The sequence below is a fragment of the Phacochoerus africanus genome, chromosome 1 (assembly GCF_016906955.1).
Source record: "Phacochoerus africanus isolate WHEZ1 chromosome 1, ROS_Pafr_v1, whole genome shotgun sequence".
Lineage (NCBI taxonomy): Eukaryota > Metazoa > Chordata > Mammalia > Artiodactyla > Suidae > Phacochoerus > Phacochoerus africanus.
The window spans coordinates 284,693,788-284,817,045 of record NC_062544.1 but is presented as its reverse complement, the minus strand read 5'-3'; the positions used below and the strand labels follow the sequence as shown (position 1 = coordinate 284,817,045).

General features: G+C 51.6%; 2 protein-coding genes across 4 annotated transcripts; both read right to left on the bottom strand.

Annotated features, from left to right (window-relative positions):
• Window positions 1-3,623: 3,623 nt before the first annotated feature.
• MX2 (MX dynamin like GTPase 2) lies at window positions 3,624-38,834 on the bottom strand. 2 transcript variants are annotated; one of them, XM_047796948.1, is made up of 14 exons: window positions 37,932-38,831; window positions 30,977-31,285; window positions 30,247-30,439; window positions 29,526-29,657; window positions 26,919-27,073; window positions 25,078-25,216; window positions 17,941-18,139; window positions 13,350-13,428; window positions 10,735-10,857; window positions 10,277-10,418; window positions 8,713-8,871; window positions 7,934-8,010; window positions 6,298-6,552; window positions 3,624-5,175 (listed from the first exon to the last, which is right to left on the bottom strand). In XM_047796948.1, exons 2-14 carry the CDS (start codon window positions 31,214-31,216, stop codon window positions 4,933-4,935), a joined length of 2,136 nt encoding a protein of 711 aa, XP_047652904.1. In that variant the 5' UTR covers window positions 31,217-31,285; window positions 37,932-38,831; the 3' UTR covers window positions 3,624-4,932. The 2 variants fall into 2 exon arrangements, with proteins under 2 accessions (XP_047652904.1, XP_047652907.1); XM_047796951.1 differs by lacking the exon at window positions 8,713-8,871 and having other exon boundaries at window positions 37,932-38,834.
• Window positions 38,835-41,893: 3,059 nt separating this feature from the next.
• Window positions 41,894-88,359, bottom strand: FAM3B (FAM3 metabolism regulating signaling molecule B). 2 transcript variants are annotated; one of them, XM_047796929.1, is made up of 8 exons: window positions 88,284-88,359; window positions 82,231-82,374; window positions 71,607-71,730; window positions 52,025-52,083; window positions 50,894-50,944; window positions 49,246-49,333; window positions 47,879-48,011; window positions 41,894-42,132 (listed from the first exon to the last, which is right to left on the bottom strand). In XM_047796929.1, exons 1-8 carry the CDS (start codon window positions 88,300-88,302, stop codon window positions 42,043-42,045), a joined length of 708 nt encoding a protein of 235 aa, XP_047652885.1. In that variant the 5' UTR covers window positions 88,303-88,359; the 3' UTR covers window positions 41,894-42,042. The 2 variants fall into 2 exon arrangements, with proteins under 2 accessions (XP_047652885.1, XP_047652892.1); XM_047796936.1 differs by lacking the exons at window positions 71,607-71,730; window positions 88,284-88,359 and adding an exon at window positions 87,507-87,601.
• Window positions 88,360-123,258: the final 34,899 nt, after the last annotated feature.

The window sequence follows — 123,258 nt, the reverse complement described above, 5'->3', positions numbered from 1 at the left end:
ACTGGATAGAGGAGGCTGGAGCGCTAAGTGACAGTGTGGCTCAGAGTCCTGCCACCCTGCCTTGGACCACCTCGTTGTGAGTGGAGAACACTCTTGCCTGGGTTAAGCTCTGAAGATCCATATGCTCTGACCTGCTGGGAAGCTGGTGCAGTGGCTTTGTTACTGAGCTCAGGTTCAGCTGCTCATTGTTCAAAAGCCAGTATGTGAGAGGCAAATGTTGGTAGAAAGCTTTCATCAGAAAGCCAGCACGCTGGGGACAAGGTGGACTCAGGTCCCCAAAGACTAACTGGGAAGATTCTGCTCAGCTATGACAGTTTTTAAAGAGAAAAAGGAGAAGAAATCGCAGTTAGTCGTTGAGGCAGAAGGCTGGGTTCTGCGTCCTCTTCCGTGGCGCGCAGGCTGGCTGACTCCTCGTCATCTCTCTTCCTGTGTCCTCCTGCCTGTGGGGTCTGCCCGCGGGATCACTAAGGGGGCTGCAGGGGATAGAGGGCTAGCCATGCTTCATCACTTCTTCTTTTAATCCAGAGAAGGATCAACAGGTTAGGCAGGACATTGTGTCTATTCAGTAGAGCCTAAGTCGAGAGTTAGGCTAAATGCCACCTAGTGATCTCGTTTTTGTAACTCGGGGGAACAGAAATTGGCACGTAGGACAGGGGCGAAAGAGCGACTTACAGCCGCACTTGTCAGACATCACCCCATTTCTACGGGATTAGGGCGAAGGTCTGTCTTCCTCCGTAACTTCTTCATGCCGACCCCTGGCGCCGTGTTCTCGGAGTGGGAGATGTTAGCGTGGGTTCGGGCATCTCTTTGCAGATGGTCTTGGTTGCTGGCGTATATGGGTGGAACAAGCTGTCATCATTTGGATGCCCACAAAGATAGAGATTATCACGAGCAAAAGGGCGAACCCATTCTCTTGAGGCCAGTTCTTGGCGTGGTGCTGGCCATAGACTCAGCACGGCTCAAAACGGACCAGCTTACGTCATGGCGCTAGTCTGGTCCTCGGGCAGGTAGCTCTCCCCCTCTGGTGGCAGTTACAGTGTCTGTAAAGCAGCTCAGGAGCGTGCATCGCACACCGAGTCCATGGCTCTACTGCCCTAATCACTGACTGCTCGAGACCGCTCTTTGGTGAGACTTCAGTTCTTCTACAAACAAGAGGCAGGGGACATAGAGGGGTCTTTGTCCTTGGGGGCGGGGTGGGCACAGGGTTCTGCTCAGTTCCAGCTGGAGTTATGTCTCCCCAGAAGATAGGTCCACACCCTAACCCCTGAAGCCTGTGAATCTTACCTTATTTGGAAATAAATTCTTTGTCCGTAATTAAGCAAAGAATCCAGAGATGAGATCATCCTGGATTTAGGGTGAGATCTCAATTCAGTGACGTGTCTTCAAAAGAGAAAGGATAGGAGTTCCTGTCGTGGCACAGTGGAAACGAATCTGACTAGGAACCATGAGTTGTGGGTTCAATCCCTGGCCTTGCTTAGTGGGTTAAGGATCTGGCATTGCCATAAGCTGTGGCGTAGGTTGAAGACGAGGCTCAGATCCTGCGTTACGGTGGCTGTGGTGTAGGCCAGCAGTTGTAGCTCTGATTGGACCCGTAGCCTGGGAACCTCCATATGCTGCAGGTGTGGCCCTAAAAAGACAAAAGACCAAAAAAAAAAAAAGATAAAGGATAGGAAGATGATATAAAGATGATATAAAGAAACACAGAGGAAGACAGCAGAAACAAATCCAACTAGGAACCGTGAGGTTTCGGGTTCGAGCCCTGGCCTCGCTCCGTGGGTTAAGGATCTGGCATTGCCATGAGCTGTGGTGTAGGTCGCAGACGCGGCTCAAATCTGGCGTTGCTGTGGTTGTGATGTAGGCCAGCAACTGTAGCTCTGATTCGACCTCTAGCCTGGAAACCTCCATATGCTGCAGATGTGACCCTAAAAAGCAAAAAAAAAAGGGGGGGGGCGGACAGAGGCTGGAGGGATGCACCACAAGCTAAGGAAAGCTGAGGGTAGCTGGAGCCACTGGAAGCTGGGAGAGAGGCTGGGGCAGATTTTCCCGCAGAGCCTCCAGGAGGAACCCACTCCGCTGACACCTGGACTTCAGATTTCTGGCCTCCAGAACCGTGAGAGGACAAACTTCCATTGTTCTGTGCCATCCAGGTGGTGGTGCTTTGTGATGGAAGCACACACCTGGCCCCAAGCATCTTCCCTGAACACCCGGCACCTGGGTTTGGGGTCAGTCCAGAGGTGTAAGTGAGAAGCTTTGGTTGAGGCTGTGTGTATGTGTACACGTGAGTGGAGCACAGTAAGGGGACGCTTTGAGTGTACAACTCACGGACCCAAGAGTAAACATCAGGCTTTGTTTTTCTCAGACTTTATTGTCCACAACAGCATTTATAATATGAAGAGATTTGATTCTTCTCTTCAGCCCTGCTACTAACTATGTGTACCAGTGGCCCGATTCATAAAACGAGGGGAAATGCCAAGAAGGAAAAAAAAGTATGACACCTACACTGAGACCAATGTTTTGTCATTTAATTGTCTTCTCATAATCGTTAGTTTCGATATTTACCAAAGTTCCCTAAAACCAGAGTCACTTTGCAGGACAAGGATTCCCCACTTTTACCACTTGTATTCAACACAGTTTTGGAAGTCCTAGCCAGAGCAATTGGGCAAGATAAAGAAAGAAAAGGCATCCATCCGAGTCAGAAAGGAAGAAGTAAATTCATCCCTGTTCACAGATGATATGACCTTATATGTAGAAATGGTAAATATGCCACAAAAATTCTTACAACTACTAAATGAATTCAACAAAGTAGCAGGATATAAAACCAATACACAAAAATGAGTTGCATATACGGAAACTAACAGTGACCAATCTGAAAAGGAAATTAAGAAACTAATTCCATTTATAATAACATCAAAAAGAATAAAATACTTGCTAATTAATTAGGGAACTGAAAGTCTCAAACAGTGAAAACTACAAAACATGGATTGCCTGAAGAAATTAAAGAGACACAGATAAATGGAAAGACATCCTATGTTCATGGATTGAAAGACCCAATATTGTTAAGATGCAAACAGCACCCAAAGTGACCTAAAAGGAGTCAGTGCAGTTTCTATCAAAATCCCAATGACATTTTACCCATCCTAAAATCCATATAAAAAATTCATATGGGATTTCAAGGAACCCCAAATAACCAATGAAACAACCATAAAAAAAAAGATACTCAGCCATAAAAAACCATGAAATAATGCCATTTGCAGCAACATAGATGAAACTAGAGTCTCATACTAAGTGAAGTGAGTCAGAAAGAGAACGACCAATACCATATGATATCACTTATATGTGGAATCTAAAATATGGCACAAATGAACAGAAGCAGACTCATAGAGAACAGACTTGTGGTTGCCAAAAGGGAAGGGGAAGGAGTGGGCTGGACAGGGAGTTGGGGGCTAGTAGATGCAAACTATTGCATTTAGAATAAATAAGCAATGAGGTCCTGCTGTCCAGCACAGGGAACTATATGCGACTTCTTGGGATAGAACATGATGGAAGATGATAACATGCGAAAAAGAATGCATGTGTGTGTGTGTGTGTGTGTGTGAGAGAGAGAGAGAGAGAGACTGGGGCACTTTGCTGTACAACAAATTGGCACGACATTTAATAAAAACAAAATTTAAAAAGAAAAATAAAAATAGAACAAAGCTGGAGTATTCACCCTTCCTCATTTCAAGGCTTACTATAATCCTACAATGATCAAAAGAGTGTGGTAAGAGCGTGAACACGGTATACAGACAAGGAACAGAACAGAGCCCAGAAACAAGTCATGCATATGTGGCCGAAAGATTTTTGACAAGGGTGCCAAGATCAACAGGAAACAGCAGTCTTTTCAACGAACGGTGCTGGGGAAACTGGATATCCAGATGCAAAAGAGTGAAGGTGGACGCTTACCTAACACCGGGTACAAAAACTGACTCAGAACGTATTAAAGAACTCAACCTAAGAACTGGCTGCAGGAGCTTTAGAAGTCAGGGTTGCTCTGCGGACCAAGAAGTAAAGAAAAAAAGAGGTACTGGAGGGAGGGAGGATTTGTTGGCATTTTTGAACACCTGCTTTGGGACACATACTGTGTAAAAATGGTTTCTCTTAGCCCTCTGAAAGTTCCTGTGAGCTCATTGGAGCTTAGCGTGAAGAAGAAATTAAAATTAGCCATAATCCTCCAATCGAGAGATGACCACTAGTGTCAAGCTCTTGTTTTAAAAAAGTAAGTTTTTCCTTATTCAGTTTCTCTCGAAGACTTAACAGAGCCGTGGGAGCTCACTGCAATGGGAAACAACAGAGATTAAAACCAGTACCACTCAGCCGCCTTCCTCCTGGGGACCGGGAGATACCATCACAGCAAAGGCTGGGAAGAAGATGGCATGACCGAATTTATCTGAGTGACCAGCTAAGGGATGCCATCCCCAGCCACCAAGGTCTGGATTGAAGCCATAGCTTCAGGTCATGGCCCCCATTCATTTGTTCAATGAGATACGTATTACGTGGCTCCCACGTGCTGGGCACGCTGCAAGATTCTGGAAATACAAAAGAACAGGATACTGACCTTACCCCTCTGAGGTCTCAGGGTCTAAGGGGGAGAGGTGATCCCTTAACAACGAATGGTAGCAGTAGTTAAGAATACTGTAACTGGGGTTAGGGGACACAAGGGCTGGACAGCCCCCTCTTCCTGGAGGGGGAGGAAGATTCCTGGCCGAGCTGACAGCGCTGCGCACGCGTGAGCCTCAGACAGAAGCTCTGGTACTGAGGGTGCAGTACAGCAAAGACAGAGACAGGCAACGACAGAAGAGTCCGGCCCCAGACCAGAAGCCACCTGCTATACCACCTCCCTTCCAAGGACAGACAGAAGCAAAAATCCAGAAGTACTGGGGTTCTTTGGGGAGTTTACCCCTGTAATGACTGAGCGAATTTGCTGAGAGCGTGCCGTGCTTCAGCCAGCCGGTGAATTTTCTCCTTCAGGAAATTCCTCTTGGCAGAAGTGTGGCTCTCTTCTTGAAGCAGCCAAGAATAGTGTTCTCTTCCGTGCAGCATCTGCATCATGGCTTTCTGCAAGTGATCTCTGCTTTCTTGGAGCACACAATATTGAATTATGAATGGGATCTGGTTGGCCAGACGTTGGGAGGTCCCCTGGAAGAGGGGGTAAGAAAAGTCAGCTGGAGAGGTCTTGGCCAAGCCCGTGGTTGCAGACGCAGTCTCAGATGCGTGGACAGCCACGTTGCTCGATCCTGGGGTCCCGTCCCCCTCCACTCCAGTGGTCAGTACCAAACCAAGGGAAGGGGCTATTGGGCTCACCCAGTTCTCACCACCCGGGTATTCCCTCTGGCACGAAGAAGCCCGCTGTAGACTGGCAAACCCATACCACGTTCTGGACATCCCCGCCTGCCAGGAGCTCCTCCCCACCTCCACTCCACCTCCCTGGAGAGACCTCGTGGCCCTGGGAACCCAAGCCCCTTCTGGGAGCAGACGGGGACCCGCTTCAGTGCTCGCCTTGGTCCCCTCCTCACCAGCATCTCCAGTTTGCCTGGCAGCTGGACCCCACGTCTGAGTTAACTCTCCGTTCTATTCTGATCAAGAAGGGCTTCTTGAGTTCCCACTGTCGTGCAGTGGGTTAAAGATCCTGCATCCCTGCAGCTGTGGCATAGGTCGCAGCTGTGGCTTGGACCAAATCCCAGGCTCGGGATCTTCCATATGCCACGGGTGTGGCCCCCAAAAAACAAAACCACTTGGGCTTCTGTGCAGTTGAAAAGCTACCTTCCTTTCTGTACACCCTAATACTTTTGCACGGATGGGAGGTTAGAAATCTCCAAGCCGACAGGGACACAAGATCTAGGGAAAGGCATTTCGCCCCCGCTTTGTGGAGCAGCCAGTTGGAGACAGTTCAAAGCGGAGTATCTTCCGAACACGAAGGGAAGCTGTGTTAGAAGCGGTAACATCAGTGCTTGTTGTGTTTTGCTATATTCTGATAATGGCAATTTTGTGATCTGTGCCTAGCATAAACTGTAAAGAACGTTCGATTCGTTCTGAGGATGTGCTCTCTGCCACAGGAAAAACCTTGAAAAGCGCCTCGGTATGGTGACAGTCAAACTACAACGAGACAACACGTGCGTCGTTTTTCACAGCCGAAAGCGCTTGGTACCAGCAGTGGGCCTTCTCTTCTTGGCTCAGCTGAGCCGCTGTCAGCCAGGAGACCGCAGCAGCCCTTGCGGGGCAGGGAGCATCGCGCGCGTCCCCGGACCCCGGCACACTCACCATGAAATACGCGTTCACGTGCACCCCGATCTCGGTGAGGGAGGAAACAGGAGACGGTCCGTTTACGAAAGGCAGTCTCAGCTGCAGGTTCTGCGGGTGTTCTGCCACCGGGTTGAAGAGCTCCTCCCGGACCGCTGTGAGATCCACCCTGTAGATGTCATCTTGACAAAACACCAGCTGCTCCATCCTGAACTGAAGTCGGATCAAACCTTCTGCTCTTTCTGCTGCATGTGCTGTTATGCTCTCCACTTTGTTCTGGTTGGATGAGAAGGAGATTATGCCTCTTTTATGCTCCCCCCCCACCCCCGCTGTTGTATAAACAGCTTAGGAAGTACGATTATGTTGAACACGGAACTAAAACTAATCGGAGGTCAAAAAAGGCCTGAGACTTTGTTTTTTTGTTTCTTTTTAGGGCCGCACCTGAGACATATGGAGGTTCCCAGGCTAGGGGTCGAATAGGAGCTGCAGCTGCCAGCCTACACCACCGCCACAGCCACGCCAGATCCAAGCCGTGTCTGTGACCAGGCTGGGGCGACGCTGGATCCTTAATCCCTTGAGTGAGGCCAGGGATCGAACCCCTAGTTTGCATCCTGACCTCATGGATGCGAACTCGGTCAGGTTCTTAACCCACTGAGCCATCGTGGGAACTCCAGGCCTGAGACCTTTCAGAAGGTCCCTTTGCCCTCGGCCACTGTCCTCCTCAGCCGGACCTTGTGCTCTGCTCCCGTGCGCGCCAGGCTCCCCTCGTCTCTCGCCTGTCCTCTCTCTACCCTGACCTCTGACCTCTGCGTCCTCCCACGCCCCCATCTCAGCATCTCCTTAAGGCATCGTGGCCTTTTTACACCCATTCTTGTCTCTGTGGGGGACTCGACTCCACGCTTTGGAGAACGACCCCAGCGCTGATGACTCGGTGGGGAAACAGCTCCAAGTCCGTGTTTCCCAGAAGCCCTGCAACTCCCGCGTCACCCACGCGTCAAAGGCGTCGGGAAAGGAAGGGACGACAGAGCCGAGAAAACTCACGTCTTGGCTTCTGAGTTTCAAAGAGACGTTGGTACAACAAAGGTGGAGGCGAGCGCGAAAGACCTGACCTCCATAAGGGCATAACTTCTTTTTTGGAGTGTGCGTTGCCCAAAAAAACCCCTCATGTGTGCAGGTTTGAGACTGCTTCATGGATATATTTGTGTGTGTGTGTGTGTGTGTGTCTCTTTTGGCTTTTTAGGGCCGCACCCACGGCATAAGGAGGTTCCCAGGCTAGGGGTCGAACTGGAGCTGCAGCTGCCGGCCGGCACCACAGCCACAGCCACGCAGATCTGAGCCACACCTGTGACCTGGGCCGTGGCTCATGGCAACGGTGGATCCTTAACCCACGGACTGAATCTGCATCCCCATGGACACTGTGTTGGGGTCTTAACCCACTGAGCCACCACGGGAACTCCACGTGCTTTGCTTCATTTCTCCCAGGAAGTACAGACTCTCCTGAGTGGAAGCGAAATGAAAGATGCTCCTGGCGTCACCAACGCAGCCACAGTGACCCTCCCTGGTGTTTCCAAATGAGTGTAGAGGGCCAGCTTCTCATCGAAGGCTGGACTATCGGCCAGCAGAGAGCAGGTGACGAGCAAGGAAGCTGGGCGCTTACCTGGGTTGTCTGATTCAGGTTGCAAAATTCACCAAAATTTTTTTGGGCTGTGTCAGAGAAAGTCTGCTGGACAGTTTCTGCTCAAAGAAAGAACAAAAACGTCAGTAAAATGCAGGCAGCAAGGAAATGGGTGAAAGACACAGGGAGGATAAATCAGAGTATATTGGCGTTCCCGTTGTGGCTCAGTGGTTAACGAACCCGACTAGCATCCGTGAGGATGCGGGTTCGATCCCTGACCTTGCTCAGTGTGTTAGGGACCCGGTGTTGCCATGAGCCGAGGTGTAGGTCGCAGGTGCAGCTTGGATCCTGCATTGCTATGGCTGTGGTGTAGGCCAGCGGCTACAGCTCCGATTGGACCCCTAGCCTGGGAACCTCCATATGCCACACGTGCAGTTCTAAAAAGACCAAAAAAAAAAAAAAAAAAATTCAGGGTACGTTGATCCCGTCCTCTGGTTGAACTCCCCAGATCTCCAGACTCAGAGAGAAGGAGAGGATGGCACACAATGCCAGGGAAATGCAGCACCCACTGTCACCACCACCCCGAGCAGGTCCCATCAATTTCCTGCCCTTCCCTGGCTGTGTTCTCGGCAGGCTTCTCATCTTCCTCGTACAGCGGCCTCGAGGCTCGGCTACGACAAGACGAAGCTCTTACACATCCTGCTCCTGCCCCCAAAGGGCCGGCTGGCCTCTGCCGCCTGTGTGGGCTACGTCCATCCCAATCTCTGCCTACAGCCGGGCCTGGCATGATCACGGGGAAGGCAGGCAGCAGAGGTCCTCACCAACGACCGTCTGCAGCATCCCGAGTGCTGGGTCGACCAGTTCTTCCAGGTACTGCCTCACGATGGACTCGAACGTCTTGTAGCTGACAAACCCCATCAGTTCTTTGCCGCGGTACTGCCTGTCGTATTTTGAGACTTCTTCGTGGATGATGTTTTTAACTGCAAGGTGAAACAAGTCACCAAGGTCACTTCGAACCATGTCACAGGCCTTTTAAAGATGGTCTTTTAACTCTTTTCAAGTTCCCACGGTAGTGCCGTGGGTTTATAATCCAGCTTATCTCTGCGGTGGCGCTGGTCACGCTGCAGCGGTGGCACAGGTCGCAGCCCTGGCTCGGATGTGATCCCTGGCCCAGGAGCGTCCATGTGCTGCGGATGCAGCCAAGAAAGAGCCAAAAAAAAAAAAAAAAGGCACTTAAAAAACAATTCTTACCCACTGAACGGGATGACAGTGTTTTTTTTTTTTAAAGAATGACCAAAATATTCATGGTCCTGTAATGCCAGTTTGAGAAATACTGTCTCTTGAGAGGGAAAAATCGTATTCTAGTCAAATGTGTTTCAATGGAGAGTCATTATCCTGAGAGAGAAATGGAAGAAAAAGTTGGGGAGACTGGTGGAAAAAGATCTGACTTGTTAAAGGAAAATAGGAATTCAGACATTCTTGTGGCACTTCCAGCTCTCCCAAGAATACATCCAGACTCCAGATGGACAAATCTTATCAGGGAAGGAATAGGGCTGTTTATTTATTTGGTTTTTTTTTCGGCCGCGTCCACAGCATGCGGAAGTTCTGAGGCCAGGGATCAAACCTGTGCCACAGCAGCTACCCAAGCCCCAGCAGTAACCATGCTGGGTCCTTAACTTGCTGAGCCACCAGGGAACTCCTTTTTTCTTTCTTTCTTTTTTTTTTTTTGGAATAGTGCTGTTTTTATCAAGTGCCAGAACAAAGACTCACTCACACACACGTGCACACACACACACACACACTACTGGTATTTGGGCCAGAGCAGAATGGAAGCTGAGGGGTTCCTGTCGTGGCTCAGCAGTAATGAACCTGACTAGGATCCACGAGGATGTGGGTTCGATCCCTGCCCTTGCTCAGTGGGTTAAGGATCCAGCGTTGCCGTGAGCTGTGCTGTAGGTCGAAGATGCTGCTCGGACCCTGTGTTGCTGCGGCTGTGGTGTAGACCAGCAGCCATAGCTCCCGTTCAACCCCGAGCCTAGGAACCTCCATGTGCTGAGGGCGTGGCCCTAAAACAAAAAAAATGGAAGCTGCAACTCTGCCAGGTCTTGAGCTCTCTGGTCTTGGATTAGGGGTGAAGAGATGGGATAGGTGGCACTGCCTGGCCTTGAAACAAAGCAGCAGAAAGCAAGAGTGTGGCACGGTCTTCTGTGGGATTGACTCAGGCAGGGCCCCACACGGTGGCTGGGAAGCAGCTAGAGATGCCAAGGGCTCCCTGGCGTGGGCACCGTCCGTCAGCTCTTTGCTCACCTTCCATGTGCCGGGAGCAGCTTCTGGTCTTGGTAAATACGACGCTGCTTTTAGGCGGAGCCGGGTCCCAGGACTTACCTTTTTGGGCATTGCAATCAAGTGTGACTATCCAGCTTTTAAACTCCTCTCTGATTTTGTTATATAAGCGGGTCTCTTTCCCCTTTACAATTTCTTCTCCTTCTACCAAGTTTTCAATGTCCTGATTAAACACCTTTATTTTCTGAAACAGAAATAAAGCCATCAATGTGTGCTGTAATTGTATTAAAAAGCCGGGCCCAGGACAGCGGCGTGTGGTGTGGGGGCGGGAGAGGCCTCGAGGAAGTCAGAGCATCCACCAACCACCTCATCCCGGGGGTGAGACCCATAGAGGGCAGGGCAGGGCTCCCGCACCCCACAGACAGGTGGGAGAGCATGAAGGGCCCACCTCGGGGGGAGCGGGGCCACCAGGAAGGATCGGATTGTCTCAAGAGATCTGGTGACAGGGAAGCCACTTTCTGTGCTTTTGAGGGTCACGTGGGGTCCCCAGGAATCCTGACCTCAATCAGAAAGAACATTTTATCAGCTTCGTTGCTGGGGACGCTGGCTCCACACAGGCGCAGCTCCTCTGTCGCACTCTGGTGGATCTCCTTTATCTGACTGATCAACAACGGGAGCGATTTCTGAACAAAATAGGAGGAAACAAAACGTGGCAGCTTGATGAGATGAGCTGGCAGGTCTGGTAGGTGTGGGCAGAAGCCCACCTGAACGCATTCAAGCGGGTCCAGAATTTCTATTAGCGGGCGAAGCTTGTTAAGACGTTAACGCGCGTTCCAAGCTCAAGGAGGGCTTTGCATGCGATGGCTGGGCACTTCAGCGTGAGCCATCTGGCGTCGAATATTCCAGTTCTGCTACGTGATCAGAGTGGGAGGAAGCGGCTGGTGGCCGGTTTGGGGGGGTTTGGTTGTTGGGGTCGTTTTGTTTGACTCGGTGCTTTGCCCGAGGAAAGAACAGGCACACATGCCTGTAGGGGAAGATTACTGAAAGGTCCCAGCGGTGGTCCTTTGGGTGTTACAAGCTGACCAACAGTGCTTTGGGAAAGGATGTGTCAGCAAATCGCTATCAGGCTGGGCGCAGTCCTAAGCAGTCAAGGCTGCTGATGGCAACAGCGAAGCAGAGGAGAAGGAAAGATGGAGAAGGGCAGCAAGGAGGGTTGTCTTTGGGCCAAGCATCCTTCCAAGCCCTCCACATCTCAGCGAAGCCCCGGAGGGCGGGCCGTACAAAGCCCACGTCTCAGGGGGGCAAGCTGCTCGATAGCATGGCTGGGCTGGTCAGGGGCAGGGCTCCACTGACACCCCGCTCGCCAGCTCCAAGCAGGTGAACTCTGCAGGTAAGGATGCCTGAGTGAAGCAGCCCGGCAGGATGGGCTCTTTGGGATTTAGAGGCAGTTTGTGGATTAGCATCTCAAGACATAGATAAGGTCTCTGTCCTTTTTTTTTCTTTTTTTTTTTTTTTTTTTGACAATTTGTATCTGGAGGCAGAACTGTATTCCTTTTCCCTCTGATATTTCAAATTATTATAATTGGATATACATTGTGAAAATTAAAATAGCCTAAGACTGGGAAAGCAGTTGGGTGCTTTCACTGTTGTGGCCCGAGGTTAATCCCTGGTCTGGTGACTGAAATCCCACATCGAGCCGCTGCATGCCACAGCCAAATAAATAAAGGAATAAGTAAATAAAATAGCACAAGACTGAAATGCAAATTTTCACGTCCAATATTTAATCATTGGGAACTGTGTTAGGACAAAATGATCAAACTGCGACGTCTTTTTGCAGAAAAGACGTTTTCCTCGATTGGACAGGGAATACACAGCTTTTTGCCTTTGAGAGTCATCTATGGCCAACCTGGGGGTTCCAGCGGAATCAGTGTTCCTCAAAGTTGTGCCCCCTCAGTCACCTGGGAAGTGAGAAGAACGAATTCCTGCGCCCACCCAGGACCTATGGGCTCAGACACCCAGCCTGGGGCCCAGGAAGCAGAGTTTAAACATACGTTCCAAGAAATTTTGGTGGGCTCATCATTTGAGAACCACGCCCCCCCCCCCAAACAATTATCTCTTGATTCTGCGTCTTCAGGTTCAAAAGAATTTACTGCTTTTATGTGACACGCAATTTAGCATCGCCCAGAATCCGGCCTCTGGGATCATCTCTGCTCTTAGGTTTAATCCTCCAACTTTCCAGGTTGTTCTATCTCAGGTGCAAAGGTTCAGGCAGGTGTGACACATATTTTATTTCTCATGAAGCACGAAGACGCAGTGAGTCTATCTCCTGTGACAACATGAGAACTCTGCCTACGGTTGTCCATTTTTGAGAATCTGTGGAAACTGAACATTTGTTTCCTACAAGGTTGAAGCTGGGGCAATGCTTTCTTTATATGCTGACTTTTTTTTTTTTTTTTTGCCTTGCTGGCAGCATGTCGAGTTCCTGGGCCAGGAATGGAACCCATGTCACAGCTGTGACCTGAGCCGCTGCAAGGACAATGCCTGATCCTTGACCCGCTGTGCCACAGGAGAACCCCTACACTGTGCATTTTTAACCTAGTACAAATTTTGCCAACTCAGTGTTCATTCCTTTTCACACTGCGAACCAGACACCAGAGTTTTCTTCTTTTCCTTTTTGCATCCTTCAAAGTGACAGATTCAGCTCTGTTTCAGCATTATGCAGTCGTTGCTCCCCCAGTTCAGAAGCTCTCTCGTGAGCCTCTGACCAGCACTGATGAGGTTTCCAGAATGTGTTTGTTTCTCTGTTGCTTTGGACAGTTCAGTGGGGAATCGTAGTCAACCCGTGACCAAGAAAGTGACTTGGGGAATTCCCATAGTGACTCAGCAGGTTAAGAACCAGACATAGGGTCCATAGGGATGTGGATTCGATTCCCGGCCTCACTCAGTGGGTTAAGGATCTGGTGTGGCCGCAAGCAGCCGTGTAGGTCAAAGATGTGGCTCAGATCCCATGTTGCTGTGGCTGTGGTATAGACCAGCAGCTACAGCTCTGACTTGAACCCTAGGCTGGGAGCTTCCACATTCTGCAGATATGGCAGTAAAAAGGAGACGAAGAAAAAAAAGAAAGTGACTTGGGCAGTCATTTGTACATCCCTTGTACCCCAACCCACCAACTCACACTGATATGCCAGATGAGCTCGATGGTGAGTCGTTCTGCCAGACGAGGCACCGTGGCCTTTCCTTCCTCCAGCAGGATTCTGAAACGAGACAGAGCACACGAGAACTTAGGAAGGCCCCACAGGATCATGTTCCAAAAACTGGGCCTTGTAAGCAGGTAGGTGAACTCAGCTCCTTGGAGCAACACAGGACTTCAGAAAAGCCAGGGAGGGCATGAGAAAGACAGTTGATAATGATGGAGCAAGCCCAGACCTAAGGAAGAATGGTGCTGGGAAGGTTACACTGATTTTCTCTTCTTATCATCACAATAAACTCATGAGGCAAGTCATCTTTTCAGGGAAAGCAGACCAAAGATAACTTCGTAGAGGTGACGTGACTTTCCCAAACTACTGTCTTATTTCTTCTATCCAATGTTTGTCCCTGAATAGCTAAGTCAGTCTTGATAAAGAAGAACAAAGCTGGAGGGAGGCATCGTATTTCCTGACATCAAATATATTACAAAACTACCATGATTAAAGCAGTATGGTCCTAGCATAAAGACAGACATATAGACCTATGGGACAGAATAGCACGCCCAGAGATAAATCCATGCATATACAGAGAACTGATTTTTGGCAAAAGTGCCCTGAATGCACAAAGAAAAAGGATAATCTCTTCAAAAAACAGTGTTGGGAACATTGGATATCCACAATGCAAGAATGAAGTTGGACCCTAATCTTACACTAGACACAAAAGTCAACTGAAAATTGACTGAAGGCTTAAGTGTAAAACCTGAAAACTCCTAGACGAAAACATGGGGGAACAGCTTCATCATATTGATCTTGGAAACGACTTCATGGTCTGACACCAAAAGCACAGTCAACAAAAGCAAAGAGAGACAAGTAGGATGAGATCAAACCAAAAGAACCATCCACAGAGGAGAAGACAGGCGACCAAATGGCGGGAGATACCTGCAAACCATGTATCCGATAAGGGGTTAAGTTATGAAATATATAAGAAACTCTACAATTCAAGAGCAAGTAAACTCTTATACCCCAGTTTAAAAATGGGCTAAAGACTTGAATAGAGATTTCTTTAAAGAAGGCATACAGTCGGCCAACAGGTACATGAAAGATGCTCACCATCACTAATCATCAGGGAACCACGAATCGAAACCACAGCGGAATACCACTTCACATGGGTTAGGTGACATGATCAAAACACCAGAAAACAAGCGTTGGCAAGGACGTGAAGAAACGGGAATGCGCTACGATTCCCTGATGGGAATTCAAAATGGCAGGGCCATTATGCAAAGCACCACGAAAAATTACAAGCACGTCAGAAAATTAAAAACGGGGCCTTCCTGCTGTGGCGCAAAGGGATCAGCAGCATCTCTGCAGTGCTTGCAGGGAGGCGGGTTCGATCCCTGGCCCAGGACAGTGGGTTAAGGATCCAGCCTTGCTATGGCTGCGGCATAGGTCACAACTGCGGCTCAGATCTGATCCCTGGCCTGGGAACTCCATATGCCAAGAGGCGGTCAAAAAAAAAAAAAAAAAAAAAGATTAAAAGTGGGCTACCATATGATCCAAGAATTTATTTCTGGGTATCTAACCAAAAGAATTGAAATTAAGATCTCAGAGACCCTAGCACTCCCACGTCCACAGGTGTGGAGACCAGTTAGATGTCCATGGAAAGATACATAGATTAACACATGCGGTGGATACATGCAAGAGACCATCATCCAGCCTAGAAAAAGAAGGACATTTGGCGACATGTGACAGCATGAAAGAACATCAGGCACGTTACTTAGAGAAACAAGCCACTCCCAGAAGGACAAATGAACCCATTGACATGAGCTCTCTAAAATGGTCAAGCCTGGGAGTTCCCATTGTGGCTCAGCAGTTAAGAACAAGACATACTGTCCATGAAGACGTGGGTTCAATCCCTGGCCTCACTCAGTGGGTAAGGATCCGGCGTTGCCGTGAGCTGTAGTGCAGGTTGCAGACGCGGCTCAGATTCCGTGTTCCTATGGCTGTGGTGTGGGCTGGCAGCTGCAGCTCCGATTGCACCCCTAGCCTGGGAACTTCCATATGCCACTAGGTGCAGTCCTAAAAAGACAAAAAAAAATTAGAAATGTAAAAAATAAATAAAAAGGTCAACTCATGCAATCAGGGAGTAGACCGGTGGTTGCCAGGTATTGGGGGGGGGGCAGGAAATGAGGAGCTGCTAATCAAAGGGCATGAAATTTCCCTTATGCAAGATGAGTAGGTCCTCGAACTCCGCTGAGCAATACCGAGCCTGTCGTGAACAAAAGAGCAGTGTGTACACCTGATGTTTGCCGGGAGGGGGGACCTCACATTGAAAGTTCTCGCCCCAATCAAATCAGGTCTCAAGCAGGTTCACCTGGGGCTTACTAAGTGTCCACACCATTCTAAGCCCTTGATAAATATTTAATCATTGAAGGGCCAATCTTTGAGAGAAAGACTGAAGGCACAGAGAGGTTAAGTCACTTTCCCAGGGTCGCTCACCAGGCAGTCTAGCTGCTGGGTGTGTGTTTGCCCTTAACAGGAATTCAGGAAGGATCCCGTAGGGTCATTTTGCCAGTTCGACTCCACTTCCCTCTCCAGCAGGCGCCGAGTTCGAGCATGTGGGCGCACAAGGATTTCAACTCAGCCATTCAACACGCTTGTTCATCTAAGACTTAACTTGCCCAGAGACCCTGAGAAGCAGTTGGCAAAGTGTGGCCCCTGGACCAGCAATATCAACCTCAAACGGACACTTGTTAGAAACCCAAATTCCTGGGTCCCACCCCAGATCTCAGAAACTCTGGGACAGAGCACCACCAGCTGGATTTTAACAAACGCTCCTGGAGAGTCTGCTGCTTGTTCAGGGTTGAGAACCAGCGGTGTGACTGTTAGAGAATCTTCTCTCTGTTGGGTGAGCCCAGTTTTCTCTCCCTGTGATTCCCCAACACTATGGAACATGATCTGTTTCTCCCATTCAGGGCAGAAGCAGAGAGAAAGAAGGAACCAGGACTTTATTTATGGAGGGCTGGCTAGAAGCCTTGCGTGTGTCTTGCCATTTAACCCAAAACACAATATCCTCCGAAGGCAGTAGCAGGGCTCCCGGACCAGATGAGAGAGCGAAAGCTCACAGAACTGGAGGCACCTCCCCAGGGCACAGGGCAAGAAGCAAACCTGGTCTGCCCAAATTCATGATTTTCTCAGGTTTTCTTACCAAGTCTCTCTTTAAAGCAGGAGTGACCTCTGTAAGTTATTACCCTGTTCCCTCATGGTTCAGGAATAGCAAGTTCTTGAATGACAGGAAAGGAAAATGTACCCCATTCAATGGGAAAAACCCCAACATCCTGCAAACTGCAGAGTCGCTACAGGGTAATTTACATTGAATAAAACCATTTGGTTTGCAGGCTCCAAAGAGTTCCATGAAGAGGGTTTGAAAGTGAACCATTTATGGTGGTTGGATAGGTTTATGAAAGTTAGGGATCTGATTCTAGTTCTGTTTGCATTCACCAGTTGTTTGCCTTTCTTCTTCTTTGCTACCAAAATGGGAAGACTCTCCAGATTTTGTGCAACTCAAATGAGAATGCAAGTGAAAACATTTTGGGAAACCAAAATGGGTTGTGCCCTATGGACCCGCGACTTTGGGTTTCTGAGAAGTTCCCATTCGAGGTTGATACTGCTGGTCCCGGGGCCACGCTTTGCAAACCACTGCTCAAGGTCTCTGGGGAAGTTAAGCTATGGTAAACTTTTAATCAGCATCATTATCAGGGTTCAAGAAAACACGATTTGTTCGAATGCTGGAGAGAGTGTGGAGAAAAGAGAACCTTCCCACAGGGCTGGCAGGAATGTAAATTGATGCAGCCACTATAGAGAACGGCATGGAGGTTCATCAAAAAAGTAAAAACAGAATTGCCATTTGGTCCTGCAATCCCACTTCTGGGCATATATCCAGATAAAATTATCATTCAAAAAGATACATGCACCCCATGTTCATAGCAGCACTGTTCACAATAGCCAAGACCTGGAAGCAACCTAAAAGTCCATGGATGGAGGACTGGATAAAGAAGATGTGGTACATATACACAATGGAATATTACTCAGCCGTAAAAAAGAATGAAATGATGCCATTTGCTGCAACATGGATGGACTCAGAGAGTCTCGAACAAGTGAAATAAGTCAGACAGAGACCGATACCATGTGATATGCTTCTGTGCGGAGTCTAAAATATGATACGAAAGAACGCATCTACAAAACAGAAACAGACTCACATAGAGAACAGACGTGTGCTTGCCAAGGGGGCGGGGGGGGGGTGGAAGAGGGATGGACAGGGGTGGGGGTTGGAATTAGCAGAGGCAACCTATTATATACAGGATGGATAAACAACAGGGCCCTACTGTAGAGCACGGGGAACTCTACTCAGTATCCTGCGATAAATCACAGTGGAGAAGAACACAAAAAAGAATGTGTACATACACGAAGGGAAGGTTATGCTCTGCTGCATCGTTTTCCTATTTAATTTGGTACTGATCTTGGCCCATTCTGGGAGGCAGAGCTGGCTTCCATGGAGTCCAAGGTTGTCCTCAAGCATCTTACCTGAAGTGCGGATGCGAGCGAAAGAATGCGATTTCCCTCTTGGTTGCCTCGGCCAGGCTCAGCTTGTTCAAGATCTCCTGCTGTCCGCGGCACTTCACTATCATGTAGCCCTTCTTGAGATGGTATGTGAGGTTCTGCATCACATTCAGGACAACTTTCTCGGCGCCCTTGTCCACCAGATCTGGTTTGGTCAGGATCCCTGGGAGGGGATTCGGGAAGGACAATGGAAAGGGCGGTTCTTTCCCCAAAGATCTCTGAAGTGCTGCTGGGCTGTGGGACCTTCTTTGGCTGGGACCCACAACGCCTTCGGCAGAGTTGATGGCCCGGGGCCTGAGAATCCCTTTAAGTCCCTCCAGCATCACTCCCCGTACTCGCATTCTTATTGGCTCACCCACTCACTGAGCTTATGAACTGCCTTGTGTAATGTCTTTAACAAATGTTTCCTGGGTACCTGCTGGGTGCCAGACACTAAGGCAACAAGCATCATCAGAGCCACGCTGCCCCATCACCGTGTCTCCAGAAACAGGTGTCCCCTTGCTGGAAGGAGGGCCTGCGCCCTCTCTCTAGTGTCCCCGTCAGGGACTCCCTCTGCCCCTTCTGTGGGCACCTCCCCCGACTCGCTCCTTCGTGCCTTCCTCTCATTCTCCTGCCTCACTCCCCTGCCTCACTCCTTTCTGCTCATGCTGGATTGAAAGCTTGGCATTCCGAGGGGTGGTGGTCTTTGAGTGTCCAATTTTGCCACAGCATTTTTTTTGTTTGTTTGATTGTTTATGTTGGAAAACGGAATGTCACCTACTGTTTTTTTTCTTTTTAATGTGTGGTAAAGTCTGGCTGTCTGGTCTACCAGCCACCGTGCCCCCCCCCCGCCTTTGTTTTTGTCTTTTTAGGGCCACGCCTGAGGCTTATGGAGGTTCCCAGGCAAAGGGTCACAGCAGAGCTACACCTGCCAACCTAGATCACAACCACAGCAACACCAGATCCAAGCCACATCTGTGACCTACACCACAGCTCACGGCAACACCAGATCCCTAACCCACGGAGTGAGGCCAGGGATCAAACCTGCATCCTCACGGTCAGTAGTCAGGTTCCTTACTGCTGTACCGCAATGGGAACTCCCAGGGTCTACCATTTTCTGAGCCTTTCCTGGCACATGTGTAGTTGATTTTCTCTCTGTTCTAAACTTCCTCTTACCAAGGGTGTTATTTAAGATCACGCCTTAGAGTCACTAAAAGGTTTAGGGGAGGACAGACCTTCATGCGACTAACGGAGCCAAGACATCTCTGAATCTACCTTGCTAACATAGAGGACCTTCCACTGGGAAGACAGGAAGCTGCCAAGAAGCCCCTTCCCTGGAAGCAGCGGTCCTTCAGGAAAGCCTGGATCATTGTACTTGATCCCGAGAAAAAGCAGCAGGAAGATAACAGTGGAGGCTCGTGATGAAAAATTCACCCTACCTGGAGGAGGAGAGCCTTTCATAGAGAAGCCAAGTCAGAAAGCACCCCTGTCTCTCGCGGCTCAAGAGCGTTGATTTACTGTCCCAACTATTGAGCCGTTTCTAGATACTTTAATTTTTTAAATGAATTCATTCCCGAGTCCATTCCACATACGTATTTCCTTAACAAGGGGTCATCAAGCACACTGCTTCCGGTGTTGAGGAGGTAGCACAGTCGAGACTGCAAAGTCCCTGACCCGTGAATGTCTCCCACCTTCAAGCAGGAGAGAGCCAGATGGGCTGATCTGGCCATCTAAAGAAATAAAGAAAATATTCAGTATTGATTAGTGTTCTGCAGAGAATGAAAATCAGTTGAAGTGCTGGCCAATGACTGCAGACAGGGGTGGGGGTACAGTTTGAGGTGGGGTCTCCAGGAGGACCTCTGAGAAGGCACGTCTGGGTCGAGCCCAGCCTGATGAAGACGGAGAAGGAGCATTCCGGGCCCTTAGCAAGGAGGAGCTGGGGTGACTAAGCCACATCAGAGAGGAGCGGGCAAGGCAGTGAGCGATGGGACCGGTGATCAGAGGCACACCGAGGCCAGGCACGTACAGAGGACCTAGTTGTCCAGGTAAAGGGGCCTGGGCTTTGTACAGGTGAGATGGGAGCATTAGAGGGTGAAAGCGGAGGAAGGGCATGGCCTGACGTACACCTGAAAGGCTGGTACAGAGTGCGCTGTAGAGGGCAAGGTGGATGCCAAGAGGCTGGCAGGAGGATGTTTGAGGAAGCCAGGCAGGAGCGGCTGGAGGCTTGGTCTAGGCGGTGACTGTGCAGATGGAGAGGAGTGGATGGACTGGGTCCTGGTTTGGAGGCAGAGTCACTAGGACCTCAAATGAATCAGACGTGGAAGCAATGGGAAGGAAGACTCAAGCGTGGCTCATCAATGCGGCTTCCGAACTGGGCAGGTGGATACGGTGTTAAGTGAGGTGAGGCAGCCTCGGGGAGGAGGAAGACTTGGGTCGGGTGGGGTGTCGGGAGTCGTGCTTTGGTCAAGTTAAATTGGCGACACTGAATGGACATCCAAGGGTCAGGTCTAAGGAAGGGTTAAGGGTTACAGAGAGAGCTCTGGGCATTGCTGGCTTACAGATGCGATTCAAAACTGTGGGCGGACACGGTTATTTAAAGAGAGAGGGGAGAGCTCAGAAGCAAGTTCTGGGGTCCAACATGTAGAGGTCAGAGATGTGGAAAAGCAACCAAACTAAGAATGTGACCTCTAGCTGGCCAGGGACCAGGAGACCTGAGAACGGGGACCCAGATCTGTGACGTCACAGCCAAGGCAGGAAAGATTTCAGATCCTGACGTGGGCTGAGAGGTTGAGAAAAATAAGGACCGAGAAGGGACTGCACGCTTGTCCACGTGGCAAGCACTGATGACCCTGACAAGAAGCATCTCTGTCTCATGCTGGGGACAGCAGCTCAGCCCGAGCTGGCCGAGCACACGGTGTGCATTTAGCAATGGATGGATGGGGAACCAGCTTCGTGGAGCACCGGCAAGTATCCTGACTCATGGTTCTGATCAAAACTTGATTGTTACATAAACCTCCATTATCTTCTTCATCACGTTTGTTCTATTCTCACCCGTTGAAAGCACTGTACACATATTCATTCTATTTCCATTTTAAAAATTGTGGGAGTTCCCTGTCGTGGCGCAGTGGTTAACGAATCCGACTAGGAACCATGAGGTTGCAGGTTCGGTCCCTGCCCTTGCTCAGTGGGTTAACGATCCGGCTGTGAGCTGTGGTGTAGGTTGCAGACGCGGCTCGGATCCCGCGTTGCTGTGGCTCTGGCGTAGGCGAGTGGCTACAGCTCCGATTAGACCCCTAGCCTGGGAACCTCCATATGCCGCGGGAGCGGCCCAAAGAAATAGCAAAAAGACAAAAAAAAAAAATTGTGGTAAAGGGGCACAGTCTTTAAGACATTAGCTTACTGTGGCCTCCTTGGCCTGGCAAAGCCCTGAAGCTACCTTTCTCTCCTTTATACACACACACGCAAATAACAAAAATAAAAATAAAAAAAATTGTGGGAAAATATCCATTAACTCACATGTATAAGAGAATAATTCAACTAATGAAAATATAATGCTTCCTCCCTTTGCTCCAGCCTCATGGATGGACCTTATTTCTAAAATTAGGTTTTCTTGCCTTTAGGGTTTTTTTTTTTTTTTGGTTGTGCCCGTGGTATGCGGAAGTTCCTCGGTGCCAGGGATCAAATCTGAAGCACAGTAGTGACCCCAAAGGATCTCCTAAAATTAGTTTTTAATATTGTGGTAAGATAGATATAACATAAAATTTACTACTGCACCCAATTTTAGAATCTACAGGTTAGTGGCATTCAGGATCGCCTCGTTGTCGTGTAACCGTCACCACCATCCATCCACCATTCATCGCTGGAACGTCTTCATCGAGCAAGACTGAACCTCTGCGGCTGTTCACTCACTCCCAGTTCTCTCGCCCAGCTCCTGGCAATCGCCACCCTACTTTCTGCCCCTCTGAGTCTGCCCAGGTCGGGTATCTCGTACCCGTGGAGTCGTACAGGCTCGGCTTATTTCCCTGAGCATGAGGTCCTCAAGGCACATCCCTGCTGTGGCAGGTGTCAACATCCTCCCTCTTTAAGGTGGGACAGTAGACCAGTACATGCTCCCTATTGTACTGAGCCATTCATCTCTTGATGGATACTTGGCTTTTGCTCCCACCTTTTGGCTGTTGTGGATAATATTGTTGTGTACACGTGGGTATATTCCTAACACCTAGCACACTTCTCTCTCTCTCTTTTTTGTCTTTTCTGGGGCCGAACCTGCGGCATATGGAGGTTCCCAGGCTAGGGGTCTAATCAGAGCTGTAGCCACCAGCCTACGCCAGAGCCACTGCCACGCAGGATCCAAGCTGCGTCTGCAACCTACACCACAGCTCACGGCAACACCTGATCCTTAACCCACTGAGCGAGGCCAGGGATCGAACCTGCAACCTCATGGTTCCTAGTCGGATTCGTTAACCACTGAGCCACGAAGGGAACTCCAAGTTTTCCCTTTTTCTGTATTGGCCGAGAATGCAGGGAAAATCTGCATTGATGTCATAATGCTATTCGGGTTTCACTAAGGTCTGACTGTGTACACTCTGTGACTATAGCGCTTGGCTGCATTCATCATACTAATGGCCAAAACTTAGTGAGAACTTTCGGTTGTCTGAGTTTGCGGCTGATGAGAGGAACACACAACTACCAATAGGAAGCTGTGAACTCAAGTTGGGCACTCGCCATCAGCCTCTCCTCGGAGTAAAACGTGAGCCGGCGCACCTGCCGACCCACAGGACGCCCTGAGCGGAGGTCAGGGCGGAGATCAGGAGCGAGGCTCCCTGTGCTCTGGGAACACTGGAAGTGCAGGTCTTCAGAGAGTTAGATATTTTTAGGAGACGATTTTATGAGCCCAATTCTTGCATCTCCTCATATTTAGAAAAACAGTGAAAATCCAGCAGTGATGACTAATGTCTGTGACTAGGAGTTACCTTCACGAGACCAGCAGCAAATTTCTATAAGATGTGTGCCTGGCTGCATGCCCTTCCCCGCTCCCCTTTCTGATACGTCTTTATGATATATATTTCCCCGTTCCTCTTTGGGGCAGCATGAGATAGAGCCTCCTGGGCTGCAGTTAGTGGACAAAACAGAAGGTGTCATTTAGAGTTCCTGTGGCGGCGCAGCAGAAACAAATCCAAAGAGGAACCATGAGGTTGCAGGTTCGATCCCTGGCCTTGCTCAGTGGGTTAAAGAATCCGGCGATGCTGTGAGCTGTGGTGTAGGTCAAAGATGGCTCAGATCTGGCATTGCTATGGCTGAGGTGTAGGCTGGCAGCTGTAGCTCCCCTAGAGTGGGATTCGACCCCTAGACTGGGAACCTCCATATGCTGCGGGGGCAGCCCTAAAAAGCAAAAAAAAGAGAGAAAACAAAAACCAAAAAAACGAAAGTGAGAACAGCCACTCCCAAAGGTGGGCCAGTGAGCCCTGAGGGAACTAAGGAAAGACACACAGACGACTGGCCCCCAACTGAGGTCACATCAAAGGAGTTGAGTCCAGGAAGCCCAGACCTTCTCCTCTTCCGGGCTTTCTGGAAATCTTTGTCTGTAAATCCGGTTTCCTGTAAATCTTTTGTTCCTACGACCTTCCCTTTGTTGCAAAAACTCCTGTGTCCTAGCTCCCCCCGCCCCCCACCGCCTCCTGGAAGCCGTTTCTCGGGGCTCCCTGAGATGCGGTCGCCTGGGCTTCCGTCCTAATTTCACCCCAAATAAAACTGCGCTGTAGACTTTCAGGTTGGTTTTTTTTTTGTTTTTGTTTTTGTTTTTTTTTTAGCCGACAGAGTGGTACTGCATCTCAATAGAGATACGAATATCCAAATGGATCCGTCTACTGGACAGATGCCATTCCCTTCTGGGGCCATCAGTGAGACGTCCCGACTGACATGACTTTGCGATGAGAAAGAAACGGCACTTACAATGACTGGTGACCCTAAACCTGAGTTTTCTCTCTGGTTCAGTGCGTTCTAGATGCCTGTGAACGGCGGCGGCTAACGGGCACAAGTGTGGCCGGGCAGATGGTAACATATTAAACTTGTATTGTCTTCCCCTAACGTTCATTTTCATCCTTACCCGAAAACTGAGCATTTGTTTGGGGGGAAAAAATGGAAAAGACGATTATATACTGAGTATCCATTGAGTCAAGGAAAACGACTTGCAAATTTTCAGGAAAGTAAACTCCAAAGGTAGGTGGAATGATTGAAAAGAAGTGATATTGAATAAGAAGAGTAAAACTTAAAACAATAGCAGTATCCTTTGTCCAAGGATATGTAGCCACTAAGTAGTAGAACAAGGATTCCAACCCCGGCAGTCTGTGCTCTTAAACCAAGTCCCCTAAAATGCCTTCTGGGGGGACTTTTTTTTCTTTTTAGGGCCACACCTATGGCATATGGAGGTTCCCAAACCCGGGGCTGAATCAGAGCTGCAGCTGGCAGCCGACACCACAGCTACAGCAATGCTAGAGCCGAACCGCATCTGGGAACTCTGCTGGATCCCTAACCTACGGAGCGAGGCCAAGGATCGAACCTGCATCCTCACAGACACTGTCAGGTTCTTAACCCCCTGCACCACAGTGGCAACTCCCAAAAAGGCTGGTTTGAGAGAAGCCAGTTCCCCAGTGAAGAGTCCCGCTTGAACACACGTTCCGCAGACGCCCGGCCCCAGCGTGAGCCTGGAGGCCTGTGCCCTGCACATGCTCATAAAGGCGCTAGGGAGGCCTTCACCAGCACCAAGCGGTGGCCAGAACTTTACCCAAGGAACTGCAGAGCCGACGGGCCAGTCACTTTCTGCTCTCTGGACCATTCTGGGCAGTTCGCCCCGATCCGGAAAGGTTCCAGGATGCAAAGGAGGGACAGGGGAAGGAGGGCAAAGAACCTCCAGATTTGGGCCACACATCGAACCCTGACCGGAGCAAGAATGACCCCTCTGCTGGGCTCCCCTGCACTCCAAGTCCATGGAGCTTCTGGGGGAACAGCGCTCGGATCCCACGCGGGATGCGGGCACCTCCACCGGGCTACATTCCGGGCCCTTCTAAAGCCGGAGGGGCCTCCCCTTCCCCTCCCGGCCTCCAGAAGCTGGGCTCTGCCTACCGATGGTCCTGTCTCCCTCGGGGTCCACCTCCTGAGCCATGCGCAGCGCCTCCGTGGTGGCAATGTCCACGTTGCAGGGCACCACCACCAGGTTGATGGTCTGCTGCTCCTGGATGTACTTCTTGATGAGCGCCTTGATCTGTCGCCAGGGAGTCGCAGAGGGGAGCAAGCACGCCTGGTCAGCCAAGAGCCCCTCTAGACGGACACGCCCTCCAGAGCAGGACGCGGGTCTCACATTTCGGGGCTTCTGCCGGAGTGCCCGCCCCACCTGCCCTTATGGATGTCCCTACTTAGCCTCCAGAGCTCATCACCGCTCTTTCTTCCTTCTGGAAGACTCTCGGACTCCTGTGGCCAGAACACGCCCCTCCTTTCTCTCCAGACCCCCCCCCCTCGGAGGCTCCCGGGAGCCAGTCTTCTATCAGACTGATCTGTGGGTGTCATATCTGCCCCCGAAGCTGGGGGTGCCTTGGGGTGACCCCCTGACATCCTCTAGAATCCAGCCAGTGCCCCAAGCGGCAGGTACTCCATCCCGGCTCACACAGCCCTGACTTCAATACCGTCTCCTAAAATCAATGGCTTCTTCCGCAGCTTGTTCTCGGAAGGGGTCCAGCTAATTCAAGTTAGAGGAGTTTAGTACAATTTCTTGGACTTTGTGGCTGGGGAAGGAGTTTCTGTGGCCGGGGCTGTGGTGCAGACCAAGAGCTGCAGCTCCAAACTGACCCCTCACCGGGGAACCTCCATACGCCGCCACTGCGGCTGTAAAAAGCCAAAAAAAAAAAAAAAAAATCTGGATTCCGTTAGAGGCTGGAAGACATGGCAGGAGGAAATGAATGGCCTGTCACCCCACGCCCGCGTCTTTCTCTACCCTAGACAATGCCACCGTTCGCTGGCTGAAGCAGGGTCGTAGAGTGGAATGGGTCACTTAACTCACCAAGGGAAGTGAGCTAAGTACCCCGCGTCCAGGGAGACTGAGGATGGCGACGCGGATGCAGAGCAAGAGACAGCGGAGCTGGCAAAGACGCCATCCAGGGAGCACGGCCACATCCTAGTTTGGCTGTGGCTGGGTTCCCAACACCAGCAGGGCCCCCCATAGAAGGGATGGGGCAGGTGAGTGACCCCAGTCCCAGGCCAGAAGGGTCTCATCCTGCCCCCCCTCCACGCTGTCCCTTTACACCCGGGACCCCATCCCCATCCTCAGACCGTCCTCTCGTCTCCCTGGCCTCCCCGTGAGCTGGCTCAGCACAGCTGGACAAGGCTGGTCTTGGGATGAACCTGCCCATGTGAGACTCCAGCATCCCGGGGGGGGGGGGGACCATGTCCTCAGGTGACCTTGGGTGGGAAGGTCATTGGCAAGGAAGCCACCGGCTCAGCGGCTGTTGGTTTGTCCTGGGTCACAGCTGGTCCGTGGCTCTCAGCCCTGTCCACTATGCGGACCTTCCTGCTCCTGGCCAGAGATCACAGCCTCTGGTAAGTGATCCGACTTACGTGGTACTGACAAAGTGTTGCTAAAATGGGCAGATCTCAGGTAAAAATCCAATTCCTGGCTACTTCTAAATCAGAGGACAGTTTAGGGGTAATGCTTGGCTGACACGGCCATAGGACGAGGTCGGGCAGGGCGTGAATTTGCCTGTCCATCTCCACTCCCACGAGTCCACCTCGCCTGTTTCCACGACCTGCCAGGTCCTGAGTCTTTGGCCCCGGCCCGAGGTGGCCCTAGCCCAGCCTCCTCCCCCGCCACTCGGAGTGAAGGCAGGCCCAGCGCTGCCTTGGGGCTGCCTGCAGGGACCCGGGACGTCTCCCCAGCTGAGCACGGTCCACTCCCAAGTTCCAGGAAGGCGCACCTGCAGTCCGATGTCCTGGGGCTGGTTGCCCACGGCCACCCTGGTGATGCCGGGAAGATCGATGAGGGTCAGGTCTGGCACCTCAGGGGAGGTGACCTCCAGACTGATGAGCTCGTGGCTGATGCCAACTCCGCTCCCAGCGATGGCATCCTGGGCTACAGAGGCCAAGACAGGAGACATCCAGGGTCAGGATGAACCACCCACCCCTCCTGGCAAAAGCACCTGCAGCTGGGGCAGTGAGGCGGTGCACCTCTATTCCACCCAGAGCAGCGCGGGTGTGAGAACTGGGAAGCAGCTCCAGACACAGCCCTGATGATTCGCCTCGTTCTCTCTTTTTCTTTCTTTCTTTCTTGCTTGCTTGCTTGCTTTTCTTGGGGGGCTGCACCTGTGGCACATGGAGGTTCCCAGACTAGGGGTTGAATTGGAGCTACAGCTGCCGGCCTACACCACAGCCCCAGCAACATCAGATCCGAGCCATGTCTGCAACCTACCCCACAGCTCATGGACCTCATGGTTCCTAGTTGGATTCGTTTCCACTGCACCATGACGGGAACTCCTTTTTTTTGTTGTTCTTTTTTTAGGGCTACACCCACGACATATGAAAGTTCTCGGACTAGGGTCAAATGGGAGCTACAGACGCTAGCCTACACCACAGCCACAGCAAAGCAGGATCCCAGGCATGTCTTCGACTTACACCACAGCTCACGGCAACACCAGATCCTTAACCCACTGAGCGAGGCCAGGGATCAAACCCTCATGGATAACTAGTTGGATGCGTTATGGATGAGCCATGATGGGAACTTGCTGCCTCATTCTTTCGAGATGGAACAGGGGCCATGGGGAAACCCAGAGCTGCTCCTTTGTAAACTTTGTCCTGCTTGAATGATCATTCGAAGTCACTACTACAGACAGGACTTTATAACTGCATTGAGTTGGAATAGACCTAAGCATGTGGCTTGGTGGGTTTCAGGCTGGACTCACGGGCATAAGCGACACATCAGGAGTGTCACTGTCAGGAAACAAAGCACGGCCAGTCCCCTGAAGCCCTCTCTCCTTGCTGGTTGTTGCCTACCAGCATCTACTCCTTTGCTATTTTTGTACTTCTTACCTGGTTGAGCCAAGCCACTTTGCTGGTGGGTAACCGCCTTTGAATACAAGAAGATCAGTTTCACGTGGGCCCATCTCATTATAGATGGAAGCATAAACTATATCCTCTCTTGGCTCCATTCTCTTTGCTCAGCTTGCATTTATACACGTCCTTGTCGCTGAGGCTGCTCCTTGCCCTGTGTTATTCCACCCTGTGCCCCGATGCAGTCTACGGCTGATGGACAATGGGTGGCTTCCAGCTTTGCCAAAAGTGCCGCTACGAACTTTCCAGAACCTAACTTTGGGTGCACATCTCGGGCTGGGTATATATACTCAGGGGTGGAGTTTGGGGGTGTCCCCCGTCTTCGTGGGCATTGTACCAATTCTCCAAAGCGATTTGCACCAATATAACCTCCCACTGGCAGTGGATGGGAGTTCCGAGATGCTGTTCTGAAGCTGCCTCAGCTGTGGTTTGCTCATTATCCATCCTTACCTAGAATGTTCACTTAAGCATGCACCCCTGGGGCCCACCCAGTCCTGCCCACAGAGCTCCTGGTTAGAGAGAGTCTGGGTGACCCCAAGAGCGCTGGGGCGGGAGGGTACAGGGATCACGGAAGGCAGAGCTGGTGCAGCGTTTTTTTTTATTTTTTCGAAGCTAGGAAACTTGGTACAGGGATCACGGAAGGCAGAGCTGGTGCAGAGTTTTTTTTATTTTTTCGAAGCTAGGACACTTGCCAATTGCGGGTCTCAAGCAGCTCTGTGTGGGGGGCTGAATGCTAGAATTGGGGGCGGTGCTTCCTCACTTCGGGAGGGAGCTCTCTGAGGCCCCAGGGTTCTTGGGGAGCTGGGCCCAGAGAGTCGTGTGGAAACCCTAGCTTCTAGATGCTGAATCTATTACTTAATAAGGCGAAAAGCCTGTCTCCCTGGGGTGGAGGCCGTGGCTGCAGATACTCAGTCTTATGATCAGGGTTAATTCTTGCCAGCCTGGCTGAGCCCAGCAAAACAGCAGGAAAGGGGAGTCTCCTCGGGACTCAGAGACCTGGGTGGCAGGGCTGTGAGGGGGTGGCTGCCAGCGGTCCCTCTGAGCGGGAAGGGACGTGGCCATGGAATCCAGGAGCAACGGCGCCTTTTGCTCATTCTGTAGTTACCTAACTAACACTCATCTCAAGTGCTGGACAACCCCGTTCAAAGGGCAGTGTTGGCTGTGCTTCTGGGAATGATGGGTGGGCGGGGTCAGCTCTGGGGGACAGGGACGTGGCCACAGGTGGTCAGCCATACTAGGTTAGGGCAGGGCCTCTGGATAGCGGTGCCCAGGGGAGCGAGGGCCAGGGGTCCTGCAGGGGGCAATTCCCAGAGGAGGGGCTGGGAAACTGAGACCCAAAGAAAGAGCGGGAACTGGGCAGACAAGGAGGAACGAGGCGGGGGCGTGGCAGGGGGAAGCGCTCGGAGCTGGAGGGGCCCCCAGGCTGCAGAAGGAGCTGCAGCAGCTCCAGGGGCCCTTCCAAGGGGGGCGGGGCTCACCTTTGCGTATTTCCCGCTCCACCTGGGAGGGGTCTTGCAGCTGGAGCTCCACTTTGCGGTAGCTGATCCTCCCCTGCCACGGGCACTCCTTCTTTTTCAGCCTCAGTGCTAGCGGACACCTGGTGATGATTCCTGCAAGAGTTTCCCCAACCTCCTAAGTTTCCCTTAAAAAGAAGCGCTCAGAGATGCCCTTGGCTCTTATCCCCAAGGACCTGCCCTCGTGTCCGCAGAGGCCTTGTTTGAAATCCCTGTCCCTCTCTAGGCCCAGTCCAGGCCCCCTGGCTTACGCCCATGCCCTGGAAAGGCCTCAGGCACCATCCAGGTGGCAGCCACAGGGCTGGGACAGAAGGGGATGTCTGACCATGGCATCCGTCTGAATGAGGGGCGGGTCCAGCCCTCCCAAGCCCTTCACACTGGAGGAGACAGCAGGAGTCTGGGGGAGACACCCCCCACCCTCACCCCCCCAACCCTCCATCCCCTCCCCCAACCCCTCATCCCCCACCCTTCCATTGGGAAGAGAACACAGACACGGGGGTAGCGGGAACACCCGGGACCCCAGCCCCCACCATGCGCTCCAGACCCAGCCGTCCAGGCCTGTGAGAGATGCCCTTGGGGGCCTTCCCAGCAACCTGCCTTTGAAACCACCGGTCCCTGGGACGCTCTGTGGCTGGCAGGTGGCTGGCCTCTGGCGGTCGAGGCCGGCTGGCCCCTCACTGCTCACCGCTGCCTCTGGGGAGAGGGACCCCCGACAGGGCCTCCAGCACGGAGCTCTTGCCCGAACTCTGGTCCCCGATGACGGCGATGGTGGGCAGGGCCAGGTCCTGCTCCACGCCCAGGGCCCGCAGCGAGTCGATGAGGTCGATGCAGGGCCGCACCTTCTCCTCGAACGGGCTGTACAGGTTGTTCTCGGGCCCCTGGGGGAGGCACCGCGACCTCAGTCATGACCTCCGAGGGGGCTCCCGCCGCCGTGGGGGATTTGTGGCAGCACAGATGCACGGACGTGGGGGGGAGCCAGGGGTGGGGCGGGATCTGGCTGTGCCCTTCGAGAGGGAGGTCGCTATGGCCCAGTGCGGCTTTGCTCTGCAGCTGCAGGGGAACATCTGGCTGGGAGGGTTGGGGTGTCTGGCTGAGCAGGGAGACGGCACCAAGGGTGGATGCTCCCAGCCAGAGCGGGGAGGGGAGCCGGCCCCAGGGCTGCCGAGCTGGGGTGGGGGTTGGGCGGGACAGTGGCCATCACAGCGGGTGCGGGGGGGGGGGGGGGAAGCTCCCAGAAAGGAGACCCCAGACTCGTGGGAGGTCACTGCTGCCCTGGAGATTGTCTGTCCCTGTCCCTGTTAGAAGTGCCCGGGAGAAGGAGGGACACCGGCTGTGAAGCCGGGCTTGGGGACTCACTGCCCTCCCTCCCCCGGCTGGGGGCTGGGATGTGCCCTTGTGGACGGTCGGTCCCTTACCTTTGACGTCTGCTGGCCACTCTTTCCCCCTGGCTGCTGAGGGCTCAAGGTCGGCATATTTAGGCCCTTGGTGAGGTCCTTCCCACCCATCTGCCAGTTTAGGGGGAAGGTCATCTGCCCTGGGGCTGCGCCCAGGGGCAAAGGCTGCTGCGGGAAGAAATTCATTTCTTTGTGGGGATGAGGTGGGGAAGAAGCCTGCCTATGACGTTGGTAAGGCCACGACATGCGGGGTTTAGGCATCAGCTAATGCCCAGGTGAGCTGGTGGCTTCAATCTCCACTGCTCAGCTCCTCAATCTTCTTGGCACGCTCTGCAAAGACACGAGACGGAAACATGGCCCAGGGTCCCCAGGCAGACCTCACCTGGGCTGCAGCTTTGCCAGCCCTGCCTCATCCGGCCCCACACGGCCCACCCTCCGCACCCAGACGCAGGCGAGGCAGGAACTGGGCACAGGCCCCGTCTGTGGGAGCAGCTGGTGGCAGCCAACAGAGCACAAGAGGGCTGTCTGTGGGCTCCCAGGGACCTGGGGATAAGTGGACCCCACGCTGCCACGGGAGAATGTGAAGGTCCCTCTGTCACCTCTAGTGGACTCTGTGCCACCTGAGGTTCAGGACAGGACAGGGGAGCAGCATCAGGCACAGAGAGATGACAGGTAGCTCTCCTGGGTCCGTTAAAGCCCCTCCCCACCCCATTGCCACTGTTTCTCCCCAGACTAGGTAGGGCTGTGGGAGGGTCTGGGAGAGATGGCTCTTTGGGTCCCTGCTTCTCCACAGGGCCTGTAATCAGAGAGCCAGCGTCCTGAGCCAGCTGTGGTATTGGGGGGCAGGCCTCGCCAGGTGCTGCTCCCAGATGCTTTTTTTTTTTTTTTTTTTCCTTTAGGGCCAGGCCCGCAGCATATGGACGTTCCCAAGCTAGGTTTGAATCAGAGCTGCAGCTGCCATTCACAGCCACGGCCACGGCCACGGCCACGCTGGATCCTCAACCCGCTAAGCAAGGCCATGGATCCAACCCTCATTCTCACGGATACCAGTCAGGTTCATAACCCGCCAAGCCACAACGGGGACTCCCTTCCTTTTCACAGCAGCCCTGCGTGTTAGCTCCTGATCTGCATTTTCTGGGTCAAGACGCTGAGGTCTGGAGGTCCAGTTCCTGACCCAAGTCGGGGCGCAGAGACGAGCGGGTGACGCCACGGCATGAAGCGTTTCCTGCCACGACCCACCTGCCCCTCCTCCTGAGAAGAGAGCGGATGCAGCAGGTTGAAGGGTGGCGACCCCCTCTCGAGGGCAGGTCCCCTCAGGATTGGGACTGTGACCGTATCTGGGAAAAGGGTCGTGGCAGACGCGATGGACCAGGCTCTGCAAATGACAGTGGGCCCGAAACCCAAGAAGAGGCAGGTGGGGGGATTTGAGACACGGAAACCCACGGCTGGAGGCGACGTGAACACAGAGGCAGACACGGCAGAGTCCAGGAGCCCCAGAGGTGCAGGCCGCCCTGGCAGCCGGGAGAGGGGCCAGAACAGACTGCCCCTCAGAGCCAACGGGAGGAGCTGACCTGCCGACCCCTGACCCGGAGCTTCTGGGCTCCAAAACCAGGAGTGGGTAACTGCCTTGTCGTCAGCAGCCGAGGACTTTGGGGCCTTTGCCATGCTGGCATCAGGGCACTAGCCAGTGGGCGGACTGGAGCTCTGGCGCGGCCCCTCCCCCATAGCTGGACTCTGGGCGTCCACCTGCGCCCCGTGTCCAAGCTCCCCCCTCCTCACGACAGAGCCCCCCCCCGCCCAACCCCAAGCCCCGCACATTTGTGCCTCTTTTCCTTCGAAACCCCAGACCGCATCATGTTGTGACCCTTTCTGAAAACCTCTGAGATCTTTTTTCAGGATACGATTCCTAAAAAAATGTGGTCCCGACCGACCTTTTCATGTTAGAAGCATCTCTTCTCCGATGGCCGGGCTACACATTTTCCCCTTCCACAAACTGGACGTGCACAGTCACAATTTTGTGTGTGCTGTGCCCGTTTTAAAAATGAGGGTGGGATGGAAGTTCCCAGGTGGCTCAGCAGGTTAAGACCCCGACATAGTATCCATGAGGATGCGGGTTTGATCCCTGGCCTCAGCTCCGTGGGTTAAGGGTCCGGTGTTGCTGTGAGTTGTGGTGCAGGCTGGCAGCTGAAGCTCTGATTCAACCCCTCGCCTGGGAACTTCCATATGCTGCAGGTGCGGCCATAAAAAACAAGCAAACAAGCAAAAAAGGATGGTGAGATATACTGCATATCACAGGGAATGTAGCCAAATTTTGTAACAACTGTAAATGGTGTGTAACCTTTAAAAACTGTATAAAAAGGAGTCCCTGCTGTGGTGCAGTGTCAGTGACCCAGCTTGTCTCGTGAAGGCACTGGTTCAATCACTGGCCCGGCACAGTGGGTTTAGGATCTGGTGTTGCTGTCGCTGGGGCAGAGGTCACAACTCTGGCCTGGGAACTTCCATGTGCCACTGGTGGAACCAAAAAAGAAAAAAAGGAAAGAAAAGAGAAAAAGTTTGTATAAAAAATTAAAAAATAGGAGTGTCCATCGTGGCTCAGTGGTTAACGAAATCCGACTAGGAACCATGGGGTTTCAGGTTCCAGCCCTGGCCTCGCTCAATGGGTTGGGGATCCGGCATTGCCGTGAGCTGTGGTGTAGGATGGCAGACACAGCTCCGATCTGGCGTTGCTGTGGCTGTGGTGTAGCCCAGGGGCTGCAGCTCCGGTTGGACCCCTAGCCTGGGAGCCTCCATATGCCATGGGTGCGGCCCTAGAAAAGACAAAAGAGACAAAAAACAAACAAAATAAATAAAAAATTAAAAAATAACAAACGTTTTAAAACGAGAGGGGTTCATTCATTCAGTCATTCAACAAATATGTTCTGAGGACAGTTATGGGCTGAAATGTGCCCCAAGTTCATACGGTGGGGAGCTAACCCCGGGGACCTCCGCGTGCGTCCCTATTGGAGATTCAGCATTGAAAGAGGTGACCGAGGTCCCTAGGGTGGACCCTAAACCAATCCGACTGAGGCCCTTATGAAAGAGGCCATGTGTGGACGCAGGGAGAAGGCGGCCGTCTACACGTCAAGGAGAGAGGCCCAAGAGAAAGCAAGGTGCAGCCCTAAAAGCAAAAGGAGGGAGGGAAGGAAGGGAGGGAGGAGGAAGGAAGGAAGGAAGGACGGACAGAAGGTAGATAGATAGTGGTTACTGATACTGGGGTTGGCTGGCATGGGTCTGTTTGAGTGGATCTGTGAATAGGGTATGATTGAGCAGAGAGACAAGGGTTAGCAGTCCCAGCGGGAGCATTTCCAGCAGAGCAAATGCAAGTGCAAAGGTCCTGAGGTCAGCATGAGCTCAGGGAAAGGGAGAAACACGTCTTTCTCCCGAGAGGCTCAAAAAGCCCGGTCCAGGGGCAGCTCCTTTTTTGAGGGGGGTGGTGGGCTGGCCCCTCTGGCCCTCAGCCTGCATGGGGTGTGCCCTGGCCTTTCTTGGCCTTGCTGGGGTCAGACCTGACACCTGAGTTTGGGCTGGAAGACCTTCTACCTGTGCTTCTCCAGGGGGTCAGTCTCACCAACCTGGAGACCTTAAGCGATGGGGGATCCCCAGGCTCGGCCCTGCATCCTGGGGAGCCCTGTGCAGGGTGCTCAGGTGGAAGGAGCGCCTTCCCCTCTGTGTTCAAATCCTAAGCCAGTGCTTCCGCTCCCTCTTTTGGATAAAGAGCAACCTCGAGACTGTTCAGCAGAAACCCAGAGCCAACTGGGTGGAAGGCCAAACCCATAGCTGGCCCAGGGGACGGTCTGCGTAGGACTAGTTCCCGTGATACGATGCCGGCACTTCCTGGACAGGAATCCCTGTCCCTCAGCCCTTGGAGGGCCGGATGACCTAAGCTAGATTGGGAGGAAAAGGCTCTTAGCCAGGTCCTCCCTCTGGTTGGGGACCAAAACTCCATCTCGGTTTTTTCTGGCTGTTCTGTATCTGGCTGTTCTTCTTCATTTCCCCAGAGTCCCTGAGGTTTAGGCTTTGCTACCCCCCGGCACCCGACAGCACATCGCCTTACCACGTTCCCCAGGGACACATTCGTTTTACAGAACACCTCGCCCTTCACAAGTGCCAAGAGGAAATGTGACCTCTTGCAACATTCTCTGCATTTTTATAGAAGACAGGATGTGAAGTTCAAATGAGTTCAGCAAACAGTCTCCACCTCTTTGCAAATTAAGAAAATTGCCCTCAAGAACATATCCAGCGATTTATTTAATCTCTCTCTCTTTTTTGCTTTTTTTTAGGGCCGAACCTGCAGCATATGGAGGCTCCCAGGCTATGGTTCAAATCGGAGCTGTAGCCACCAGCCTATGCCACAAGCTGTAGCAACACAGGATCCAAACCGCATCTGTGACCTACACCACAGCTCATGGCCACACCAGACAATGGACCCTTAACCCACTGAGTGAGGCCAGGGATCACACCCACGTCCTCACGGGTACTAGTTAGTTGGTCTCTCCTTGGCACTCTTCATGTGCACTGAGAGTGACACGCAGGTGCCAGGGGCCTGAAATCCAGCACGCTGCCACCGTCCCCTGGCCCCTGGGTCTGGCCCCTGGGACCTGCACGGGCCCTGGGTTCTGCTGGGAGGTTCCACAGCTGGGCAGGCTCATGCCCGCAGAGCGGGGAGCCCTGCATTCACTTAAAAACTCCCCTCTGACCTGGCCTCTTGCACTGAATCGGTGTTTACACACACCCGCGGGAATACTATCCCTCCTTTTTTTTTAGTAAATAGGAAACTAGTTTCTCCGAAAAGCAAAATACAACAAGAATCTGGTTCCCTGGGATTTCCTCACAGTGTCCAGGAGAGAGAAAATGTCACGCTACTCCGGGATCCATGCCTAAATCCCCACCCCCACCCCCCGGCTGGGTCCCTGTGAGCAGCACAGGGAAGCTCAGGCTCTGTCCTGTAAAATCTCCCACAGTGACAATGGGCCACAGGTCACGGCTGACCACAGGGCCTGGAGTGTTTCCTTCCGCTGGCAGCATGACCTCAGCATCCTAATACATTTTCCCCAGATAACGCCAAGGAGTACTGGCAGCGGGCAGAAGCTGGAAGAGGCAAAGAAGGATTCTTTGCAGTCTTTGCAGGAACCAACCCTGCTGACGCCTTGATCTCAGAGCTGGCAGAGGAGGCATTTCTGAAGGTGAAGTCCCCCCCACCCCCCCGGGCCACCACAGGACACTAACACACTGTGGTTTGCACCTAATCTGCCTTTCTTTGCTGCAGACTTGGCGTCAATGGCTGTCTTTCTTTAAATCAGACCTCAAAGGCATAGTAACGTTTCCAGCACACCCTACAGTGGGAATTGCAAATGCTATCAAGTGTCCCCAGCCCTGGGAGAGCTAGCTTTCGAGGACTCCGCTGAGAGCGACTGCCACAAGCAAGGGGGTGCCCCACGCTGAGGCCAGGCTGTGGGGCTCCCACTCTGACTTCTGTTCTCATTTGTGTGGTTTCCTATGTCACCAAGCAGTGACTTCGGTTCTGACACTTTCTACCAGGAAGCCCCATGGGGTTCCCCGGGGCTCCCTGATGGGGCTCAGCCCCCCTCAGCGGCTCCACTCCCACCCTGCCCGTTCCAGACGAGGACACTCCGGTCCAGGTGGTCACCTGTGCGTCTGACCCCGGGCGCCAAGTATTGATCAGAGGTTCCTACGACCCCCTCCTGGGGTTCAAATAATTTGCTAGAGCCTAGAGAAACCTTTCACTTACTAGATCACGGGTTTATTATAAAAGGATGTAACTCAAGAACCGCCAGACGGAAGATGCAGAGGCAGGTCGGGCAGGGCACGGGGCTTCCAAGCTTTCCGGAGAGCCCCTCCCCCGACTCGGTGTGCTCACCGGCCCCTTCCCCGGTGGGCTTTCAGAAGGCTTCTTCGGAGACAAGACTGATGACTGATTAGCTCGCTGGCCATCAGAGATCAAGTTCCAGCCCCTCTGCCCGCCCGGAGGTTGGAGGAAGGACTGAAGGGTCCAGCCCTCAACCACGTGACTCCTCCTCCAGGTCCCCAGCCCCCATCGCATTAACATAACCACACGACCTAAAGTCATCCGTTCTCGTAACCGGAGCCTGTGCGCTCCTCACTTCCTAGAGTTTGGCAGACTGTGTCAGGAACCCACGAAGGCCAAAGAATACATTTCTTTTTTATTTTTCCTCTTTTTTGGGGGGTGGGGGGGGGGCTGAACCTGCAGTATATGGAAGCTCCCAGGCTCGGGGTCGAATCAGAGCTGTAGCTGCTGGTGGCAGCCGCAGCCACACCAGATCCGAGGCGCGTCTGCGATCTACACCACAGCCCACGGCAAGGCTGGATCCTTAACCCACCGAGCCGGAGTCAGGGATCAAACCGGCATCTTCACAGACTCAGGTCGGGTTCTTCACCCGCTGAGCCACCAGGGGAACTCCCAGATTTCTCTTTTTTCCTGTCTTTGTATATGTTGTGAAACAATCACCATGACAAGTCACCACCTCTGCTCAAATCCTTTTTTCTTAGGATACAGATTTTGAACATCTGCTCTCAGCACCTTTCAAAAAAGCAGCACAGTTTTACTAGCTAAGAGGTGGATCACGGTGACTATACTCAGGATAATTCTTATAAACCACCAGACCACAGAGCAGAGTCCTCTCCCCACCCCAGGTATGGTATCTGCCACGGAAGTACCCAAAGCCACTTCTTTGTGACCACAGGCCCCTGGCCAGATTTGGGAAGACAGCTCCCAGACCGGTCATTTCCCCTCCAGAATGTGCCCTCTTCCCGCAGGGGGGGCTGGGGGCCAGAGTCAAAACGAGCAGCTTCAGAAATTTATCTGTTTCTCGCCTCTGGCAGAAGCCGCACTGACCAGGAAATGCTTCTAGAAGAAAGGTCTGGGCTGCAGCCCTCCGTCCAGGGACCCAGCTCTTACCTGAGCACCCGCTGAACGTATGGAGACCAGCACAGCATCTATGGCTCGTCCCCCCGGGGTTGGCTTCCCTTTTATAGGACAGGCTCTCCTTGGTGTACCTCCCTTTCCCAGTGGGGAAGGAAATGAAACTAACAGCCTGCCCCAGAAATGAAACTCAAGAATCAAAAGACTTTCCCATTACTCAGCCTCTGTCTTCTGACTCTGGCTGCATCAGGTGGGCTCACGGGGCCAGACCCCAGCCCCCGCCCCTGCCCCGTGAGGCGCAGGTGCCTGACCATCTGCATTGCTAACAGGTTCTCAGGGAGGCGGGGAGATCCAGCCAGTTAGGTCCAGCAGGGCTTTCTGAGATGGTGGAGGCATGCCATGCTGCTCTGTGCTGTCACCCTCTCCCTGTGTTCAGTGCTGAGGACCCAAAGAAGGGGCGGCCCCAGCTCCCCACAGTGCCCTGCTCCCACAGTGCACACGCTTACACTCGGGATGGTCCCTGGCCCTTAGAGTCCTGGCTGGGAACTCAGCCCTGAGCCAGCCCCACTTGCTTCACCTGCAAAACTCTAGGTGTGCAACCTGGGGTCGGGGGCAAAGCTCCCTCTGCCCTGTGATGGAATCCCTGAATCCAGGGTGTCATGTCAGGCATTTGAATCCCAGGGAGGGGAGAAGGGGGGGGCGGGGAGTGACACCTTGGTCTCAGCTTCACCCCAGATCCTTGCAAAACAAAAACATCATAAATTAAGAAGACATGTTCTGGGCACTTCCCTGCTCATTCACTTTACTTGTGGACAGGTTTTCTTTTAAGGAAGGAACTCAGAGGCTTAAAAGAAATGGTTTGCCAATCCCGGCATCAGGAGGTCACAGGGAGAGTTTTCAGAGTCAGCCTTCTGGAGGATCTAAAGCCCGGCTCATGGGGGGGGGTGGGCAGAGGGGGAGGGCCCAGGAAGACTGGGCAGCTGATGGCACGCTGAGATAGCTAGCATTTCTGTTTCACTACGGATGGTTTCTGTAACAGGGCGGGGAGCCTACTGCTCTGGAAAGAACAGAGTGACACTCGCTGGTCTCTGCATCCCCTCCGATGCACCCTCATCCCTGCAACATCAAAGCGCTGGGCTGCTCAGCTCCCAGGTGGGGCAGGGAGCAGGGAGCATGTTGAAGCCCCCTCCCCACCCCCACCCCCGCTCGATAGAGCTGCTTCTTTGAGAGGAAGGGCTGGCCTGTGGGCTCCTACAGCCCCCAGACTGCACTCACCCTCAGCCGCCCCTCAACCATACAGAGGAGACCATGTGACCGTCTCCCCGATTAACGGATTGATGACACGGAGGGACCAGGGAGCCTGCAGACAGGCAAGCGTCCCAGCGGAGCGAAGCCGCAGAGGCACTTGGGGTGGAAACCCCGACTCTTCACTGCCCAGGTCCTGCCTGCTCCAGTGGGCGTGACGATGGGGACCCATCACAGGCAGATGCTAAGAGCATGTCAGCCCCCTGCACGGTCCCCGTGGACAAGGGACAGGACAGGCCTGGCCTGGATAGTGCCACCATCTGGGCTACAGGGAGACCAAGGGCTCCCGAGTGGTGGAGGGTCCCAGCCGGTGACACCGCTTCCTCGGCCAGGCACAAACGCACTTCCTGCTTTTTGTTGTGTCAAAAGTTCCTGGGCTTTTGGTAACCCTGGTGATACGGACGCTACGCCTTCAGGAACTGCCTGCCTTCTCCAGGGCTGAAGCTCCCAGGGAGGGAGGGGGAGCCCTTCCAGGCCCTGGGAACCGAGGGGCGGGGCCGCGCTGGGGAGGGGGCGGGGCCGCGCTGGGCACCCTGGGGGCGGGGCTTCTACTCGCTTCCTCACCAGGTCTGGCTTTGTAGGACAGGTGCTCAGGGGTGCTTGCCCATCTCAGTCTCGGACTCCTTGGCAGTTTTGTTTTTTCTTTCTTTTTTTTTTTTGGTAATATACTTTATTTTTCAGAGCACTTTCAGGTTCACAGCAAAATTGAGAGGAAGGTACAGAGGGTTCCCGCAGAGTCCCTGCCCCATCCATGCCCAGCCTCCCCACAGTCACCCACCCACCCCCAGCCCCAGAGGGCTCCACCTGTCACACTCCCCAACCCACGCTGCCACGCTATCACCATGCAGAGCCCACCGCTGACATCAGGGTCACTTTTGGTCTTGTTCACTCCATGGGGTTGGACAAGTGTGTAACGACATCCACCCCTGGGCCACAGGACCCGCCCCTAGCTCGCTGCCCTCAGACTCCTCTGCGCGCCTGCCGCTGCCCCCATCTCTGTACCGTCTCCACTCTGCTGCCTTTTCGGAGATGCCTTCACCCTCTCCGCCGGAACCCAGAAAGCGGTTCTGCTGGCTCATCTGCACCCACATGTGTCCTTTTTGTAAGGACACCGGTCACTGCTCTAGCTTAGTCCATCTACAATGAGCCTGCTTCCAGGAAGGGCCCATTCTGAGGTGCCGGCGGTTAGGACTGAGAAATAAAGCCGTGCCTGCCACATCAGCAAACAAAGATGTCACAGTTGTCAGCGCCCGCAGCCACCTCAGAACAGGTGAGCCCCGGGGGGGTCTCCGGATGGGAACACACAGGATGCTGGCTCCTGGGAGCTGAGGCACACATCGAAGGAGTGATTTCAGGGAGCCTGGATCTTGCACCTTCCCATACAGAGAAAAGGACCACATGCCTTGAGATGCCTGGTTTCCGGTCACGAACAGGTATTTAGCTTTTGTTCCCACTCCCTGCCCTTTGAGGCAAAAACTCCTCTGTAACCCCCCCCCCACCCCTGCCCACCGCCTCCTCGGGGCAGTCTTCTCAGGGTGACTTGAGATGCTGCCTCCCAGGCTTAAGTCCTCCCTTTGCCCCAAAGAAAACTTAATTCTCCCCTTATAGGTTGTGCATGTAGTTTTGTAGTCGACAGGACTCAACTGAAGAATCGGGGGAAACAGAATTCAGCCCGTACCAGGGTCTGAGCCAAGACGCCATCCAGTGGTCTGCAGACCCTCTGCAGAGAGAGGCCAGGCTCCCTGAGGGGCCGCTGCCCAGAGGCCACAGCACATCCCTCCCTGGGCCAGAGCACGGCTTGGCTTCCAGGGGCCACTGTCCTCCTGTTCACAAATACGGGACAGTCGCCCCCACGGCCTGAGGTTGACACCCCCCACCCCCACTCCAGCTGGCCTGTGGTGCCAGAACGAAGGCTCACACATCCTCGCAGGAGCTTTGGGGGAACCCGGACCTCGGCTCTCGCTGGCTTCAGTGCCTGATAGGGACCCTCCCCCAGCCTGGTTCCAGGCACGCAGAGCTGAGCCTCAGCCAACCTGCAGCCCGCATATAACACTCGGTGGTGTAGCCACCAAGACGGGGCTGGTTCGACACCGCAAGGGTGCTGAAAGGCAGGATGCCCTGTGCTGCCAGCTTTTTAAAAGATCTGCTGCTTTATCAGCAGGAAGCCATCGCTCTGGCCCAGTGCTTGAAAATCACGCGTTCATCCCAGTTGCTCTCCTTCACAGGTGAGAAGCCGAGGCTCAGAAAAGCACTAGGAACCTGGCATCAATGTCTCCTACTTCTCCTGGCAGCCAGACCCCGGAGGGAGGTTCCAGTGGCTGCTGGGCACTGGTTTGGTTTTCTTAACTGCACGTCACTGGCTCCCTCAGTACGTGGATATGATGTGTTTCCTAGGACACCTGGGGTACAGAGTGGCCCTCCTGAGAGCAGACCCTGCTCACCTGTGAGTCACAAGTCCCGCCGGCCAGAAGGAGGGAGTGTCCCCTGGTCGGGGAAAGGTTTGTCTCTCTGCAGAGCTGCCTGGACCAGGGTCAGACTCAGATGTGATGGCAAGCTAGGCCCCTGCCTGGACAGGCAGTGGCCGCTCCTCCCAAGGCTCAGTCACACCACCCACCCACCCCCGACAATCCCCGTGCATTTCTGTTCTTCTGCTCATTTTTACCTTCCCTCTACAAATGCTGGCATAACAAGTCTGTGGGACAGGATTTTATACAACTGGCAAATATTTGGGTTGGTTGATGACAAGCCCCAAATACTTATCAAGTATTGGCGGTTGGCTAAGAGTCGTGGTCCATTCCAGGCTGTGTGTGTCTATAAAAGCATTTATTGAGGCCAGGCAACGTCAGCTCGGTCCTTTCGGGATGCAGCCTTCCACCTGAATCTCGGCGGGCCAGCCCGAGTACCTGTTCTTCGCGTTGTCGGAGTGGTTGATCTGTCGTAAAGGAAAGAGGATTTGACTCACCCACTCGTCTAAGCAACCCGTGTTTAGTGTGCCGTATTCCCTGTGGTTGTTAGTATATTCCCAGAGACACGCAACTGTCATCATCACACTCCATTTTTTTTTTTTTTGGCTTTTCTAGGGCCGCTCCCGCGGCATATGGAGGTTCCCAGGCTAGGGGTCCAATCGGAGCTGTAGCCACCGGCCTACACCAGAGCCACAGCAACGCGGGATCCGAGCCGCGTCTGCAACCTACACCACAGCTCACGGCAACGCCGGATCGTTAACCCACTGAGCAAGGGCAGGGACCGAACCCGCAACCTCATGGTTCCTAGTCGGATTCGTTAACCACTGCGCCACGACGGGAACTCCCACACTCAATTTTAAAACCTTTTCTTCCCCTCAACAAGAAAGCACACACCCATTTGAAGCCACTCAGCACCCCGACAGCCCCAGGCAGCCACTAATCTGTTTGTCTCTGGATTTCGACTATTTTAGAAATTGTATATAAATGGGATCATACAATATATGGCCTTCTGTGTTTGGTTTTCTTCACAGAGGGTGTTTTTTGATCCGTATTGGGGCATATATCAGTACTTCCTACTTATAGGTGCCTGAACAATATTCCAGTATATGGCTATGCTGTATTTTTTATACATTTTTTATCCATGAATCAGACATTTGGGTGGTTTCTGCTTTTTTGCTCTTCTGAATAATGCTGCTGCACACATTCATGTGACATTTTCATGTGAACAAATGCCTTCCTTTTCTTGGCTGTCTGTCTTTGAGCGGAACTGCTAGAACAGATGCTAAGGACATGCCAACTTTTTGAGGAACTGCCAGAATATTCCCCAAAGCAGCCGTATTGTAACACTTCCTCCAGCAGTGTCTGGAGGTTATAACTTCTCCACATCCTTGTCAATAGTTCTTATTATGTTTTTGGATCATTAGAACCATCCCAGTGACTGTGAGGAAGTCTCTATGGTTTTTATTTGCATTTTCCTCATGGTTAACAATGAGTATATTTTTGGTGCTTATTAGTCATCTGAGAAGAAGAAGAAATGTCTATTCAGATCCCTGCAACCTACACCACAGCTCATGGCATGTCTATTCAGAAGAAATGTCTATTCAGATCCCTTGCACATTTAAAATTTGGGTTGTCTTTCTGTTATTGAGTTGTAAGTGTTCTTTATATATTCTTTTTTTGTCTTTTGTCTTTTGTCTTTTTAGGGCCGCACCCGCGGCATATGGAGGGTCCTAGGCGAGGGGTCTAATCAGAGCTGTAGCTGCCGGCCTACACCACAGTCACAGCAATGCCAGATCCGAGCCACGTCTGCAACCCACACCACAGCTCACAGCAATGCCAGATCCTCAACCCACTGAGCGAGGCCAGGGATTGAACCCGCAACCTCACGGTTCCTAGTCGGATTCGTTTCCGCTGTGCCACCACGGGAACTTCTATTCTTTATATATTCTTGATCCAAGTCCTTAATTTGCAAATATTTCCCCCCACACCATGACTTATCTTTTCACATTGTTTCTGACCATACCCATGGCATGTGCAAGTTCCTGGATCAGGGATGGAACCCGAGCCACAGCAGCAACCTGAGCCTGTGACAATGCTAGATCCTTAACCCACGGCACCACAAGGGAACTCTTTTCACTTTCTTGATGGTGTCCTTCAAAGCACAAATGTTTTAAATTTTGATGAAGTACACTGTATGTAATTTTTCTGTTGTTGTTTGTGCTTTTGATGTCATCTCTAAGAGGCCATTGCCTAATCCAAGATAACAAAGATTTGTATCTGTGTTTTCTTCTAAGAGTTTAACAGTTCTAGAGCTTACATTTAGCTATTTGACTCATTTGGGTTCCTTTTTGTATATGGTGTGAGGTAGGGGTCCAAATTCCTTCTTTTGCCTGTGGATATCTAGTTGTCCTAGCATTTGCTTAAAAGACTATTTATTCCCCATTAAAAGGTCTTGGCATCCTTGTTGAAAATCCATTGACCAAAATGTGAGGTTCTGTTTCTGAACTCTCAATGCTAGTCCATTGGTCTGTACATTGGTCTTTATGTGCCCTTGATTACTGCAGCTTCGTAGTAAGTTTTGAAATTGGAAAGGGTGAGTTCTCCAACTTTGTTCTTCATTTTCAAGGTGGTTTTGGCTATTGGGGTCCCTTGAATTTCCTTATGAATTTTAGGATTATCTTGTCAATTTATGCAAAAAATCACCTGGAATTCTTATACCACACCTTAACAGTTTTAAATCTTCTGATCCATGAACTATCATTTCACTTTTTTGAGGCCTTCTTAGTTTCTTTCAGTAATGTTTTGTAGGTTTTAGTGTAGGAGTTCTACATCTCCTATGTTAATTCCCAAATATTTTATTCTTTTTGGTGCTATTATAAATGGAATTGTTTTCTGGATTCCATTTTCAGACTGTTCATTCCAAGTAAACAGAGTTTGTACATCGATCTCGTGTTCTGCAAACTTCCGGAACTTGTGTGCTAGCTCAGTTTTTTTGTTTTTTTTTAAGTGGACTCCTTAGGATTTTCTATACAAAGAATCACGCCATCTGTGAACAGAGGTAGATTTACTCCTTCCTTTCCAGTGTGAATGGCTTTTATTTCCTCTTTTTCTTTTTTTAAAATCGTCCCAAGTTGCCCTGGCCAGAAAAATGTTGAAGAGCGCGGACACAGTGGACATCCTTGTCTTGCTCTTGATCTCGGGGGAGCCAGTCTGTTTTCACATTAGATGTGATGTTAGATATGGGTTGATAGCTACCTTTTTTTTATTGTCTTTTGTCTTTTTGCTATTTCTTTGGGCCGCTCCCACGGCATATGGAGGTTCCCCCCAGGCTAGGGGTCCAATCGGAGCTGTAGCCACCGGCCTACGCCAGAGCCACAGCAATGAGGGATCCGAGCCGCGTCTGCAACCTACACCACAGCTCACAGCAACGCCGGATCCTTTACCCATGGAGCAAGGGCAGGGACCGAACCCGCAACCTCATGGTTCCTCGTCGGATTCGTTAACCACTGCGCCACGACGGGAACTCCTAGCTACCTTTTTAAAAGGTTACCAAACTTCCCTCTGTTCTTAGTTTGCGGAGTGTTATCACAAGAGGGTGCTGAATTTTGTTAAATATGTTTTCTGTGTGTCGAATGAGATAGTCATGCAATTTCGTCCTTTATACATGTGATGTAGTACACTATTTCTTTTTCTTTTTTTAGGGCCACACGTGCAGCATATGGGAATTCCCGGGGTAGGAGTCAAGTTGGAGCTGCAGCTGCCAGCCTATGCCACAGCCACCACAATGTGGGCTTTGAGTTGCGTCTGGGACCTGCACCACAGCTTATGGCAACGCCGGATCCCAGACCCACCAAGAGAGGCCAGGGATGGAACCTGCATCCTCATGGATACTAGTCAGATTCGTTTCTGCTGTGCCACAACAGGAACTCCCCCCCAGTTGAATTCTGGATGTTAAACAAATCTATACTCCTGGAACAAACCTCACTTCATTATATATCTCCTCTTCAAACTATCTTTCTGATAACTGACACATTGCTGGGACTTTGGGGGTCACACAATGGGAGCAGATGTGCTCCATGCCTTCAAGAGGTGACATCCAGGTGTGGCGAGGCAGGTAACACTTGTGCAAAGCACCTTGTGCCCATCAAGGAAGGTCCAGAGTGCCTGAGGCCGGCGTGGGCAGGGGAGGAGGGCCAGAAGGGCTCCACCAAAGAAACAGGCCACACGGCTTGGACGATGGCTCGGACGATGGACCCGAGATCCATACCCAGTCACACCCATGGAAACGTCTATCCTCGGTTATCTCCCTCTTGTGGGTCTCAAACCGCTCCTCCCAGTTAGAGAACTGTGAGGGAAGGAACATAACGTCTTTTCCACCGAAGGAAACCCTGGTGACTCCATGTTGCTCCCTCGTGGCTGAGACGCCCTCCTGCGACCCCCTCCTCTTTCCCGCTTCTCCCAGCAACAGTCTGCTTCAAATGAGCCAACCGAGAAGAGTATGCACCCTGGCCTGACCCACGGGAAGGGGACAGGTCCGTCGCCTGCGCTAGGGACCGATAGGGAGGGTCTCTTCTTCTCTGCCGGGGCTTTTTGAGCACCCGCGCCCTCCTGCAGAAGGAAAGAGCCTTGTCGAGATCTCCCCGTCTCCTCATTTTTTGACTCTGACGATCCGAACCAAGTCCCCAACAACGGGAATCAACTTTCAAGACTCGCATGTTTAGAAGTTCAATTCAGTAGGCAGTGGGGCCAATAAAGGCTGTGGGCCTGGGGACATCCTGCGAGCTGTGCCCAGGAGACAGGGTCTGGGAACAGCAGGGGAAGGGATGTGAACGGGGAGACCGCTGGGAGCTCAGGAGGCCCCCCCAGGAACATCCGGGTGTGCCCGTCTGAATACCCAAAATAATGAAGATGCAATGATTCCTCCAACAGACTTGATTCAGAGCCTCCGTCCGAGCGCCCTGAGACCCTGGCTGCCCGGTCCGGCCTCATCGGCGTTCCAGCAAACATCCCTTAGGACCTGAACCACAGCAGTCTGATAACACAACCACTGCTCACCCCATCCAGGCCTGGGCCCTCCCTCCTGCAGAAACGGGGACAATGACTTTCCACCCACACTTGTAAGCAGGAGACGCGTTTTCCTGCAATTCACTTAGTGCTGTGGTATCAAGAGACATTCGGGCCTCTACACACAGTGCAGTGCTTGGACCCCTGCTTTTTTCTTGATTCCTCCCACTCCAGAAACTCCTTTTCTCCTGAAGAAGACAAAAAAGCAAGGGCCATTGCTCCCTCTTTTGCAATTCAAATGAGGCTTTGTTTTCTGCCTTAGCTGAACATTAATACAGAGTTAACCTTCAACTTGAAAGGGATTCGAGCCTCACACACTTGCGCGCAGAGGGGGACCAAGGCTCCAGTCCTCGCCTTAATGACAGGCGAGGACACACAGCACTTTCCGACTGGCCTGGCGCCCCTGGCTGTCAGCAGGGGTCCCCGGTCACCGCACTGTCACTCTTGCAGGGTCAAGAGATAGGGCAGCTGGGGTGGGGGCAGGATTGGCACCTGGAGAGGCTGCGGAAGAGGCGTGGAGGGGGTGCGGGGTAAGCCAGGCAGCCAGGGAAAGGGCAGAGAACAGTGGGAGGGGCTTGTCATCCCTCAGGCCACAAGCTACTCAAGGACGAGCCCGAAATCCACGTTTCCCAGTGGCTGTAGGGGGCCCGCCCCGTCTTTGGTGCTTCACGTGTACAGGCTTGGTTACCCTGCCTCATCACCTTAAGCATTAAGTACTGTCCCCACCCCAGGAACAGAGACGGCGGAGAGGGGCTTGGGACAGACCGTGGGCTGCAGGTGATAGAAAACTGATGCCAGAATTTTCTACTTTTAAAGAGATTTGAGAGTCCAAACTCAGCACATGCCTTTTGACGGCTGGCGCAGAGGGAAAGGCTGCAAACATCCCAGGCTGGGCTGTTGTGCCTGTGATGATTCATCAAGCGCCGCCACGCGGATCATGTACTGTTTCCCGGATTGCGAGACAGAAGCACAGGTGAAGCATCTTTAAATCCCGGCAGCCGCGGTCACAGCCGTGGTCACAGCCTTTGCGTGCGCTTTACGCGGGAAGGGATTTCCGGACAGAAAGTTATCACCGACCAGCGACCTCTCCCACTACAGCGTGTCCTGCGCCAGCCGGTTTGTGGGGAAAGCGATGTTTACACCACTCACCTTTTCTCTCTCGATTCCCGCAGGAAGTTCGAAGCCTTTTGCTGCCAGGAACACCCAGCTCGACCTGAACCGCATGTTCCTGATCTCCTTACTTCCCAGGGCTTCTATGGCCTTCTTGGCGTCCTCTTTCAGCCTGGGGGGCGGGGGTAGGGGTGGGGAATGGTGTGAGCATCTCACCTGCAGACTCCACTGCGCCGCACTAGGACAGAGTCAGTCCTAGGACAGGTTTCTTTTTCTTCTTTTTTCTCTTTTTCTTCTGAGGACCACACCTGTGGCATATGAAAGTGCCCAGGCTAGGGGTCGAATCGGAGCTGCAGGTGCCAGCCACAGCCACAGCCACAGCAACGCAGGATCTGAGCTGCCTCTGCAACTTACACCACAGCTCACGGCAACGTCGGATCTTTAACCCACTGAGCAAGGCCAGGGATCAAACCTTCGTCCTCATGGATGCTAGTGGGGTTCACTACTGCTGAACCATGATGGGCGCTCTGGGGCACAGAGTCCTAACTCTCAACTCTGAAAAGCCCGGTGTCTTGGGGTTGTCACCTCCTCACCCCCGGCCAATATGATTTTTGGTCCTTGCTACCTTGCTTACTGACCACAAGACAAGGCAGACTGAAGCTGCTGAAAGACAAACGCCAATGCCAAAAAACGTTCCTTTCATATTCAGAAAGGTCGGTATCAAAAAAGAAAAAAATTAAACCATCATCCCATTGGAAAAAGGTGCAATTTCAAGTAAGCAAAGCAAGGAGGGAAGAAAGGAAAGAAAAAAAAGTTCAGATTTTCGAAAGGGTATGTCAGAGAACTTTCCATCTGGAAGATGCTTTTTTAAAAAGAGGACCTGACGTCAAACAAATCTGGAACATGCTGCGTTTAGTAGCTCCACCTTGGAAATTCAGGGCGCAAAACAGCACTCTGAGGTTCTCGGAAGTTCGGCCACGAAGACGCACATACTTGCTTAAAAGAGCATCCTTGGAGAAACACAGCCCTGTCATTCTCCCCAGTGCAAGCATTGTGTGTGCACACGCATGTGCGTGTATGCATGCATGGAAGTCCCACCCGGAGTTAAGCTCTTTGGCCAAGAGTTAGCGTTGCTATTTTATTTATGGTCAGTGGCAGCTTTGTCTTGCTACCTGGGACTATTCCTCCGTTTCTAGGACTCCTGCGCTCCAGCGGCTGGCTGTTTATCTAGAAATGAGGTCCCTTCGTCAGGGTCCCCACTCCTCTTCCTTTGAGAAGCAGCCTGCTCCTCGGCGCTCTGTTCTTTCTTAAGGAGAATGTGGGGACCCTGACGGGGCCGGGCCCTCAGCACCCTGCTGGCTTCTTCAACGCTGGCCCAGCTGCGACGGACCCACCCACGCACTCACCTGCTGCTGCCGTCATCGTGGGTCACCATGAAGAGCAGCGACCTGGAGGGAGCGCTCTGAATGAACGCCGTCATGGGGCCAGAGTTGTCTGCGGGGACAGGGCAAGTCAGCTGGAAGACCCTCTCGGCGGCTGAGACCCTGGGCTAGGGGCTGTGTTTCCTCTGCGCTCAGCTTCTGCGCCCTGCTCGAGAACCCTCCGATTCGAGAGCCGTCTCTGCGCACACAGAGGGTGCTCTCCGGCTTTGAGAGCGACCGGCCCGTGGGGTCCACGCTGAGCCCACGTGAGGGGGAGCAGCACCATCAGATCCCAAAGAGTCTAGTGACCAACTCTGAAACCCGCAACCACTTCAGCGGCACAGGTGAGCTTTCCTCCGCAGGTGCTAAGAAAGCGTGGACCCCAGGCGTGACCATCTCAGAGCAGAGTGGCTCCAGGACAGTGACGATACGAGACACACAGACCAGGCCGGGATGGGTCAGTCTTTGCTAAGACCCTCTTCTATTTCTTACAGGAAGAAAGCAAAGACTCAGCTCAGACTCCCCCCCCCCCTTTTATGGCCACACCTGCAGCCTATGAAAGTTCCTGGGCCAGGGACTGTATGAAGCTGGGCGGCAGCTGCAGCAACCCTGGATCCTTTAATGCACTGTGCTGGGCAGGGGATCAAACCCTTGCCTCTGTAGCAACCCAAGCTGCTGCAGTGGGACTCTCAATCCAGTGCACCTCGGCAGGAACCCCTCAAACCCCATCATTTACCACCGGGGCCCGTTATTTACAGTTAAGATTAACTTAACTGCACAGTGAAACGCATAGCTCCCGAGCATTATCTGGGCCCTTGTTACTTATCTTTAAACACCTCTTTTCAGTGATTCTCAGCATTCCATACACTTAAAAAGGGCTGGTATATGGTGACCGGCCACTGCAGTCAAGATCCGGAGCCCAGAACGGAAGGAAGAGATGGGTACCACAGTGGTGGGAATGTCTGCACTGAGCCCAGCAGGGCGCTGGGAGCACAGCAGCCACCAAGGTGACATGCAGGGCAGGATGTCAATCACGTTATTTCACAGACGTTTGACTTTTTTTTTTTTTAAATCAATTCCCTTGGAGATCCCACTGTGGCTCAACAGTAATGAACCTGACTAGTATCCACGATTATGCAGGTTCGATCCCTGGCCTCGCTCAGTGGGTTAAGGATCCAGCGTTGCCATGAGCTGTGGTGTAGGTCGCAGACACAGCTCGGATCTGGCGCGGCTGTGGCTGTGGTGTAGGCCAGAGGCTACAGCTCTGCTTCGACCCCTAGCCTGGGAACCTCCATATGTCATGGGTGCGGCTCTAAAGAGACAAAATAAATACATAAATAAAAATTTTTTTTTAAATTCTTTCCTGTTATCTGATGAAGGAGCAGAAGGAAAAGATCCAGGAAAAATGTGAGCAAAGACACTTAGTAGGTAATGCCTTCAAACTTGAATATATGAACTCACTCGGAGGCTCCAAGGATGGCTGTACAACCATTCTAGAAAACTCACCTGACCTTCTGGCAAACTTTTTTCTGGTAGACAAAATAAGCGTATTTGACATTTTTGGTTGTGGTTTTTTCATCCGAATTTATGCTTACGATTCCCTTTCAGTTTAAGAGGAAAAGAGTCATCTTACCGCCTTCAAACATGTCAAAATACTGTGTTGCGATCACTTTCCCAGTCGCATCTGGAAGTAAAAGAAGCTGTTTTTAAGAGAAGGTTCATGGAGACGCAGGGCGCGTCTCCATGAACTTTAAAAGGGCTGGTATATGGTGACCAAAAGGGCGTGTCCCTTCTCTGTCTCTGTCCAGGAAGCGTGACTGCCGTGGGGACCCAGCCTGAAGGGCAGGCAGGACCCCTTCCCTGGGGCGGTGGGTCAGGAGAGCAGGGCTTGCCAGCTGCCCACAGCTGTGCACACATCTGTTTCCAGTTGGCGAGTCACATACGCTTCCCAATCACCTGCCTCTTCCCATAAATATCCGGGCCCCCACCAGCCCTTTCTGCCCCACTCCCCCAAGGGGTCCCACAGCCCCGCTGTCACCTGACTCCGTGCTCAGCTTGTTCCCAGGGGCACACACCATGGGTAACCCTTTCCCCAAACCTGCTACAGTCCTGTCAGGGCCTCAATGGCAACAGTGACAGGTGTTTCTCCAGGACCAAGCGGAGGCCAAGGTTCGTGTCCCCTGAGGCCCTAGTCACCTGTTCGTAGACAAAGGTGTCGCCCCCTGCTGGCCACCAGCCATCAGAGCAAAGAGGAGGCCCAATACCAGGGTGTCTGTGCCCCAGGTCTGAGGATCTGGTTTTAGCCCTGACTTCTGCAGGTCCTTCTTTGTTTTTTAAAAGTCAACTTATAGTTCCCGCTGTGGCGTGGTGGGTTAAGAATCCGACCACAGAGGCTCGGGTGGCCTAGGAAGTGCAGGTTCAGTGCCCCGTGCCGTGCAGTGGGTTCAAGGATCTGACGTGGAAGTCACGGCTGCAGCTCAGATTCAGTCCCTGGCCTGGGAACTTCCATACGCTGTGGGCACGGCCGTAAAATAAAAATAAATAAGCTCAGTTTATATTTGATTTCAGGGTTTTTTGAGGAACCATCAATAATCTATTAAGTGAGACAGTGTAAAAACAGGTAAATATATACTTTTAAAATGTATTAAAATATAAACCTAGACTAAATTGTATGTGAAAAAAAAATCAATAAAAAATCCAAGGTACCTCTGAACTCCCAGCCACAGTGATTTTAGAGAGGCTGTAAAGCTGTTTAGTAACTTACAGTTCACGATGGCAATATTTATTCCTCTTGCAACATTTCCAGTCTTCTCTCCGATGAGCCTGAAATGTAAACACGCAGCTGGCAAAGGACTCCTTTCTTACCAGGCAGTGAAGAGCCTCCCTGCTCCAAAAGGTCTCTCTCTCTCTTTCTTTTTTTTTTTTTTTGGCTTTTTAGGGCCACACCCATGGCATATGGAGGTTCCCAGGCTAGGGGTCGCATCAGAGATGTAGCCACCAGCCTACACCACAGCCACAGCAACGCCAGATCTGAGCCACGTCTGTGACCTAAACCACCGCTCACGGCAACGCCGGATCCTTAACCCACTGAGCGAGGCAAGGGACCGAACCTGTGTTCTCACGGATACTAGTCAGATTCGTTTCTGCTAAACCACGACGGGAACTTCATTTTTTCCCCCTCCCGTAGGATCCGCTGGCAGAATCGCTGTCCTCATGGATGTGCCCTGGTCTTGAGTCAGCTCCCTTGAAAGCCACCCCACCCTCGCTCCGCACACACCGTCTCTACAGACCGAGTCCCTCAGGGCACCTGGAAACCGCAGAAGCTATAAAGTCTTAGACTTGATACAAATGTCTGAGCCAGCGTTTGTTTTATTAGCACAGGCTCTTGGCAAACATTCTCTCGTGGAATTCTCAGCCTCCTCTTGAGTGGGCTTTCGTGTTCCCATATTACACATCTGGAGCACAGCAGCCGGCAGAGCGGGTTAGGAGCCAGAAAGTCTGAAGGCATGTGTGCATGCGTGGGCGTGCACAGACACGCACGTACATTCACACAAACACACATATAGCACACACCTAACACATATGCATACACACATGCACACACACGTGAATGCATATGCAAGCACACACACATGCACACACACATGTAACAAACACAAGACACATGCACATACAAGCACACGTGCATACACACAGGTACATACACACACACAATACTTAGATACACACGTTCAAACACACAAACACAAGACCCAAACACAGTGCACACACACAAACGCAGACATACACAAACACGCGGACACACAGGTACACACATACATACATGCACACACACACATCCGCACACACACCCCCACCCGGGTACTCCAATGTCCCGATGCAGACTTGCTGAACTGTGAACACGGAGGCAGAAGCAGGGAGATCGAGGAGACGGCAAAGTAAGAGTTACTGAGAATGTGTACCTGCTGGACCTGGACAGAGGACGGGACGTGAGGACCAGACTTGGGGTGGCAGGGACAAGTGACGCCTTCAGCCGGGCTGGCTGCTAACAACGGGGAAGAGGAGGTGGGTGGCAGGGGAAGAGCCTGGCCCGCCTGTGCTATCAGCTTCTAGGCGTCCTCTCCCCGTCAGGCTGGCTCTCACAGGCTTTGCTGACGTCTGGATGTAAGTCGGTGGCCCCCTTACCTAAGTCCCTGGACTCCTCTGCTTAAGGGTTACCTTCAAACTGGAGAACAGCAACTGTCAGCTTCAAGGAGACTGCGCCCTGCAGCCCGGAAGAAGGCTGACCTTCCCGGAAATGTCAAATAGTACTGAACATCTGGGGGCTTGCGTGTGTGTGTCTGCAGGTGTTCGTGCACCTTCTGCCAAGTTTTAGAATCAACAATGTGTTAGCATCATCAAAAGAATTTGGAAGCGTTCCTCCTATTCCCATGCTTTGGAACAGTAAATATGGCCTTGACTTATTCTTTTTTTTTCTTGGCCGTGGGAGGTGGAAGTTCCAGGGCCGGGGACTGAACCCACACCACAGCAGCAACCTGAGCTGCTGCAGTGACAATACCACATCCTTAACCCACTGCGCCACCTGAGAACTCTCAGTCCTGGAATATTCTGCTCTTGTGATGTTTGCCTAAACTCCCCTGTGGACCTTCCAAGCTAAGTCTTTTTGGAGGGAGTAGCCCTCTTTTTGGATAATTCTAGAGAATATCCCATAAGAACTTGAAAAAGAAACGTCCGTTTATAATAGAACACTGAGTAATCTGAACTGTTCCTCCAGAGAGAAAAACAAAAAAATGGGACTTAAAAAAAAAAAAAAGCTTGATTAAATATGTCAGAGACTTAATACGGCAACCAAGAATTTCCAGGCTGAGATGCGGGAGAAGACTAAACTTCACCATAGTAAGCCCAGCACTTAGAGCCACTTTTAAATTAGCAACATTGGCTAATTCCAGAAAAACTGCAAAAGAAAATCAGTGGCATTTCTGACAACTCTCAGAAGCAAAAGGGACAAAAGCTGGAGGCCAGGGCCCCCCAAAGGGAGGGAGCTGATAAATCCTCATTTGCTTGGGTTGGGGACAAAGACAACTTGAAAGTGAGTCTGAAAGTGAGTCAGAAATAAATCAGAATTGGTATAACACGGTGCAGCTTTAAGTCAACTAGCCAGATCTCAATCCTTAACCTTTATTCAGATCCTTCTATTGCGCGGATGGTTCTGGGTTCCTGACAGAAGCAAACAAAAATCCTCAGGAGAAGAAGACATCATCTAATGCCTCAGTTAGCAAACGAACCAAAAAAGCAATTGACCAAATGCACCACCTGGCACATTATCAAGGGTAACCCGGCGTCCAAGGACAGACGCCAAGATAAACAAGAACCCACACAACCAGAAGGAAGGAAAGAGATGTTACTGACACCCTCATGGGCTCCAAACAGCAGAATGATCAGACTTACCACGACCCCAAGAAGACGATAAGACTGAGAATTTCAGAGCTGCAAACTATGAAAGACTGAGATGAAGACGAGAAAAAGAACCGAGAAAAAGTTCTAAAATTAAATACGATAAATAAAATCAGTAGTTTAACAGCAACTTAGGTGCAGTAAAAGAGAGAATTAGTGAACTGAAAACAGTTCAGAGGAAAACAGCCCCGTCCACCCTGAAGCACAGAGATGCGAAGACGGAACATACTAAACAGAATATAGTAATCAGGTCTGACGTATGTTTCATTAAAAGTCTCAGAAGAACAGGAGAAAGAGACTGTGGCAGAAGATCCAATGACAGAGAATTGATTAACTGTGACGACGTCAGCACACACAGATTTAAGAAGCCCAATAAATCCCAAATAAGATAAAGCAGCAACAAGAAAGATGGACACACACAGTACAAGCATTTAAAAGACAGAGGAAAAAAAGAAAAAACCTTGAAGGCAAGCAAAAAAGGAAAAAAAGGCAGTTACTTTCAACTTCTCAAGAGGAACAACAGAAACCAGAAGACCATAAAATAGTTCTTTTTTTCTCTTTTTAGGGCTGCACCCACGGCATATGGAGGTTCCCAGGCTTAGGGGTCCAATTGGCGCTGTGGCTGCTGGCCTACACCACGGCCATGGCAATGCCAGATCCTTAACCCACTGAGCGAGGCCAGGGATTAAACCCACTTCCTCATGGATCAGTCAGGTTCATTACCACTGAGCCACAATGGGAACTCGCGATATGGTATCTTGAATGCTCTGGGAAAAAAAAAAAATAATAGCCGACTCAGTCTGGAAAAATATCTTACAGCAATGAAGATGAAATAAAGATATTTTAGAGAAACATAAACTCAGTCTCAGGAGTCCTTCCAGAGTTGTCACTGGAGAGGATGGCTGTGCCTGCCCAACACCCCAGCAAAGTAGGCACACGTGCAACAAAAGCAAGAACGGAACTAGTCGCAGCACCTGTACTCCTAACAGCCCCAGACTACGAATGATCTGAATGTCAGTTAACAGCAGGATGGATAAGGAAGCTGTAGAATATTCCACGCACTTCGATATCACACAGCAGTGCAAACTGATGAACAACAGCTACCCCGACATCGAGGACAAGTCTCACAAATACAATTCTGAGCCAAAGAACTCAGACGCAAGAGAGTATGTGGTTCGGGGTTCCGCCAGAATGACGTTCAAAATGGACACAATTGAAGACGAGGGTTTTGCAGCACATGCCTAGGCAGTAAGACGGTCAGTAAACGCCAGGAAATGATCGCCATCAAAGACAGAAGAGAGGGTAGGACCGGGCAGTAAGGAAAGGGGGGCCGGATCTGGGGAGGGGTACGCGGAGGCATGTGGAGGGCCAGTGACGGTCCATTCCTCAGCCTGGCGGGGATGCCACGAGTACTCACTTTACGATGATGCATCTCAAAACAACACGTTGCCAAGGTTATTCACTGAGTACTCTCTGCAACACCGGAAGATTTCCAACATTAAAAGCATCCATCAGGGAGAACAGACTGACTCAATTACAATACAGCCACGCTCAGGAATACTCCAGAATACCATGGACCCAGCAGAAGCCAAGAGCACAGTCTCCTGTGTGCTGATCCTGTTACGGGCAAGGAGCAAAATGCAGAACTGTGTATAGAGTCTGCTACCTTTTACATAAGAACAGAAGTTAGAGAGAAGGTTTCTTTGAGTATAATGTTATGTTTCTTCTCATGGCCGCCCCTCCAGCATACGGCAGTTCCTGGGCCAGGGATCGAATCGGAGCTGCAGCTGCCACCCTACACCACAGCCATGGCAACATCAGATGCGCCCCGCATCTGTGACCTACACCGCAGTGTGACAGTGCTGGATCCTTAACCCACGGAGTGAGGCCAGGGATCGAACCTGCGTCCTCATAGAGACAATGTCAGCTCTTAACCTGCTGAATCACAATAGGAACTCCTCTTTGAGTACAATTTTATTCTGTATACATAATATTGATTTGCGAACCATGTAAGTGCATTACAAATTCAGAAGTTAAATAGAACGCAAAGAAAACTAAAACGAAGCCTAGAATTTAGACTAAACAGAAAATACATCAAATATGGAATATAACTACAGGAAAAAGAATAACCATTTCATATGGCTTTGGGAACAGTACTTGGATTGGGCCTTTAATGGAGTATTTTTGAAAACAGAAAGAACTGCAAAGAAAATTTAAGCTCCATGTACTAGCTATGTTAATAGCTACACTGGCATTTTAATTAGAAAACAAACATAATGGTACTAGAAACCAAAATTTTCAGTGTATATGAAAAAAGTTAAAAATGCAAACAAAGAACTTAGGGAGAAATAAAACCCCAGGATGTTAACTTTTAAACTGGAAATGCTAATGGAAAGGCATGATTGAAAACATGCCTATTTCTTGCCTCTGTCCGCTAAACATGCTTAGACGCTTAGAAGCACTAATAGCCCAGCAGTTATGAGCACACCTGGCATCTAGATTTTAGTTTCTAAACATCATAACCCACTAAAGGAACGGCCTTCATAGAGAAATGACTGACTTCGGGTCTAGACAAAGAAAGACAAAAATGGTATAAATCCGGAGTTCCCGTCCTGGCGCAGCGGAAACGAATCTGACCACCATCCGTGAGGATGCAGGTTCGATCCCTGGCCTTGCTCAGTTAAGGATCCGGCATTGCCGTGAGCTGTGGTGTAGGTAGCAGACACAGCTCGGATCCAGCGTTGCTCTGGCCGTGGTGTAGGCTGGCAGGTACAGCTCTGATTCGACTCCTAGCCTGGGAACCTCCATATGCCATGGGTGCGGCCCTAAAAGACCCCCCAAAAAACAAAAAAAAGGATGGTATAAATCAAGAAAGCACTTTGTGAGATAAGAAATACACATATATGTGTGCCTATCTATCTCTCTCTCTGTCTGTCTGTCTATCTATGTCTCTGTCCCCCGTTCCTTGCAATGTCATGAGTGAGAAGAGGCACTAGGAATACTTGGTTCCTGACCCTGGTTCCTGAACATAGAGCTTCTAAATCCCTTGGAATTTCCTGGGTGATGGAAGTGCCTTGTTGCAATGAGACAACGCTTTGGAGGGTCCTGGAAGGCGCCAGTCACCAAGTCGAGCTTAGAAGCTGGGGGCTTTCCGCCTCGTTCCCCTCAGCCCTGACCCCGCCCTGGCAGTGATGTAAGGGTTTGACCACATGCCTATGTGATGAAACCTCCGTAAAACCCGCCAAAGCACGGAACTCAGAGAGGTTCCAGGGTGGTGAGAACGCAGGAGACAGGTGCATCTGGAGAGGGCACAGGAGCTCTGTGCCTCCGCACGCACCGTGACCTGGCTGCTCATCGTCACCCTTCTGTACTAAGCCAGTCAACGTAAGGAAGTGTCTCCCCGAGTTCTGTGAGCCACTTGAGCAAGTGACCGAACCCCAGGGGGCGGGGTCACAGGGAACTTCACTCCTAGCCTGTTGGTCAGAAGAGCAAGTGACCACCGAGGTGTGTGACGGGCAGCTGAAGCGGGGGTCGGTCCTGGGCCACAGGGCCCTTCGTCTGTGGGATCTGATGCTCTCTCCAGGCAGCGCACGTCAGAATTTACTTCAAGTGTAGGCCACTCGGCTGGTGGCTCGGAGGACGGCTTGATACGGAAGAAACCTTGGCGAAAGTACCAACCAAAGTACCCCAGTGTTTGCAGCATGTGTGCTGTGTAAAGGCACTATTGGAAATAGCAGAGTTTTTCTCTGCTCACCCCAACATAAGCAGGTGACCTGAGTAGCTCCGTGTTCATTAAACGAACTGAAATTGGAGTTAGAGCCTTCTCACCAAGAGAATTCCAGGCCAGGTGGCTTTGCACTGAACATTTAAAGAAGAAATGATACCCAATTTACAAAGACTCTCCCAGAATGCTAAAGAAGAGCGAATACTCACTAATGTATTTTATGAGATCAGTGTTATTCTGATGCCAAAACCAGAGAAAAAAAGGTGACAAGAACACTACAGACCATGGAGTTCCCCTCATGGCTCAGCGGTTAACAAGCCCGACTAGCATCCTTGAGGTTGCAGGTGTGTTCCCTGGTCTCGCTCAGTGGGTTGAGGATCTGACGTTGGCGTGAGCTGGGGTGTAGGTTGCAGACATGGCTCAGACCCAGCATTGCTGTGGCTGTGGCGTAGGTCGGCAGCTGCAGCTCCGACTGGACCCCTAGCCTGGGAACCTCCATATGTCACAGGTGTAGCCCTAAAAAGCCAAAAAAAAAAAAAAAGGAAGGATGGAAAACTATAGACCAATATCTCTCATGAACAGAGATGAAAACACTCTTAACAAAATTTTAGCAAACTGAACCCAATTTGGTACTGAGCAATTAGATAGCCATATGTTTAAAAAGACTGCAAAAATAAAATAAAATGACTACAAACCACATTTCACATCATTTGCAAAAATTAGTTAAAAATGGACATATCATATAAAAAGTATATAAAAAGAATACCATATCATGACTAAGGGAAATTTATCTCAGAAATGCAAGATTGGTTTAACCCTCAGAAACCAATTTAACTCACCGTATTAGAGGACTAAAAAAAGACACCCCATATAATCACCTCAAAAAACATGGAATAAGCATTTGAGGAAATTAATTATACACTGCTGATTAAAAGAAACAAACAAACCTCTCAGCAATCTTGGAATAGAAGGGAATTTCCTGAGTCATCTAGGAAAGGTCACCTATGAAAAACCCCTAGGGAACATTATGCTTAATGGCGAATGATTGAATGTTTTCCCTAAGACCTGGGAAAAGGTAAGGATGCCTGATCGCATCATCCGTATTCGACACGGCAATGGAAGTTCCAGGGCAATCAGGCAAGAAAAACGAAGTTAAAGGCATGCAGATTAGAAAAGAAGTATAACTGCCCTTTTTTTTTTTTTTTTTAAGTAGGTGACATGATCACCTATGCAGGAAATGTAATGTAATGACCACAAAGCTACTAGAACCAATAAGTGAGTTAACAAGATTGTCAGATATAAGGGACTGATAGAAAAACCAGTCGTATTTCTACCTACCAGCAACAAACAACTGGAAGTGGAAATTTTTAAAAATATACTCGGTAGTATAAAAATATGAGATACTTAAGAGAGAAATACAGCAAAAGATCTGTAAAATGTATACACTGAATACTATGAGACACTGCTGAGACAACTGAACAAATGGAGTTGAGTGAAAGACTCAATGTTGCAAAGATGTCAATTTCCCCCAAATTATCTAGAGGTCTAATGATGCAAATCCCTATTAAAAAAGAAAAAGAAAAAAGCCAGCAGACTTTTGCATCGACATTTCTAAGCTGATTCTAAAATTCCCATGGAAATAGAAGCAACCCAGCATAGGAGTTCCTGTTGTGGCTCAGTGGTTAACGAATCCAACTAGGAAGCATGAGGTTACAGGTTCGATCCCTGGCCTCGCTCAGTGGGTTAAGGATCCGGTGTTGCCGTGAGCTGTGGTGTAGGCTGCAGACACGGCTCAGATTCTGCATTGCTGTTGCTGTGGCTGTGGCGTAGGCTTGGCAGCTACAGCTCCAATTAGACCCCTAGCCTGGGAACCTCCATATGCCACAGGTGTGACCCTAAAAAAGGCAATAGCACACACACACACACACACACACACACACACAAAAGAATCCAGCAGAGTCAAAATAATTTTGAAAAAAGCTGAAGAAATTATGTTATTGAACTTCCAGATGTAGTGTAGAGCTATACAGCTATAGCATATAACGACATAGCAGATAGCTATTCACTAAACTATAGGAAAGCTATAGTTATCAAGAGGATAGCTACGCAAGGTGAAAAGACAGCAGATACACGGCAGAGAATGGAGAGTCCAGAATTAGAGACGCACATACACAGTCACTTGATTTTCACTAACAGCACAAAGAGAATTCAGCATAAAAAGATGGTATTATGAACAAATGGTACTGAGCAATTAGATAGCCGTATGTTTAAAATGACGGCAAAAAATAAAATGACTACAAGCCATATTTCACATCATTTGCAAAAATTAGCTCAAAATGGATATAGCATACTATGTATAAAGAAAAGCCTAAAACGATCAAAACTCTAGAAGTTGGAAGACACTTTGGAGAGTTCTGGAGAAAATGCTTGTGACCTTGCGTTAGTCAAAAAAGTTCTTGGATATAATACAAAAAAAATATGCTCCATAAGAGAAAAAACTAATACACTGGACTTTATTAAAATTAAGAATTTCTGCTTTTTGATAAACACTGTTAAGAGAAGGACACATGCCACAAACTGAGAGAATCTATATGCAAATCACATACCCAATAAAGAACTTGGAGTTCCCGTCATGGCGCAGTGGTTAACGAATCCGACGAGGAACCAAGAGGTTTTGGGTTCGATCCCTGGCCTCGCTCAGTGGGTTAAGGATCCAGTGCTGCTGTGAGCTGTGGTATAGGCCGCAGACACGGCTCGGATTCTGCGTTGCTGTGGCTGTGGCTGTGGCTGTGGCAGGCAGCTATAGCTCCAAATAGACCCCTAGCCTGGGAACCTCCATATGCCATGTGTGCGGCCCTAGAAAAGACAAAAAAACAAAACAAAACAAAAAACAAAAAAACTTAAGTACAGAGACATAGAGAAATCGATACAGAGAAATATATAGAGAAACCTCAGAATTAACAACAAGAAAACAAGGAGTTCCCTGGTGGTGCAGTGGGTTAAGGATCTAGTTGTCTCAGCTCCCTGCAGGTGTGGTTTGGTGTCTATCAATAATTCTGAAAAATTCTTGGCAATATTACTTCAACTACTTCTCTTCTCTTCCTTCTTCTGGTATTTCTGTCATACATGTTATATCTTTTGTAGTTTTCCCACAGTTCTTGGATATTCTGTGGTTTGTTTGTTTTTTTTCAGTTTTTGTTGTTGTTGTTATTGTTGTTGTTGCTATTTCTTGGGCCGCTCCCGCGGCATATGGAGGTTCCCAGGCTAGGGGTCTAATCAGAGCTGTAGCCACCGGCCTACGCCAGAGCCACAGCAACGCGGGATCCGAGCCGCGTCTGCAACCTACACCACAGCTCACGGCAACGCCGGATTGTTAACCCACTGAGCAAGGGCAGAGACCGAACCCACAACCTCATGGTTCCTAGTCGGATTCGTTAACCACTGCGCCACGACGGGAACTCCTTTTTTCAGTTTTTAAAACATTTTTTTCTTCCTCCTTTTTCAGTTTGGGAGGTTTTACTGACGCATCCTCAAGCTCACTGATTCTTTTCTTGGTTGAGTCTAGTCTGCTGCCCAGCCCATCAGAGGGGTTCTTGGTTTCTGCCGCGGTGTTTCTCTCACTTCCTTTTGATTCTTTCTTAGGGCTTTCATCTCTCTGCTTATATCATTTGCTCTTGTATTTTGTCCATTTTTTCTATTACAGCTCTTAGCATATTAATCATACTTGCTTTATTTGTTTTTTTTCTTTTTATGGCCGCACCTGCAGCATATGGAAGTTCCCAGGCCAGGGGTCGAATCGGAGCTGCATCTGCGACCTACACTGCACTTGCGGCAACACTGGATCCTTAACCCACTGAGCAAGGCCAGGGATTGAACCTGCATCCTCATAGAGACAACATCCGCTCCTTAACCCACTGAGCCACAACAGAAACTCTGGTCACAGTTGCTTGAAATTCCAGGTATGCTAATTCCAAAATCTCTGCCATTTTTGAGGAAGGTTCTGATGCTTTCCCCGTCGCTTCAAGCTGTGTTTTGTTCGGCTTTGTTTTTACTTTCAGTAGGCCTTGTTATTGTTTATTATTATTATTATTATTATTATCATCGTTGTCTTTTTAGGGCCGCGCCCACAGCATATGGAAGTTCCCAGGCTAGGGGCTGAATTAGAGCTGCAGCTGCCGGCCTATGCCACAGCCACAGCAACGCCAGATCCACGTCGCATCTGTGACCTACACCACAGCCCACGGCAACACCAGATCCTTAACCCATTGAGTGAGGCCAGGAATCGAACTCACATCCTCATGGATACCAGTCAGGTTCCTTACTGCTGAGTCACAACAGGAACTCCTGCCTTGTTATTCTTTGCTGAGAGCCAGCCAGGGAATACTCAGGAAAAGGAACTTCGCTGTGAAGGTCACGTTCATCTGGCAGGGGCCAGGCTGTGTTTACACCTGCTGAGCTGCAGGTGTCAAAGGCTCACTTGCCTCCCCTCTGCCCGGGTTTGACACGTTCAGCTCCTCTCTGCTGTGACCCCGTCATTTTAGAGGAGCCCTGCTCTGCGGTGGTAAGATGCCAAGGGGGAGGGCATCTTCTGCAGTCCTGTGACGCGGCCTCCGTCCTCCAGAGAGCCTGTGCCCCTGGGCTGTGGCCTTCACACATGGCCTCAGCTTTTCCTCCACTCCTCAGGTGAGACGCGAAGGCCAGAGGGGCCTGAAGCTGGGCACCTCCCTCCTCCAGGCTGGCGAGTCTTTGCAAACTTGCCGCTGGTCAGACTCTGGTAAAAGAGTTTCCCTTGAAGGCAGACCGTTGCTAAAGAAAACAGAACGCCGTGGGCATATTTCAGCGTGTCCACGCCTGCTGCTCAAAGCACATGGGTGTGTGTGTGTGGGGGGGGTCTTTGATTTTCACTCTGAAAGCCTCGCAGGCTCCTGGAGGAAAAACTCAGCAAAGCGGAGGTGATTCCCAGGCAGTGGCCTCCAGGAGCTCCTCTCTCAAGCTGTCCCCAGCTCGGTCTCCAGGACTTAGTCAAGGACCCTTTTGGGGTTCTTCCCTGACCTTGACCCCAGCTGAACGTTCTGCCCCAGCTAAGCTGTGACTGGGAACCTGCCTGTCTCCCCGCGGCTTGCCCTGTGACCGCGAACGCCTGTATGTGTGTGCTTTTTACATACAGCTTGATTTGAGCTTTATGTGCTGCGATCCAGTCTAAGAACTGTCCTCTTTTCACTGGCAGCCTGCCGGCCACTTACTAACATGGGAGATATATTTATGTTTTGTGATACGTTTGTTCTTGGGTTGTTTTCTGGTCTGGGTGCTCTTTAAATTTTAAAATGTCTGCTTTCACTGTATCATGCGTATTGCTTTGTCAAAGGTCATACATAAACTAAAGCATAAGCATATTTTTTAAAAAGAGCATCTAAGAAGGAGAGTCTCTTCCGCAAGCGGTGCTGGGGAACCTGGACAGCTGCATGCAAACCAATGAAATTAGAACACACCCCCACACCATGCACACAAACTCAAAATGGCTTGAAGATGTAAACCTAAGACATGACACCATAAAATTCCCAGAAGAGGAGTTCCCGTCGTGGCGCAGTGGTTAACGAATCCGACTAGGAACCATGAGGTTGCGGGTTCGGTCCCTGCCCTTGCTCAGTGGGTTAACGATCCGGCGTTGCCGTGAGCTGTGGTGTAGGTCGCAGACGCGGCTCGGATCCCGCGTTGCTGTGGCTCTGGCATAGGCCGGTGGCTACGGCTCCGATTAGACCCCTTGCCTGTGAACCTCCATATGCCGCGGGAACGGCCCAAGAAAAGGCAAAAAAAAAAAGACAAAAAAAAAGTTTGTAGAAGAGAACATAGGCAAAACATCCTCTGACAAAAATTGTACCAACATTCTATTAGGGTATTCTCCCAAGGCAATAGAAATAAAAACAAAAATAAACAAATGGGACCTAATCAGAATTACAAGCTTTTGCATTGCAAAGGAAACCATAAAAAAAAAAAAAAAGACAACCTACAGCATGAGAGAAAATAGTTGCAAATGATTCATCTGACAAGGGCTTAATCTCCAAAATATACAAACAAGTCATACAACTGAAAAGCAAAAAAACCCCAAACAACCTGATTGAAAAATGGGCAGAGACCTAAACAGACATTTCTCCAAAGAAGATACAGGTGGCCAGCAGGCACATGAAAAAATGCTCAACATCACTCATTCTTAGACAAAAGCACATCAAAACTACGATGATGTACCACCTCCCACTGGCCACCCGCGTGGCCACCATTAAGTCTACCGATAACAAATGCTGGGGACGGTGTGGAGAAAAGGGAACCCTCCTGCACTGCTGGTGGGAACGGAAGCTGGTAACAACCACTGGAAAACAGTACGGAATTCCTCAGAAAACTAAATGTAGAACTACCATATATCCAGAAATCCCACTCCTGGGCAAATATCCAGACAAAACTGTAATTCAAAAAGAAACATGCACCCGTATGTTCACTGCAGCACTATTCATAACAGCAAGACATGGAAACAACCTAAATGTCCATCAGTAGAGGAATGGATAAAGAAATTGTGGTACATATGCACAATGGAATACTACACAGCCATAAAAAAGAAAAATAATGCCATTCATAGCAACAAGGATGAAACTAGAGATTATTATACTCAGTGAAGTTGAGTCAGAAAGAGAAGGGAAAACACCATATGATATCACTTATATGTGGAATCTAAAATATGGCACAAACGAACCATCTACAAAACAGAAACAGACTCACAGAGAACAGACTTGTGGTTGCCGAGGGGGAGGGGGAGAAAGTGGGACGGACGGACGGGGAGTTTGGGTTTAGTAGATGAAAACTATTACATTTAGGATGGAAAAGCAATGAGGTCCTGCTGTACAGCACAGGGGCCTCTATACAGTCTGCTGGCATAGATCATGATGGAGGATAACTTATAAAAAAGAATGTGTGTATATATTTATACACACACACACAGCAGAAATTAACAACACTGTAAATCAATTTTAATAAAACAGACAAAAATACCATCTAAAAAATGAAAAGACAAAATCTGGAGAACATTTTTACAATACAAAGTGCTAACCACGTTAATATATAAAGAATCTTATAAATCAATAAAAAAGGCCAATGATAGAAATAAAAATGGGCATAAAATATAGAGAGTTCACAGAAAATATAGTCCTCCTTCAGAATCTGCAGGAGATTGGTTCCAAGTCTCCCCTCAGATACCCAAATCCCCTAGCGCTCATGCCCCACAGTCAGCCCTCCATCCAGTATCTGTGAAATCTGCATCAGTGGATTCAACCAATCACAGATCAGAAGCATAGTACATGCTCCCTGATTGGCTGAATCTAAGGATGTAGGGCTGAGGACCGAGGGCAGACTGTCTGGCTTCTCTTAGCTTGAAGAGATTCTAGATTCACCGGCAGCAAGAACAGTAAGAGTAAAAAGCTAATCTGAGACTAACTTTCCTCTCTTGGAATGGCAACAATCAAATTACCAGTCACATGCCATGTTGGACAGACTGGAAAGAGTCATTCTCAATGTGTTAATCCGAGTCTTCTGAGAAGCAGATGCCAAAACAGGGTTAAAGGCACAAGGTTAAACACCTGTGAGAGAAGGTGAGGGGGGCTGGATGGAGCAGGGGGAGGAGTCAGCCCACCACCCGAGTCTGACCCCAAGGGGAGGAGTGGAGAAGTGGGGCGGCCGTGTGTTGGGATGCTGGGCAGCCTCAGGAGGCCTTGCCAGGGCCACTGGGCACCTGGGAACCCAAGCTGGGCTCAGCCGGGCCTGAGTGCCCCAGAACAAGGCTGCCTGGGGCCTCTCGCTTCTGACATGGATTCCCTCCTTGACCAAACTCTGCGTGGGCCCCCCAAGCTGTCTGTAAACTAGGCCTTACTCTTGGACTCCTGTGTCCATCTCTGCATTATCAGTTTTGGCAAGAATTCTGCTGAATCAGTTTAACCAGAACGCCCCTTTGATATCTAATTACTGTCCATATCCAATCGATTTCCTCAGGCTCCACCAGCCCCACCTCCTCCCCAGGGGGTATCTGATGGCCCTGGCCCGCCTTCAGCAAGAATCCTATACTCCTGTTTAGCCAGAATCCCTGTAGCCTGATGTTTCCTCTTAGTGATTTTCTGTCCACTGATCTCCACCCTGCTCCTTGACTAGAAATTTCCCCCCATGATGCATGTGGACGTGCAGCCAATAGCTCTCCCCATTGCAAGACCCCACTGCAGGGGTCCCTACACGTACTGCCACGCACCCCCTTGAGGAGAGGGTGCCTTTCCATTTTCAGGAAGGGTCATGAATATTTTTTTTTAAGAGTTCTCAGGCACTGGCTAGGAGCAGCCAGGGGAAGCCCAGCCTCCAGCACACAGGCTATGGATTTCAGAATGCAGTGGCTAGCAACGCCTGGTCAATGCACTTCCTGCAACAAGAGATCTGAGAAGTGCCTTCTCACGGTCACCACGCCCAAACAGTGCTGCAGGGAGAGTCATTTAATTTCAGGCAAGGATTCCAAAATTCAAAGAGGCAACCATTTCTAATTGAGAAATCTATCCTCAGCCAGATGATCAGGGGATGGTGAAGGGGAATGAATACATTTGAAACACGAGGAACTGTTCACCATTTCAGCTCCCTCTGTACCCTTTTCTCAGGATGTCATTGCAGGATGTGCTCCAGCAAAGCAGGGTGCAAACTCAGGAAGAGGAAGATACTCTATCCAGGAAACAGGGGCTCTAACTCCAGAGACTGGGGGGGGAGGGGGAAGGTCACCCGGGGCAGTGGGGAAGAGGGTGACACAGTGGCTTCAGGGCAACCTGGCTGACTGGAGCAGGACGGGAGCTTCAGAAGGCCAGGCTGGTAAATATCTGCTGTGAGAGATTTATTTTATTTTTGTTTGTTTTTTTGTGTGTCTTTTTAGGGCTGCCCCCATGGCATATGGAGGTTCCCAGGCTAGGGGTCAAGTTGAAGCTACAGCTGCCGGTCTACACCACAGCCACAGTCACGCAGGATCTGAGCCGCATCTTTGACCTACACGCACAGCTCATGCAACGCTGGATCCTTAACCCACTGAGCGAGGCCCGGGATCGAACCCACATCCTCATGGATCCTAGTCTGGTTCCTTAATGGCTGAGCCATCACGGGAGCTCCCTGAGAGATTTATTTTAGCGGAAAGTTCAGGGATTAAAGTGATGTAGGTTCATGGAAAACCAAGCAAGCCAGCAACACCGAAGTGTAAGTGTTGTGTACAAAGTGCTTTAGTTGTGAAGACCTTCCCTTCGTCATGTTTGACACAAACCAAACGAGGAGCTCCCATTGTCGCTCAGTGGGTCCAGAACCCGACACAGTATCCATGAACATGTGGGTTCGATCCCTGGCCTCACTCAGGAGGTTAAGATTAAGGATCTGGCAGTTGCCACAAGCTGTGGCGTAGATCACAGATGCGGCTCAGACTCCGTGTTGCTGTGCCTGTGGGATAGGCCGGCCGCTGCAGCTCCAATTTGACCCCTGGCCTGGGAACTTCCATATGCCGCAGGTGCAGCCATATTAAAAAAAAAAGAAGAAGAAGAAGAAGAAGAAGAAGAAAGAAAAAACAAAAAACAAAAAACAAAAACAAACTGAGGCCACAGTTTGAAATAGATCCCAAATACTCGTAGTCACATAACCAAAACTTAAAACTCTGACCTTGAAGAAAGCCTGAGTTTTTGCCATGTCGGCATGATCTTGTGGTCACGAAGGAGTCAGCTCATGCAATGGAAAGTCGCAAAAGTTCCTAGCAACAGGTCACCCTTGAAAACAATGCATGTATTCATGCAAGCTTTTTATGAGCCGAGCTGTGACCCCGGAGAGTCACGCTTCTGGGCCAAGCTTCCATGTGCAAATCTCCGTGTTTGCCGGAAGCCGGGTTCTCAATGACATGTTCCTACCAAGTACGGCTCTCTGAATTTTATTTGCAGTCTTCATCATGTGAGTGCTGGATTCTCCTCAAAGCACCACGACAGAATAATAAGTTCATCAGGACAACGGTAAGGGGGGGGGGGGGGCAGGGACTGTGTGACAGTGGGAGAGAGCTGACCTCCCAAGGGACAAGGCACCAGAAAATGTCTAACAGGAAAACCAGCAAGTGGTAACACCCGCTGGCAGCGATGGGAGCGGTGGCCCTGCCGACAGCTGGAGACGGCTGTCCCATGGGGGCGGTGTGTGCGGGCCCCCGGGACATGCTGGTGGCAGGAAGGAAACAAACGGCAAAGACCCACCTGTCTTTCTACTCACACCTGTCTACTTTCTTTATAAGATGACAGCTCACCACAACCTGTGCCTTCTCTTCCACCAGCTGGTTACGAGAAAACGCAAGACGAAGCCAGGTAGCATCTCTTCTCGGGCACCTGGCTGCGTTCATTCCTCTGTTCCTTTCACCTTGCTTGTGTTTGTGTTACCCTGCTTTATCCTGCATCGTATCCGGAAAAACACCTAGAAGAGTGTCGGGCAGGCCCGCTCCCTCTGCCTCCTACATAGTCATAAACGCGGTGAGCTGTTCCTTTGGGCTGCTGGACTCACAATGGTCCACCCAGCACACCCCACCTACACCTGGGTGGGGGCCTGGCTCTGCCACTAACAGCTGTGTGACAAGGGACAAGGGACTGATTCCTTGTCTGGGTCCAGGGAATAATAACAGTACCACCTCAGAGGGAATCAGAGGAGCGTCCGAGAGGTTGCTCTGTACCAGGTGACAGGATGCTGCAGCTCCTACATCATATCAGCAGGAGGCTTCGGGCCCCGTGGAGCAGTGGAAACCTGGGCTCTGGAATCTGAGTCTGGATAACCCTCTTCTGGGGGTGCAACGCCGTCCCACTGTCTCTACCACCCCCTCCCAGGTCCCTCTGCCTCTCTCCTGCTCCTGCTCCGTGGACCTCACCCACAACCCCATCCACCGGTGCACCACCTCTGAAATGCCCCAGCCACGCAATCACCGTACAGCATTCGCCGTGGACATTTGCAAAACCTGCCTGTTCTCTCCAGCTAGGCCAGTGGTTCTTAAGGGGGGGAGGGGCAGGATTTTGCCACCCTGGGGACCTGTGACAATGTCTGGGATGCAAGTGTTTGGCACAGCCAGGGGGTGGGTGTTCCATGTCATCTAATGAGGGGAGGCAGGGGGTACCGCTAATCCTGCACTGCCCAGGGCAGCCCCACCGCACAGAACCAGCCACCCAGAGTGTCCACGGGGCTGAGAAGGAGAACCTGGAGCTGGGTCAGCTCCCTGGGCAGGAGTCACGGGTCCCCGTCACGGTTCCTCACCCCCGGGGGGTTCATCGGTGAACGGATGTTTATCAGTAAACTCCCCGGAAGAGTGAGGAGGGCCTTAGGTAAGTGCGGGACCGTGGAGCAGAGTGGCTATTTCTCCCCACTTCCCAGATATGGGATGTGGGATATGCGGAGACAACGTGGGGTGTCCGAAGCTGAAGGTGACACTTTCTGAGTGTGCTTCTGCTCCTTGGACGGACAGGGAAGCTGCACAGAGAGATGGACGCAAAGACGGAGGGAGGGAAATGCAGCAGGTGCCAAGCGCCGTGGGCGACAACCAACCAACGAAAAAGGGAGGTGTGCCGGGTTTGGGGGAAAAGCTAGGCTAAGCAGGAACGGCCCCCTGCCCCGGGTTAGGAATGGGCCACATTCTTCCTCACTGCCAGTGGGGATCACGTAACGGCCCAAACATCCCTCAGCTCCGGGCAGCCGGCTGCACTGTGCTCCCTCAGAATTCAAAGGCTGACGCTCCTGGGCCCCAGAACTTTAGACTGTGATGGTGAAGAGGAGATGAAGCTAAAAGGAGGTCTGTAGGGTGACCCTAAGCCAATACAACTGGTGTCCTTCTAAAAAAGGGGAAATTGGGGGGAGTTCCCTGGTGGCTCGGTGGGTTAAGGATCCAGTGTGGTCCCTGCTGGAGCACAGGTTTGATCCAGGCCCCAGAACTTCTGCATGCTGCAGGCACAGCCAAAAAAAGTGAGGGGTATGTGGACACAGACACACGTCCAGAGGGAAGGCGCTGTGAAGTCACAGGCAGAGACGCATCTCCAAGCCAAGAGGGACCCTGGGACAGATGCTCCCTCGCAGCCACGAAGCACCCAGCCCTGCCCACTCCTTGACCTTGACCGTGGTTTAAGCGGCCCTGCCCGTGTGCTTCGTTACGGCGGCTCTGGCCACGGAACACCCTAGGCTAGGACAGTTCCTAGTGCCGGGGTTTATTAGGCTGTCCTGGCTGAGGCAGGCACACAGAACCCAACACGGGGTGTAGGCTGCACGGAGAGACGGCCCTGCCTGAATCCCTGCGCTCTCTGAATATGCTGTTTCCACAAGCCCAAGGGGCCAGAGTCCAAAATCTATACTGAGTTTTGTTCTGACTGCTCTCAAATGAAAGTTCAGGAGTTCCCGCTGTGGCACCGTGAGCTAAGAAACCAACTGCAGCAGCCAGCAGCTTGGTCCCTGGTGGCTGCGGAGGTGCCAGTTCAGTCCCCAGCCAGCACAGCAGGTTAAAGGATCCTGAGTTGCTGCGGTCGTGGTGTAGGTCAAAGCTGCATCTGGGATTCAGTCCCTGGCCTGGCAACTTCCACGTGTTACGGGTACAGCAATAAAAATTTTTTTTTGTCTTTTTGCCTTTTCTTGGGCCACTCCCGTGGCATACGGAGGTTCCCAGGCTAGGGGTCCAATCAGAGCTGTAGCCACTGGCCTATGCCAGAGCCACAGCTATGCGGGATCTGAGCCGCGTCTGCAACCTACACCACAGCGCACGGCAACACCGGATCCTTAACCCACTGAGCAAGGCCAGGGTTCAAACCTGCAACCTCATGGTTCCTAGTCAGATCCGTTGACCACTGTGCCACGATGGGAACTCCAGCAATAAAATTTTTTAAAAAAAGAAAGAAAAGAAAAGACAGACAGTTCAACACAGGACACATGAAATGGCAGGAGACACTCTGGGGGCCCCCTCCCAGCAGGCACAGTGGGCACTCTTGGTTCCCCTCGATGCCCCCGGCCTCTGCCTGAGGCCCAGGACAAGCCTTTCTCTCCCGGGGCTGACTGGCTGCTTGGTCAGCCTCAGGAAAGGGAAAGAACTAAGCAGGAGAGCTGGGCTCTCCTCTGAGCCAGTACTTACATCTTGTCCTCAAAGCAGATCTTGGCAAACTTGTCCCGGCCACCCCCGCTGAGCAACCGGTAGGCATAGGTGTTTGGAGGGCACGGGGTCCAGTGGTCACATTTTTGCCTTTTCGGGGCTGGGGCTGTAACGAGCAGGAATATACCAGTTAGCATCATGCACTACTGACCAGGGGAGCCCACGGCTTGACCCTGACCGGCAGCTGTTCTGTCTCAGGACTTCACACCAGCTGAGTCCCAGGAGCCGCGGGCGAAAACACAGGAAGATACAAAGTTAGTTTAACCCGATCTTGTCTTCAAGCAGCAAATATGCAAAAGGAAAGGGACGGTGAGTAGGAGGAAATGCCGGCTTCAAGGAGACTGTGCCCCACGGCCGGGAAGAAGACTGACCCTCCTGGAGAAGTAAAGCATTACTGAAGATCGGGGGGGGGGGGGGGGTGGGGGGGGGTTGCGTGTGTGTCCGTGTTTGTGCATTGCACCCTCTGCCAGCTTTTAGAATCAACACAATGTTAGCATCATCAAAAGAATCTGGAAGCATTCCTCCTATTCCCACGCTTTGGAACAGTAAATACAGCCCTGGAATATTGTTTGTTTGTTTGGTTTTTTGTTTTTTGCTTTTTAGGGCCACACCCTCAGCATATGGAGGTTCCCAGGCTAGGGGTCTAATCGGGAGCTACAGCTGCCGACCTACACCACAGCCGCAGCAACACGAGATCCGAGTTCAGTGGGATCCTTAACCCACTGTGCGAGGCCAGGGATTGAACCCGAAACCTCATGGTTCCTAGCTGGATTCATTTCTACTGCACTATGATGGGAATTCCTGTTTTTTTGTTGTTGTTTTTTTTTTTTTTTTGACTGAGCCAAGGAAGCCATGTGGAAGTTCCAGGGCCAGGGACTGAACCCACGCCACATCAGCAATCCACGCTGCTGCAGTGACAATGCCACATCCTTAATCCACTGCACCACCTGGGAATTCCCGGACCTGGAATATTCTGCTCTTGACATGTTTGCCTAAACGCCCCTGTGACCTTCCAGGTTAAGTCTTTTTGGAGGGAGTAGCTTTCTGGGGTCAATTTTAGGGAATATCCTCTAAGAATGTGAAAAAGAAACTTCCATTTATGAATATAAAATTGGGTAATCTGAACCTATTCTTCCAGAGAGAAAAACAAAAAAAAAGTGGGACTTAAAAAAAAAAAAAAAAAAAAGAACTGCTAGAGTTCCCGTCATGGCTCAGTGATTAACGAATCCGACCAGGAACCATGAGGTTGAGGGTTCGATCCCTGGCCTTGCTCAGTGGGTTAAGGATCCGGCGCTGCCCTGAGCTGTGGTGTAGGTCGCAGATTCGGCTCGGATCTGGCATTGCTGTGGCTGTGGTGTAGGGCTACAGCTCCGATTAGACCACCTAGCCTGGGAACCTCCATATGCACCAGGTGCGGCCCTAGCAAAGACCAAAAAAACAAAACAAAACAAAACAAAATACAAACAAAAAAAAACTGCTTAAATATATTACAAACCTAATAAGGTAGCAAAGAATTTCCAGGCTGAGATGCGGGAGAAGACTAAACTTCACCATAGTAAGCCCAGCACTTACAGCCGCTTTTAAATTAGCAACATTGGCTAATTCCAGAAAAACTGCAAAAGAAAATCAGTGGCATTTCTGACAACTCTCAGAGGCAAAAGGGACAAAAGCTGGATGCCAGGGCCCCCCAAAGGGAGGGATCTGATAAATCCTGCTCATTTGTTGGGTTGGGGACAAAGAGAACTTGAAAGTGAGTCAGAAATAAATCAGAACTTGTATGATGCGGTGCAGCCTTAAGTCAACTGCGTGGCCCAGAAAAGGCCGAGGCAGATGCTGGTGCTGAGCAGGCCCAACAGTTCCGAAAGAGTCGGGACCACTTCCGAGGTCGATCATCAGGATGGACAGACAGCCTGGACTGCAATGCACAGGATCTCGTATCCACTTAAAGAAAGACTGCTTGGGTCCAAGAGTGCTGGCGGACAAAAAAGAAGCCTATGGGGCATCTATCCAGCCTCTGCAATTTTACACCCGAAACACACACACATACACACACCCCTGACCAGTGCTGCCTGCCCCTTCTTCCCCGAGCTGCTGGGTCAGCGCCGGCAGGCTCTGGAGCTGTCGTGCCCAGCACCCCCGTCTCACAAGGGTCAGCCACGGAGGAGAACCGGGAACGTGGCTGAGGAGCCGAGCTGGCCTGGGCACCCCTGGCATCTCCCCTTGCTGGGGGCCGCGTTGCCATTGCTACCCCTCCTGTCTCCCTGCCGTGCAGGTGAGGCTGTCTGTCACCCGCAGAATCCTGTGCTGGGTTCAATTTTAAACCCTGAGCCTCCAGGGAAGACAATCAGGCAGCGCCCTCACGCCTCCAGTTTGACTGGGGACCTGCTGCTGCGCGGCTGGCGGTGCTTCTCCGCCTGAGCTCACCCGGCTGGAAGCAGAGCCAGCAGAGCCGCTGGAGGAACCAGGATGCAGGTGGGGCTGTGATGGCCGAGTGTTGGGGGTGCTGAGCAGAGGGGCTGAGCTTCTTGGTGACACGGGGATGCAGGCATGCATCCAGCTCTGGTGTCCAGGAAGATGCTGATTTGGGGGGGGCGTGTACCCCAACATCACGCTTACTCAGCCCTTCAGCTGCTCCATCAAGGTTGGTGAAGGAACAAATGGACATTGGGCCCCTTGGACGGGCAGAGAGCTGCGCCTACTTTGGCAGGAAACTCAGAGAGACTGAGCCCTGTTCCCGCCCCGGCAAAGGACTGGACCATGTATCAGAGATTTCTGAACTTGTGGACTGCAGCTCTGGACCGCTTTTCCCAATTTCTCCTCCCCCTGATTCTAATCCTTTAAATAACAAAGGACCCTGGGGGTTTATCTTTTCTCATCTGAAGAAAAAATGGACTGTAATAGAAAAAGAAAAAAAGAAAAAAAAAAACTACGTATTTTCACTCTAAGGAGACTTCTCTGTTTTACTTTTCAATACACTTCCTTCCAGACTTTTCTATGCATATGAGGGCATCTGCAAAGTTGGAAAACATAGATTAAACATATTTGAACCACGTTACCCTACTTATATCTTCATATATACTCTGTGTTTTTTCTTACTTTCCAGTTTCCTACATTTCATGAACATGAAAAAGTGCTATACAGTATCTTTTCAACGTTTCCCAGTTTTGAACACTACAGTGTATTTTAGTTTAAAAAAAATTCTGAAGTTCCCCCGTTGTGGTGCAGCAGAAATGAATCTGACCAGTATCCCTGAGGATGCGGGTTGGATCCCCGGCCTTGCTCAATGGTTTGGGGATTCAGCGTTGCCCTGAGCTGTGGTGTAGATCACAGACGCAGCCTAGATCCTGCGTGGCTGTGGCTGGGGTGTAGGCCGGCAGCTACAGCTCCAATTTCGACCCCTAGCCTGGAAATTTCCATACGCCTCAGGGGCAACCCTAAAAAGAAAAAAAAATGGGGGGGGGGCCCTGCACCTAAGGCATGTGGAAGTTCCCAGGCCAGGGATCAGACCCAAGCCACAGCTGTGACACCACCAGATCCTTCACCTGCTGCCCCACAGAACTCCTGGTTTTTAAAACTTTGATAATAATACTCACCACTTTGAATTGAGAGGTAATTCACCTGGAAACACACTGAGCATAGTATCTGGCCGTGTAACTAACACACTGTTTCAATGCAGCGCGTCCATTTCCCAGCTTTGTAGACGTCTGAGCACGTGTACACATGACCCCCGACGTACGATGGTTCAACTCTGTGATGATTCAGTCAAAACCTGTGAGCTGTGACCCCCCCGATCCTTCCCAGGCTAGTGACACCCGCTCCAATGCTAAAAACCGCTCCACCGATACCCTATTTGGACGCACACACCGTTCTGCTCTTTGCCTTCAGTACAGGATTCGGTAAGTGATAGAGGAGATAGTGAACATTTTATTCGAAAACAGACTTTGTGGTAGATGATTTTGCTCCACTGTAGGCACATTCGTTGTGAGCACGGTGAAGGTGGGCCAGGCTCAGCTACAACGTTCAGCACCTTTTATTCAAAGCATTTCTTTTTCTTTTTTTCTTTTTTAGGGCCCCCGTGGCATACAGAGGTTCCCAGGCCAGGGGTGGAATCAGAGCTATGCTGCTGGCCTACACCACAGCCACAGCCACAGCAATGCCAGATCCGAGCCGAGTCTGCGACCTACACCACAGCTCACGGCAATGCCAGATCCTTAACCCACTGAGCGAGGCCAGGGATCGAACCTGCAACCTCATGGTTCCTAGTTGGATTCGTTTCTGCTGTGCCATGACGGGAATTCCCTCCAAAAGCATCTCTGACCTAAGATATTTTCTGTTTGTTTTTACAATTTTTGTCTTATTTTAAAGAATTTTTATTATAGTTGATTTACAACGTCATGTCATTTCTACTGCACAGCAACGTGAGCCAGTGATAGCTACACACACACACACACACACACACACACACACACACATTCTTTTTCTCATATCATCTTCCATCTTGTTTATTACCAGTAATTGGCTATAGTTCCCTGTGCTGCACAATAAAACCTCATGGCTTATCCTTTCAAAGTATAAGCGCCTGCATCTACTACCCCAACTCCCAATCCACCCCTCCCCCACCCCTGCTATTTTCACCTTACGATGGGTTTGTGGGGATGTAATCCCATCGGAGATTGAGGAGGAGGCTTCATCCTTAATCTGGAGGGAACCCTCCTTAAAGTGGGACCCGCACTTGTTCCGCCTGCCACCTGCAGTTCCCTTCGTGGAGGTCACCCTTCCTCTTAAGAAACACACAGCCTTGCTCCTGGGCCCCTGCTGTTCTCGGCAGGGCTCCTTCCAGGTCACTGCACCAGGCCCGGCTCTTGGAGAAGGACATTACTTCCGGGCCCTCTGCTGTCCCCAGGCTGCTGGGGGAGTGCCCTGGTCCCGGACCCTCTCCACCTGGGCCCTCGCCCAGCACTGGGCCTGCGGACGGGTGTGCTGTGAGCTGCAGAGGGGCACGGGCTAACCCCGCCCGGGGCCCCAGTGGAGCTTAAAAGACAAGGCCAGGAGGACAAGGCCTACCTCCTCCTGACCCAGGTGACACGGTCGTCTGGAGACTGAATGACAGCAGATTGGAACAGGAAGGAGAAAGAGATATTTTGCTTTGGTTTAAAGCCAGCTGGAAAAACAGAAGCAAACAGCATGTGATGGCATCGCAAATGAGCCGGAGACAGATGCCCACAGGGTGAACGAGGCAGCACGGCCCGCAAGGGACCCCCCCACGCTGCTCTGGAGGCTGGACAGTTAAGAAGGGACAACATGGGTGTAACCACCCTGCCCTCATGTTCCCAGCCATTAACCCTGTGCTGACCAGCCAGCCTGGTCAGAAAGTTCATGGAGCAGCTCAGAAGGCAGAGAGATGCTAAACGTAGATGAAAAACTAAACTTCTGGTGGCAGGGAAGGAGAGCGCGCTGAGGCAGAGAGCACTTCTCGGCAAAAATGCAGGGAAGAGTCAGAAAAGAATCCGTACTTTTATGATTTAGCGAAGGGCTCTGTGCCTGCAAATACATTAAATAGCAGTTTTATATATTTAATGTAATTTAAAGAATGTAAAATATATTTTATATTGTAAAAACAGCAGTGGTTTTTTTCCTTTTCTTTTCAAGCCTGCACCTGTGGCATATGGAAGGTCCCCGGTCTGGGAGTCAAATCGTCATGGCACAGTAGAAACGAATCCAACTAGGAACCATGAGGTTGCAGGTTCGATCCCTGGCCTCGCTCAGTGGGTTAAGGATCTGGCATTGCTGTGGCTGTGGCTGTGGTGTAGGCCAAATCAGAGCGGCACCTGCCGGCCTACGCCACATGCACAGCAACGCCAGATCTGAGCTGCATCAGCTTGCAGCAATGCCAGATCCTTAACCGGCTGAGCAAGGCCAGAGATCGAACCTGCTTCCTCATGGGCACCCGTGGGGTTCTTAACCTGCTGAGCCACAGTGGGAACTCCAGTGGCTTCTAGAGTTTTTATCGACGTATAGTTGGTTGAGGATGGTGTGTTGGTTTCAGGGGTACAGCAAAGTGATTCAGTTACACGTACATAGAGAGATGTGGTTTCCAGGTGAAGTTTATTTCACCTAGAAATAAACTGTGGAGCTGAACTTGCAGGCGTTCGTTTGCTGCCCTTCTTCCTTTGACACAGGAACCCGCCAGGCATTGTGAGATCTCTAAACGCACCTCCCCAGGTGCCAAGGCAGGGGCAGCAGACTGCAAACTGAGAGCAGAGGTAGAGGGAAGCGGGGCTGGAGGAGACAGAGGGACGATGCCGGCGTGCTTGGGATCCAGCCACACGCACGCTCCCCCTCCGCTTCCCCGCGTTCCTCCTCCCGCCCCCAGACAGAAATACAGTGCCCTCCACCGCATCCGCGGCTTCCACATCTTGGATTCAACCCACCAGGGATTGAAAGGATTCCAAAAAAGTTCCAGAAAGACCCAAAAAGCAAAACTGGATTTTGCATCCTGCAGGAAACTATTCACGTGGCATTTACACTATATTTCCAATGACTGACGTAGCATTTACAGGATATTAGGTATCACAAGTCATCTGGAGACGACTGAAAGCTGGAGTGCCCGCTGTGGCACAGTGGGTCAAGAATCTGATTGCAGCACCCTGGGGCCCTGGAGAGGCTCAGGTTCGATTCCTGGCCCAGTGCAGCAGGTTGAAGGATCCAGTGTTGCCACAGTTGGGGCACAGGTTGCAGCTGTAGCCCGGATTCAGTCCTTGGCCTGGGAACTTCCTCGGTGCAGCCATGAAAATAAACAAATAAACAAATAAATGAAAATGAGGTATACAGGAGGGTCGTTAAGGGAGTAAATCCTGAGTTTTCATCAGACTAAATTTTTTTCTATTTCTTTCATTTTGCGTCCGTATGAGATGACGGATGGTCACCAGACTTGAGACAACCCTTCCGCAGTGTGTGTGTGTCAGATCACTGTGTCGCAGACTTGAAGCTCAGACAGGGCTATTACGTCAACCGTATCTCAATAAAACCGACAGAGAAAAAAATGTACCTGGGAGGATGGGCGTAGGTTATGTGCAAATACTGCACCGATTTCTACAAGCAACTCGAGCATCCATGGCTTTTGGTACCTGAGGGGGTCCTGGAACCATCCCCCCATCCGGTACCCCCGCTGCGAATGCCTGTGGAAGCCTCAGACCCAGCCTGGGGTCCCCAAACTCTCTGGAAATGAGAAACGCTCATCACTGCCGTGAGCTGCCACTCCACGCCCGTCAGACTGGCGAACTCGGAAGGCTGAGCCGTGCACGTGTTGGTGAGGCTGGTAGGAGCCAGGAGCTCAAGCACTGCTGGTGACACCGCAGACGGGCCGGCCCATCCTGAAAAGCCATCGGCCTCAAGGCAGTCACCGAAAGCTGACATGCACGTTGTGGCCTGGCGGTTCACGCCTGCGTATGTAAATCCCAGAGGAAATGTCACCCAGGCCACCGGAGACCTGTGGGCTGCTCCTGGTGCAGCATCTGTGTGGTGACAGGGGGGAGGCCACGGGGAGCGGTCCCCTGAGTCCCAGAGAGGGAAAACGTGAGGACTCAGCCCCAGGCACGAAGCAGCTGGGACCAGCCAGGGAGAAGCACCCACAGCACGATGGGGCCTCAGGTGTGACAGCGAGTGACATCAGGACACAGAACGAGGGCTGGACCGCCCCGGAATACACGCCCGCAAAACCGGACAGCCCGGTCTGCCATTAGATGTTCAAACACAAAGGTGACACTAGACACCTCAGATTGGGACTGGCGGGGACGTCGGACAGGGAACCAGAGAGAGAGAGAGAGAGAGAGAAATACGAAAATAAGGGAGGCCTGGGCTGTGCGGGGCCAGCCTGGCAGCCCGCCTCCTCCTCCACCGGTACCTGGGCTTTCGATGGGGTGTGTGGCCAGGCCACGAGAGGCAGCTCTCGTCCTGCCCCGTCCACGCCCTGCTTGACCTGCTTCAGCTACACCTACTCATCCGACAGGCCTTCCTGCCCACCTGCCCCAGGCCCCAGCTGGCGATGGATGGCGAGGGACCGCGAGGGGCGTGCCCTCAGCTGGTTTCCCTGGTAACCGAGGAGCCACGCAGACGTCAACTCCCCCCAATAGCTGCTAATTTTGCTGAAAACCAGAAAGACCCTAAGATCCTTCCCTCAATGTCCCCTGCCTGCCTTTCGTCTGTAGAAAAATATCAAAGAATAAGTTTAATCAGAGAACGAGAAAACGCAGACGCAGAGGAAAGCAGTCCAACGAAACCAAGTCATGACATTTAGTCACGAAGCAAAGCCAAGGCCTTTAGCTCCTCCTCAGGGGCTGTGGCTCACCTCCTGAGCCGTGTCCTGGGAGCTGTCTTGTCGACACTGAAACCCCACCCGCTGGAAGACGTTAGCGGCATGACGACCAGACTGGGGCCATGACATTGCTGCCACAGTTCCCGGAAGTGGCCTCAAAGAAGCGGGAACAGACCGACCCTGGAACTGAAGACAAACTGTGCTTGACACAGTCAAGAGGCTGCTGCTCAGATCACCGGACCAACTGCGAGATGACGGCGGAGCGCACGGCGCTGTTTCCGCACGCAGCCCCCGCCCTCTTGCCCCCTGATCCTCAGTGGGGGGCGGGCCTTTGGGCAGGAGTCTGCCTTCTTTCTCGGCCCCCACCCCGCCCCGCCAGTTGCTGGCCTCCAAAATATAGTAAACTTTCCTCTCCACCAACCTTGCCTCTTTACTGGCTTTAGAGAGGCGAGCAGCCGAACCCCACCTAAGGTGGTCCCGCTGGGGGCCATGGCCGAGGGGCCAAGGGCTCACAGCCTTGGTTCTGCAAACACCTGGGGTTACTGTGGTTCCAGAGGCCTGCTGACGCTAGGAGCTGGGCTCACCCTTGAACCCTGTCCCAGGGCAGGGAAAGCACACTCTACCTGTTTAGCAGGCACAGGAGGAGGCAGGGAGGAGCACCTGGCGGGGGGCACCCATCCCTGGGGGGCACCTCCCCAGCCACGCTGCTGCTGACAGCAAGGAGTAAGCCTCGCTGCAAAGCCAGCCCGGCCCACGATGACACCGTCCCCTTTTTTTAAAATTTTTTTTATTTTTTTGTCTTTTTGCTATTTCTTGGGCCGCTCACGCGGCATATGGAGGTTCCCAGGCTAGGGGTCCAATAGGAGCCGTAGCCACCAGCCTACACAAGAGCCACAGCAACGCAGGATCCGAGCCGCGTCTGCAACCTACACCACAGCTCACGGCAACGCCGGATCCTTAACCCACTTAGCAAGGGCAGGGACCGAACCCGCAACCTCATGGTTCCCAGTCGGATTCATTAACCACTGCGCCACGACAGGAACTCCACGCCGTCCCCTTTTAACCTCTCACCACATGGGCATTAAACTCTGCATCACGGGACTCAACCCCCAAGCAGCCACATGTCCCCCAAAGTGGAGGTTCCAAGCCCACAAGAGCCAGGACACAGCCTCCTGGGCGAACGTAGCCACCCCTCGCCCCCACCTTGACATCCCAATAGCTTGATGTCACAGGGAGGGGGTGATGGGGCCTCCCCAGCCCCGGCTGGTGGGAATCAGAAACCATACGAATGAGCCTCCTAAAAGGACCGGGTCAGAGGCAGCTCCTGAAGGTGAGCCCGAATCCAGCGCAGACTTCACGTTTTGTGTGAAAAAGAGACATTGAGAAAGTAAGCCCTTGGAGGGCCTCGCCCACCCCCTCCACACGGGGTCTCCACGGTGCTGGGCTCATCCATGGTCCATGTGCAACCATCTATCTGATGACCCGCAAATTCACTGTGAAAACCTTACTTGAAATAAAAACACATCAGCAGTTCCCGTCGTGGCACAGCGGAAACAAATCCGACTAGGAACCATGAGGTTTCGGGTTCGATCCCTGGCCTCGCTCAGTGCGTTAAGGATCTGGCCGTGAGCTGTGTGGTGTAGGTCGCAGACGCGGCTGTGGTTGTGGTGTAGGCCGGTGGCTACAGCTCCGATTAGACCCCTAGCCTGGGAACCTCCATGTGCCACAGAGAAATGGCAAAAAAACCCAAAAATAAATAAAAACACATCAGTCACCGTCAATATCTAGAAAGTTCTTTTTTTCTTCCTTTGGCCACAAGAGGTCATAAAATCGAAAATGGAATCGTTTTTACAAAATTTTAAGTCATTACCCAGTTCTTTATATTTGTGCAAATGAATCCTGGACAACTTGCTCCTGCATTTAAAGTAAAGCAGCGCACCTACGTAGGGTGAGATTTTGAACAAGGGTACAGGTGAGTGCTTTGCCCATGTCACACGTGGGGAACATGCTGTAATTTCACTTCATTCCCAGTTCCAGCGCCTGCTTTTATTCAACCTGCCCTGCAGGGTTTTCTCTCCCGACATCAGGGTTTGCTTTGGGGTCTCACGGGGTGATGAGCAGGGGTCCCTGCCTCGGAAGAGGGGGCACAGGAGAGGACTTTCCCCACCCCCCCACCCCCCCATCATCAGCAGCATAAGTGGCTGGTGGGGCCCGAGGCGAGGCCAGGGCCACTGCCCCTGCCCCGGCAGCTGGGCTGCAGAGCCCTCGTGCTGACCGGGCGATGGTACCCACCTCTGAGAACAGGCTTCTCCCCGATGCTCCGGATGCTGTAGACGGCGCTGGACAGGGGCATGTCTGGGACAAGTTCTGCGAGCAGGTACCCCGAATACCAGGCACACAGGGAGGCGAAGACAAAGAACGCGGCCTTCAGGGTGCCTGCGGACAGACGAGACCCGTGTGGGTGCCGGCGCCCAGGGCTCTCCTGACCCCTCCAGCCTCCCCAGGACAGCATCCTGCTCTCGGGTCAGCGGGATGCTCGGTGGGCAGGCCAGGGCCCGGAGCCGCTGAAGGAGCGACGAGGGCTCAGGGGCTTCTGCGAGCCGGCTTCCAGGTAGGCGAGCGACGAGGAGAGCAGGATGACGGGGGCAAGGCCACCGTCCCCACCCGCGCTGCTGCGCTGGGAGGGCGCCTCCCCCAGCGCTCAGGCCAAGACCCAGCGAACGGCCCTGAGGTGGGCCTGAGACCACCGAGCCGCCCTTCCCTCCTGTCTGAGGAAGCTCTTGGAAGCAGAGGGACCCTCTGGAGGTGGGGGGCTGCCCTTGTTTCGTTTACTGCTGCGTGCCCAGTGCTGAGGACGGTGCCAGGCACACGGCCATCCTGTGTCACCCTGTAAAAAGTCCCCAGGCTCTCAGGATCCTCAGACAGGCCTGCGGGGACGGACGCCCAGAGGCGGAAAATCCCTGGAGATAACTGTCTGGCTGACAGGCTCCAGGACCCTCCTCTCAATTCCTCGGGAAAAGGCATTCGTCTCACCCACTCCAGGGCGGCCACAGCCCCAGGGGACAGCTCTGTCCCTCCACAGGAATCCGACCCTGCGTCTTTCAGGTTTTACCCCCGAAATGCCTCACAGATCAGGGCTGTGCGGGAGTCCCCAAAACTGCCAGGACGCAGGGGTGGCAGCAGGTCCTGTGCCTAAAGGGCCCTCAGTGTGCCCGGGTCAGACATAGGGGCTCACAGGTCCAGTGCCGCAAATAAGAAAGGGGGCGGCGGGGAGGGACAGGGCGGGGGAGGGAGGGGAGGAGGGAGGAGAGGAGGGAGAGGGGAGGGAGGGAAGGAAGAGGGGGAAAAACCAGAGGAAGAGGGAAAAAAAGGGGGAAGGGGGAAGGAGGGGGAGGGGGAGAAGGGGGAGGGAGGAGGGGGAGGGGGAAATGGGGGAAGGGGACTTCATCTGCTCCCTCTCAGGTGAAGCATCTGGAAATAACCGCCCTCGAGAGCAGCCTCTGAGGTCCTCCGGGCTGCCAGCCCCAGACCCCCTGGCCACGGTCCCAGCCTGCCCCGTCCCCCGGGCGGCACCCACGCTGCGGGGCCCGCGTCTGGCTGGGCAGATGGGCCTCTGCCGGCCCTCAGGCGGCGTGCGGCCTGGGTCTCTCCCCAGGACCTGGTAGCTCACCCTGGGTTCTGGGCCAGCGTCCCCGGTGGACCCCGGGCCCCCAGGTCTGTCCCTTCCCCACATCCTGCCCAGTTCAGACCGGGGACAGGCTCGGCCGTCTGGGCCTCTTCCTGGACCCCACACCCACCCTCCCAGCAGGCTGGCCACACGACTCCCAAAACAGAGCCCCCCACAGACCTGGCTTCACCCCAGCGTGCTCCCTGCCGGGTGCGGATCTATCCCGGGGGGGAGATAAAGACCCCGTCCGTCTGGTCTCTACCCCAGTTCCAGGCACCAAACTCCTAAAACCCTGAGGGTCTCCCAGGTGACAGGGGTGTCTGCCGCTGTTGACAGAAGGAGCCCCTTGCAGCCCTCCAGAGTGTGTGCTAATGAGGTGGCTCAGGGCGGGTCCTTGGAGCGCTTCAGGAGGGGCTGGTCGCCCCGGAAAGACCCAGCCCACCAGCCCCCCACACCCCCGACCTTCAGGAGGTCATGTGACCAATGACGTAATAGACCCCAATGACACCCTGGACTCAGACACTTGGGGGGCTTCCTGTGGTGAACACACTGATGGGCCAAGAGGGTGATGCACCCCAAGTGGGGTGGGAACTCCCACCCCAAGACCCTCCAGCCTTCACCACGCAGCCCTGCATCTGGCGGCTCCTGACTTATATTCTCTATAAAGCTAATCGTAAATACGGTAACACTTTAATGTTTCTGTGAGTCATTCTAGCAAATCATTGACCCCCCCAAGCAGCTGTGGGAACCCCTAGATTTGTAGCCAGCTGGTCAGATGGAGGGGTGGCCCTGAGCTCTGAAGACAGGGCAGCTTGTGGAGGGCACTGCCCTTGGCCTCGGCCTCTGGTGCTTACTGTAGCTGGTCACCGTCAGAACGGCGCTGAGTGGCTGGTGTCAGAGGGCTGGGGTCTCTCCACCCAGAGCCCAGAGGAGACAAGAGAGGGCGTCCCCCGCGCCTTTCCAAGGGTGCAGGCCTCCAGCACCCAGCAGGGGGCGTCCTCTCTCTCCAGGCCGTGAGGAGATGCAAACCTCGCTTCGCTTCGAACACCTCGAAGTTTCCCCCACTGGAACCCCCACTGGTTAGGTCAGAGGGGTCCTATTTGCTGGTGCTTCCGGGGTGGCCCGTTAGCTTTCGTAGCCATCCTGGTGGACTGTGGATGCCTCTGTCTCACCTGGACCATTGGCTCCTTTTTCAAGTGCCTGTTTCAGCATCAATTACTCTCTCTTTTCCAAGCCACACTCTCCCTAAGACTGTTAGAACTAACGCAGGGATGGCTTCCTGCTGGCATCGTGGTCCCTGCAGTTCCCAGGATGGAGGGACGTCTCCAAGCCAGCAAGACCAGCCACAGAAAATACAGTGAGAGTCATGGGTGAAGCAGGCATGGTGTCCCGGCAAGTCCTCTGCTCTGAGCTGGGGCCACGCCAACCCATGCAGGGCGGCTTCTCTGCTGAAACCTATGCACAAGCTGGTCCCTCTGCCCCAGCGTGCTCTCCTCCACACGCCCCCGGCCAGCTCCCCCGCCTCCCCTCCGCAGACCCCAGCGAAGCCCCCTGGCCTTCCCGGGTGCACCTGCACAGGGTCCCTGACATTGGCCCTTCACACGCCCCGTTGGTGCCGGACCCCGAGGCGATCCCCTCCGGGTCCGTGCCTGCATACCCGGAACGGAGTGAGAGTCACAGGACGTGCCAGAAAGTGCTGCTGAATTTCCCCGGGTGAACAGTGCGAGAGACTGCTGGAGACACAGTCCCGGGTTCAGAAACCATAGGCCACTGTGTCCGGTGTGTGTCAGATCACAGGTGGACTCTCTTATCCGAGAAGAAAATCGGCGAAGCTGAGATCATTCACGAGAGCTTCTAGACACCCTGTCACACGTGAAATCTGTGAGCAGAGGTGCTGTTTGTCTGGCAGAAGAGTGAAAGGACCATGACGCCACCTCTCGGATGCCCTCCTTCCTGCATGGAAGTGACACACGATTCTGTCCCCAGGTGTACAAGGACAAACAGGTAGAGATGACGGGAAGAAAATGAAAGGTCCTCCCTCACAAGAGACCTACGACCGCCGGACTGGCAGGGCCACAGGCGCCCATCCCTGGAAAATTTCCCAGACTCCCAGGAAGGCTGTAATGTGTCTGGGCTCTGGGTGAGGGGTGCAGCCGATGACCACCAGGCTGGGGACAGCCAGGGTCCCTGCGGTGGCTGAGGAAAGCCACACCCTGGAGCCAGAACCCCTGGAGGGAGGGAGGGCAGACGGAGCAGGGGGCCCTGGGACCAGCTCACTCCAAGAAGGTGGGGCAAGGGCGGCGGCGGACCTGGCACCCGGCAGGATGGGTTCCGCAGCTTCAGATGTGGGGGAAGACGCAAAGGAAGTCCCCAGAGGCCAGAACCTTCTGTGACCCTGTAACCCGGATCCGGCCTTTTCTCGGAAGGTAATACAGTCATCAGCAGCCCAGGGCCCATCTTAAGTACATCCACCCAGCAGGCACCCTGAGTACTGGAGCAAAAGCCAGTTCTGAGCCTCCTCCAGGGAGGCCCTCAGGTACCTGCAGCGTGCCGGCATGGGCATGCTCGTGTCTGTCTGTCTGCACTTGTGTGCCTCCTAACTTCCCCTCTCCCTCCCCCTCAGATTCTTGAGGGTCTCAGGCTGGTCCTGACTCCTCGTGTGCACCGGAGGACCAGCAGTCCTGAAACCAGGCTATGTGGTGGTGGTGGGGGGTGTCTCAGGACGGCCCCCCTCCAACCCAGGGGCCATCCTGAACCCCTAAGCACAAACACTGGAGGGATTTCCTTCCACAGGAAATGGATGAGGAAGCTGTTTGTCCCTGGCAGCCTCCCCATAGGAACCCAGATCCCCTGGCCCAGGGCGGGTCGGAGGGTCGGGCAGCCACACCTGCACCCCTCGTCCTTGAGAGGCTGGGGGCCCCGAGGGCTGAAGCTGCCACACGTAAGATGCAGATGCTTTGTGGCTTCAGCTCAGCAGACCTCAGGGTCCACGACTGCTCCCATTCTGTTGATGGAGGCCTTTTGGCAGCAGGACCGGGAAACGTCATACCTGAACGCCGAAGCAGGTTTGCAAGGTTAATCCACTTTCAAAGTTCACAAGCCAATGCCCTGGCTTGGAGGCGCTGGAGGACCGCTCCCAGGCAGCTGCCCCAGCTAAGGGTGGTGATGGCTTCACTTCCTCCCTCCAGGCTGACTGTGCTTCCCGGGACCTGTGTCCCTACTTGGGACAGACCCGGTTCCTGACAGAAGCATCCAAGGAAATGCAGCTTCCATGAATGCGGCTACATCTTCAGCGCAGGCAATCGAAATGACCTGAGCTGCGGTCATTTCTCCCACAGCCACGAACCCGGATAAACGCTAACCTTTGTGACCTCACAGCTCCTGGTGTGAAAGGACCACGAGGCTCACAAATGAGTCAGGAAGGCTGTGTGCGAAGAAGCAGCAGGCAGGGAAAAGCCATCCGAGGATACTCAGCACTAAGTGAGCAGCAGCAGCATCTCAAAAGCACATAAGATACGAACAATTCTTCCAAAGCAGCTAAGATGAACATCAGTGCCCCAAGAGAGAGGGTTTCTCCCAAGAGAAGAGATACAGAGTTCCACTGGTTTATTATACAAGCCACACAAGGTACCCCAAACGGCGCTGTTTGTAAGTTGTTGTTTTTTTTTTTTTTTAAATGGTATCTTACGCAGTAAAACGAAATCTCAAGAGTTGGATTCCCTCCCCGCTGGGAACGGAGGAGAGAAAAGGGTGTGCTCAGAGCTTTCTGCAGTGTGACCACACGACCGGAATGCCACTCGGGAAGGGAGGAGGTCCCCAGGTCTAACAAACACCGCGCAGCCTTGACCAACCACTCGGAGACGGAGAGGGGGCCTCTGAAGAGGCCCAGAGAACTTCCCACCTTTGAGCTTTTAATGTTTGCACCATGTGCTGCCTTGCTCTGGGAGGAATCCGGATTCCTCAGGTTACAGGAAGAAACATCCAGACCAACTGGAAAGGGAACATGTGGCAGAGACCAGCCGTTCACCCTGGACCCTGGTGCTGAAGAGACGCTATTTGTTAAGGTCGTCGGAAGGACCAAGGGCGTCCCACGTCAGCCTCCACGTCCCACCGACCTACAGACGGGTGACCTGAAAAGGGCTGTCTCACTGTCCCCACACTTTCCATGAGTTCCTTGGTTGGTCAGGTGGACCTGCTGGCTATTGACAGGTGACTCCAGCCAGAGGAGGAGCCGCAGGTGGAGCCCAAAAGGGCCTCCTCGAAGCAGCACTGGCAGCCCCCTCTTGGCCCGGGAAGTCGGGGGCGCCCCTGCAGGTTCCTTCTTCTGGCGGAAGGCGCCCCCTCTCCTTGGGGCCCACTGGGTCTGCTCTACCTGGGCTCACCCAACACATAATTTCCAGGCAAAACCTCAGTCACTGGCCCCCTCCCCTGCCACGCACGCACGCACGCAGCTAGGGCGGTGGGGACAGCAGGAGGGCCGAGGAACCCCAGCCGACTGACTTGCCTTCAGGATTCGCTTCCCATCCTCGCATTCCTGATCCCGGGTCTAAGGGACAACCCTGCCCCAGTACCGCCCCCACCTCTGGCTCAGCGGGGCGCGTTCCAGGAAGGGCAAGAGAGCCGACTCTCCTGTGCGGGTCTCCCTTCCCTCTCGGCATAGTGTGGGGGTCGCACTCACCCGCAGCCCAGGTGCGCATCTTTCGGGTGCGGCTGGGGCCCTCCTGGCCCTGAGCCACAGCTCCTGGGCGACCGGAGGGAGGAGGGCGCCTCGCACCGACTGGGCAGACGACAGGGCGACACTCCCTGGGGGCAGGACGGCGGCGGGAGGGCGGGCAAGTAAGTGCGTGGCGGTGGGGGCGGCTGGCGCGCGGGAAGGTGCGGGCTGGACCAGCGCGCAGTGTGGGCGGGGCAGGCGGGCGGGGCGGGGCAGGTGCGCGGGGCAGGCGGTGCCCTCGAGCTCCGGGTCTGCAGCCCAGGCGGACGCGGAGCCGGGGAGAACCGGCGGGTTTGGCTCTGCAAGGAGGGCGCTGTCCCTTCAGGGTCGGCGGCCCCAGGCCCAGACGGAATGTCTCACAGAGAGAAGGGACAGCCACAATGTGCTTTCTAGACGTCAAAGTCGAGTCCCCGCGGAACCCAGGTTCGAAGTCCAAGTCCCTGGGTCACTGTCATAAAGCTCTCCGCTTCCTCCAGAACTTCCTGCCCACTGCTGTTTGCACAGCCCAGCCGGCCTCCTGCCTCTTGCTTCCTCCTTGAGGCCGGGGGGTTGGTCAGGAAAAACAGCTCAAGAGCAAAGTCCCAGGCCCCACCAGCAGGGCGGCAGGGCAGCCAGCCTGCAGGTCCTTGGGTTCACAGGGGGGGCCGGGCTTGCGGGGGGTGGGGGGGGGTGTAGGTATTTGAAGACGGCTTCCCATGAAATGTCCTACCCCCCAAACAGGCACAGCTGCTTCTCCCCACCCCAGGCGGGCTTGCCTTCTGGACATCCATCAGGATTTTTCTGTGTGTTTCCTAATTTAAGGCTAAGTTCCTGGGCCAGGGATGGAATCCCATCTGCAACTGGCACCTATGACAATGCCAGATACTTTTACGCCACCGTGCCTCGCAGGAGGACTGAACCCTGGCCTCCGTATCCACACCGAGCTGCTGCAGGGGACTCTTAACCCACTGCCACGGCGGAAACTCCCCAGACACCTGTCGAGTTGGCCGGTGCTTCTGAATCCACTGCAGTCACAGCAGTCTCGGGCTCCCAGGACAACTGACGGCTCTAAGGCAGTTGGTCTTTGGTGGAAAATTCCAGGGAGGCAGGTCTGCCAGCCACCCAGTCCAATCCCTCATGTCGACAGCTCCTGTTCCCCCCAAGAAAACCCGGAGGTCTAAGGACCCAGAGGGTTGTCATATGGGGGCTTGGCTGTGACCTGCCCTCCACTGCCGTCTTTGCTCCTGAGAAGCTCCTGCCCGGCCACATCCAGGGAGCCTGTGGACAGTGCGACTTTATTTTTCTAAGCCACCCTCTGCCTGCTGTCCTCCAAACCAGAGGCGGGTCTCCATTAGGACCCTTCCCCAGGGCTCCCGAAGAGTCCCCTCCCGAGCGTGACACAGTTCGGCTCAGACACGTTTCTGAGCTGCTCCACGGCCTCACTCAGAAGCTCTTCCCCAGCCCCTCCTGACAATACATTAAACCCGTGAATCGACTCGTTAAAGTGGTTTCATCTACCAAGAATCTCAGCTTTCTCTTTAGCTTCCCTCATTTCCAAGACGGGGCTTTTACAAAACCCTGGGTTGACTTTCATTTAAAGCAACGTGATAAGGGAGTTCCCACTGTGGCACTGCGGTTAAGGATCGCGTGTCGCCACAGCTGCGGTGTAGGTAACAACTGTGGCTTGGATTCGCTCTCTGGCCCAGGAACCTCCACGTGCTGTGGGCGTGGCCCAAAAAGAAACCAAATGTGGTTAAAAAGGGGTCTAACAAAATGTGTCACCTTTCGCCAAGTTAAAAATTTCACTTTTACGCACACACTTCAGCAGTGCTAAGTATGTTCGCACTGTTGCACCACAGAACTTGGCAACGTTTCATTCTGCAAAACTACAACTCTGTTCCCACGAACCAACAGCCTCCACGCTTCCATCCCCAGCACCTGGCAACCACCAGTCTATTTTCTGTTTCCAGACTGTAACCATTTTAGATACTTATCTAAGCGGACTCATGCAGTATTTGCCTTTTTATGACCGGCCTATTTCACGGAGCATAACGTCCTCAAGGTTCATCCACGTTGTAGCCTGTGACAGGCCTTTATTCCTTTTTAAGGCCGAATAATATTCCATTGTATGTATGGACCACACCTCGGTCATCCATTGATCTGCCATTTAGCTGGTGTGACTACTGCTGCGAACATGGCTGTGCAAATGTCTCTGAGGTCCTCTTTTCAGTTCTTTGGGGTATATTCCAGGAGTGGGACTGCCAGATCATATGGTCATTCTACTTCCACTTTTTTCGAGGACAGCCACACTGTTTTCCACAGGGGCAGCCCCATTTTACACTCCCAGGAACAGTACACATGGAGTTCCCGTCGTGGCTCAGTGGTTAACGAATCCGACAAGGAACCATGAGGTTGCAGGTTCGATCCCTGGCCTTGCTCAGTGGGTTAAGGATCCGGTGTTGCCGTGAACTGTGGTGTAGGTCACAGATGAGGCTCGGATCCCGAATTGCTATGGCTGTGGTGTAGGCCAGCTGCTGTAGCTCCAACTGGACCCCTGGCCTAGGAACCTCCGTATGCCGTGGGTACAGCCCTACAAAAGACAAAAAGACAAAACAAAAACAAAAACAAAAAAAAACAGTGCACAAGTGTTCCAGTTTCTCCCCATCCTACTCAACACACCGCTTTCTGTTTGTTTTTTAACTGCGTAGCAGTCATCCTAACGGATGTGAGGGGGTCTCTCATTATCGTTTGAGATGCATTTCTCTAATGATTAGTGATGCTGAGCATCTTTTCATATGCTTGTTGGCCATTTGCATATTAACTCTGGAGCAATGTCTATTCCTTCTTGAATAGTCCTTTGCCCATTAATAAATCTGCTTGCTTTTGGGGTTGTTGAGTTGCAGGAGTTCCTTAAATATTCTGGATATTAACTCCTTATCAGATACAGGGTTGGCAAATATTTCCCTTCATTCCACAGTTTTCACTGTGTTGTATCCCTTAATACAGAAATTTTAGTTTGATATAACTTTTGATTTATCTATTTTTGCTTTTTTTCATCTTTTTTTAGGGCCTCATCCTCTGCATACGGAGGTTCCCAGGCTAGGGATCGAATCAGAGCTATAGCTGCCGGCCTATGTCACAGCCACAACAACTCAGGATCCGAGCCACATCTGCAACCTACACCACAGCTCATGGCAACACCGGATCCTTAACCCACTAAGTGAGGCCAGGGATCAAACCTGCGTCCTCATGGATGCCAGTCAGATTCATTTCCACTGAGCCACAATGGGAACTCCTATTTTTGCTTTTGTTGCCTGAGCTTTTGGTGGCATATCCAATGAATTATTACCAAATCCAAAATCATGAAGCTTTTCTCCTATGTTTTCTTCTAGGTGTTTTACAGTTTGGGGTCTTTAATTCATTGTTAGTTAATATTGCATATGTGGTGTTAGGTGTGTAGACACACACATATATATTTATACGTATATTTGTCAACAATAACTTGATCATACATTCAAGGGATACTTTTAGGGCTCCTTGGTCTATACCACTGATTGATACATCTGTCTTTATGCCAGTATCACACTGTTTGTTTTAATTTTATGGCTGCAACCATGGTATATGGAAGTTCTTGGGCCAGGGGCTGAATCCAAGCCGATGCTGTGACCTGTGCTGCAGCTACAGCAACGTCAGCTGGGCCAGGGATGGAACCTGCACCTCTGCAGCCGGATCCTTAACCCACTGCGCCACCGTGGGAACTACCAGTACCACACTGTTTTGATTACTGTAGCTTTATAACAAGTTTTTAAATCAGGAAGTGCAAATCCTCTGCTTTGTTCTTCTTTGTCAAGATGGTTTCAGCAACTCAGTCCCCTCAGATTCCCTATGAACGTCTATGTCTGCAAAAAACACATGACATTTTGATAGGTGGTGTAGTTTTCAGCGTACTTCCTTGTTTAGGTTAGGGTTTGCTTTCATTCTGCTTTAATCACGCCACAGCCAGACCCCGCCTTTCTCACAAGGTCTAGAAGACACCTCCAGAGGTTCTTAGCAAGTCTTCTGGAAAAACACAATACAGTGTCCATTTCTGGGAGTCCAGACTAAGGAATCTTTTTAAAAGAGGACATGCTGTGTACACTCAACAGTGAGAAAGGTGACGAAAGCTGTAAGGGCGATGAAAGGCAGAAGGACTACTTCGAGAAGTTACGGCGTCATCATCTGGAACTCCACTCAGGAACTGCAAATAATAGACGCCAAGATCATACACGACTTGGGATACATACGGAAAATGCACATGAAATGCATGTTAAGTGTAACAGCAGGAGCAGTGGACATCTATGCATGTAAATAGACTGGAGACGCATACAAACGAAAACGCTGCTACCTTCACTGCCCTGGGCATGCCAGAAAGCCATGTTAAAGATTTTGAAAGTACATGTGCACTGAAAGGTTATAAACCCTCTCTCTCATTCCCCCTAATTCCTCGTGCTCCCCTGGGCCACTGGCTCATGTCCAAAGCGCCTTTCTCTCTAACAGCCCCTCCCGCCTGAACAAGCCCATGTCATAGGATCCCCCCCTCAACAGGCTCCCGGCCCCACCCTAGGTCCAGAGTTGCCTCCTCTGAGACAGACGCTGGGTGGAGCCTTTCCTGAAGCCTTCTCTGCTTTTTCTATTCTCCGCTTTCACCAGTCCGCATGTACTGCCTTTGTCCTTCTCACACACAAGCTGCCATATGCTGTACGTGGTGTTTAACAGCTTACCTTTCATAACACGACAGCATCAAACACAGGCACACACACACAGCACCGCGTGACTCGTGTACTCCACTGTCCTGTTGGACTCCTCTGCCCTTTTCTTGTTGGATGTACCTGTTCTTTACATGGGCTGCAGAACAACCTCTTTGGTTATTTCCAATCTTTTCTGCTATTAATGCTGCTGCCATCAACACCTTTGTGCATCCAACTTGGCACAAACATTGGGATGGATTTAAAATAAATTCCTATTGATTGATTGATTGATTGATTGTCTCTTTGCCTTTTCTAGGGCCGCTCCTGCGGCATATGGAGGATCCCAGGCTAGGGGTCTAATCGGAGCTGTAGCCACCGGCCTTCACCAGAGCCACAGCAATGCAGGATCCAAGCCGTGTCTGCCTACACCACAGCCAAGGCAACACTGGATCCTTAACCCACTGAGTGAAGCCAGGGATTGAACCCAAAACCTCACGGTTCCTAGTCGGATTCGTTAACCACTGAGCCACGACGGGAACTCCTAAAATAAATTCCTAAAAGAGAATTCCTGAATCAAAGGGTATGTGAATTCTGAATTTTGCCAGAAACTTCCCACAGCTCTCCAGAGAAGTGACACAGGCTACATGCCCACCAGCAGCATATGAGGACGTGCCTACTTGTTCATCCCTTTCCCATCGCCTCGGACGATCCAACCTGTTGATCTATACTAACCTGTTGCCGGAAAAAAAATCTTTGTATTGTTCTAACTGGGTCTCTCATTAAAGTGATTGCTTTGGCACCCTCTCCTAGGTTTAAAAACCATTTGTGAGGTTCCCTGGTGGCCTGGTGGTTAAGGATGTGATGTTGTCACTGCTGTGGCATGGGTTCAGTCCCTGGCCTGGGAACTTCTGCATGCTCTGAGTGTCGCCAAAATAACAATAACAGTAACAATAACAATAGTGAATCAGTTTCTTTAAAATAATAAAAACCATTTGTCTCGTGTATTTCTTTTTCCAGAAACTATCTAGTCACAGCCATTGCCTATTTTTTTTTTCTTTAAAAATTTTTTTTTGGCCTCACCGTCTGCATGTGGAAGTTCCAGAGCCGGGGACTGAACCCACCCCACAGCAGTGACCAGAGCCACGGCAGTGATAATGCCGGATCCTTAACCCACTGTGCCACCAGGGAACTCCCTGCCCATTTTTCCATTCAGTTGTTGGTCTTCTTTCTGATTATAGAGCAGCTTTGAGAAATAATTTGTGGACTAGAGAACACATTTCATGTTCCGTTTTTAAAAGTACATTGAAGGCAGGTACTGATAGGTCACCTCCTTCTTCACCCTCTTTACCCAACACAAAACCAAGACTATTAATTTCTTGGTGTCCTTCCAGGATTTCTTCATGCAAATTCAACCAAATAAGAATCCCTCTCTCATCGGAGTTTCCGTCGTGCCTCAGTGGTTAACGAACCCAACTAGTATCCATGAGGATGAAGGTTCGATCCCTGGCCTCGCTCAGTGGGCTAAGTAAGGATCCAGCATTGCCCTGAGCTGTGGTGTAGGTCGCAAATGCTCCTCGGATCCTGCGTTGCTGTGGCTGTGGTGTAGACCAGCAGCTGCAGCTCCGATTTGAACCCTAGCCTGGGAACCTCCATATGCCGCGGGTACAGCCCTAAAAAGACCAAAAAAAAAAAAAAAAAGTGCCCTCACTTAGACTGTAACATACTCTCACCCTGGCCCACATCCTGCTTCTCAAGGTGCCCTGGAGAGGTATCTTCTCAAGGTATCAAAGACCTCAAAGGGCTCTTCCTCATTCTTTCCCTACCTGCAGGGAACCCTGCAGCAAGGATGGACCACAATTCACCAGCTCCCTACTGGAGTGCTTCTTGTCTACCTTCTGCTTGGACCAACATTCTGCAATGAAACCTTCTCACACAGAGGGTGTCGCTTAGACGCTCATAGAAGAGCGGCCGCTGGGCTTGTATGCTGGTGATTCTGAGATGTTGCCAAGTCAACCTCTGGGTGGATGCTACATTCACGGACAGGCTCCCTCCCCGCCCCCCAACATCTGTGCACTCGTCTTTCCTCTGAAGGAGCTTCCAAGGATAATCTTTACTACTGGGTGGTTACCGCACTTGCTTACTCTGGGAAATCACTGTCCTTTCAGAGGCTCCCCGAAAACACATCCCAGTGCCAAGCAACCGAGAGAGCAGAGCGGGGAGGAAGGAGAGCCTCTTACGATGTCACTGCAGGGTCAGGTCCTCACTCACTTTCCCCACCAGTGGACCCCTACCAGCCACGCGGTCTTACGATTCTCAATCGGGAATTACAGGCGTTACAACCCTGTGTTCATTAGTTCCTTATCGTAGGCAAGTTCGTTTTACTTTCAGTGTGAAGTTTGCCCCCCAGACACTTTAAAAAATTGCTCTTTCTTTTTAGAGTGCTTGAGTTTTGTCTTGCTTATTAGAAAGGCCGTTTTCTCCCTGTCCCCATATTTTCTGGTTTTGATGAAAATATTTGCTCCCTCTCTGCTCAGCTTTGACGGAAATTCAAACTTACTTCCTCCTGCCCACTGTTTGTCGAATGATAACCTGTTGAGGCGAATTCAATGTCCCTTTGTAGTAGTAAGTCCCGCGGGTACCTGTGTCCACACCTGGACTTTATATTCTGTTCCTTCTGCTTTACTTCCTGCTGCTCAGGCACCTCCTAGCGAGTCCTTGGTGTTTACTTTCCAAGTGAACTTTACATTCAGCTGACTTTTCACAACAGTCACCACCCTCCGGCCAAGGAACCCCCGCCACAGCCATGCACTGAGAAATCTTTTTCAAGCCATACGACAGCCTAAAGGGAAGCTGTCTGAACCATTTCACAAACGGCAAAATGAAACATCAAATGTCACCAACTTCATCAGTTAGAAAGCGGGGATTTGAAAGGACTCCAAGCGACTCCACACTTACACCGACCCCCCCCCCGCCCCCCATCACAGCAGGAGGACAACTCCAGGGTCTCCTAATGTTAGAGCAGGCAGATAGCTAGGGGTGAGCAGAGAAAGGGGGCCCAGGGCTGGGGGGTACGGGGCCAGGCGGCAGAAAACCATGCTTCATGTAAACAGCAGGGGGTTGGGGCAAAGAAAGCAGGAACCCTCAGACTGCCAGGAACCCTCACTTCTTGGGGTGCTGAGTGCCCTGGGGGCAGACAAAGGCGGGAAAAGGCTCAAATCGCCAGCATCCACAGGTAACCTGTCGCTTGCTATGCCATTACAATAACACTCTCATGAAATTAGCCATGCAGAGAAGTGCCCCCATGCGCTGGCACCAGGACACTTCTGATCAAAGCTAAATAGGGACAAAAATCCCTCCTCCCTTTGGGAAGGTGGAGTCGGAATGAAAATCAGGGACGTGGACCCCCACACCCCTCCTTCCCAGTGTTGATTCCGCCCTGCATGTGGCTGCCCCTCATAACTGCCCACGACACAGGGCAGCTACTCCTCACCTGTATGCCCACGTCTCCTCCCCATCACATCTCACACAAGGGGGCTCTTCAGAGAGGTCCCCTCGCCCCCCTCTCCTCAGCACCCCTTCTCCTTGCTTTGGGGTCTGTTTCCTGGCTCCCTCCGCAGAATAGACGCTCCACCAAGTCAGGGGCTCATCTGAACGCCTCTGGGGTCCCAGCGCCTGGGACAGAGCCTCACACTGGGTGGGGGGGGTTTCTCCAAGGGCGTCCCAAGAACCCGTGATTCCACGGGAAGAGACGGAAGGTCAGGAGGGGGAACAACACGCGGGGGGGGGGCGGGGGCAAGTTACCATGGCGATTCAGACACTGAGTGAGGGGACCACGGCTGCTGCAGGGGCAGGAAGCTGGAAGGGGTTAAGCATCTTCCACTTAAGAGGCGGCGAGGACCAGCCTCCCCAAGCTGGCTTCCTTCTCACCACACGGGTCACAAACGAGACCCTCAGAGCAGAGGATGGGTGCAACCACATCATAACGTCTTGGGACCCAAACATACTAGGTGTCTTTTTCTTTTTTCTTTCTTTTTTTTTGTCTTTTCTAGGGCCGCTCCTGCGGCATATGGAGGTTCCCAGACCAGGGGGTCTAATCAGAGCTGTAGTCACCGGCCTACGTCTGAGCCACAGCAACGCGGGATCTGAACCACATCTGCAACCTACACCACAGCTCATGGCAACACCGGATCCTTAACCCACTGAGTGAGGCCAGGGATCGAACCCGCAACCTCATGGTTCCTAGTCGGATTCATTAACCACTGCGCCACGAAGGAAACTCCTTTTTTTTTTTTAATGAACCGCCAAATTTTAGAGGCACTTTAGGTTTGCAGCAAAATTGAGGGGCAGATACAGGAATTTCCTCTATTTCCCCTGCCCCGCCCAGGCGCACCTCCCCCATCACTAAGGTCCCCTCCGGAGTGTGTATTTGTTAGAAATGATGAGCCCACACGTTACAATAAACCAACAAGGTCATGAAAACCTCAAGTCCACAGTTCACAGTGGCCTCACTCTCGGCTTTACCCGCTGTGGGTTTGCACCAACATATAAGGACGCATGGGCATCATTACAGCCTCACACCGAGCAATTTCAGGGCCTTAACCACCCACCCTCTGTCCTCTGCCTCGTCGCCTTCCACCCCACGCCCCGACAAGCACCGATCTTGTCACTGGCTCTGTAGGTTTGCCTTTTCCAGAATGTCACGTAGTTGGCACCACGCCGCGTGTGGTTCTCTCAGACCTGCTTTCTTCACTTGATAAGCACACATTTGAGGCTCGTCCGCATCCCTTTACGACGTATTAGCTCATTTGCTCTCAGCGCTAACATCCCCTCGTCCGCACGCGCTCGTGCCCTGTCCACTCCCGCACTGGAGGACATCCAGCTTATTTCCGAGTTGGGGTAATTATTAATGAAGCTGCTAGAAATATCTGTGCTCGGGTTTTTGCACAGACATACGTTTTTAAGTCCTCTGGGTGAGTATCAAGGCGTACAATTGCTACATCATGTGGTAAGAAAAGGTTTAGTTTTGTAAACAACCACCCGACTGCTTTCCAAAGCGGCTGTGCCAGGCTGCATCCCCGCCAGCAACGAAGGAGAGTTCCGACCACGCCACATCCTTGTCGGTATCCGGTGTTGTCGGTATCCAGGATTTTTGAACAGCTATGCAGTGTCTTGCTGCTTTCATTGCAGTTCCTTGATGATATACAAGATGGGGCCTCTTTTCCTATGCTTATGTGCCACTGTGTATCTTCTTTGGTGAGATGTCTGTTGAGGTCTTTGGTCAATTTTAACAGATGGTTTGCTTGTTGTTGACTTTTATGAGCTCTTTGTATATTTTAGACCACAGGCCTTTATCTGTCTTATAATTCTCTAGACATTGTCTTTTGCGGAGCAGAAGTATTTCATTTGAACAAAGTCCAGCTTACCCATCATTTCTTTCATGGGAGGTGCCTTTGGCATTACATCGAAAAAGACATCACCAGGAGCTCCCTTGTGACGCGGCAGATCAAGGATCCAGAGTTGTCACTGCAACAGCTCGGATCACTGCTCTGTGTGCGTTTGATCCCCGGCCCTGGAATACCCGCATGCAGCGGGCACAGCCAATAATAATAATAATAATAATAATAATAATGATAACTTTAAAAAATAAAAAGGCCACACTAAACTCAAGCCAGGTAGGTTTTCTCTGCTATCTTTCAGGAGTTTTACAGTTTCGAGTTAGGTTATCTAAAGGGTATAATGTCTGCATCTACATTCATTTCGTTTGCCTGCGAATGTGCAGCTGTTCCAGCACCACTTGCCGAGAAGACCACCTTTGGTCTGCTGTATCGTCTTTGCTCCTTCGCCAAAGATCAGTTTACTATACTTCTGCTAATATTTATTATTATTATTGTGTGTTTTATATGTGAGTTAATATGCTATGTGAGTTCCAGAAGACCGTGGCTTCTGCCGTTTTTCCCAATAAAGTTAAACACGCACTCCGCTTGCACCGCGGCACGTCTGCCCCACTGTGCACATCCTGCTGCAGGTCTCTTTCCGAGCGCTCTGTTCTGTCCCATCGATCTGTCTGTCTTCTCTTTCACCAGCGCCATCCTGCTTTGATTCCTACACAGTCGATTAGTGACAATCCTCCTGCTTTGTTCTTTTCCTTCAATCTCGTGTTGGCTATTCTGGGTCTCCTGCCTTTACAAATAAACTTTAGATTCAACTTCCTGACATCTGCAAAAGAAAGGTTTTGACTGGGATTGTGCTGAATCTACAGATCACGTCGGGAAGAACCCACATCTTGACAATACTGAATTTTCCTGTCTACCCAGAAGAACTCTCCACTTTTTTACTTTTTCTTCGATTTTGTTCATCAGAGTTTTGTAGGTTTCCTCATATAGATTTTATACATATTTTGTTAGGTTTATACCTAAGTATTTGATTTTGGAGGCTGCTAAGTTAATGGTATCGTCTTCTTAATTTCAAATTCCACTTGTTCATTGCTGGTATATAGAAAAATGATGGACTTGTACGTCAAGTTAAGAAATTGCATCCTGGAGTTCCCATAGTGGCGCAGTGGTTAACGAATCCGCCTAGGAACCATGAGGTTGCGGGTTCGGTCCCTGCCCTTGCTCAGTGGGTTAAGGGTCCAGCATTGCCGTGAGTTGTGGTGTAGGTCGCAGACGCGGCTCGGATCCCTCGTTGCTGTGGGTCTGGTGTAGGCAGGTGGCTGCAGCTCCGATTCAACCACTAGCCTGGGAACCTCCATATGCCGCGGGAGCGGCCCAAGAAATAGCAAAAAAAAGACAAAAAAAAAAAAAAGAAATTGCATCCTGCAACCTTGCTATAATCACTTAGTATTTTGTTGATTCTTCTGGATTTTATGTATAGATGAGCACACCTGTGAACGAAGACAGTTTGATTTCTTCCTTGCCAATCTCTATACCTTTTATTTCTTTTCCTTATTAGTCTTACTGAATACATAGCATGTCCAGTACTAGGGCGGTGAGAGGGAACATCCTTGCCTCCGACCTGATCTCAGCGGGAAAATGTCAAGACTCTCGCCATCAAGTATGATGTTAGCTGCGGGGTTTTTGTCGATATTCTTTACCAAGTTGAGGCAGCCCCTCTCTACTCCTGGTTTACTGAGAGTTTCAATCACGAGCGCTGTGCTGTGTGTGTGTTGGGTTTTGTCAAATGCTTTTTCTGCATCTATTAATACAGTCATGTGATTTTTTTTTTTAGCCTGTTCATGGGATGGATCACATTAATTGATTTATGAATACTGATTCAGCCCTGCAGAGCTAAGACAAAGCCCACTTGGTTGTAATGTATAATTCTTTTTATATGTTGCTGGATTTGATCTGCTAATATTTTGTTGAGAATTTGTGCATGTGTTCATGAGAGATACTGGTCTGTAATTTTCTCCTCTCATAATGCCTTTTTATGGTTTTGGTAACATGGTAATGACAGCCTCCCAGAATGACTTAGGAAGCATTCCCTCTATTTCTACCTGCTGTAAGAGAGTATAAAGAACTGTTACAACTTCTTCCTTGAATGTTTGTCGGAATTCACCGGTGAACTCATTTGGGCCTGGGGCTTTCTATTTTGGAAGGTTATTAATTACTTTTAATTAATTATCATTAATCAACTCCCTTAATGAATATGGGCCTATCTGAATGGTCTATTTCTTCTTGTGTGAGTTTTGGCAAGTTGTGTCTTTTCAGGAATGGGTCGATTTCATCTAGATTATGGAATGTGTGAGCACAGAGTTGTTCAAGGCATCCCTTTATTATCCTTTTTCTGTCCGTAGCATCTGTAGTAATGGCTTCAATTTAATTCTGATATTTGTAATTTCTGTCCTCTCGTTTTTTTCTTAGCTAGCCTGGCTGGAAGCAATTTTATTGATTCTTCAAAAAGCCACTGTTTGGTTTTATCGATTTCCTGTTTTATATTTTACTCATGTCAGCTCTAATTCTTATATCTTTTCTTCTACTTTGATTTCCTCTGCTTTTTCTAGGTTCCCAAGGTACAAACTTAGATTATTAGCTTTAGATCTTTCTTTTTTCCTAATATATGCATTCGATGCTATAAATGTTCCCTAAGCATGGCTTTGGCTATATTCCACATATTTTGATAAGTTGCGTTTTCATTTACATTTGGTTGAAAATATTTTAAAATTTTTCTTGAGAATTGTTCTTCGACTCATGTGCTATTTAGAAGTGTGAAAACCCATGTGGTTTTAGATTTTCCAGTTAATTTTGTGTTACTCATTTCTAGTTTAATACCACTGTGGTCTGACAACACATAACGTGTAATTTCTATTATTTTAAATTTGGGGTTTTTTGGTTTGTTTGTTTTTGTCTTTTTGCCTTTTTCTAGGGCCGTACCTGCAGCATATGGAGGTTCCCAGGCTAGGGGTCTAATCAGAGCTGTAGCCACCGGCCTAAGCCAGAGCCACAGCAACAGGGGATCCGAGCTGCGTCTGCGACCTACACCACAGCAATGCCAGATCCTTAACCCACGAAGCGAGGCCAGGGATCAAACCCACAACCTCATGGTTCCGCGTCAGATTCATTAACCACTGAGCCATGACGGGAACTCCTATTATTTTAGATTTGTTAAAGTGTGTATTATGGCCCAGAATATGGTCTAGCTTGGTTAATATTTTATGTGAGTTTGAGAAGAACATTGTCTCCTGCTGTTGTTCCCAATAAAGTTAAACACACACTTAGCTTACAAGGTGGCACCTCCGCCCCAAGACTATGGCCTGGAAAATAAACTGCATGCAGTTATGTTCATAGCATCCACAGAAGATTATAGCCAAAACCCAGATACAACCTCAAAGTCCACCAACAGAACAGTTGAACAAACTGCGGTATATTCCTAGGATAAAATACTACTCAGTGATTTTTTTTTTTTTTTTAAGAATGCATTGCTGATGAATGCAACAACATGAAGAGCTCTCAAAAACAATAGGCATACCTAGTGAATGACCGATTATATTTGGATGAAGTGCAAGAGCGGAGCAAACGACTCCTTGGTGATGGGAGACAGCAGTGAACACGGAGGTGGAAGGATAGTCAGAGGGACAGCTCCGGGGAAGGCTTCCTGGTGCGACGGAGAAGTGCTGGGGGGTGTGGGACCTCCAAGCGTCTCCAAGGAGGTAAAACTCAAACAGCCTCCAGCCGAGATAAGAACCCTCACACCCTCATCATCCCACCTGCCTCACCGTCACAGTCACAGTGCTCCTAAGGAGCTGCCCACCCAGCACCCTGGCCTCCTCCTTCCTGCCCCCACTAGAAGGTAGAGAGCCCACTCCTCACCCCGCCCCTACAGGGGCGGCATATGCCCCCAACCAACCAGTAAGTGTATCAGGAGACGCCATCCTTCCCCAAGCCATCAGCAGGTCAACAGGTGCCTGGCAAGACCACTCCTCACACTCCTTTGTCTCCGGGCTCTAAGAACAGACCCGACCCTGTACCCAGGGCCGCCTCTCCCCGATGATCAGGAAGTCGGCCCACTGTGTTAACAGCGCCTCTTGCCTCAATAAACTTGCCCTTGCTACAACTTAGTTTCAATCTGGAAACTTCTTTTCCCACCCGCGTGCAGAGACCACAGCATTTTGGTGGCCTGTATGGGAACTACTGGGGATCTCCCCTGCTCCTTTTCTCTTTCTGGAACCCTCTGTGGACAGGTGAGCAGCTATGGGAGCAACTGAGGAATTCTGGCCAGGGTTACACTCTGGTGTGTTCTGAAGGCCCCACTGCTCCCCTGACCTTAGTAACTGCCACCCTAAGGGGTGAGGGTTCCTCTTTTTTTTTCTCTAGGCCGGGGACCACACCGACAGATATCACGCGGGACAGGAGACCTGAAGCTGAACAGCGTGCTCCGTCGGCTTGAAGACTCCCGTGAGAGCATGAGGGGGTCATGGAGCAGACCAGGCCGTGAGAGTGTCTGCCCCCAGCAGGACAATGTCCATGCCATGAGAGGCACATAGCGGCTAAAGCAAAAACACAGAGCCTGCCAGCCCTCGGCCACCACCTCCCCAAGAGGACTATAAGGCGGAATCCCCAGCCTTCTCTCCCTGGTAGCTTTGCTCTGTCTTCCTTGGCCCGGATTGGCTGTGGAGGACCTCACTGCTCTGGTGGCATCCTGAGAACTCCTTCCACGTCCTGGGGAGTCGCTAAACATTGAGTCAATTCCCCTCCCGGCTGGCTCCTCTCCCTGTTTTAGGGTGACCTAGTCGCACGGTTCCCTGACGCCCCAGTTTTCTCTGGCCACCTCTCCTCGTCAGACACGACTGTGGGGAGGGTGGGGGCCTTGGGCTTTAGTCACACAGAGACATCCCTGAGACAAAAAGGGACACCTTTTTGCCAGCGGGTGACTCTCAGTACCCCCGTTCTATGGCATTTAGGCTAAGGATGGTTCTGGCACATCCCGGGAGCCCCCTGCAGATCCTCCCCTTGGCTGTATCCTCAGGAAATGGAAGAAGTGTGACCCAATCTCAAAAAGAATAGGGTTCTTTTCTTTTCTGTCTTCTGTCTTTTCAGGGCCGCACCCATGGCATATGGAGGTTCCCAGGCTAGGGGCTGAATCAGAGCTGCAGCTGCTGGCTTACACCACAGCCACAGTAACGCAGGATCCAAGCCCCATCTGCAACTTACACCACATCTCACAGCAATGCCAGATCCTTCGCCCACTGAGCAAGGCCAGGGATCGAACCCACGTCCTCACGGATACTAGTCAGGTTCATTAACCACTGAGCCATGATGGGAACGCCCTCATTTTCTTTTCTAACACAGCGTGGCCCCAACACAAACTGGGAAGCCAAGAACAGTGGCCTCTTAATGGCACACTAAGCTATAACACAGTTCTCCATCTGGGTCTCTTCTGTCGAAAACAAGGAAAGGACTCCGAGGTAACTTACGTCCAGGCCTTCACGGCCCGCAGCCAAAATGCGGGCCTAAGGGACTCCTGCCACATGCGTCTCTCTGCTGCTGCTCTGTCACCTCGTCCCCCTCCCACCTCCCCACCAGACATTCTGCGTGACCCTTCCCGTCCTCGACCTCACCAGCCTCCCCCTCAACCCCCTTCCCCGGACACAAACTCTCCCCCTCCAGCCCTCGCCCGGTCATGAAGGTTGCGGACACTCCCGCGCGCTCAGTCAAGGCCCAATGTCCTCCCTCCAAGGGAAGTTGCTCACGGAGATTTAGGCATTATCCGGGGCCGTATCCTCTTTCCCACACTGGATCTCTCCCACATTCAGGGTAAACGAGGCTCCGTCAGCCAGGATCCTCGCACTTTTACTAGAGATTTCCAGGCACTTACCATGGCCTTTGACTTGACCTGGCAAGAGAGTCGTGAGGGTCTAACCACTTGCTGTCCCCACGACGAGAAGACCAGAATCGGGGCCTGGGCCGATGAGGCACATACTCAAAACCCTCATGAAACCAGGGCCAGGCAGAGGCCGTCCCGTGGGGAGACCCAGGATGGGGGTACACATGGAAACGGGCCTACAGGCGGGCTTACCAGGAGAAATTGCTCGATGACCTGTTTCCTAGAGGGCATGAGAAAGACCATCATCAAACCTGTTAGGAAGCTCAGGGAAGTCTCACAGGAGCCTCCTGAAAACCCAGGCCTTTTCCAGGCCTGACCAGCAGAGGCCATGAGAAGACATACTAAGTTGGAGCCCGAGACCTATGACGGACAGCCATTCCTGCAGCCCGTGCTACAAGCCCGACGAAACTACAAAGGTTAGAACAGGGCACACAGGTCCCCCTCCCGGTCTTACTCCATACAGCCTTTGAGGTCTTTGACAACAGGAGGATGCTTCTAGGAATGGGTGGGGACAGAGAGAGGAGGGAAGATTAAGACGCCACGCCCCCTTTATGGCTCGTGCCATCACTCTGTGTGCTCCACCCCAGGGTTCAATGGCAAACCTCCCCCGGCCCCCGAAATCGCCAATGACCTGTTTCCAACGCAATCAGCCGGGCACACTGTCAAAAACCACCACGCTGGCCACCTGACACCCCCGCCCTTCCTGTCATCAAGAGGGCCACTGGAAGAGGAGTTGTCCCTCTCGCTCTCAGGTGGGTGGCCAACACCTGAGCCACCGAACACTCAGGGTACTTCGAGGCCCGGCCCTCCGAGCAGGGGCCAAAAGCCAACTGCCAAGGTCGGTGGCACCTGACTACCAGGAACGAGAGCCAGACGGCGTCCTGGGCCTTGGCCTCCTAATTGTGGAGGGCTGATGGGGCCCGGGGCTGAACTTACGGCCCCTATGTTTCCTGTAAGACTGGAGGAGCCCCTGGTGACCCTGGATGCGGCAGGGGCCATTACAGCTTTTCTAACTGACACGGGAGCCACCCCATCAGCCCTGACCTCCAGCTCCGGTTCCACCAGTTATCCCTCAATCCTCCGAACCGGGCTGGAGGAGAAACCCTCATGTGGCTGCTGTACCCCTCTCTGATCCGGTGCCCTCGCAAATCCTCTGTTCACACACTCTTTCTTAGTCCTTCCAACCTGCCCGCCCTTTACGAGGCCGAGACCTTTTGTTATCCTTTACTCCGGCAAACGTGGCCTTAACAACCCCCACGGAACCTCGCCTACCTCACGTCCCATCCCCCAGCCTCCATCAAGTCCCCCAGACGTGTGGGACACCTCTACTCCTGGCAGATCTACGAGAGTCACCGCAGTAGTCATCAATGCAAAGGACACCAGCTCCTTTCCCAGAGTGTCGCAACAGCCTCTCAAGAAAGAGGCTGTGACGGGACTGAAGCCTCTAATTTCCAAGTTCCTCCTCACAGGGTGTCTGAAGCCTGTTTTCACTGCTTGGCAACGTTCCCTCGAACTGACCAAACAGATTGCTAACCCAGCAGCCCAAATTAACATTTTAAAAGAACAAATCAACTCTCTAGTGGGTGTGGACTCGCAGAATAGAAGAGCTCTGGATTTACCAGCAGCTAACCAAGGTGGCACCTGCTCTATGCTAGAGGACGTGCTGTTTCCTCGTCAACCAGTCATGCCAAGTCCAGGCTCATGCTTGAGACATGACTGATAGAGCAAAGAGGTTTTATAAGAGAGGAGCCTCAGGCGGACTTGACTGGTGGGATTTTAAAACCGATGTCTAGGAGTTACCGTCGTGGCGCAGTGGTTAACGAATCCGACTAGGAACCATGAGGTTGCGGGTTCGATCCCTGGCCTCGCTCAGTGGGTTAAGGATCTGGCGTTGCCGTGAGTTGTGGTGTAGGTTGCAGATGCGGCTCGGATCCCCTGTTGCTGTGGCTGTGGCATAGGCCAGTGGCTACAGCTCTGATTCAACCTCTAGCCTGGGCATATGCCACAGGCACGGCCCAAGAAATGGCAAAAAGACAAAAAAAAAAAACAAAAACAAAACAAAAAAAAACGATGTCCAGTCCTGGTTCTCTTGGTTAACCCCTCTTTTAGGCCCCTTGGTGGTCTTCCTACTTGTATTATTAACCTTTGGGCCATGTCTCTCTAACCTTGCTAAGTTTGTTTCTCTAGGATACCGTCTCCAAAAGGTAACGCGACAGGGATACCAACCCAGAAGGCCACACCTACGCTGGAACAAGCTGCCCCATCATTCCGTGGCGCCACACCTCCCTCTTCAGAAAGACCCTGACAGAGAGAGAGCAGGCGGGGGGAACCCAGGACCCCACAATGCCCCTGTTCACCAGGAAGCAGCCAGAGCGGTCGTCACCCCTTTGCCCTGATACTTCGGGTGCCCAGACGCCACAGAGGGAAATAGGCAGGTAGTTATAGACATGAGCACGGTATTCAAAGGGGCCCAAGATTTGGCCCTTGGGAAAAAGAGGGGGCATGTGGGACTTCAAGGTTTCTCCAAGGAGATCAAACTCAAAAAGCCTCCAGGGCTGAGATAAGAACTGCCCGACCCTCATCACCCCACCTGTCTCACTGTCATTGCTACAAAGTGCCCAAGGCCCTCCCCACCCCAGCACCTTGGCCTACGCCATCCTGCCCCACTGGGAAAGGTACGTGGCCCACTCCTTACCCCGCCCTCTAGGGGCAACAGATACCCCCAACCAGCCGGCGAGGGGGCCAGAAGACCCCGTCCTTCCCCAACCAACCGGCAGGTCAACAGGTGCATGGCCAGACCCCTCCTTGCACTCCCTTGTCTCTGGGCCGTAGAAGCAGACACACCCACGCGCCCGGAGTCCGGCTCCCTTATCATTCGGGGGTCAGCCCACTGTGTGAACAGTGGCTCTTATCTCAACAACCTCGTCTTGTCTACACCTGGCTTTAAATCCGGAAACGTCTTTTTTCCACCTGCGCGCAGAGACCACAACAGGTGGGGAGCGCGTAAGAATCCCACATAAAAACTTACAGAGCTGTATCCGCTTCACGGCATGTAAATGATACCTCAAGAACACACGTTATCAGAAACACAGAAAACAAGTGGGTGCAAGTGACAGAGCCGGACGGGGCCATGGAAGCGCATCTGCCGGCGCACCCGAGCCGCCCTAGTCAAGCCCCATCGCAGACCCCGAGTGGCCCCCTCTGAAGCCCGCCCTCGGCTCTGACTGGCCGCACACCCTGCAAGCTGTCTTCTCCAGGGAGATGGGAGGGAACAGTCCGTGGTCCTACCTCCACCTGGACACACGCCCCCACCCCACTGGGTGCTGCCCTTCTTTCAAGGCCTCCCCAAAGCCTCTCCTCTCTGCCACCCTCCCAGGGGCTCCCATGTGCCTCTGGTCCTCCTAGACTCCCCAGCACCCCTCGGCTCGTGGACGGCTGGGCTCCAGATGGCCTGGACATCAGGCCTCATCACACACGCACCCATCCACACACACACACACAGAATGAGACCCAAGGTGTGGCGTTTTTTCTTAGTGCTTTGTAAACCTAAGGGCTCACTTCTTTTTTTTGTTTGCCTTTTCTTAGTTTCACAGACTGAACTAAACACACTTTTTTTTTTAAGCATTAAGATCACTGAACTTAATGATCCATTTAATGATCCACTGAATCCACTTAGACTTTTTTTTTGTCTTTTGTATTCTCTCAACCTCTCACAGGGCTTTGGAGACAACGCCCATTACATTGCCCATTACATTACGAGTGGCGGTTCTCAAAGTGTGGCGGGGGGGACCCCAGAGGTCCTAAGACCCTTCAGGGAGCCTATGAGGTCAAAACTCAGAAACTGTAGCATTAGTTGCCTTTTCCACTCTCCTGCTCCCAGGAGCTCCAGTGGAGCTTCCTGCTGGATGCAGAGAAGGTCTGTGTGGCTCAGCCACCCAGCAGTTTCCAAGTGCTGGGTGCAGAATGATCCAAGACTGTGCAAACACAATAGATCCATCCCAAACACCAGACAGACCAGTACGATTTTCTTTTTTTTTGGTGACTCAGCAGTATAAGGAAGTTCTCAGGCCAAGAATCAAACCCACACCACAGCAATGGCCCAAGTCATACAGTGACAAAGCCGGATCCTAACCACGAGGCCACCAGGGAACTCTTAGCCCAGTACATTGCAATGTAACAGAGTAAGAAAAATGCATGTTCAGATTCGACATTGCAACGCATCTTTAAGAAACTACCACTCGGAGTTTCTGTCGTGGCTCAGCGGTTAACAAACCTGACTAGCATCCATGAGGATGCCAGTTGGATCCCTGGCCTCACTGAGTGGGTTAAGGATCTGGTGCTGCCGTGAGCTGTGGTGTAGATTGCAGACTCGGCTTGTATCTTGAGTTGCTGTGGCTGGGGTATAGGCCAGCAGCTACAGCTCCGATTGGACCCCTAGCCTGGGAACCTCCATGTGCTGTGGGTGTGGTCCTAGAAAGACAAAAAAAAAAAAAAAAAAGGAAGGAAGGAAAGAAAGAAACTACCACTAGGGGAGTTCCCGTTTCAGCTCAGTAGGTTAAGAATCCAAAGTAGTCTGTGTGAGGATGGGGTTTTGATCCCTGGCCTGGCTCACTGGGTTAAGGATCTGGCGTTGCTGCAAGCTGTGATGTGGCTGCAGCTCAGATCTGGTATTGCCATAGCTGTGTCGTAGTCAGGCAGCTGCAGCTGTGATTCAGAAACCTCCCTATGCTCCTAGCCCAGAAAATTCTATACGCCGCAGGTGTGGCTGTAAAAAGAAAAAAGAAAGGAAGAAAGAAAAAAAGAAAAGAAAGAAACCATCCTTTGCTGAGTTTTGACCTGTCAAAAATACTCCACACTGTTCCAGCTACAGAGCCATGAGAGCCCGGAGTTCTGCCAGCCCTTCAAGCCAAACACCGTACTGCAACAGACTGAATGCAAAAGGAACTTCGAGAAGAACCCAGGTGTCTTCTGTTACGGACATTAAAGAGATTTGCAAAAGTATAAAACAATGTCATTCTTTTCGGCAGAGATTCTGTTTTGGAAAATAAAATGATTCCTCGTGAGAATATGTACGTTAACAAGCAACAAGCATAATGTTGTTATTTTAACATGTTATTAGTAAGTCTTTAAAAATGTTCTCCCTTAGATGATTTCAAATGCATAACCTACAGAAATAGAAACTCTTCTGGGTCCTCGCTCACGTTTAAGTGTACAGAGGAGTCTCGAGGGGACAGAGTCGGAGGACTGCAGCCTCAGACCCCTGACCCTAATCCGAGCATTGGAAAGGAAAGTGTCAAAGACGCTGGGTTTGGAGTTGGACAGGCCTGGGTTAACACTGATGCTGAGCCTGCACTGATGGATCTGGAGCTTACTGAATATCTGCATTCCAGGCAGAGCTAATGCATGAAATGCACCAACACGAGGAACCTCGGGCCCCGTCGCTGTGGGACCGTATGTGTGTGTTGCCCCCTGGCCCATCCAGGTTCCAACCCAAACACGGGGCAGCAGCCCAGAATGGCAGCTAAAGGAAGACAGATCGGTTTGGCTCTGCTCTCGGTTTGCCGTTCCCAGCTTCCGGTGGCCCCATCAGCCTCAGAGGTGGCTACACCGTCTGCCAGGCCAGAGCCTGCTGGCCCGAATGTCTCTTCCTCTCCCTGCAGAGGAGGAAGCTGCTGATGGACCTGTGATGTAGGAACAGGGGTGCAAGTTTCACCCAAGAGGGGCCTCCCCCAGCCCCAGGCTTCTTTCCCCTCGCTTCCTTGTCTGGCTCCAGGGCAGCCCAATGTCTTGCTTGCCATCACCCCAGCATCCCTGGTCTGGGCACCCCAGTGTCACCAGGGCCTCCCCATGGTACCACCTGACCCCACGCACAAAAGGCTTCACGGGTCACGGCATGTACCTGGCCCCTCTCCACGGCCGGGAGGTTTTCACTAGTTATTCTTCGGTCTGCAGGTGGGTTCTCCCCAGAGCCCTGGGCTGCTGCTTCACTTTCCCAAACTTTGCACTAGAAGGTGAGCTGCCCAGGACTCAGGTCTTTGTCAGTTTTGTTTTCTGATGCATCGTTAGGGCGTAAAGAGCACCTGGCATCTAGTAGGTGCTTCAGAAACAGGGTGTCTAATTGAACTGGATTGAACTAAGGCCCGATTCCTCCCCAGAGCCGCTCTGCCTGGGGTTTCTGGCCCCTGGAAAGGTACACACGTCTCCCCCAAGGGTGGAAGGGCTCCCAAGGGCAGCCTTCTGCCATCCCACGGCCTCTTCCCAGGATGTGTCCCAGCACATGCTGAGCCTCGCTTTCCTTGTGCTTGGCCAGCTGCCCAGGATTCTGAATGTCCCCCCGACTCAGAGCAGCCTCTGGCTGCCCAAAGCCTTCAAGGACCATAAGCAACGTGCATAAATAACCTATCTCAGTGCGACCACGGGCATTTCCGTTTTGATTCAGAAAAAAGTAACAAAAGGGACGACCAAAGAAACACTGTGTGACACCTGTCCCAGGATTTTCCAAGGAGAAAAGGGGTTTCTTTTTTTTTTCATTCTTTTTTTTTTGTGTGTGGCATATGGAGGTTCCCAAGCTAGGGGTCTAATCAGAGCTGTAGCCTCCGGCCTACACCACAGCCACAGCAACTCAGGATCCGAGCCACGTCTGAAACCTACACCACAGCTCACGGGCAACATTGGATCATCAACCCACTGAGCAAGGCCAGGGATCGAACCTGCAACCTCATGATTCCTACTCGAATTTGTTAACCACTGAGCCACGACGGGAATGCCTGCAAAGGGGTTTCTTAAAGGTAAATCCTTCCGGAAAGGAAACAAAAAACCACAACGTCTTATGGATGGAATCATCTAAAAATGCTAAATGGAAGCAAACGGGGGACTCTATCGGACACTCAGACTGGGCCGGGGACTGGGCTGCAGTGTGTTCACAGTTCTCAGCTGTGTAGGACTGTCCCTCTCCTTCCTGTACCCAAACCAGCCTTCAGCAAGCCAAGAGGTACGGCAGGGACCCCACAGGGACCCCCGCAGGGAACGCGCCACCTCCCCTGTTCTTTTCCAGCCTCCTATAAAGATGGCAGCCCTGGGCCTGGGCCCCCAGCTGCCCTGCCCGGGGTGGCTCCAGCAGCTGCCTCAACCTGGGGGGTCTCAAACTTAGAAATGCATCCTTTGGGACCCTTTTCCTTGGGCAATTGTTGGGGAACTGAAAATACACGTAAGGGAAGAAAGGAGAGAAGTCACCAGCACAGGAGCCCCTGCGGTCCTGACCACTCGGGGCCCTGACTCCTGTCACGGCGCCACGTGGCTCTGATGATGTAATCCTGACAGCCCCCCTCCCCCCCGGCCCCCTACCTGCAGCCACCCTCCTTTCCAGAAGTTCTCCGAGTTTCTACAGCTCCTCCCACAAACTCCCAGGCCTGCTGATGCTGCTTTAGGGGCACAGCAGGGGCTCTGACCCTGAGGGGCTCGCCCTCCCCCACGGCAGCTTCTGGAACCCTCTGCCAGGGGCGCCATCCCTGGTCGCCCAAGTCGGGTCGGGGGGCGCAAGTGGTGGCCAGCGTGAGGCCTTTCATCACCTGGTGTTTGGGCTCAGCACCCCACCCCCACCCCCCACTCGGGGGACGAGTGCGAGGGGTGGGGGTCGTGCAGGTCCCCCACTGGCTGAGGAGAAGGGCCGGGAGTCCGACCCCTGCACTGCATCCCCGACGTGAGCTGCTCATCCTGGAAACCCGCCGCGCCCTCAACCCTTGGGCTCGTCCTGAGACCCCGCCCCCCCCCCCCCCGGCCCCCAACAACAGCCCCGGCCGGCCCCTCCCTCCGACCCAGAGGGTCTCGGCCTGCGGCCCGCGCATCCCAACAGACCCCACCGCCAGTCAGACCCGACCCCCGTCCGCGACGTTGATCCCTCCCGTGCCCTCCCCACCCCAAGCGGTGCCCTCGCTCTCACCACGTGGCCACTTGTGGTTTCCGAGCTCAGGAGGCAGTGGGTGCTGTGCCCCTGCCATGTCCGCCCGGGCGGGGTCTACGCCACCATCCCGCCGCTCGGGGGCAGCACATCAACACACGTTGCCTTCTCCTGGTAGAGCCGTGCGGAGCCACTCAGGTCTCTAGGGCCTCTCCGCACGCAGAGCCGGGTGTGGGCGTGGCCTGTGGGTCTCTCCCCGCCTTTCCCGCGCTCACGCCCGCCCCCCACGTGCTCCCTGGGCTCCATCACCTCCTTTCCCGCCCCACCACTCCCGCCCCGCCACGTGATCCCTCGGCTCCATCTCTGCCTTTCCGGCCAACTCCCCCACTCCACGTGATCCCTGGGCTCCACCACCTCCTTTCCTGCCCTCTCCCCACTCCTGCCCCCAACAGGATCTCTAGGCTCCGCCACGGTCTCTCCCGCTCCTCCCCCTCCCGCCAGCTCCCGCCCCCCACGTGATCCTTCAGCCCCACCACCAATTTCCTGCCCACACGGGATCCCTCGGCTCCGTCACCGTCTTTCCCACCCACTTCCACTTGCCCCTCGGGCCCACGACCATTTTTCCTGCCCTGGGGACTGGAGGGAGCCCAGGAGTGGCCTTCCTAAGGCGCCCTGCCCGGGCCCCTACCCTCCCTTAGGGCTTCCCTGGGGTTGTGTTTGCCGAAATTGCTCAAGTCCCCAGGTGAGGAGAGTGCGTTTAAGAAGAGGGACCGGATCCAGAGAAAACCACGACTCGCAAAGACACATGTACTCTGATGTTCACTGCAGCACTATTTACAATAGCCAAAACATGGAAACAACCTAAATGTCCATCGACAGAGGCGTGGATCAAGAAGATGTGGTACCGATACACAAGGGAATATTACTCGGCCATTACAAAGAAGGAAATATCCGCATTTTTAGCAATATGGATGGACCTAGAGATTATCATGCTAAGTGAAGTCAGCCATACAATGAGACACCAACATCAAATGCTTTCACTGACATGTGGAATCTGAAAAAAAGGACAGACGGAACTTCTTTGCAGAACAGATGCTGACTCACAGACACTGGAAAACTTATGGTCTCCGGAGGAGACAGTTTGGGGGGTGGGGGGATGTGCTTGGGCTGCGGGATGGAAATCCGGTGACATCAGATTGTTATGATCATTATACAACTACAGATGTGATAAATTCATTTGAGTAATTTTTTTAAAAAGTCAAAAAAAAAAAAAAAAAGAAGAAGGACCAGAAATGGCCCACTTTGGGGTAAGAAGTGGCCACTGCACGAAGTCCCTAATTAGACAGGGGGTTGTGGTGCTCCCACTTCTTCTCATCAGGGCCTGGCTTCCCCCCTGCTGTCCTCAGTCCCTGCAGAACATGTTTCATTAACAAAGAGGAAAGAGGAGTTCCTGTCGTGGCACAGCGGCAACACTCCGACTAGGAACCATGAGGTTGCAGGTTCGATCCCTGGCCTCACTCAGTGGGTTAAGGATCCGGTGTTGCAGTGAGCTATGGTGCAGGTCGCAGATGCAGCTCGGATCCTGCGTGGCTACGGTGTAGGCCTCCGGCTCCAATTAGACCCCTAGCCTGGGAACCTCCATATGCAGCGGGTGCAGCCCTAATAAGACAAAAAAATAAAAAATAAAAATAAAATAAAAAGGAAAAAAAGGTCTGAGGAGCCCGCTTGAGGTGCTTTAGGAATAACTCCCGTGTCAAAATGCCTCCTACCTCCCCTCATTGTCCTGACCTGCGCCCCCTGCAATATCTTCAGGTGTTTATTGCAAAGCAGAGTCTGCATGGCTGTCACCCCTGCTGGCCTGCAGGTTCCTGGAAGGCAGAGACTGTGTTTATTTCTCTGAAGTCCTCAGTGTGCAGCCCAGGTGGAGCAGCTCATAAGCACGCAGGACTTCAGCATGTGTTGAAGGGATGCGGAGCTGGTGAAAAGGCCAGGCTTCGCTGAGTTCAGCTCCCTGGGAGCATTTTCATTCCTGGGCAGTTGGATGAGTCGGCACCGGCTGCTGAAACAAAAATACCACAGACTGGGGGTGTGAGGCTGGGGCTGCGGCAGTAGAAGTTCATTCCTTCACAGTTCTAAGCCTGGGTATCTCAGATCAAGGTGCCAGGAGATTAGGTTCTTGGTGAAGCCTTTTCAGGCTGGCCAGACAGCTGCCATGCTGCATGGCAGTGCACCTGCCTGTGTGTGTCTCTCTCATGCACGTGCACACACATGCACACGCACGTGCTCACTCTGGTGTCTTTCCCTTGTGGCTCAGAGTTCATGAACCCAACTAGTATCCGTGAGGACGAGGGTTCAATCCCTGGCCTCACTCAGTGGGTTAAGGATCCCACATGGCTGTGGCTGTGGTGTTGGCTGGCAGCTGCATTTCCAACTCGACCTGTTGCCTGGCAACTTCCAAATGCCACAGGTGCGGCCCTAAAAAGCAAAACCAAACCAAACCAAACCTGCAAGGCTGATCTCATCAGGAGGGCTTCACCCTCATAATCTCATTTAGATTTAATTATTACCCCCAGGAATTCATCTCCAAACAACAGCACCTTGCAAGTTAGGGGTTCAGCACGTGGATTGGGACAGGGTAGCGGGTGGTGGGGGTAGGAAGGTGAGGGCTGAGGAGGTGGGCTTGGAACAAGCATTCAGTCTCCAACAGCGGGGATGCTCCACATCTAGGATCTTCCAGGAGCTGGAAGGAGGCCTCTTACGGGAATTCTGCAGTCCAAACCCTTACCTTGCAAAATAAGGACATCCAGAATTGTGGGCAAAGCGACTTGTCCTTGGCAATGTCTTCACACCTTTGTGTTCTGCTTACATCTAATCTCTTTTAAAGGCCTCATCTTCAGGGGCCTCGAAGTGGATTCAGTTGGGGGTTAATCCAATATAGTATGTTTGGGACAACAATCACTGCATAAAACAATGGCTGTGGCTCTTCCAGCCACTGTCATTCGAGCTCAGGCCACAAGTTCAAGAAGAGGAGTGGATGCCATACCTCCAATTAGCCTGGTCGTCAATGTTGACAGCAAGGTGTGTTTGATCAGCAGAGGATTTGGCTGGCGAAGAATGGGTTTCTGGAAGAAATAAAACCACCATGATCATTCTCAGAGCACAGAACAAAGGTCAGAATACCTGATGAAGAATGCAAAACAAAAACCCCGTGGTCATATGGCTTTTCAGTGATTGTGCCAAGGAACTCGGCTTGTTCTGCTTTTAGGATGGACACCTCCCTTGCATTTTCTTTGATTTTTGGCTGCATCTGTGGCATGCAGAAGTTCCCAGGCCGGGAATCAAACCCGGGCCACAGCAGTGACAACACCAAAAACCAATAGGCCACCAGGGAACTCCAGGTACATCCCTTTTCGATATGAGCTGAAAGCTGCTTTTCCCTCAAAAAGTCTAACAGTGATCAGTAGAGTGGCAAGTGGTTTCACATGCACACACACACAGAGCTTGTGTGTTTTTAAAGACGTGACAAGAAAACATTTAAAGCCTGTTTAATAAACATTGTTTAAAAAATTTGAGTCATGTGATTAATTCATTGAATAATAATAATACTAATAACAATAAAATTGTTGTCCAAAAAAAAAATTTGAGAGTCACTTCTTCACTGACTCAGGCTAGCCTGTCCCTCACCACCGTCCCTCTGTTCCTCCAGTGTCTTAACAAAACGGTGGATGAATGAACACTTACTCGGACCTGCTACTTTGGTGACTCCAGGGAGGCTGGAGCTGTTATTCTCATTTTACAGATGCAGCGGCTGAGGAGGTGGGAGGTGTGAGTCGTTCAGTGTCTCAAGGCTGGTGGACTCGGGCCGGGGGCTCTCGCCTTATATTCCTCAGGGGCGTTTATCACACTGCGTGACAATGATCTGTTCCCGTTCCTGTGGACAGGAGGGCTCTGAGACCTGTTTATCCGGCAGCTAAAACCATACTTCGCACACAGCGACTTTTCAGTGACTTTTGAACAAATGAACGATTGAACCATCAGATGAAAGCAAAGGAAGAAAGTCGAGACCGCGTCGGATGTGAATGGTGGAAGCCTGGGTTCCCATCCCAGCTCTGCCGTTTTTCTAGCTAGTTCATCTAATTCTTCTGGTCCTAAGTTTTCTTTTTTCTTTTTCTCTCCTTGTCACTTTTAGGGCTGCCCTTGCGGCATATGGAGGTTCCCAGGCTAGGGATCGAATCAAAGCTACAGCAGCCATAGCAGCTTGGGATCCGAGCCGCCTCTGCGACCTACACCACGGCTCGTGGCAACGCCGGATCCTTAACCCAACTGAGCGAGGCCAGGGTTCGAACCCACATCCTCATGGATCCTAGTTGGGCTCGTTAACCGCTGAGCCAGGAAGGGAACTCCCATACCTTCTCTGTTTTCATAAGGTTGAAATGAAAACTCCCCTGCAGTCCTTTTGGGATTTGAATCCAATGATGACAAATGTAATTTGTTGTTGTTGTTGTTTTGCTTTTGTCTTTTTAGGGCCACACCTGCCCTTGGAAGTTCCCAAGCTACGGGTCAAATCAGAGCTGCAGTTGCTGTCCTACGCCACAGCCACAGCCACAGCCACAGCCACGGACACACCAGATCCGAGCCGCATCTGCAACCTATGTCACAGCTTGGGGCAACACTGGATGCTTAAGCCACTGAGCAAGGCCAGGGATGGAACCCACATCCTCATGGATACTGGTTGTGTTCTTAACCCACTGAGCCACCACAGGAATGCCGACAAGTGTACTGCTGACTGGGGCTTCTGCAGAGGGGGCAGGAGAGAGCCCTGACCTGCTCCCCGTGTTGCTGGGATGGTGCTGGAACCCCCCACCCCCACCCCCAAGTTCAGAGGGAGACCCTCACACTAAGCAGACCACAAAAATGCTTTTTCTTCAGGCTCCCCCCCGTGCTGGCAGCCAGGGTTAGAAAAAACCTATGCTGGGCAATAAAGAGTAAGGAATAGAAAAGGTCCCCAAAGAGCAGCCCTCTTCCCCAGCCCACGATTTCTGCCGTTAGGGTCCATGCTGGTGGAGGCCGCTGGTTCTCAGCAGGAGACACACACTGGAACCATGGGGACGCTGAAAGATGCAGAAGCAAGATCTTGTCCTGAGACTGTGAAGCCATCATCCAGAAGAGACAATGACACTTTGCAAAAGACAGTCAGGCCCAGCTAGTGCTTCCTGGTGTGAACAAGAGGCTGCCCCCCAGTAGGCTAATGGTGAGCAGGGAGGTATTGGAGGGGGACCTGAACTGGCCTGGCCAGAGCCATCGTGGTGGCCACCCCACTGTGGCTGGAAGGGGGCAGGGAGTGGGACTGCCCAATGGCGCTCTGTCTCCTGGCAGGACCAATCCTGCAGTTCCCTCTGTGCGCCCCCCCCCCCAAACCAGACATTTGTGCAGGTGACAGCTGGCGGCCTTGAGGGCAGGGGAGCCACAAAAAGGCAGCCTGGGAGGCCTTGTGGACTTGGGCCGTGATGACGGGAGGGCGGCCATGGTATTTATCTAAAGGAATATCTCTCGTCCCCGTCGTCTCTCCCTCATTCACAGCACCAAGCATCGCCCAGCAGAACTGTAGGCATGTTCTGGTTAATTTGCTTATTATCTGGAGAAGCATCCCCTCTCCCCCAGACCACAAGTGCCGTGAGGACAGAGAGGGCGCTCAACCTGTTCACAGCAGAATACCAGGGCCTCCAACGGGGCCCAGTCACAGCCAGCACTCGCTCAATATTTGCTCAATGACTGAATAAACAAATGAGCAAATAGATAAGCCTGGGGTGTGTAACTGAACACCTCTTCCTTCTTCCTCTCCCTGGGACTATCCTGTCACCTGCTTTGTGAAAAGCTCTCTGGGGTTTCTCCAGTAAAGGACTAAGAGGAAAAACCTCAATTTTACTGCTCCTGGGAAGGTTCCATCGTTTGGACTCATTCTCTTCTCTTCCCAAGAGGTTCAAGACGGCTTATAATTATACCACCTATTTCTTCCACTTTCATGCATTCATTCGTTCGTATATTCAGTTTCAGGCCTGAGACTCAGCACGTGGGCTAGTTTTACTGGATGAGGGACATACAGGCCTATTGATAACTTTTTCTTTTTTTACTTTTTTTATTCGGACTTTTTAGGGCTGCCCCTGCGAAAGGGCTGGAGGGCACAGGTGGACTCCCCGGAGGCTCACAGCATCCCTCCGGTGTAAAACCAGCATGTTTTTGCCAAGTGTGGGTACAGAAATGGCTCGCAACCCACACGCCTAGTACACTTAAGATACGTAAGGTTTTTTTTTGGTTTTTTGGTTTTTGCTTTTCAGGGCCACACCTGCAGCATATGGTTACTAGTCTGTTCATTAGCGCTGAGCCGTAAAGGGAACTCCCATTTAAGAGTTCTACTGTCTAAAAAAAATGGAGTTCTCTGTCATGGCGCAGTGGAAATGAATCCGACTAGGAACCACAAGGTTGCAGGTCCGATCCCTGGCCTTGCTCAGTGGGTTAAGGCAGCTGTAGCTTCGATTAGACTCCTAGTCTGGGAAACTCCATATGCCGCATGTGCAGTGCTAAAAAGCAAAAAAAAAAAAAAAAAAAAAGATTTTTACTGTCTAGAGTTCTCACTGTGGCTCAGTGGGTGAAGAACCTGACATAGTGTCTGTGAGGATGTGTGTTCGATCCTTGGCCACTCAGTGGATTAAGGATCTGGCATTGCCAGGAGCTGTAGCATAGGTTGTAGATGCATCTTGGATCTGGTGTTGCCATGGCTGTGGCATAAGCCGGCAGCTGCAGGTCTGATTCAACCCCTGGCCCAGGAATTTCCATATGTTGCAAGTTTGGCCACAAAAAAACAAAAAGACGCTTAGTGTCTGAGGATTCAAAATGTTTTATAAAAGGCATAGAGCAATACAGGCAAGCCACCATTCATCCATGGATCCAGAAAAGAGCTATTTTTCTGGAGTTCTTGTCATGCTTCAGTGGTTAACAAATCTGACTAGCATCCAAATCCTGGCCTCACTCAGTGGGTTGAGGATCCAGCATTGCTGTGAGCTGCGGTGTAGGTTGCAGACGAGGTTCAGATCTGGTGTTGCTGTGGCTGTGGTGTAGGCCAGAAGCTGTAGCTCTGATTCGACCCCTAGACTGGGAACCTCCATATGCCACAGGTGTGGCCCTAAAAGGCAAAAAAAAAAAAAAAAAGTTATTTTCTTCCCCAAGCCAAGCATACACAGGATTCAGGTGGGACAATGGTGGCCACGCCCGCTGCCTGCTTCCTGGCAGGCAGATGACAGTCAGGCTGGGACATGGGCCAAGCTGACCCACATTATTGAGGGAGTGCTTGATTTTTAATCCCATCTTGGGGAGGTGGGTACCTGGAGGACTTCCAGGGGGCGGTGAGGTGAGGCTGGGGCCGGAAGAATGAGAGGCAGTAAACTCGCAGGGTGTTTTCTGAAGGTGGGGTTTGGGGAGAGGGGGTAACCTAGACCTTGATACTTAAGGGGCCCCCCAGGAGCGGCAGGAGGCCCTACCCCAGACCCACAGAACCAGAGCCTGCCTGCATTTCACAGGATCCGGAGTGCCGCGTGTGCATGTTAGACCCTGAAGCCCTGAGCTAGAGGGTTCTGTGCAAAGAATCTACAAAGTCCAGGGGCAGGAGAGAGTCGGGTCCAGGCTGGGGCCCAGCAGGTGGGCCAGGGAGTGAAAAAGACAGAAGTTTGAAAACCAGCCAATGCTGGGGGCAGGGGCGAAGCTGGAACTTGAGCTTCCTGACTTGCATCAGGCCAGTGGTTCATTTTCCTTTTCCTCGCCTTCCCCGGGGGCGTATGTTGATGGATGAAATACAATCAATCAACAGGGTGTTGACCTGGCAACGCTTGGAGGAGAACTCAGAACTTCTTTCTGGGTCTGGCTTTCTGGGTGGGACTTTATACTTGAATGTTTCTGCCTTCTGTCGGGGACAGGGCTCGGATCGCCAGTTCTGGAAAGTGAGAAACGGGCACACGGGGAGATCTCGACAAGGCTCTTTCCTTCTGCAGGAGGGCGCGGGTGCTCAAAAAGCCCCGACAAAGAAGAAGAGACCCTCCCTATTGATCCCTAATGCAGGTGATGTGCCTGTCCCCTTCCCGTGGGTCAGGCCAGGGTGCATACTCTTCTCGGTTGGCTCATTTGAAGCAGACTGTTGCTGGGAGAAGCGGGAAAGAGGAGGGGGTCGCAGGAGGGCGTCTCAGCCATCAGGGAGCAACGTGGAGTCACCAAGGTTTCCTTCGATAGAAGAGACGTTATGTTCCTTTCCACTCCTCACAAATGCACGGAGTTCAGCCGACCTGTTAAAGCACCAACACTCTCAAGACAGAGCCAAGTTGAAAGCCGAGTGAGAAAGGGGCCAAACAAAAGAAGCCAGGGTTCACAAAATGCGTGATACAGAGAAGAAAAAAAAAATTAACCTTACGAACAAGCAGATGCCTCTAAAATTAGCACGGTTTCCTTGGAATACTACTTTAATAACAGATTATATAATGTTCTTTTAAGTGACCGGCTGTATTTGCTTTTGGTATCTCTTGTAACTTTGGTTAGAATTATTTGGTATGTTAAAATACGCAGAGTGCATTATCAAATGAGTGGTAAACCTCAGATTGCACAGATGAATAGTTTTTTTTTTTTTTTTTTTTTGCCATTTCTAGGGCCGCTCCCACGGCACATGGAGGTTCCCAGGCTAGGGGTCGAATCGGAGCTGTAGCCGCCGGCCTACGCCAGAGCCACAGCAACTCGGGATCCAAGCCACATCTGCAACCTACACCACAGCTCACGGCAACACCAGATTGTCAACCCACTGAGAGAGGCCAGGGATCGAACCCGCAACCTCATGGTTCTTAGTCGGATTCGTTAACCACTGCGCCATGACGGGAACTCCAATGAATAGATGTTTTTAATATAGATATTCTAGAACTTACACAGTTTCTGAAATTTGGATATGTACTAGTTCTAGGATATAATTCTTTTTTTCTAGTTATTTCAAAATGTTTTGTGTCACAACAGGAACCAAGTTTCTGTGTCAATTTGCATTGTAAGCAGATTTTAAAGTGTGCCTTAAGTCTTTTGTCACTGTTATGTTGATGGCTTTTCTCTGACGCCTTTGCAAAAATGCTTCCTCTTCAAGATCTATAGAAAGGACTTTTTTAAAAATACAAGTTTCTGACTTCCAGACCTTAATGATGAGCCGAGTAAGGAATTAAAAAATTCTAAAAGGAAATCTGATGGCTTCATAAACAATTAAACAAAAAGGATTGGTTACATCGGACTGTGAACTGGTGAATGTGGTTATAATTTTACGGTGTCTCTTTGAAATAGTACTGACTTTTAATCTGTGTTTTCCAGGCATAAGGAAATTCTCCCCATCAAGCAACGTGATAAATTATACCTTTGTAAGCAGAACAGAAACATTTCTCTCTTCTGTCTACCTGATTCCTTCAGAGAATGGAAACCCTCAGGTTCCCAGAAGCTTTATCAGATAAATTAGGAAGGCCACGTTCTAGGTAGCCTACAAAAATCTCAAGGTATTTGGGGGTTTATTTATTTATTTATTTATTTAGTCTTTTTGCCTTTTCTTGAGCCGTTCCCGCGGCATATGGGGGTTCCCAGGCTAGGGGTCGAATCGGAGCTGTAGCCACCAGCCTACGCCAGAGCCACAGCAACGCAGGATCTGAGCCATGTCTGCAACCTACACCACAGCTCAAGGCAACGCCGGATCCTTAACCCACTGAGCAAGGCCAGGGATCGAACCCGCAACCTCATGGTTCCTAGTCGGATTCGTTAACCACTGCGCCACAACGGGACCTCCCCTATTCGGGTTTTTAACAAGTGAGGAATTCACCTAGATGTTTAAGATAAAATTTCTGACAAGCCCTTGGCATGACTTTCCTAGCCCTGAGATGCCTTTTAAAAGCTTAGTCTGAGGTTCCTTATAAAGTTCTAGCAAAGCCAATTTTTAGAAAACCCATATGATCAATTATATTTACATAAATCATCAGGCCAAGGTTGTTGACACCAGACTTTATTGGCAAATGTACTAGTCTTGGCTTGGCTATATTTGATAAAAATGAGAGTCATTTTACAGCGGAAGAGATGTTTCGATGGGCATTTGCTAAATGTTAATCCACTTCTTTTAACTGGGTCAGTATCACCAAGACTTCCTTCCTAGACGATTCCTTGCTGTTATGTTATGGTGCTGCAAAGCTTAACGGAGCTTCTAAAAGAACATTCTAAGCTTGGTTCTCAAGTTTATCTCAGTAATCTATTTTTGGGTGATGATCAGATGCCCCAGAACCTGCGACAAGGGGACCACGCAGACTGAAAAGGACATCACACAAAAGGGTCATTTCCAAGCCAAAAGGAAGACCCTCACCAGGTTACTCTTAACTACCGCATGTGCAACAAGCAAAATAAAGGGAACTGACTCTTAGATTCATGTTTTCCCACTTTAAAAAAAAAAAAAAAAAAGCCCCCAGCACTGGACTGGACTGCTGGACCTCAAAATCATCTTAAAACAACATTCACATGGAGGAGAAAACCCCCCCGGGTCAGGAAGAAGACAGTATAGACAGACAGTCCTCTCTCAGGGGGGTAGGGACCCCCCCCCCATCTTTTCGGACAAATTTTAAAACAGGTGTCGGGAAAAGTTACACCCTCTTTTGGGGCCTGTCTACTCCAATATGTAAATGACTTGCTCCTCTCCCACACTGACCAAAAGAAACTTACAGCAGCTACAGTTTCCCGCCTCAATTTTCTTGGGAAACAAGGCCGTAGGGTCTCCAAAAAGAAGTTACAATTTGTTGAAAAAGAGGTGAAATATTTGGGACATCTAATAAGTGGGGGAAGAAAACAAAAAAACCAACTCAGCCCAGAAGGGATAGAGGGATCATAGGCCTGCATCTGCCAGCTACCAAACGCGAACTTAGCAAGTTCCTGGGCCTGACTAGCTATTGTCATTAAAAACTAAAAATTTATACTC

Excerpts from the sequence above, each read along its gene's own strand:
- MX2 (XM_047796948.1), bottom strand. The coding sequence starts at position 31,216 with ATGCCTAAACCCCGCATGTCGTGGCCTTACCAACGTCATAGGCAGGCT. Across the intron at positions 29,658-30,246 it reads CCCTCTCCCCAGAGGCAGCG|GAATCATCACCAGGTGTCCG; the intron begins GTGAGCAGTGAG and ends AAACTCTTGCAG. Across the intron at positions 8,011-8,712 it reads GATGCTGCAGACGGTCGTTG|AAACTGTCCAGCAGACTTTC; the intron begins GTGAGGACCTCT and ends TTCTTTGAGCAG.
- FAM3B (XM_047796929.1), bottom strand. Across the intron at positions 50,945-52,024 it reads AAATATTGCCATCGTGAACT|ATGCGACTGGGAAAGTGATC; the intron begins GTAAGTTACTAA and ends TTTTACTTCCAG. Across the intron at positions 48,012-49,245 it reads CACGATGACGGCAGCAGCAG|GCTGAAAGAGGACGCCAAGA; the intron begins GTGAGTGCGTGG and ends CCCGCCCCCCAG.